The sequence below is a fragment of the Musca autumnalis genome, unplaced genomic scaffold, assembly GCF_047663935.1.
Source record: "Musca autumnalis isolate F117 unplaced genomic scaffold, ASM4766393v1 scaffold_3, whole genome shotgun sequence".
Lineage (NCBI taxonomy): Eukaryota > Metazoa > Arthropoda > Insecta > Diptera > Muscidae > Musca > Musca autumnalis.
Genome location: NW_027411866.1, coordinates 215,477,658 through 215,602,890, shown reverse-complemented (window position 1 = coordinate 215,602,890; position 125,233 = coordinate 215,477,658). Strand labels below are relative to the sequence as shown.

Genomic DNA, 125,233 nt, shown 5'->3' with positions numbered 1-125,233 from the left:
GTAGAACGTTTGGTGCTAATGACGTATCCAGGAGAAAACCATCCATTGTAGGACCGTATGAAAATCGAAACATTTGTGAATGGTATACGTGACGCCGAGATCAAACATGCAACGTATGCGTCACCAAAATCGTCATTTGCTGAAACCGTGTCGTACGCCCTTACACAAGAGACGGCAAGAATAATCACCAATCCCCAGACTCACAAGGTCCGCCAACTGGATACCGAGTTCGATGAACCCAAATATCGTGTTAACGAGATCGAGGCAGCAATGAAGCGGGTATTACAAGGAAGGTATACGGCAGCACCAACTAAGGCCAAGGGTAGGTGTCACAATTGCGGCAAAATGGGTCATTTTGCGCGTGAATGTAGAGCGAAGCGCAAGCGATCGAGGTCATCGTCACCATCCCCGTCAAAAGAAAGTAAAAGAGTGGCTCAACGTTCTGCAAATGAGTCACCGTTAAACTAAATCGAGCCAGTCCAGCGGGGCGTGAACTGGCTCCCATCGACGACGGCCCCACAATCTCCATAGCGATTGTACAGCAGAAAAACCACAACCTTACAACAACGGGTTACATCAATGGCGACAAGCGAATTCTGACCTTGGATACAGGCGCATCAAAGTCAATCATCAGATCAGATCTGGCAAAAGGAGAGATAACGCCACTAAATGGAGTCAGACTGCGCACAGCAACGGGGGAGCCTGCGGCAGTACATGGAAAGATAACCGTGAGACTTACTATTGCCAATAAATCGGTCGATTCCGAGTTTATAGTGGCTGATATCGTAGACGAAGTTATCATAGGCGCAGATTTTATGATTGCCTTTGGTCTTAATCTGGATATGAAAGAACGTGTGATGACATGGTCCAATGTGGAAATTCCATTAAATATGGGCTACGATGAAAACACACCTATTAGACGTCTGACTACGGAACATCCAGAGATTATACCGCCTTGTGCCGAAACATTGATATGGGTACCAATGGATGGATATTGTGGAGTCGGGAAATTGTGGGTGGTGGAACCAGCAGAGAACAAAAATAGTAACATCTTAATAGCGAATGCCCTGGTGAAAAGCAACGACGATGGATTGATTCCAGTTAGAGTTTTGAACCTGTCAGATAAGCAAGAACAAATTTGCCAATTTCCCGACGTTGGACAATGTACACCAGCCGAAGCTGTAATCAATTTGGAAAATAACACCGGAAAATCAGCAGCCACGGAAAAGAAGCACCTCGATGGTTACATCAAAGAGTGGACACAGAACTTATTACCTTCCGAGAAGAACAAGGCCAAGCAGTTATTATGGAAACATGCCTCTACCTTTGCGTCTACAAAAGGGCATCAAGGAAGAACATCGGTGGTGAAACATGAAATAAACACAGCAGACGCAAGACCAATAAAACAGGCCCCAAGAAGCGTTCCACTGGCAAAAAGGGACGAACTCCAGAAGTTGATAAGCGAAATGGAGGAGAGTGGTGTGATCGAACCGTCGTCGAGTCCCTGGTGTTCCCCAGTAGTTCTGGTCAAGAAGAAAGATGGAAGCACCAGATTTTGTGTGGATTACAGAAAACTAAATGATGTCACCAAGAAAGATAGCTACCCGCTCCCAAGAATCGATGACACACTAGACACCTTAGCCGGGACGTCATGGTTCTCTACCCTCGATCTGCAGAGTGGTTACTGGCAGGTAGAGATTGCCGAAAAAGATAAGGAAAAGACAGCGTTTAGCGTTAACGGCGGTCTCTGGCAATTTAATGTCATGCCATTCGGGCTCTGCAACGCCCCGGCCACCTTTGAAAGGCTGATGGAGCGGGTGCTGAAAGGATTGCAGTGGAAGTCGTGCCTTATATACTTGGATGACATCATAGTCATGGGACAGACCTTCGACGAACACCTCACGAATTTAAGGAATGTGCTCCAGCAGCTATCGTCTTCGGGTCTAAAACTTAACCCGAAGAAGTGTAACCTCTTCCAGCGAGAGGTGAAGTTCCTGGGGCACCATGTGACGACGGAGGGCGTATCGACGGATAGCGAGAAGATTAAAGCCGTCAGAGACTGGCCGCAGCCTCGAAACCTCCATGAGCTGCGAAGTTTTCTGGGTCTCTGCACCTATTACCGTCGGTTTGTCCCCAATTTTGCCAGCATTGCCGCAAGCTTACACCGATTGACTCAAAAAGGGCAGAAATTTCTGTGGAGCAACGATCAGGAAGAGGCATTCCAAAAACTCAAGGACATGCTCTGCACAGCCCCTCTTTTGGCGTACCCTGTACCCGGCGGTAAGTTTGTGTTGGACACTGACGCCAGTGCATACGGGATCGGTGGTGTCCTTTCCCAGGAAATAGACGGCCAAGAAAAAGTCATCGGGTACTACAGCCGAACATTGTCAAAGCCTGAGAGGAATTACTGTGTGACGAGGAGAGAGCTGCTGGCAGTTGTGGAGAGTATCAAACACTATCACAAATACCTGTATGGACAGCCCTTCCTGCTAAGAACCGATCATTCCGCCCTGCGATGGCTGCTCCAGTTTAAGAACCCGGAAGGTCAATTGGCCCGCTGGATCGAGAGGCTTCAGAGTTATGACCTAAGTATCGAGCACAGAAAAGGTGGAAAACACGGTAATGCTGATGCCCTGTCTCGTCGGCCATGCAAAATTGAATGTAGACATTGCTCGAAGGCTGAAGCCAAAGCAAGCATCGTCGATGTCCGGCTACTGCAGGTTGAGTCCGGCGAGGATTGGTCGGCGGAACAAAGAAAAGATCACACTCTAGGCAAAATAATTTCTGCTATGGAAACGGGCGAGCGCCCTAGTCGCAAAGAAATAGCGCCCGAAAGCCCACTTTTGAAATCTTATTGGGCCCAGTGGAACAGTCTACTTCTAATAGATGGGTGCCTACATCGTAAGTGGGAGAGCGACGATGGAAAAACTCACCGCAACTTGATTGTCGTACCAGACTCCAAAATAAAAGATGTCTTGTCAGAGTTTCACGATGGGCCAAGTGGAGGACACCTTGGTGTGACAAAGACTGCCGAAAAGGTAAAGCAGAGGTTCTACTGGGTCGGCTGTCAGAAATCCATCGCAGACTGGATTGCCAACTGTGAGAGGTGTATAAGAGCTAAAGGTCCAACCCGGAAGAGTCGAGGCCACATGCAACAGTATAATTCAGGAGCTCCATTTGAAAGAATCGCAATGGATGTGGCTGGACCGTTTCCAATAAGCGACTCTGAAAACAGGTATGTCTTAGTGGTCATGGATTACTTCAGCAAATGGCCAGAGGTTTATGCCATTCCCAACCAGGAAGCCAAGACAATAGTGGATGTGTTTAGCAAGAATTGGATTTGTCGCTATGGTGTCCCATCCGAGGTTCATTCCGATCAAGGAAGAAATTTTGAGTCAGCGATCTTCAAAGAAATGTGTGACACCTACGGAATCAAGAAAACGAGGACAACGCCCCTGCATCCACAATCAGATGGCATGGTGGAAAGATTTAATCGCACCCTGGAAGAGCATCTACGAAAGGTGGTAGATAGCGGCCAAAGAGACTGGGATGAGCATATTCCAAAATTCCTACTAGCCTATAGGTCGGCCATTCATGACTCCACATCTCGAACCCCAGCCAAAATTTTGTTCGGGAATGAATTGAAGCTGCCTGGTGACCTGATCTTCGGTGCCACACCAAACCCCGAAATTGATAATGATGAAAACAGTCAAAACTCTTTCAGTGAAGTCCACGATGCAGTACGCCATCGGATAAAAATGGTCAGCAATCGCATGAAGGCGAGGTACGATCGAGCGGCAAATACTGATGGGTTCCAAGAAGGGCAACTGGTACTATTGTTCAACCCACAACGAAAAAAAGGACTATGCCCCAAATTACAAACGCACTGGGAAGGCCCCTACAAGGTAGTCACAAAAATAAATGACGTCGTGTATCGCATACAGAAGAGCGACAGCCCTAGATCAAAGATGAAGGTGGTACATCTAGAACGGTTGGCCCGCTATGGAACGAGAACTGTGCCATGTCATGAGGAACAGGCTTAAGCGGGAGGCAGTGTGTTACCAATGCCCATACCACAGAGAGGGAACTGTGCCTATTCGGGACGAACAGGCTTAAGCGGGAGGCAATGTTACGAATGTAACTGATAGGTTTAAGTTAGTTTAGTTTAATTTCCGTTAATTTAAAAATTTGAACTGTAACGTAAAGTTTTATTACGCAGTTACTTTATTTAAGCAACAACAACTACCATGTAGAACTCTCTTCATTATTCTGGATGTTACCTTTTATTAATGTGCGTTTGTTTTGTTTTGCAACAATCATGTAATTATTGTTAGTTTGTTACTTCCTTATTTCTTAAATTTGTTGTTGTAATTACGTCACTCGTATTTCACCCATGTATGTATGTGAATGTGGTTGTTCGCTTATTGCGAATGTGCGTCTGTGTGTTCGTTGCACAGATTCGAGATGTTGCCAGATTTCTAGATAATTCTAGACCAAGGAGATTTTGGGTATAAATATGAGATTCCGGCCAAACAGTGAGCAGTTGTGAATTTTATACCGAAGTGTAAACATCGACTAGTAAAGAAGTAAAGTAAAGCTGTGTACTTAGCTATAACAGTCAGTTCCGAATAAGTGTAATAAAGTAAATAAAGCATTGTAGAAACGTAATCTAAAACGAACCCTGTTTTATTTGGTACAAATCGTATCGGGGAATAAAACAACGTCTACACGGAGATTAGTTAAATCTAATTCCGTAACAATATTGACACATGGTTTAATAAGAAAGGTTAGCCAAAGCTTTATGTCAATTTAAATTTTTTCATTCGAGTATGCCTAAAACTTGAATAATATGAATTTGAATTTGAATAATATGCCAAACAATTTTAAAAACAATCGAATTCAATGATTTTTAAAATTGTTTTTAGACCATTTGTATGGTGAGATTTGCATTGAAACAATCAGTTTATCATATTCACAACTCGATTATGTGGAGAAAACTTAACTCTTCATTCATTTTTCGCGTTTTTTATAAAATGCTCAAAAAATACATTGTAAACAAACCCACTTGTTGCCTTTATTTTGAAGTTTTAGGAATTCAAGAAAAACAAGGGTTATATAGATTTTTTTCATTTAAATCTACCTCTTTACTTATACCATGTACTGACATATTGAAGAATTTTCGGCCAAAATAGAGTTGTTGTGCTACTTACGTGACCTTATAAATAGATCTTGAGTAAAAAGACACATCTGCTTTTTACTTGGGAAGTTATCGAACAGGTCTATCTTTTGTTTGCTGGGAAAGGTTGGAAAATCGAAACTCCATCAGGAAAAGTCGACTCTTCAATTTTTTCTATAATCAACAGTCGACTAGGGTTTGAAAAAAAAATCGAATCGAAAGTCGACTTATCTATCCCTCGGTTCTCAGTAGTTTTGCAAAGCAAATAAGAATTTCAGGAGGAAGATTTACTTTACGGTTTTAAATAGTAAATTTTGTAAAATAAACTAAATGGCCAATGCAGCGTTGGCATAACAATACAAATCTATTAACAATAAACGAAAAGACTAAATAAAATTTGATAGAAGGCTTCATCTGCTAAATAGAGAACCCACACGATTTTCTTTTTTTATAACTTGTGAAACGAAGAAAAATATTAAAAGCAAGACGACGGGACAATTGCAGTTGGCGAGTGTGCGAGTGTCTCCAACAAAGTTGATAGTGGTGGTCATAATAAAACGAAATTACTGAATTTCCTTGGGAGTCCAAAAATGGTAAGAGTCAGAAACTTCAGAAAAAAATGGAAGAAACGATAAGAAAAGGAACAAAAATGGATAATTACAATTTTGACTTGTATTATTTTTATTTCTTTACAAACTGTTTTTTATTGTTATTACTTACAGTCCTCCCCCCTTGTTTTGGTGGATTCATTGTTAAATGAATTCTATGCACCGACCACACCTAATAACCGCAAAAGGGAAATAGAATCTGATTTAATAGCTTTTAAAAATCAATCAGACGCCTGGAAGACTTGCCTCAGTGTAATAAGTAATGCCGGCACTTTTGAACAAAATCAATTTCTATGGTTTTTCTGCACATCAACTTTGGAACATTCAATAACACGACGATGGATGCAATTGGGTAGCTCAGATCGTCTTATGATCAGAGAAACATTATGGCGTACATACATCAGCTTGTCCATGGGGACAACAATGAAAAGACAACGTGACACATATGCTCAGTTAATAGCCCAAATGGGAAAACGTGAATTTCCCGATGAAGATCCAAATTATGTTGCCCATTGTCTAACGTTGATAAAGTCGAATTTTGTTTTGGGCTTATGTCTGCTGCGTACCACATCGGAGGAGGTGGTTAGCAATCGTGAAGATGTTAGTACCGATAGAAAACAATATTTTCATTCCTGGTAAGTAAAAAAAGAAAGAAATGAAAAGGAGTAGGTAGTTACGTTTAGGATAAAATTGTTCGTGATAAATGTTTGTTTTTAATGATGTGGATAGGTGTTATATGTGAGTGCCATCGTGGCGTAATGGATAGTATGTTGGCTCTGATGTATGTGTCAACTCTGTTATATACCACTTATAAAGATGTCGTACTATGCGCGACAGTGCGTTTGGTAATAACATGAAGATGGAGCAGCCGCATTTTGTGATGAATACCTGTATGGAAATTCTTCCAAGATGATAGTGCAATATAGTTTTTGTATCGCTTTAATTATCACTACCTTATGTATAAGTGCTTTCGTGCAGGGTATCCGTGGTAGACAGGAGAATCCCGATATTTCGTAATGACAAGGAACATTATGAGTTGTCGAAATATTCCATTTATTAAGGTTAATATACTTTTCCCTTATAGAAGCCTCTGTTGTAATATGGGTTAATCAATGCGACAACTGTGTAAAACCATAGGTTTTTATTGCCAATGACTCACTTCCCTATAATAAAATAGCGACGTGTATTGCCTTACAAATATTCAAATACTTCAACTGAATATTGCATAAAATAGTGAAATAGATAAGAAGTACAATGCCAAGCCTAAGGCTGGTTGCATTTGTGATTAAAATGGTTTAGTATATTTATAAAAGGTTGGGTTGATGAAAGACTCTTCCGGGTAAAGTTTAGGTGCGCCTAAACGTAACAGAAGCCAGAAAGGCATTGGTATGATTGCATATCCACTGCAACAATGCAAACAACACTTCAATTGTTCCAAAATAGAGCAACTGGTAACGATAGTCCAACTTCCAAAACATGATAGCATAGTCAACATCTGGAATTCTCACAAAACAATATGATAAACCATTTTTCTCCTCCATTGCAATGGACTCCCGAGAAGAAGTATGGGAATTTAAATGTCGGAAGAACATCTTGGTTGCTCGCTTGTGCTCGACCTTTATATCCCGCAGAAACATCGTTGTACATCAGTTTATATATTAGATCTTTTCTAGTGGACTTTCAGTGCCCATCAAGTTTTGTAGCATTCTGTCCCAGCTAATGACCGGTTAGCATAGCGCTGACATAGCAGATTGATAGATCTACTTTTTGCATGACATAATCAGGTGTAACCACCCTTTATCTATTCTGACCCCCTTGGAACCCCAGCGTTTCTCTTGGGTCAGATCGTCGATCATTGTAGACAATAACCAGAGAGGTACAGCATTCGTCGAGCAAATTGAGAGCTCCACATTTTGTATGGCAAAAGAAAGCTCTCTTATGAGGATAATAGGAGATCGGCACAGCTCGAAAGACATCACCATTGTGGCCTGGTCTGATAAATTACGTGTCTCTGCAGCGAACAAGTCGGGCTTACCGGCAACCTGCCGTTTTTTGTACTTTCAAGGTCCATATCTCGGGAAGTATTCACTTCCCTCAGACAAATTTTCCACAAATAATTTTCCCAATAGCCGGCCTTTAGCCGGGGATTTAAAACGTTATCCTATGTACAGATGCGGGTGCCATCGTGGTGCAATGGTATGCACACCCGCCTTACACGCTGAAGATCGTGGGTTCGATTCCCCGGCCAGTCAACATCAAAATTGTCAACGGTGGCAAAATAGCCCTCAGTAATGTTGGCGGCATTTCCTAAGTATTTCAGCCATGTAAAACTTCTCTACAAAGTGGTGTCTTCGGACTCGGCGATAAACGGTAGGTCCCATAACACTGAGTTAATATAAATCGGGGTGCACTCATTGATATGAGAGAAGATTGTTATCGTCACCTGCATCTCTGTTACAGTCTTATAGACAGGGTTACCCCACCTAGGCACGTCAGAAGTTAACTTCATGATCTAGAGAGGAATTCAAGGGTTTAAACGGGAACATCTAGATCAACGAAACTATCAGGCAGGCTTTGATGACAGTCACAGTGATGCAGTTGCCAGTTGCCAAGTGTGAATGTCGTACTTGCAGATCATCACACATCCATCCAGTAGAAGAACGTCAGCGGCCAAGACAGACAGGTTAGGTAGGGGAATGTGTAGCCATATATGCGACTACGCCACTTGTAAACCTTTTGGTCTTAAATCCCAGCTGGCAGCCTTCGGAAACAAATAAAGAAATAGTACTGACATCTTAAAACGGCGTAGGTTGGAGGTATGTGGTAAGCTATGCGTCGACAGTTTGTTCGGCTAAGAAAAATGAAAAGCAAAGGATAGGAATTAGGAAATACCCGAAATCGCCCTGAGAACAGATAAAGGGAATCTTTTTTTGAATCTTGTGGAGCATTTACACGAAGCGACGAAGTTTTTTTCCTATGTCAGTGAGTAGCATTCACACAGTAGTCAAAGTACTGATACTTGCATTTGTTTTATAGAGGGTACAGTGGATGTCAACTCCACAATCTTAGAACTCATAAGTTCAAGTATACTTAAGAACAGCCAACCATATTAATTGCTGTAGCCAACCTCACTGACTGTACATCGGTCAACTCCTTTGGTTACCTCCCCCAGAAACATTTCAAAATGTTGCGCACGAAAACTCGGAGAGAATAATCGATTTGGACAAAGTCAGGTTTTTGGGCAGATCAGGTTCGAATATTGACTAAGTTGGTCCACTACTTGGGGTACCTCCCACACAAAATTTCAAACCCTATCAAGATCTTGTTTTGAATCGTTTTCAAACTTTTGCAGCGGGTTGTTCTCGAGGACCCTACTACGATAGTCCTATTTTGGGTACACGCCCCTGCCGTCATCAACCAAATTGGCTGTAAAATTGAATTATCCCAAACTTTGTACATCTTAAAATTTCTCCCAAACGTCTAAGAAGGTCTTATATATATAAATAAATAAATAAATAAATAAATAAATAAATAAATAAATAAATAAATAAATAAATAAATAAATAAATAAATAAATAAATAAATAAATAAATAAATAAATAAATAAATAAATAAATAAATAAATAAATAAATAAATAAATAAATAAATAAATAAATAAATAAATAAATAAATAAATAAATAAATAAATAAATAAATAAATAAATAAATAAATAAATAAATAAATAAATAAATAAATAAATAAATAAATAAATAAATAAATAAATAAATAAATAAATAAATAAATAAATAAATAAATAAATATATAAATAAATAAATAAATAAATAAATAAATAAATAAATAAATAAATAAATAAATAAATAAATAAATAAATAAATAAATAAATAAATAAATAAATAAATAAATAAATAAATAAATAAATAAATAAATAAATAAATAAATAAATAAATAAATAAATAAATAAATAAATAAATAAATAAATAAATAAATAAATAAATAAATAAATAAATAAATAAATAAATAAATAAATAAATAAATAAATAAATAAATAAATAAATAAATAAATAAATAAATAAATAAATAAATAAATAAATAAATAAATAAATAAATAAATAAATAAATAAATAAATAAATAAATAAATAAATAAATAAATAAATAAATAAATAAATAAATAATGAACTTGAGTCCTGTTGTAGTCTTTGTGGTCCTACATTTATACCCTCAGCATTTATGCTAACGAGGGTATATACACTTTCATACAGACAAAATGTGCCTCATCGAAATAATGGTTTTAGACCCCAAGTATGTTTGGACGAAATGTGTTTCAGACAATTTGGAGTCGATTGAGCAATGTCCGTCCGTCTTAGGGTGTCCAAAACCGAAACCGGTTAACCGGTTACCCGGTTTTGAGTTACAAAACCGAAACCGGTTTTTGCCAAAAACGTGATTTTCGGTTAACCGAAAAAACCGGTTATTTGTGTCGGTTAACCGGTTTTAAAAAAAATAGTAATATTTTTAATATTTAATATTTAGTAATATTTTAATATTACTAAATTACAAGATACGGCAAAGATTTATATGTCAGATACCTTCAAATTTGAAAAATATTTTGTATAAAATGTAGATTTGTGCCAGTTTAGTTCACTACGCAGTTCAAATGGTACACAACATTTGTATGAAAAATCTGCGTATACATTATATCACACGTTAGTTTTTATGAAGTTACTTATACATTTTGGAACTAATGCAGTGAACTAGGAACTAGAGCTATAGTAGCTACAATTTTAAACGAATGTTTTGTCCAACTTAGTCATTATTCAAATAGCCTCCGAATTTTCAATAATTTCACGATAATTTGAGATTGGCAAAGCAAGACGAAGAATCCGAACTTAATAAAATGTAAACTCAATTCTTTTGGTACACAATTTTTTATTTGTAAAGACTTATACTATCCTTAGGACAGAATTTCGGTCTTATTTTTGCTGTCCCCCTGTCCCTGTTCGAGGTTTATTGTCAAATAACAAGAATGTTATGAGATAATTAAATAATAACGAAGTCGTTATACTTAATTTACCCCTTGCCGCACATTTTTAATCAAATATATATCAATTATGAGCAAATTTGTACCTATTTAACAAAACCGGTTTAAACCGGTTAACCGGTTTTGAAAATGTTTGAAAACCGAAAACCGGTTTTTGAAAAAATTTAAAATTTCGGTTAACCGAAAACCGTTTTGTTTGGAAAAACCGGTTTTTTGGACACCCTAGTCCGTCTGTCTGTCTGGCTGGCTGGCTGGAGCGCACGATAACTCGCGAACGGATCAATCGATTCGATCCAAAATTTGCCTTTCGTAATATTTTGTCCAAACTTAGTTTGAGTTCGAAGATGGGTTATATCGGTTCACTCCTTCCGGTACCTCCCCCACAAAAGTTCGAAAATGTTCGGAAAATTTTTACGTACGATAACTCTTGAAGGGAGTAACCGATTTGGTCCATACTTTGCAGATCGTGAAATGTCTACCGGACTTAGATGAATTTCCAATATGGACTCAATCGGTCCACTCCTTCGGGTACCTCCCACACAATTTGGGATAAGTTCAGTTTAGGACCTGCTCTCGAATCGCTTTGATTTTTGTTTTAGAAACTTGTATTCACTCCCCTCTATACAACGGTACAAGTTTCATCAGGGGCAAGTCCACACTTCCTGAGAAAATATTCCCAAAGTTGCAAAAAAACCCTATGACACCGTGTGAGGTGGGTGGATCGCAAGATAGCTCTCGAACGGATATGCCGACTCGGTCCAAAATTTGGCCTTAGTAATATTTTGTCCAAACATACTATAAGTTCGAAGATAAGCCATATCGGTCCACTCCTTCAGGTACCTCCCCCACAAAAGTTCAAAAATGTTCGGAAAAATTGTTCGTATGGTAACTCTTGAAGGGAGTGGCCGAATTGGTCTATACTTTACACATCCTAATATATCTACCAGATATAGATCAGGTTCAAATATGGACTATCTCCCACACAAAATTTCGAATAAGTTCACTTTAAGACCAACAATCGAATCACTTTGATTTTTGTTGAAGCAACTTCCATTCGCTGCCTCAATTACGATGGTAAAATTTTTTTCAGGGGCAAGTCCATACTTATTGAGCAAAGAGTCCGAAGGGTGTAAAAACCCTCTATGGCACCATATGTAGTGGCTGGAGATCCACTTCCATAATGGTCAATGTCGATCCATTCCTTTAAGTATCTCTCCGCAAAACATTTGAATGTTCCAGAAATCCTGCCCGAACGGTATTCATGCAATATAACAAGGATTATGTTCTGTTTTGGTGCATACTGTGGAGTCTGTCAGTTCACTCCCTCTACTGTTTATGATACCTCCCCACAAACACTTAAAAATTTCGCTAAAACTTCATTTTTTTATATGTTGGCTTATAACAGCTAAACCATTGATATTGTATATCCAATACTAAGAACTCTCTAGTTCATCGCAAAAGCGTTGGAACGCTTCTTCAGGCAGATTTGGACTTGTAAACGTGCAAAGTTTTTGTGAAAATATTGATAAATTACCAAAATTTGCAGTTTCACAACGCTAAAACTGGCTGAAAAATTGTCCAATTGTTGTCTTAGTATTGGATCAATGGTTTGGCTGTCATAGACCAAATTTTACAAAAAAACTGAAAAAAGATTTATATCAGGTTTATGGCTAGGCTGAGGGTATAACAACGTTTATTTTAAATTTACACATTGTTATAGCCACATTATTTGTGTATGTTCTAATATACCCTTCTTTTTTTGTCTTGTTTTCTCCCCAAACTCTACCTCAATAACCAACCAAAACATTTATATAGCATTTCTATGTGTATGCCTGAAATTATGGATCTATTAACAAAATATTTACTAATAGCTGTGTGTCATGTTAATGGCAAAGACATTCATTCCATATCAAATACTCTCATGGATTATAGTTTAATAGCAACGCTGCCAAATGACAATCAATTAAGGTAAGGAAATCACATCAGCAGCCCCCCAACATTCTTTCTTATCATTTCGTTGTTCTTGTTGTCTTTGTTTTTTTTTAGTTCCTCTGTGTTAGAACTGCTAACATGTATCCAACATTTAGTATCATGGATACGTACTGATTTAATATCCGAATATTTTCTTATGTCCATATTGGATTTATCACAATGGCGTTCGGCACATCAAGACTTGTCATTGGCCGGTCTATCGGTACTCAATGAATTGTTGTATTTACAAAAGGCTTTGCCCTGCAGTCTGACACTGATGAATGGCGTTAATGTTCTGCTCGAGCAACATAATACCTCAAAACAACAAAGTGAAATGTATATTGATAAATTTCGTGAATTGTTGCGTCTCTATGCGGTTAAATATTGGCAAAAGATGCTGCAAGAGTCGTCGGTGTTGGAGGTGTTTTTAAAGGCCCTCTATACCTGTACCATATGTGGTAAGTGGGAGATGGAGAATTTATTATTTTTGGGTTTTGTTATAATGTGTTTTGTTTTTTTTTTGTATTTTTTGCTTCCAGAAAATGGGGCCTATGATTTCACAGAAAAGTTGGAAATATGGACACCCATCATTAAGGGCCTATCAATGAATTCTAAATTGAATCGTTACAATGACATCATACATCAATTGGTTGGTGAAATAATGCGTCGCACACAGTTTGAATATAATAAGACTGAATTGGAACTTCTTGACAATGAGCTAATGGAAGATAATGTAAGTATACATATCGGGGGTTATCATGAACGGCAATTCCCCGTGAATTTTTTCACTTTCTCCCTTAAGTTGCAACGGCGGAAAAACAAAACTCACGGGGAAATTTCATTCATGATAAGCCCCATCAAGTAAAAAATATCAGTCGGCTCTGCCACCAGAGATATACCCTTCAGCCTGTGACATAACCAAATCTTTAGGAAATAATAATTTGTATTTCTTATTTTCTCCTCTTTTTCTTCAGACTCAAACTGAATGGCAACAATATCTGACACAATGCATCGAATGCATTGCCTTGGTTGCTGAGTCCCGACCAAATGCTGTATTCGCACAAGTGTTTAGCCATTGGTCACGTCCCCACATACAACTGCAATCGATTGAACACGACATAGATTGTGGTAAAACCTATGAATTGATACGAAAGCTTCGATCACAAATATTTGCCGAACATTTAAGAGATTTTGCCACCGTGTGTCAGGCAGTGGTGCGAATAGCACCATTGTTGGATATAAATGCAACAGCTGATGCCGCCTCTGAAGTTAACTGCCATTTAAATATTTTAGCTGAAAATCTATTAACAACATTAAAATTTTTTACCAGCAACAAATTGAATGCCATCGATGTTGATCACTCAACATTTCAGACTGATTATGATTATTTGTAAGTTGGAACTGTCGGGAAACCTTTTTGTGATATTTTTTAATTATACTCTTTCTGTTCTTCTCTCACAGATATGCTCAAGTTCTTATGGCCATACGTAGCATTTTACCCCTGTGTCAATCGCTAAAATCTGATCACATGTTGTTACAACTTTTCGAATCGTTGGGCAATATCTTCCAACCCAATACAATAATGGGTTCATCACCATTAATTTATATGGCAGCAAGTCAATTGTTGCTCTGTATATCATCTGTGATACGTCCTAAATGCCTATTGGATATACCCACAATTGCAAATTTAATGCAATCGGGTCCACGATTATCGCATTTACCGAGACAAGTAATTGCAAATATTTATATAAGTCTTATTAGTTATCTAGTATTACCATGGAAGAATGTCGATGAACAGCAACAGGATTATACGCGACGTTGTCAAATTCTTCGGGAGTACATAAGCTGTATAGCTCAAAGTTTCCTGGAATTAGATTTGAATTCTGTATCACCGGCAACGGGCGAAGCTAAAGTCTCTTCCATATCGCTTAGTTTATTGGTAACATTTAGTTTAGTTATTGAATTCTTTAAAGACTCTCCAAATACCACAAAAGACATGTTGGCCCAAACGTTTAAGGTAAGCAAGAAATTGAAATTGAGGAATTGAAAGCTTAATTTTTAATGTTTTTCTCTTTTATTTACAGCCGATTATAACAAAAGCTTTAGTCATTTATAATACCTTTGGTCAAAGTAGTAATGCCCTTGCCATTACTATTGCCGAATTTAGTTTAAGTGTTTTGCGTACTCTACAAAGTCAATTGGGCTCACAATTCATAAAGGAAATGATTACACTTTTCATCAGTGTCAACAGTAGGTGAGTAGAGAGTATAGAGTTAACTAAAAAATCAGTAAAAAATGTTGCTAATTTTTCCATATTTTTATTTCGTCAGACAACAATTGACGGTAAGCCGTGTAGCAGTTATGGAAAAAATCCTGCAAATGTTCCAGTTGATTGTTCAACAACCAGGCAATGCCTCATTGACAATGTTACCATCAATTTTGGATTTCACATTTGAGCATATAATGCCAATGATACAAATGGATAATAATGTAGCCGATACATCCGATCTCACAAGTGTTGTCTATTCACTATTTGACAGGTATTTATAACTAAATTTATTTATAAAATTTTAAGTCTGAAGAGCTCATTTAAGAAATTGGCAAGACAAAGATGTTAAAGGCGCAAATCGTGGGTGCATAAGCCTCTTATGTGTGTGAAAATAAATTGGAATTTAAATTGGAAAATTTAATTTTAGCAAAGGCGCACACCAATAACAGGGTGATTATGAGATGACATTTTAAATTTAAATTGGACAAATTTAATCACAAATTCCAATATAAGGTGACATTTTAAATTGAAATTGGACAAATTTAATCACAAATTCCAATATAAGGTGAAATATTAAATTAAAATTGGACAAATTTAATTACAAATTTTAATGCGCAAATTTGCTGATGTGCATACTGCTGGAACCACTGTTCAAAAACGGTGATGGGTGCGCCGGCGGAATAATTTTTTTTGTAATCAACATCGAAAATGCCTACAGGCCATGAATGTCGGATTTTTCTATATCTGTTCAGAGGCTGGTAAACAATTATTTGATATATCCCCAAGAGAAAATTTGATGAAGTTTATATATTGTTTGGCCCACTATTCAAAAACGGTGCCTCGTGCGTCGATGAAATAATTTTTGTCGGAATCAGCATCGAAAATACCCCTAGGCCATGTATTTTGGGAAGATCAATGCTTATTAAAATCTTGGAAAAAATTTATTTGTATGTACACCCAATGAACCTCTCGAAGTGCATTTCCTGTTGGGCCCACTGTTCTGAAACGGTGGCTCGTGCGTCCGCGGGATAATTTTTATTGGAATCAGCATCGAAAATACCTCTAGGCCATGTATTTTGGGAAGATCAAAGCTTATTAAAATCTTGGAAAAAAAATTATTTGTATATACACCCAACTTGCAGAAATGCATATTTTGTTAGGCCCACTATTCCGAAACGGTGGCTCGTGCGTCCACGGGATAATTTTTATTGGAATCAGCATCGAAAATACCTCTAGGCCATATATTTTGGGAAGATCAAAGCTTATTAAAATCTTGGAAAAAATTTATTTGTATGTACACCCAATGAACCTCCCGAAGTGCATTTCCTGTTGGGCCCACTGTTCTGAAACGGTGACTCGTGCGTCCACGGGATAATTTTTTTTTGTAATCAACATCGAAAATGCCTACAGGCCATGAATGTCGGATTTTTCTATATCTGTTCAGAGGCTGGTAAACAATTATTTGATATATCCCCAAGAGAAAATTTGATGAAGTTTATATATTGTTTGGCCCACTATTCAAAAACGGTGCCTCGTGCGTCGATGAAATAATTTTTGTCGGAATCAGCATCGAAAATACCCCTAGGCCATGTATTTTGGGAAGATCAATGCTTATTAAAATCTTGGAAAAAATTTATTTGTATGTACACCCAAAGAACCTCTCGAAGTGCATTTCCTGTTGGGCCCACTGTTCTGAAACGGTGGCTCGTGCGTCCGCGGGATAATTTTTATTGGAATCAGCATCGAAAATACCTCTAGGCCATGTATTTTGGGAAGATCAAAGCTTATTAAAATCTTGGAAAAAAAATTATTTGTATATACACCCAACTTGCAGAAATGCATATTTTGTTAGGCCCACTATTCCGAAACGGTGGCTCGTGCGTCCACGGGATAATTTTTATTGGAATCAGCATCGAAAATACCTCTAGGCCATATATTTTGGGAAGATCAAAGCTTATTAAAATCTTGGAAAAAATTTATTTGTATGTACACCCAATGAACCTCTCGAAGTGCATTTCCTGTTGGGCCCACTGTTCTGAAACGGTGGCTCGTGCGTCCGCGGGATAATTTTTATTGGAATCAGCATCAAAAATACCTCTAGGCCATGTATTTTGGGAAGATCAAAGCTTATTAAAATCTTGGAAAAAAAATAATTTGTATATACACCCAACTTGCAGACATGCATATTTTGTTAGGCCTACTGTTCTGAAACGGTGGCTCGTGCGTCCACGGGATAATTTTTATTGGAATCAGCATCGAAAATACCTCTAGGCCATGTACTTTGGGAAGATCAAAGCTTATTAAAATCTTGGAAAAAAATTATTTGTATATACACCCAACTTGCAGACATGCATATTTTGTTAGGCCCACTATTCCGAAACGGTGGATCGTGCGTCCACGGGATAATTTTTATTGGAATCAGCATCGAAAATACCTCTAGGCCATGTATTTTGGGAAGATCAAAGCTTATTAAAATCTTGGAAAAAAAATAATTTGTATATACACCCAACTTGCAGACATGCATATTTTGTTAGGCCTACTGTTCTGGAACGGTGGCTCGTGCGTCCACGGGATAATTTTTATTGGAATCAGCATCGAAAATACCTCTAGGCCATGTACTTTGGGAAGATCAAAGCTTATTAAAATCTTGGAAAAAAAATTATTTGTATATACACCCAACTTGCAGACATGCATATTTTGTTAGGCACACTATTCCGAAACGGTGGATCGTGCGTCCACGGGATAATTTTTATTGGAATCAGCATCGAAAATACCTCTAGGCCATGTATTTTGGGAAGATCAAAGCTTATTAAAATCTTGGAAAAAAATTATTTGTTTATACACCCAACTTGCAGACATGCATATTTTGTTAGGCCCACTGTTCTGAAACGGTGGCTCTTGCGTCCACGGGATAATTTTTATTGGAATCAGCATCGAAAATACCTCTAGGCCATGTACTTTGGGAAGATCAAAGCTTATTAAAATCTTGGAAAAAAAATTATTTGTATATACACCCAACTTGCAGACATGCATATTTTGTTAGGCCCACTATTCCGAAACGGTGGATCGTGCGTCCACGGGATAATTTTTATTGGAATCAGCATCGAAAATACCTCTAGGCCATGTATTTTGGGAAGATCAAAGCTTATTAAAATCTTGGAAAAAAAATAATTTGTATATACACCCAACTTGCAGACATGCATATTTTGTTAGGCCTACTGTTCTGAAACGGTGGCTCGTGCGTCCACGGGATAATTTTTATTGGAATCAGCATCGAAAATACCTCTAGGCCATGTACTTTGGGAAGATCAAAGCTTATTAAAATCTTGGAAAAAAAAATTATTTGTATATACACCCAACTTGCAGACATGCATATTTTGTTAGGCCCACTATTCCGAAACGGTGGATCGTGCGTCCACGATAGAATGAAAATGTCAAATATTTTTTCATTCTATCGTTTCTATTGCTTGTCGTCTAGTAGTGTTGTTCTGAATTTCAATTTGTCAATTGTTTTTGTTCCTTAATAAATTTTGTATAAAATTGAATATCTTTGTGTTCCGCTTAATTGGCAAATATATAAGGGGAAAATCTTTCCGAAAAGAAGAAAGAAGACACATATTCCCAAGAGGTTATGGACCCAGAACGTTGTGGTCAATATTAAGCGGAATTGGATTGTGTGGTTAACGCAAGAACATAGAAAACAATTAAAATGGCGTCGTCTCCAATGTTCCAGATTGAGAAGCTAGATGAACACAATTATGAGACATGGTCAGTGCAGATGCGCAGTGTACTCATTCACTCGGGATGCTGGAAACATGTAAATGGTGATCTAAAGAAAGTTTCGAGTTGGACTGCCGAACAAAAGCAAGCATGGGACGATGTTGATGAAAAGGCTCTTGCTTCTTTGACTCTTTGTGTGAAGCCTTCCCAACTGAACTACATCAAAAATTGCAGTACGTCAAATGATGCCTGGGAAAAGCTTAAAGATGTGTATAAGCCTAGTGGACCTATGCAAAAAGTGTCCTTGTATAAGAAGCTGTTAAATGTCAACATGAAGGACAGCAAAAATATGTCTGAATATTTGAACAAATTCTCTAGCATTTCAGATCAACTGGCAGAAGCTGGGATTCAAATCCAGGAGGAACTTTTGGTAATAATCCTATTGTCAAGTTTGGAAAAGGATTATGAAAATTTTGTAATAGCCATGGAAACAAGGGACAATCTTCCTACCCTTATGGTGTTAAAACAGAAATTATTGGAAGAATGGGATCGGCGAGAACAAGGTACGAGTGGAAATATATCATCAAATCAGCAAGCATTTGGGGCTGTTGGTGTAAAAGGAAAAAGGAATGATGGTAAGAAAAGTGATCAAAAGAAAGAAAAAGGTGCATGTTTTATTTGTGGCAAAAAGGGTCACTACGCTAACAAGTGCAAGTTCAAAGATGGTGGACACAAATCGTTCACAGTGATCGCTGTTGCTGCCGGAGCGCAAACAGAAAATAATTCAACGCAATGGTGTGTTGACAGTGGGGCAACAAGCCATATGTGTTCCTTGAAGAATTATTTTACAAGTCTTGAAGATTCGGATGAAACCATAATGTTAGCCGACAAGAAAGTCATCAAAGCCAAAGGAAAAGGTTTCGTCGAATTGCGAGTAAAAGGATTAAATATTAAGCTGAAGAATGTCATTTACTGTCCAGAATTGAATGGAAACTTTATTTCCGTTAACAAGATGGTTGAAAATGGATGTTCCGTGAAATTTTTCAAAGATGGTGCTATGATTACGGATGAAGGCCGTATGTTATTGCGAGCTGCCAGGGAAAATGGTTTATTCGTTTTCGATGCTCAACCTGTAAGTAACCAAATTTGTTCGATTAACACTTCCGATAGTTTATGGCATAGAAGATTTGGACACCTAAATTACCAGAGTCTGAAAGAATTATGCTCAAAGAATTTGGTCAAAGGTATGACATTCAATTCCCACTGTAGCGACAAATGTGATGTGTGTATGACTGGAAAAATACACGTTGCATCGTTTCCCAAACAATCGGAGAGAAGATCAAAGGACTTGCTTGAAGTGATTCATTCGGACGTATGTGGTCCGGTGAGAGTTGATTCAGTTGGTGGATCAAAGTACTTCGTGACATTTATTGATGATAAATCCCGTAGGATATTCACATATTTCATGAAGAACAAGTCCGAAGTTTTCGAGAAGTTTAAAGCATTTAAGACCATGGTGGAGTTGCAAACGGGTTGCAAAATTAAAGCTTTGAGAAGCGATAATGGTGGAGAATACCTTAGCAACGAATTTAACAAGTATCTTGAAACCAATGGTATTAAAAGGCAATTAACTGTCCCCTACACCCCACAACAAAATGGTGTAGCGGAAAGAGCAAATCGCACATTAGTTGAAATGGGACGTTGCCTTCTTATTGAATCAGGACTCGATCAAAATTTGTGGGCTGAAGCGGTTGCTACTGCAACATATCTAAGAAATAGAAGTCCATCAAAAAGTTTGGAAAACACTACTCCAATGGAGGTATGGTCTGGTCGGAAACCAAATGTTAATCATTTGAGAGTTTTTGGTTCTAAAGCTGTTGCGCTGAACAAAAGGGCAACTTGGAAGTTTCAAGAAAAAGGCGAGAGAATGGTCATGGTTGGATATTCATTAGTATCTAAAGCTTATAGGCTCTACGATTACAAATCTAAGAGGGTTGTGGAAAGACGAGACGTTATCTTTGATGAAGATAAAACATTAGAAAAATCTCAAGAGCAAGTGCCAGAAATGTATTTTTATGTGCCATCGGAAAACTTAGAAACCCAGGAATCTGTCGAAGGAGAAATAGAGGAGACTAATGAAGAAATCGATGAGGAACAGTCAAGTTCGGATGACAGTTTTCAAGAAACAGAAGAATTTCTCGGATTTACTTCTTCAGATGATCAAGAAAATCCTGAACCTACAGATGCCCGAAGAGGACGAGGTAGACCTAAGATTATTCGAAATGGTAGACCTGGTCGTCCCCGAAAAGAATACAACTTACTGAATAATGTGGTGGAGGATAGTATTCCTAAAACATACAAAGAAGCAATATCCAGTAAATTATGTGCCAAGTGGAAGCAATCCATGGAGAATGAGATGCTATCGCATCATCAAAAGAATACGTGGACAATGCAGGATCTTCCGCCTGGATGTAAGCCAATCAATTGCAAATGGGTTTTCGCAGCAAAGAAAAATAAGAACGGTCAGGTGGAGCGATATAAAGCACGGCTAGTCGCTAAAGGTTGTAGTCAGAAATTTGGCATAGACTACAATGAAACTTTTTCGCCTGTGGTAAGATATTCAAGTATTCGAATGATACTTGCATTAGCAGTAGAACATAAAATGCACTTGCACCAACTAGATGTTGTCACCGCGTATTTACATGGAGATTTGCATGAAGAAATCTATATGCGTCAGCCAGAAGGATTTATCGATGAGAAGAACAAAAATAAAGTCCTACGCTTAAACAAATCCCTTTATGGCCTTAAACAAGCGGGTCGGGAGTGGAACTCAACGCTAAATGATTTTCTGTGCAAGATTGGATTTGAAAGATGTGACAACGAGCCTTGTTTATATAAATCAAATCGAAACGGTCATTTAATGCTAATAGCTGTCTATGTGGATGATTTAATAATTGGATGTGAAAATGAAAAGGAAATTTTGAAACTGAAGGAGGAAATTGCAACCAATTTTGAAGTGACCGATAAAGGATTGTTAGAGCACTTCCTGGGAATGGAAGTTCAACGAGATGGAAAAACTGGTGAGATTAAAATATGTCAAACTAACTTTATAAATGAAATTTTGAAAGAGTACGGTATGGAGAACTGTAAGCCAGTTTCAGTACCACTCACTCCTGGTTTTCAAAGTAAGTGTGAAGGTGAATGCAGAAAAACAGATCCCACCGAATATCAATCTCTGATCGGCTCCTTGCTGTACTTGGCTCTGACAACTCGCCCTGATATACTCCATTCGGTTACCAAGCTTTCGCAAAGAAATAAGGATCCACACGTGGAACATTTGACAGCAGCAAAACATATTTTACGATATTTGAAAGGAACTAAAGATATGAAACTGCACTTTAGTTGTGGAAATGGTAAACTCATTGGTTACGCAGATGCTGATTGGGGCGGATGCACTACAGATCGGAAGTCATATTCCGGATCAGTATTTTTTATTGGAAATTGTGTGATTTCCTGGGAGTCCAAGAAACAAGATATAGTCGCTTTGAGTAGTACGGAAGCAGAGTATGTGTCAACTTCAAACGCATCAAAGGAAGCTGTATATTTAAGCCGATTACTACGCGAACTTGGATTTCTGAACGAAGAAACTGTTACTATCAACGTTGACAATCAGGGAGCTTTGCAGTTGGCATCCAACCCGGTTCATCATAAAAGGACAAAGCATGTGGACATCAAGTATCATCATATCCGGGATCTAATAAAATCAAATACAATAAAATTGGTTTATTGTCCAACAGATGATATGGTTGCCGACATATTTACAAAGAACCTAGCGAAATCGAAACATCAGAAATTTGTCAATTTAATCAATTTGAAGTAACTCAAAATGTAAAGAATATGCATGTTGTGGTGGAGTGGTAGTAAAATCTTGGAAAAAAAATTATTTGTTTATACACCCAACTTGCAGACATGCATATTTTGTTAGGCCCACTGTTCTGAAACGGTGGCTCGTGCGTCCACGGGATAATTTTTATTGGAATCAGCATCGAAAATACCTCTAGGCCATGTATTTTGGGAAGATCAAAGCTTATTAAAATCTTGGAAAAAAAATTATTTGTTTATACACCCAACTTGCAGACATGCATATTTTGTTAGGCCCACTGTTCTGAAACGGTGGCTCGTGCGTCCACGGGATAATTTTTATTGGAATCAGCATCGAAAATACCTCTAGGCCATGTACTTTGGGAAGATCAAAGCTTATTAAAATCTTGGAAAAAAAATTATTTGTATATACACCCAACTTGCAGACATGCATATTTTGTTAGGCCCACTATTCCGAAACGGTGGATCGTGCGTCCACGGGATAATTTTTATTGGAATCAGCATCGAAAATACCTCTAGGCCATGTATTTTGGGAAGATCAAAGCTTATTAAAATCTTGGAAAAAAAATAATTTGTATATACACCCAACTTGCAGACATGCATATTTTGTTAGGCCTACTGTTCTGAAACGGTGGCTCGTGCGTCCACGGGATAATTTTTATTGGAATCAGCATCGAAAATACCTCTAGGCCATGTACTTTGGGAAGATCAAAGCTTATTAAAATCTTGGAAAAAAATTATTTGTATATACACCCAACTTGCAGACATGCATATTTTGTTAGGCCCACTATTCCGAAACGGTGGATCGTGCGTCCACGGGATAATTTTTATTGGAATCAGCATCGAAAATACCTCTAGGCCATGTATTTTGGGAAGATCAAAGCTTATTAAAATCTTGGAAGAAAAATTATTTGTTTATACACCCAACTTGCAGACATGCATATTTTGTTAGGCCCACTGTTCTGAAACGGTGGCTCGTGCGTCCACGGGATAATTTTTATTGGAATCAGCATCGAAAATACCTCTAGGCCATGTATTTTGGGAAGATCAAAGCTTATTAAAATCTTGGAAAAAAATTATTTGTATATACAGTATCGGCCAAAACTAAAGCACCCCCTCAGTAATTTTTTTTGAAATGATAATTTTTTTATGAAAACTAAATTATAAATTTATATTTTATTTTTCTTTTTATTTATTTATTTCTTTATAATTGGAAAATACAAAAATAAGGAATTCAGAATTTAATAAACAAAAGTTAAAATTCAAAAAATATTTTAAGTCGCAAACATAAGCGGACAAAACTAAAGCACCCCCCCATTTGAGGTACTGAAAATAATACTGAAAATCGGAAGGTACCGTTATATGGAGGCTATACCCAAACGTGGACCCAGGTCCACGATTTTTGGTTGATATGTTTTGTGACCACTAAAAACCCTAAGTACCAAATTACAGCTAATTTAGTAGGAAAATGTGGCTTAAATATCCGAAATACCGAAGATCGGAAGGTACTGCTATAAGGTGGCTATACCAAAACATTAGCCGATATTGTTCATATTCATCCAAAAATGATGCTACAGCTTTCTCTGGTCAAATACTAAATACCTTAGGTTTAAAAATTAGCAAAAGAACGAATTGCAAAAGAACGGTAGACGCCGGCTTATTCAGTCGACGACCAGCAAAAAACCTTCCGCCTCCATGTTTTACAGCGTCTTTGCAATATTTAGGATTTAACGGTTGTCCATTTGGTCCAAGCCTTTTACCATCTGAATACTTTAAATTAAACATAGATTCATCGGAAAACAGTTCAACTGGGTCTTGGCGAATGCCAGTCTGGCTCCTTCATTTTTAGTCGATATGAAAGGTTTTTTTTTCTGGTCGTCGACTGAATAAGCCGGCGTCTATCGTTCTTCTGCAATTCGTTCTTTTGCTAATTTTTAAACGTTAGCGTATTGTATTTGAATAGTGGATGCTGTAGCATCATTTTTGGATGAATATGCACAATATCGGCTAATGTTTTGGTATAGGCCCCTTATAGCGGTACCTTCCGATCTTCGGTATTTCGGATATTTAAGCCACATTTTCCTACTAAATTAGCTGTAATTTGGTACTTAGGGTTCTTAGTGGTCACAAAACATATCCACCGAAAATCGTGGACCTGGGTCCACGTTTGGGTATAGCCTCCATATAACGGTACCTTCCGATTTTCAGTATTTTGAGGATTTAAGCTAAATTTTCCGAAAATCAATTATTTCGCCTGCAATAATTAATAATTTAGTATCCTTTATGCCTAAAAGATGTGATTGTGTCATCCAGAATAGAGGATAAGCAACGAAATATTGATTTCAATAGTTTTTGCTGTACCTCAAATGGGGGGGTGCTTTAGTTTTGTCCGCTTATATTTGCGACTTAAAATATTTTTTGAATTTTAACTTTTGTTTATTAAATTCTGAATTCCTTATTTTTGTATTTTCCAATTATAAAGATATAAATAAATAAAAAGAAAAATAAAATATAAATTTATAATTTAGTTTTCATAAAAAAATTATCATTTCAAAAAAAATTACTGAGGGGGTGCTTTAGTTTTGGCCGATACTGTACACCCAACTTGCAGACATGCATATTTTGTTAGGCCCACTGTTCTGAAACGGTGGCTCGTGCGTCCACGGAATAATTTTTATTGGAATCAGCATCGAAAATACCTCTAGGCCATGTATTTTGGGAAGATCAAAGCTTATTAAAATCTTGGAAAAAAATTATTTGTATATACACCCAACTTGCAGACAGGCATATTTTGTTAGGCCCACTATTCCGAAACGGTGGCTCGTGCGTCCACGGGATAATTTTTATTGGAATCAGCATCGAAAATACCTCTAGGCCATATATTTTGGGAAGATCAAAGCTTATTAAAATCTTGGAAAAAATTTATTTGCATGTACACCCAATGAACCTCCCGAAGTGCATTTCCTGTTGGGCCCACTGTTCTGAAACGGTGGCTCGTGCGTCCACGGAATATTTTTTTCTGGATAGGGCATCGAACGTCCATCAAGCCCATGTCTTTCAATAGATTCTAAATATATTCAGATTTTGGGAAAAAATTATTTTTTATATTCCCACTACGAAAACTGCTAAAGGGAAATTATTGTGGGGCCCCCACTTAATAATGGGGAGGGGTTCGTCCACGGAATATTTTTTTCTGGATAGGGCATCGAATGTCTATTAAGTCCATGTCTTTCAATAGATTCTATATATATTCAGATTTTGGGAAAAAATTATTTTTTATATTCCCACTACGAAAACTGCTAAAGGGAAATTATTGTGGGGCCCCCACTTAATAATGGGGAGGGGTTCGTCCACGGAATATTTTTTTCTGGATAGGGCATCGAATGTCTATTAAGTCCATGTCTTTCAAGAAATTCTAAATATATTCAGATTTTGGAAAAAAAATTTTATATACCCACTACGAAAAGGATAATTAAGTTGTTACAGAAAGTTGTTTGTTAAGTCACTTTGTTCTCTGTTAACTCTCTCTTCATGAGAACTTGCTAGTAACCAACCACACCATATCGACGCCTCCAAACAATAGTATGCTAAGTCGAGTTAGCATGTTTTCAAGTTCTTTACATTTTTACATTTAACGTCCTTTAACTTAAATTCTGTCAAATTTTGGTAATGATCGGTCAATCCGAACAGAAGTTATAAACAAATGTTTACTCAGAATAGTAGTGAAGGTCAAAGAAAACTGTAAACTTTGAGAGCTTCTCCTGCAAAACTCACTTTTCAGACTTAGCATACTATTGTTTGGAGGTGTCGATATAATGGTTTGCGATCGAGTTATCGTGTCGGGTTTTGGCTCATTTGTCTAAGAGGTAGGTACAAACGCAGTTTTATAGCAGAGGATTGGGTTCAAATCCCCGAGGAGGTGAAAGTCTTTCTATTTATTTTTTGTTTTGTTTTATTAATTAACAAATTTTATTAAATATGCAGAAACCCTTTAAAAACCCCAAACATTTTTTTTCACAAAAAATAACAATTTGCGATTGCGTGGAGATACATAGGCCGAATGAAACTTTGTAAACATGGACTGACAAATTACAGACAATACTATGACGAAATGCAAAAATTTGCGAAAATATCCGAGTTTTACGTAAATATTTGCAACCATTTGGCATTATGTGGGTTAAAAACCGATTTTCGTAATTTTGGATGAAAAATTTAAACATGTGATACAAATTTAATCATTTATGTTATATCTACTTACATACATATGTATGTATATAAATTCAGGAATTTATTAGGAATGTACTAACAGTATTTTTTCAATCAAAAACCAGCACATTGAAAACATTTATACACATAGGTACATACATACATACATATAAAATCCTCCAAACTTTTCCCCATTTTAAAGAACGCCCGATTCCAAGAAAACTATGCGTTCTAGAGAAAAAGGGTATTTTATATAAAATGCTTAGAAAGTCACGAAATTATCATTTTCAAATAAAGTTTTAAGTTTTCTCGAAAAAAAATCTCGGCGCTAAGTGAGTTAACCCACTTTTTGCGAGAAACCTTAAAATTGTTTATGAAAATTATATTTTAAGACTTTTTTAAGTATTTTTTATGAAATAACTTTTTTCTCTAAAACGTATAGTTTTTCTGCAATCGGGCCTTCTTTTAAAAACGCCAAAAACTTTGAAGTGTAATATAGGTGTATCCTTATTAGAGTTGGGTAATCTAGTTCCTTGTACTAGTTCCAAAACGTATGAGTAACATCATGAAATATAACGTGTGATGTTAAGTATACGCAGTTTGTTCAAAGAAAAAATGTGGGCCATTGGAACTGCGAAGTGAACTATATAGTTCCATATAGTTCCTTTGGCACAACTCTAATCCTTATATGCCAATCCCTTGGTATTTGATTAAGAAAATACTCTTACTACCTATATTCCTAATAAATCCCTGGCTTTATACGATTCTAACATGTATGATTAAACTTTTATCGCATATTCAAATTTTTCATCAAATGTCGAAAATTACAAAAAAGTCGAGTTTTTTTAATAGCTTGGGTTTTATCCCAATTGTGGGCAAATGCTTTATAAGCATTAAATGATAGATAACGGACAATACTATAACAAAATGTAAAAACCCACAAAAATATTCGAATATACCAGCGTTTTACGTAAATTTTTGAAATCATTTGTTGTGGTGTTTAAACGACCAGAGGCTTTAAACATAGTACACGTTGACAAAAAACAATGATAGTCTTCGAGGTCTACATATTTCGTTAATATCAAAGTCTAGTTGAATATGTACATATGTAATTACTTTCCTAATTTGTAAATAATACTTTACATCTTGCATTTCAATTTTTTTAGCTAAACAATAGTTTTTATTTACTGATAAGGGTTGACTGTCATTCAAAACTGATATGTAGTGGTACCGCCCTTTAAAAGATATTTTGTGTTACGATCTGTGATGTCTGTTTGCTCCAGCATTCTCTTATTTGCCTTTTTCTATACTTAAAAGTTTCCATAGCTATTTTTAGCTTTTGTGTTTTTATTATCTTCTCTCCTTCTCTCCAACCAAAAATGATGCTTAAAAGCGCGGGAGAAAATTGGCTTTTAAAAAATAGTATTAGGCTTAGACTGCACATGTTTACTATGTGCATGTGTATACTACCTACCCCTAAACGTAATAAAAAGAAAGATGCAGTGCTAATAGTATACGTTTAACTCAGTGTCGATAAGGAGCTTGCGTAGCTGAAGTGGTTAAGAGTCTGTCGTTGCAGTCTGTTGGTCTTGGGTTCAAATCCCTGTGGAGTTTTGATTTTGATGACTTATTTTTTTTGCGTTTTTATTTATTTAACATTCCATTGAGATTTGAACCCAAGACCGATAAATCGCAACGTCAGACTCTCAACCAATTCGGCTATGCAACCTCAGTAGCGGTACTGAATAAAATGCATAAAATATATGTTTCGTAAAAAATAAATATAATACATTTTTTCCGAGAGTAAGTTATCAGGATTTTACTTTAATCAATATTCTTCTGTTGTGTATTTTTCCTGTCTGAATTTTATCAACCAGTTTAAAAATAGTTTATTATAAATTTTCTACAACCAAATATGTACATACTATGTACATGTAAATTGGTTTAAAAATCATATAGAGCTGAACAGAAAAAGGTACACAATGTCCATCTCTGCATTACATTTCAACTAACTGTAAATTTGTTGAAGTCACCGAGACATCAAACAAATTGACAATGAAAATGGACTCTTAGCAATCGCAAATTAATGAATTAATTAAAGAAACTGAACAGGATACTTTTGACTGTGACTCTATAAATTTGTACGTATTATGTCTGTTATCCAAATACATACAGTGTCGGCCAAAACTAAACCACCCCCTCAGTAAATTTTTTTAAAATGATATTTTTTTTAAGAAAACAAAGTTATAAAATTATTTTTTATTTATTTATATTTTTATTGTTGGAAAATACAAAAATAATGAATTCAGAATTCAATAAACAAAAGTTAAACTTCAAAAAACATTTTACGTCGCAAGTATAAGCGGACAAAACTAAAGCACCCCCCAATTTGAGGTACAACAAAAACCATTGAAATCAATATTTCGTTGCGTATCCTCTTTTCTGGATGGCACAAGCACATCTTTTAGGCATAGAGGATAGCAAATTATAGATTATTGCAGAAGAAATAATTGATTTTCGGAAAATTTAGCTTAAATCCTAAAAATACTGAAAATCAGGTCCACAATTTTTTGTGGAAATGTTTTGTGACCTCTAGGAACCCTAAGTACCAAATTACAGCTAATTTAGTAGGAAAATGTGGCTTACTCAAAATACCGATGACCGGAAGTTACCGCTATATGGGGGCTATACCAAAACATTAGCCGATATTGTTTATATTCATCCAAAAATTATGCTACAGCATCTTCTGGTAAAATACAATATCTCTTAGACTGAAAAATTAGCAAAAGAACGATTTACAGTAGAAAGGTAGACGACGGGTTAGTTTTTTTCCGCTTATATTTCCGACTAAACTTTTGTTTATTAAATTCTAAATTCCTTATGTTTGTATTTTCCAATAATGAAGCTATAAATAAATAAAAAAATATATAAAATAAATTTACAACATTTTTTTTTTAAAAAATTATCATTTTAAAAAAATGTACTGAGGGGGTGCTTTAGTTTTGTCCGACACTGTATGTGTACAAAAATAATAAGGATCTGAGAAGGCATCCGATATTTGTATTAAAAAATAAAAATATTTTTATCTTTGACTATGCCTATCTGTACTTTTTATACGTTAACCTGTAGGGACTATAATTAGTTTAAAATTATCATAATGCTGACTATTTTATAAACACAACTTAATATTTTCCCAATATTTCCCCTTAGGCCAACTGTCTAATTAGGGTTGAGAACCAAAGTATTCAATATTATCCAATGCTAGCTTGATTAATTTTGAACTAGTTATAAGCTAAACTACCTATTTTGGCTTATTTGCTGATTTACAGTTTAACAAACGCTGTGCAAAAAAAATGTGTTTTTTGTTCTGTTTTTTTTTTTTCCAATAGGGATGATTGAACATTTTCTCCTTTGCCTTTTTCGAGTGTCTACTGTTACCCACAAACACACCTTCATTTATATTACGTTGCCTGTTGCATTCCTTCTTCATACCACTACAACAAACTGTACCACATGTAGTACCTCGACCAACTTATAATGAATGTTGGTTTTATATGAAATTTATTTAGAAAATGCAAATGCGAATTATTTATACATTTTATTATTTTCTTCAAAAACAAAAAACACGTTGAAAAAGTCCATTTTCATTGTCAATTTGTTTGATGTCTCGGTGACTTCAACAAATTTACAGTTAGTTGAAATGTAATGCAGAGATGGACATTGTGTACCTTTTTCTGTTCAGCTCTATATGATTTTTAAACCAATTTACATGTACATAGTATGTACATATTTGGTTGTAGAAAATTTATAATAAACTATTTTTAAACTGGTTGATAAAATTCAGACAGGAAAAATACACAACAGAAGAATATTGATTAAAGTAAAATCCTGATAACTTACTCTCGGAAAAAATGTATTATATTTATTTTTTACGAAACATATATTTTATGCATTTTATTCAGTACCGCTACTGAGGTTGCATAGCCGAATTGGTTGAGAGTCTGACGTTGCGATTTATCGGTCTTGGGTTCAAATCTCAATGGAGTTTTGATTACATAAAGTTGTTTATTTATTGTGAATATTTATTCATAAATTAATAAGACAAAATCTTTCTTTTTTGTTAAATAAATAAAAACGCAAAAAAAATAAGTCATCAAAATCAAAACTCCACAGGGATTTGAACCCAAGACCAACAGACTGCAACGACAGACTCTTAACCACTTCAGCTACGCAAGCTCCTTATCGACACTGAGTTAAACGTATACTATTAGCACTGCATCTTTCTTTTTATTACGTTTAGGGGTAGGTAGTATACACATGCACATAGTAAACATGTGCAGTCTAAGCCTAATACTATTTTTTAAAAGCCAATTTTCTCCCGCGCTTTTAAGCATCATTTTTGGTTGGAGAGAAGGAGAGAAGATAATAAAAACACAAAAGCTAAAAATAGCTATGGAAACTTTTAAGTATAGAAAAAGGCAAATAAGAGAATGCTGGAGCAAACAGACATCACAGACCGTAACACAAAATATCTTTTAAAGGGCGGTACCACTACATATCAGTTTTGAATGACAGTCAACCCTTATCAGTAAATAAAAACTATTGTTTAGCTAAAAAAATTGAAATGCAAGATGTAAAGTATTATTTACAAATTAGGAAAGTAATTACATATGTACATATTCAACTAGACTTTGATATTAACGAAATATGTAGACCTCGAAGACTATCATTGTTTTTTGTCAACGTGTACTATGTTTAAAGCCTCTGGTCGTTTAAACACCACAACAAATGATTTCAAAAATTTACGTAAAACGCTGGTATATTCGAATATTTTTGTGGGTTTTTACATTTTGTTATAGTATTGTCCGTTATCTATCATTTAATGCTTATAAAGCATTTGCCCACAATTGGGATAAAACCCAAGCTATTAAAAAAACTCGACTTTTTTGTAATTTTCGACATTTGATGAAAAATTTGAATATGCGATAAAAGTTTAATCATACATGTTAGAATCGTATAAAGCCAGGGATTTATTAGGAATATAGGTAGTAAGAGTATTTTCTTAATCAAATACCAAGGGATTGGCATATAAGGATTAGAGTTGTGCCAAAGGAACTATATGGAACTATATAGTTCACTTCGCAGTTCCAATGGCCCACATTTTTTCTTTGAACAAACTGCGTATACTTAACATCACACGTTATATTTCATGATGTTACTCATACGTTTTGGAACTAGTACAAGGAACTAGATTACCCAACTCTAATAAGGATACACCTATATTACACTTCAAAGTTTTTGGCGTTTTTAAAAGAAGGCCCGATTGCAGAAAAACTATACGTTTTAGAGAAAAAAGTTATTTCATAAAAAATACTTAAAAAAGTCTTAAAATATAATTTTCATAAACAATTTTAAGGTTTCTCGCAAAAAGTGGGTTAACTCACTTAGCGCCGAGATTTTTTTTCGAGAAAACTTAAAACTTTATTTGAAAATGATAATTTCGTGACTTTCTAAGCATTTTATATAAAATACCCTTTTTCTCTAGAACGCATAGTTTTCTTGGAATCGGGCGTTCTTTAAAATGGGGAAAAGTTTGGAGGATTTTATATGTATGTATGTATGTACCTATGTGTATAAATGTTTTCAATGTGCTGGTTTTTGATTGAAAAAATACTGTTAGTACATTCCTAATAAATTCCTGAATTTATATACATACATATGTATGTAAGTAGATATAACATAAATGATTAAATTTGTATCACATGTTTAAATTTTTCATCCAAAATTACGAAAATCGGTTTTTAACCCACATAATGCCAAATGGTTGCAAATATTTACGTAAAACTCGGATATTTTCGCAAATTTTTGCATTTCGTCATAGTATTGTCTGTAATTTGTCAGTCCATGTTTACAAAGTTTCATTCGGCCTATGTATCTCCACGCAATCGCAAATTGTTATTTTTTGTGAAAAAAAATGTTTGGGGTTTTTAAAGGGTTTCTGCATATTTAATAAAATTTGTTAATTAATAAAACAAAACAAAAAATAAATAGAAAGACTTTCACCTCCTCGGGGATTTGAACCCAATCCTCTGCTATAAAACTGCGTTTGTACCTACCTCTTAGACAAATGAGCCAAAACCCGACACGATAACTCGATCGCAAACCATTATATCGACACCTCCAAACAATAGTATGCTAAGTCTGAAAAGTGAGTTTTGCAGGAGAAGCTCTCAAAGTTTACAGTTTTCTTTGACCTTCACTACTATTCTGAGTAAACATTTGTTTATAACTTCTGTTCGGATTGACCGATCATTACCAAAATTTGACAGAATTTAAGTTAAAGGACGTTAAATGTAAAAATGTAAAGAACTTGAAAACATGCTAACTCGACTTAGCATACTATTGTTTGGAGGCGTCGATATGGTGTGGTTGGTTACTAGCAAGTTCTCATGAAGAGAGAGTTAACAGAGAACAAAGTGACTTAACAAACAACTTTCTGTAACAACTTAATTATCCTTTTCGTAGTGGGTATATAAAATTTTTTTTCCAAAATCTGAATATATTTAGAATTTCTTGAAAGACATGGACTTAATAGACATTCGATGCCCTATCCAGAAAAAAATATTCCGTGGACGAACCCCTCCCCATTATTAAGTGGGGGCCCCACAATAATTTCCCTTTAGCAGTTTTCGTAGTGGGAATATAAAAAATAATTTTTTCCCAAAATCTGAATATATATAGAATCTATTGAAAGACATGGACTTAATAGACATTCGATGCCCTATCCAGAAAAAAATATTCCGTGGACGAACCCCTCCCCATTATTAAGTGGGGGCCCCACAATAATTTCCCTTTAGCAGTTTTCGTAGTGGGAATATAAAAAATAATTTTTTCCCAAAATCTGAATATATTTAGAATCTATTGAAAGACATGGGCTTGATGGACGTTCGATGCCCTATCCAGAAAAAAATATTCCGTGGACGCACGAGCCACCGTTTCAGAACAGTGGGCCCAACAGGAAATGCACTTCGGGAGGTTCATTGGGTGTACATGCAAATAAATTTTTTCCAAGATTTTAATAAGCTTTGATCTTCCCAAAATATATGGCCTAGAGGTATTTTCGATGCTGATTCCAATAAAAATTATCCCGTGGACGCACGAGCCACCGTTTCGGAATAGTGGGCCTAACAAAATATGCCTGTCTGCAAGTTGGGTGTATATACAAATAATTTTTTTCCAAGATTTTAATAAGCTTTGATCTTCCCAAAATACATGGCCTAGAGGTATTTTCGATGCTGATTCCAATAAAAATTATTCCGTGGACGCACGAGCCACCGTTTCAGAACAGTGGGCCTAACAAAATATGCATGTCTGCAAGTTGGGTGTATAAACAAATAATTTTTCTTCCAAGATTTTAATAAGCTTTGATCTTCCCAAAATACATGGCCTAGAGGTATTTTCGATGCTGATCCCAATAAAAATTATCCCGTGGACGCACGATCCACCGTTTCGGAATAGTGGGCCTAACAAAATATGCATGTCTGCAAGTTGGGTGTATATACAAATCATTTTTTTTTTCCAAGATTTTAATAAGCTTTGATCTTCCCAAAGTACATGGCCTAGAGGTATTTTCGATGCTGATTCCAATAAAAATTATCCCGTGGACGCACGAGCCACCGTTTCAGAACAGTGGGCCTAACAAAATATGCATGTCTGCAAGTTGGGTGTATAAACAAATAATTTTTCTTCCAAGATTTTAATAAGCTTTGATCTTCCCAAAATACATGGCCTAGAGGTATTTTCGATGCTGATTCCAATAAAAATTATCCCGTGGACGCACGATCCACCGTTTCGGAATAGTGGGCCTAACAAAATATGCATGTCTGCAAGTTGGGTGTATATACAAATAATTTTTTTTTCCAAGATTTTAATAAGCTTTGATCTTCCCAAAGTACATGGCCTAGAGGTATTTTCGATGCTGATTCCAATAAAAATTATCCCGTGGACGCACGAGCCACCGTTTCAGAACAGTAGGCCTAACAAAATATGCATGTCTGCAAGTTGGGTGTATATACAAATTATTTTTTTTCCAAGATTTTAATAAGCTTTGATCTTCCCAAAATACATGGCCTAGAGGTATTTTCGATGCTGATTCCAATAAAAATTATCCCGTGGACGCACGATCCACCGTTTCGGAATAGTGGGCCTAACAAAATATGCATGTCTGCAAGTTGGGTGTATATACAAATAATTTTTTTTTCCAAGATTTTAATAAGCTTTGATCTTCCCAAAGTACATGGCCTAGAGGTATTTTCGATGCTGATTCCAATAAAAATTATCCCGTGGACGCACGAGCCACCGTTTCAGAACAGTAGGCCTAACAAAATATGCATGTCTGCAAGTTGGGTGTATATACAAATTATTTTTTTTTCCAAGATTTTAATAAGCTTTGATCTTCCCAAAATACATGGCCTAGAGGTATTTTTGATGCTGATTCCAATAAAAATTATCCCGTGGACGCACGAGTCACCGTTTCAGAACAGTGGGCCTAACAAAATATGCATGTCTGCAAGTTGGGTGTATATACAAATTATTTTTTTTCCAAGATTTTAATAAGCTTTGATCTTCCCAAAATACATGGCCTAGAGGTATTTTTGATGCTGATTCCAATAAAAATTATCCCGTGGACGCACGAGCCACCGTTTCAGAACAGTGGGCCTAACAAAATATGCATGTCTGCAAGTTGGGTGTATAAACAAATAATTTTTTTTCCAAGATTTTAATAAGCTTTGATCTTCCCAAAATACATGGCCTAGAGGTATTTTTGATGCTGATTCCAATAAAAATTATCCCGTGGACGCACGATCCACCGTTTCGGAATAGTGGGCCTAACAAAATATGCATGTCTGCAAGTTGGGTGTATATACAAATAATTTTTTTTCCAAGATTTTAATAAGCTTTGATCTTCCCAAAGTACATGGCCTAGAGGTATTTTCGATGCTGATTCCAATAAAAATTATCCCGTGGACGCACGAGCCACCGTTTCAGAACAGTAGGCCTAACAAAATATGCATGTCTGCAAGTTGGGTGTATATACAAATTATTTTTTTCCAAGATTTTAATAAGCTTTGATCTTCCCAAAATACATGGCCTAGAGGTATTTTCGATGCTGATTCCAATAAAAATTATCCCGTGGACGCACGAGTCACCGTTTCAGAACAGTGGGCCTAACAAAATATGCATGTCTGCAAGTTGGGTGTATATACAAATCATTTTTTTTTCCAAGATTTTAATAAGCTTTGATCTTCCCAAAATACATGGCCTAGAGGTATTTTTGATGCTGATTCCAATAAAAATTATCCCGTGGACGCACGAGCCACCGTTTCAGAACAGTGGGCCTAACAAAATATGCATGTCTGCAAGTTGGGTGTATAAACAAATAATTTTTTTTCCAAGATTTTAATAAGCTTTGATCTTCCCAAAATACATGGCCTAGAGGTATTTTCGATGCTGATTCCAATAAAAATTATCCCGTGGACGCACGATCCACCGTTTCGGAATAGTGGGCCTAACAAAATATGCATGTCTGCAAGTTGGGTGTATATACAAATAATTTTTTTCCAAGATTTTAATAAGCTTTGATCTTCCCAGAGTACATGGCCTAGAGGTATTTTCGATGCTGATTCCAATAAAAATTATCCCGTGGACGCACGAGCCACCGTTTCAGAACAGTAGGCCTAACAAAATATGCATGTCTGCAAGTTGGGTGTATATACAAATTATTTTTTTTCCAAGATTTTAATAAGCTTTGATCTTCCCAAAATACATGGCCTAGAGGTATTTTTGATGCTGATTCCAATAAAAATTATCCCGTGGACGCACGAGTCACCGTTTCAGAACAGTGGGCCCAACAGGAAATGCACTTCGGGAGGTTCATTGGGTGTACATACAAATAAATTTTTTCCAAGATTTTAATAAGCTTTGATCTTCCCAAAATATATGGCCTAGAGGTATTTTCGATGCTGATTCCAATAAAAATTATCCCGTGGACGCACGAGCCACCGTTTCGGAATAGTGGGCCTAACAAAATATGCATTTCTGCAAGTTGGGTGTATATACAAATAATTTTTTTTCCAAGATTTTAATAAGCTTTGTGTTGGAAGTATTGATTCTCCCCTAACGCCTTTGCAACACACAACTCATTATGCTAAGCAACAGAGTATGATCGCACACACAAGATGTGCGCATGTGTAAATAGCCCTAGCATAAGTTTTCATACCTAGCAGTTAAGTTGTAAATATTCTCATACATGATCACTCTCAATAAAGCAACCACAGAGAACAGAAGTGTGTCTTCTTTTATTTATCCGTCGGCAGCAAACAACAATAAATAAAATATCTTCAACACTTTGATCTTCCCAAAATACATGGCCTAGAGGTATTTTCGATGCTGATTCCAATAAAAATTATCCCGCGGACGCACGAGCCACCGTTTCAGAACAGTGGGCCCAACAGGAAATGCACTTCGAGAGGTTCATTGGGTGTACATACAAATAAATTTTTTTCCAAGATTTTAATAAGCATTGATCTTCCCAAAATACATGGCCTAGGGGTATTTTCGATGCTGATTCCGACAAAAATTATTTCATCGACGCACGAGGCACCGTTTTTGAATAGTGGGCCAAACAATATATAAACTTCATCAAATTTTCTCTTGGGGATATATCAAATAATTGTTTACCAGCCTCTGAACAGATATAGAAAAATCCGACATTCATGGCCTGTAGGCATTTTCGATGTTGATTACAAAAAAAATTATTCCGCCGGCGCACCCATCACCGTTTTTGAACAGTGGTTCCAGCAGTATGCACATCAGCAAATTTGCGTATTAAAATTTGTAATTAAATTTGTCCAATTTTAATTTAATATTTCACCTTATATTGGAATTTGTGATTAAATTTGTCCAATTTCAATTTAAAATGTCACCTTATATTGGAATTTGTGATTAAATTTCTCCAATTTAAATTTAAAATGTCATCTCATAATCACCCTGTTATTGGTGTGCGCCTTTGCTAAAATTAAATTTTCCAATTTAAATTCCAATTTATTTTCACACACATAAGCCTCTTGCTTAATTCATTTCTGGTAAAAGACCAAAGACCAAGTTCGACCTAATTGAAATGTGGTTCATACATTTCTTTATTTCTTTACCAGAAATGAATTAAGCAAGAAAGCCGAGCGGCTTATGTACCCAGGCCTTATGAATTCAATTTTTATTCAATTTAAAATATTTATTTAAAAATTTATATAATTTCCAAATTATCCTTCTTCTTCTTCCAGTATCCTCACCTGTAAATGGCAGTATTTCTATAAATCCTATGTTCAACCGAATGGTGTGTTGCAACAGCAGAATGGTAACAATACACCGGCAACGACAAATAATCCCAGCGATAATTTACATCCGGAACATTTTATGGCCATAATGAATGCCTATGGTCAGATACTAGTCACTGGTAATGATCCGAATATTGTACGCACCGTACTCATGTCATTGCAAAGTGTCCACGAGAAATGGCGTCTCTATCAACGGCCACTGTTTAAAGAGAATCTGCTCGGCTCATTTCAAAGCGCTTTGATAAATGTTTTGCTATCCGGTGAGGGAGCATTACATTTTGATATCTTAGCTAGTGCACTTTTTGCCATGTCTCAGGTGGATGCGTTGAAAATGCGTGAAAGTTTTGCCAGTGCCGGTCTACCTATCAATATGAAGCTAATTGATGAAATATGTTTAACAACGGTGAGTACAAAGTTCTGTCCAGTTTTTGTGATATTCTAAAAGTAACAGAATATCCAAACATTTTGAAAATACATAAAGTAGTTGCTATTCCAAAAGAAAATCAAGCAAAAATACTTTGAGAAGTATTTGGAACATTTTCAATACTGTAAATAATTGATAAGATATTTTAACGTGTATAAATATGAATCTTGGATGGTTTTGAATGTCCCATCATTATATAAGGGACAGATAGTAGTGATCATAAATCAATGGTGAGCGAAACAGAATTTAAGAGAATATAAGAGAATTTAACATTTGGCGTTTTTCATGATTTTTCTAAATTGTTTTTAATGGTGAAATCACACACAATTTTAAGCTAAAATCGTGCTTAAAATGAATTATTACATAATAACTAGAAAAAATACTTAAACGTCCAATTGTTCTTGAATTAATTAAATTAAGAGTATCTTATAGCAGCCACTAAATCGAGAGTTTCTCTCTTTAGGTGTAAGGGAGCGTATTAGTAATTTTTATTACTAAGACTCAACGGCGTATGAAAAACGTTTTGTTATTTGTAATTAAATGTATTACTCATACGCCAACATGCTGTGGCTGTCTAGTGTAGGGGCTCCAACATTTTTCTCATAATTCAGCTCTGCAAACCTATGTATGTCCAGTCTGCTGCAAGCACGTCACCTGTTTTCATAATTCACAACATACAATACGGACCACTTCACAGGTGTGGAACTGTTGAGGTAGAGTTGCTGAACGTATACATCCTGCCGATAAATAGCTATACGCCAGGTTATAGGTCTAACATTAGAATACTTTTGAAGGGTCATAACTGTTTTGTCTTGAGAGACTTTGTTCTCATCATGAGGCATTCGGTCCTCGGAAACAACGATAGTGCTGGCTGAGCAGATTGATAGCTCTATGTTTTGCACGGTGAATGACCAAAATCAGCGGAGAGTGTCACAATTCGTCAGACATAACCATCGTGTCAACTGGTCTGACAAATGACGTCACCTGGTCGCAACCCGTCGTTTCTTTTGGATCAGACCATCTCCCCATAATTGTCTCAATCAGCAGACTGCACGATTTCATCACCTCTGAAAGAAGCACTTTCATCAATCATGTGCGTTTCAGAGAGTTCACTAATCACCGCTTCAGAGATCTGCTCAAACCTTCTGATGTTCGGTAGCAGAAAGGACGTTCCGAGACATCATCAGTGCTGGAACCGCTCGCCATATACCTGCTTCGTCGAACCAACCCCAGCTACCACAGAGTCACGGAGTTGACACTGGAAGTTAACAGGTTTGTCGGTGAGTATATGCGGAGCAAGTGGTTAAATAATCTAAAGAGTTGCAACATTGGAGCCGGAAAAAGTGAATTGTGGGCAACGAACCCTGGAAAGAAGGAAGATAGGACCTCAGTTATGTTTGGCTGCGTTAAGGTCTGGGTACATAAGCTGTCAGTCAGAATAAAGGCCTGGGTACATAAGTTGCCTCGCCTGCTTGCCTTGCTTTCCTGCTTCATTTCTGACATAATAAAAATAAAAGAACAAAGAATACCGATCCAATATCGAACTAGGTTGCCCTTTTCTTCTTTATTCTTTTATCAGAAGCAAGCAAGGTAAGCAGGCAAGGCAGCTTATGTACTCACCCCTTTACTCTGACTGATCCGAAGAGGTGCGCAAGTTATTTCAATCGATAATTTTACGAGCACCACGGGAGTGACAGGACGGAAAGAAGAGTACTACGTGTCATTAGATCTCTTCCTGATGAGGAGCGTTGGTTACTGATGGAATCTCCAAGATAATGTTAAAACAGTTAGATGCTCCGGGAGTCGAGTATCTCATCAAATATTTCAACCTCTCGCTAGCCACCCACACCGTCCCGAAGTCTGTAAAATGGGCAGGGTAGTCCCGCTACTGAAGCCATGCAAGAATTCCAACAACGGTGAATCGTACAGACCGATTTCGCTTTTGTCGCCCGTTGCAAAGACCCTTGAGGCTTTAGTCCTCCCCAGCGTCAGAAATAGCTATCCAGTTGCCAATCATCAGCATGGGTTAAGTAAGCAGAACAGCACGACAATAGCGCTGCACGCCATCTCCACACATATAAGTCGACGTCTAAACCAGAACAAGCCTTGTGATAGAACAGTGATGGCGGCGCTTGACTTATCAAAACCTTTTGATACTGTAAAGCACTCCACACTGTTTGAGGATATTGAGCAGACAACCCTCCTGCCAAGTTTAAAATCAATTATATGTATGGACGCCAGTCGTAAGTGGAATTCAGGAACAATAAGTCCAAGACCCGTATAGTGAAACAGGGAGTTCCCCAAGGTGGGGTTGTACCTCCTGTACTGTTTAACTTCTCCCTCTCCTGTATTCGCCCCCCCCCCCCCCCCCCTCCAGACAACATTAAGATCTTAACGTATGCGAATCTTGGGGTCAGGTACCTTTCCGGATGTCATAGTGGATAAAAGCCCGTCCGTGCTATGGTACGGAAATAAACCGAGAATCAAACAACTACGAATTATTAGTAACGTAATGAAGAAAAAAAACTTAAAATAAAGTACTATTAATTACTAAAAAATTAAAATTAAACGCGTATATCATAAATGAAAAACACAATGCATCACACAGTGAGGTACTACTTTAACAAAAGGACATATTCAACATGTCCGACCTAAGTAAGTAAATAAGGGAAATACTACAATCACTCTGAGATCAAAAAACTCGCTATAAAAAAGCATTCCTACGTTCACCAATAAATGCAAACTGAGGCATACTATAGAACACAAATACACAATATATGCATTCATGCAGGGCTTGTGCAATGGTAAATAAGTCGTTTATAGAATGTGCTAGGGGAAATGCTAAAAATCTTGAGTTCATTAGGCAGCATGTTGTACAACCGTGCCACACGAACCAGGAACGAAACATCCATCAGATGGTGCACAACTGGGATTTGAATTTGATTACGCCTAGATAACGAGCCAAACACAAATCCGTTTACTAAAAATAAGGGACATTGAAACTTCAGAACTTTAAAAAAAAAAAAACTCAGAAGCAAACGCGAATCAATGTAAGACTGTAAAGAACAGCCAAAAAATTAACCACATAAGGTTCCATATGAGCACGGGGATTCAGCCTGAATACAAACCGCAAAACTCTGTTCACTGCTATAAGAATCAGATCCAGGTTACCCGAAGAAGTACCAGTATACACCTCAATACAGTATAGGAACACTGGCAAAACCAAGGCATGAGCCAAACGCTTCCTAACAAAAAACGGCAGGGCCAAATCCGTGGCATAAAGGGAACGCAGAGAAATATTAACCCGGGATATAACCATATTAACATGACTGGAGAAGCAAAGTTTGTCATCAAGCAGTACACCCAGGCACAACAACTCGGAATCACCTTTAAAAAGCAATACTGGGAAAAGGTCATTCAAAAAAGGACGAAGAGAAGCGGCCCCAAAACCGAAACCTGCGGCACCCCACTTCTAACCGATAAGACCGAACTACATCTGTTGCCAGCACAGACCATTTGGCTCCTATCTAAAAGGTAGGATAGCATCAGGGCGCATGCACTACGCGAAAAGCCATACAAGGAATGTAATTTATTCACCACCTTAATATGGTCAACCCTATCGAACGCCTTCTCCAAATCAAGCGATAACAGTACACAGCATTTGGTACCACCGAAACTGGAACGAATTGAGTCGGTCAGCCCCAACAACAAAGACGCGGTGCTCCACAACAATCATTATCAGAACTCCGGCATAATTTCCTCCTTTTGACTGGGAACTCGGAAAGCAACAAGCTAAGACACTCGTTAAAACAATTCCATTGGAAGAAGCAACAGCAAACGTCCCTGCTGACCGCATTATAATCAACAAACTCGATAAACTGATCCATACCTGAAACAGAGATGTCAAGAGACAAAAAAAAAAAAAATGAAAGCATGGTCCGAAATTCCCGGACAGAAAAACTGACTAGAAAAAACAACAGACCCTGCATTACTAAGAGAAAAAAAGTCTAGAAGTGACGTAGAATTACGAGCCACACAAAAATGAGTAGAAAGCAAGTAATGCCTAATGGAAACGCCAAGCCTACTAAAATAATCCCTTACTCTACCTGATGAATCGAGGCAAAACAGGTCATTATTAAAGTCGCCCTTATTATAACCTCTGAATACCGCACAAGCAAGTCACCCACATCATCCTCAAAAACCCCGAAATCCCCATTCGGGAGATATACAACACCTACAAGAATCCTTCGCCTACCAAGCACCAACTCGACAAACAAGCTCTCAGCAATACCAAACTTACTGCTTTTAAAAACAAATTTAAATTTAATCGACTGGGAAATGTATAAGGCCACTCCACCACCCCTCTGCACAGGTCGATCATTACGGCAACATTTATAACCCTGGATCGTAATCCTATTAGAGGGAATTGACGCCTTTAGCCACGTTTCACTGACCCCAACCGCATGCAAAAACTACCCTCCACCACATTTCTTATTTCAGAAAGCTTAGGCAGTAAAAATGTCCAACATTCAAATTATCCTTCAGTGCACTTAAAGATGAACGCAAAAACACATTATCACTAGCAGTGACGCCTAAATCACTAGTAATCATTTAAATATATATATATATATATATATATATATAGACATCGGATTTTTGCATGTTTTTTATTTCTCATCCGATTGGACTCAAATTTTGGATCTAGGCGTTTTAAGGGTCAATTTTTCGATATTTGGGGTCATATCAAAAACATGCAAAAAATATGCAAAATATATGCAGAAAATATGCAAAAAATATGCCAAAAAATATGCAAAATATGCAAAAAATATGCAAAATATGCAAAAAATATGCAAAATATGCAAAAAATATGCAAAATATGCAAAAAATATGCAAAATATGCAAAAAATATGCAAAATATGCAAAAAATATGCAGAATATGCAAAAAATATGCAAACAGTTTTTGGCCGAAAATCGTCATAAAAGTCATAAAATTTTCAATTAATGTTAGAAAAATCGTCAAAAATCTTCAAAGTGTTCCAAATTAAGATAGTTGGCCGTTTAACGTCGATTTTTTAGCAGATTATTGTGTTATCGAGACCTCTTACTACAGTGTGGTGTAGGGTATAAGAGTATGGTATTGTAATACAATTGTTTTATTAATTAACTATGCAAAAATATAAAATTTGATAAAATACCAACGTTCTATGTAAAATTCAATATTTTCTTTGTTATAATTTGTAGCGTTGGGCTGGTTATTGTTCAAAGGGAACAAGTCGATATCGGATTTTTAAGGCGGCAAACGCATAAAGTTTTTAGTTTGGTCCGATTTTAAGACTGTCAAAGTTTGAGCACAATTGGAATATGTTAGCATGTGCCACTGGGGCCTCGACGTTATGAAAATCGAGATAATAAAGCTAATGTCCCGAAAAACGTGACTACGTAAGCCTTTGTGCGAAAAAGTGTTTTACATTTTGTTCTAAATTAAATTTATTCGAGAGTCAGACATCATGTGGTTTTGGAGCTTTCTGGGTACAGCTGACTACTTGAAGAACGCTCTGCTATGTAGTTTGCAACTTTCAAGTTGTTTACCATCCTTTGCGCCTCATGAAAATTCGGAGTTAATGTTTAATCTCTTGAACAACAAGAATTATGTCAAACCTTTTTCTAGGATTTTCGGCAGTTGCTCTTTTGGATGTTTGGATCGAATATTTCTGAAGAAATTTGAATCTTTGCGTTTTGCACCGTTGGATCAAACAATGCCAGGTCAGCAAGTTCAGGACTAAGATACCACAGATTATTAATTATGTTGTTATTTCCTTTTTCTGAAATTTATGTGTCAATGTTTTCATATTTCAATACATTTTCAATGAGGTCTAGGTCTTGTTTTGATGCTAAACGTATCGTAGAATCTGAAGAACCATTTGTCCCGAAAACAATCAAGCGTGGCTTCAAGTAAATCGTAACTATGCAATTGTCATTGGTGCTGGACCCCTGTAAGGTGTATAGGAACGTTACTAGTATCATTATGGCTACAGTAGAAGCTATCACAGAGGATCCCTACAAATATAAGATCTCTAGAAGCTTTATCCGTGAACAGCGGAGAATAAACCGTGAAAAATAAACTCAACGGCTTCAAGGAACGAGGCTATTTGTGTGCACTGGCATGGAAAACTATTACCAAATATTCTCAAAACAGAGAAGAAAAAATGGGTTGCTGTTCTGGTATCACATGGGGGTAAAAAACAGCTCCTAGGCGTTCCTGAAACTGACAGTAGCTCATGGGAGAAATAAGAACTAGCAGTGTACAAATGCCTAGAAAAATGGGGTCTCACCAGCTCGAGCAGATATTAGGTCGAGAGCTTCTGTACCACCGTACAAACTTGTTAGAAAATTGTTGAGAGGGATTTTTGACTGCAAGTTTGGAAGCACATCCGGACATCAAACAAACATATTCAAGCGATTTTTATAAGAATAGTCTGCGATTGACAAATCCAAATTCCAAGTAGGCGAGAGTGTTTTAAAACTACTGCCCAGCCCACTTCCCAAGAACAAGAGGCCGTAGAAGCACCTTGAGTTTAAATCGTTCGAGACTGGACGCCCCCAGAATGTTTTTTCTATTTTATTTATTTGGTATCACACACTACAACAACTGAGTGTTATAAGTGAGAGTTTGGGTTATTGATTTTACAAAACGTATAAAACGTATAATGAAAAGGTAATGTTTGTATAGATTTAATATAGGATATATTGGGTAAACATTATCAATAGGTTAAAGAGTAATAGTGACAATAGATTGAGTTTAATACAAAAAATAGTGAAAACGATATTCAGAAATATTTCTAGGCCCAAAACAAGACCTAAACCGCATTGAAGATTTACGTAATACGAAAGGCATTCACAAACAAATATCAGATAAAGGAAATAACAAAATGATAAATCATATGTGGTACCTTAGTCCTGAACTTATTGGTCTGGCATTGTTTGATCTGATAGTGCAAAACACCGTAAAGATCCAAACGGCGACAAAAATCTTAACAAAGCAAAGATAGAAATTTCTCCAGAAATAATCGATCCAAACTTACAAAAATCAACTGCCGAAATTCCTAGAAAAAGGTTTACCAGGCATAATTACAAGTGAGACTTAATTGTTGTTCAAGAGATTAAACTTTAACTCCGAATTTCTTGAAAAAGATCCTTCAACTTGACCACAGAACATCAATTACCAGGAGAGGTAAAGGATGGTAAACAACTTGAAAATTGTGAGCGACATAGCAAGGAGTCGAGTTCATCACAAAGTTGTCATCTGTACCCAGATGGCTCCAAAACCACATTATGTCAGTCCCTTAATGCCCGTAATTTCAACGCGTAGTTATCTATGAGTTCACAGATACATATCTCCCGTGTAAGCAACATTTTATAATTTCAACGCATAGGTAACGTTACCGAGTCAAAAACGGCCGTGTTACTTACACCAAGGATTTTACCTGGTTAAACGTTGCCAATGTGTTAAAAAATGTAAAACACTTCTAAGTGGCAATAATTTTGCGAAATCATGAATGAAAAATCACCAATATTACCACATGATTTCAAAATTTACACGCCTCGGTAAATGGCATGTAGAAATGACCAAACGCGACGTTGAAATTACGGGCATAAGTAAATTAAAATATGTATGAACAAAATGTAAGCGTTTGTCATTGAAGCCATACAATGAATGTACAAATGTCCATCTTTGTAAAAACAAAATTGAATTTGAAAAAGGAAATGCTTGATGGATAGCGATGCCATTCCACGGATGAGTCTCTACAAAAGGCGAAACATGTCACATAATGGTGGTTGGGTGGTTCGAATCTTCGGCTTTCCTTTTTCACTTGCAAACATCATCGATCATTAAGCTCGACTCCAACGAGAAATTAATTTAAATTAATATTAAAATAGATCTTCGCCCTAATAGGCAGCATTTTCAAATAAAGTAAAATATATTCGTTTTCATTCGCAAAAATTTGCCCTAAGGCCTTTTTCCGGACATTGGGCTTATTGTCTCGAATTCAGTAACACTTACGTTCTTTGTTGTTCAGCAAGAAATGTTAAGAACAGAATAGCTTTTAATTAAATGCGTAATACGGGCAAGTAGCTTTAACCGTTCCACATATATGGGCCGTCGAAGTCGCCAAATAGCAAACAAAATAGATTTTCATAACTTTGAGGTCCCAGTACCACGTGCTAACATATTTGAATTGTGCTCAAACTTTGGCAATCTTAAAATGTAACAATACTAAGAGGTTTAGGCGGCTCCCTGGCACATGAATTCTGCTTTTTGCTCTACTTTTATTTTTGCAGATGATATATTCCTGCTCTTTAATAACAGACGTGATACTATCAATATTCTTGAAAGTAATATAAACTCAAATCTAAATTATTTTGTTCGTTGGGCGACAAGGAATTCATTAAAAGTCAATCCTTCCAAGACCAAGGCGTTATTTTTTTGCAGCAATAACCATTTTTTGCCTAATATTGACATCTTCTTGGATCGCACTAAAATCGACTTTGTACAGCAACATAAGTGTCTGGGTGTAATTATTGATTGTGATCTTTCATTTGGAAGCCATATTGATGCTTTGTCTGGGAGAGTCTGGGGCATGTTGCGTAGAGTTTATGGATCAAATTTATATCTTCCTTACAGAATTAAGTTAATGCTGGCGAATTCTCTTTTGTTATCTCAAGTTTTGTATGGGTTAGAAGTATATTCTGGCACTATTGGCGAAAATATTGACAAAGTGAACCGTATTGTGAATACTATTACACGCTTTTTATTTAATCTTCGGCGAAGAAGTCATGTGTCTGGCCATGTCATTCGTTTTCTAGGGTGCTCATTCGATATGTTTGTCAAATATCGTTGTGTGTTGCTTTTTTACAATCTTATTAAAAGGAATATGCCGTTTGCCCTTAGAAGGATATTTACTTTTTTAAACTTCACCAGAAATCCTCAGATTTTTATTCCTAGGATTTGGAAAGATGTATATTCTAGGTCTTTCTTAGTCAGAGTCGCTCGGTTTTGGAATTATTTACCATTAGAACTACGTATTTTTTCTCACACCAATAACTCTTTTCGTTTGAAAATCCTTAGATACATGCAAAGGCTACGTGAACAACAATCCATATATATTTAAAGTCATGTATAATATGTTACTCTTTGAATAATCAGCACATGTTGAGTTACTACTCTTTGGACTTTTTTTGTTATTGTTATTCTTCTTTAACTGTTTTTATGGCTGGGGAGCCGAAGAAAGAAATATATATGCATTTAAATAATAATTTATTGTTATATATTAATGTATTTAAGTAAATTGAATTGAATTTATTATTTTATAACTCAGGTATTTTTTGTCTTGAGATACGTTTATTTGGCCATTGAGGCTTTGTATCATGTATGAAGTTTGAAATAAATAAATAAATAAATAAAACTCCGAGATCGATTTGGTCCTTTTAGTTAAAACCAGCCCAATAATACAAATTAAATTAAGATGCTACAAAAAAGAAAATATTGAATTTTACATAATACGTTTGATATTTTATAAATTTTTTTTTACATAGTTTAATAATATAAAAATGGTATTACGATACCATATTTTTATACCCTACACCACACTGTCGTAAATGGTCTCAATAACAAATTAATCTGCTGAAAAAAATCGACGTTATACGGTCAACAGTCTTAGTTTAGAACACTGTTATGTACTTTTTGATGGTTTTTCCAACTTTAAATGACAATTTTACGAATTTTATGACGATTTTCGGCCAAAATATGTTTGCATATTTTGCATATTCTGCATATTTTGCATATTTTTTGCATATTTTGCATATTTTTTGCATATTTTGCATATTTTGCATATTTTTTGCATATTTTGTGCATATGCAAAATATGCAAATATGCAAAATAAATACGAAATATGACCCTGCCATTGAATTTAGATTTCGTTGAAACGAATTTTGGTCCAATCAGAATCTTCGTATCTTCAATATTAAAAAATATGCAAATATGCAAAATCCGATGTCTATATATATATATATATATATATATATATATATATATATATATATATATGAGGAAAAGTCAAAATTTTTTAGTTTCCATGAAGCCAAGGTTTGCACTATTATAATACGCGAACTATTGTAGTTTACCAGTAACTATGACTATTGCTGGATGTTTTTGTACAAAGCTCAAAAATTTAGCAAAAAAAATTAATTTCGTGGTAGTTACGACCGCGTAACGGAAAAAACATAGGTAAAAACACGTTGACGCTAAACAGGTTTTTTACATTGCTATTCGATTTCTGATTAAACCATTCAAATGACGGACATCTGTCCAAAGTAAAAGTAGGAGAATACAAAATGAAGATTACACTTCTAATGTACCACTTTCCAAAATTTCCACTGCATCCACCTTTTATGGATGCTGACATTTTGAAGCCGGATTTCAGGTGTTTTTTGTATTTTTATGTAACTGGGACGCGCATTCGGATATTTTGAAAAACCAATTATAGGATTAAAGAAGTCGCGATTTCGCTTAATCTGATATGTATATTGAGTATGTAGCCCACACAGCAGCAGAGTAATCTACTGTCAAAGGACAAAATTAGGTGCGATATTTTTTTTTAAAAAACCTATTTTTTGGGTACAATATTTACAATATCGTTCTGAGTGTGCTGGTACCCCGCGATATTTTAGTTTTTCGACGATCCGGATCATATGAATCACAGATCGTAAAAATCCATCTACTAGAACGGCGGAAATGGCTACTGCAAAAATTGAAAAGCTTACGAAAAATGTTTTTGAAAATATCGCGTATTAAATCGCGTTATCTGTGGATCGTTTCCATTTCAATGAAAAAAGTGAATCATCACTCGCGTTTGTGCGAAAACAGCGGTTTGAAAAATTTAGTGGCATGGGAGCTGTATCCGATTTATCCAAAAAATGCTGCGTGATGCTACATCCACTGTTCTTGATGGATTTTATTGAAATATGTTTAGATCGATGTATTTTTTCACGGTTGATAGTGAAATCGGATGCGCATAAAAAGTGTATGCACTTTGTGCAAAATATAAGCGTAATACAGTTTGTTGCACACTAAACTGCAGACGATGCTACATCTAAGCGGCCAAAGTAAATCCTGGCAAATGTGTACAAATTAAAAGAGAAGAATTCGCTGTATTGGTAAACCGCATGCGCATCAAGTGATTTTGAGGATTTCGCGATTTACACGCATTTCAAAATGAACATTACCCGATACAATTTTATTTCAAGATTATACCCCATTTAAAGGAACCCAACATTTATTTGAAAGATATCCATATCTTCTGCTAGATGTTAGCGTGTTTTCGAGAAGTGATTAGAATAAAAAATGTGATTTATTGCGTGGAATTTAACTAAAATAGAAGAAAAACTCCGACCTATTTTTCTTACATTTTGTTCAACTAACTCACAAAATAAATTTTAATAAATATTTTCTCTTACAAAAATTTAATAAATTTTCTCAATATATTTTCTGTTTTTTGCTATAATATGCAAACCGCTAGACGGATTTGTATAGTTTTGGTTTCATTTGAATCTTCGCGATGTTTAGATTACGTACATATTTTTTATATATTTTTTCAGATGCATAAACAGCTTGAATTTTATTAGAACAACTTGTAAACTACCAATTATTTTGAATGCTTTCCTAATTTCCGCGAAAATTTACAACTTTTTCACTAAAGTTATGGGACCTCAGTAACCATATAGTATGTAGAGAGCCCCTAATTAAGAGAGTTTCTCAATATAATGATTAGAGTCTTTTAAAGATTTTTTTCTTTTTATCAGAATCGAAACCGCCATAACTTTTGCGCGCAACAACCAAAATTAGTATCTCGAACAGATTTAAGAATGGGATTTTTTTCCCAATCTATGTACCAAATTTCATTCATGTAGCTTAAACAAAATTTTTAATTTTTTTTTTTATGGAAAACTAAAAAATTTTCTCTTTTCTTCATATATATATATATATATATATATATATATATATGACATTAAAAACCGCAAAAAGGTAAAAAATAAAGAAACACAATATATACATATTCCATAAAGAATCTCACAATCCAAATGGCAACTACTCAAATGGAGACTAAGTAAAAACCAACAAGACCGCAATCATAAAATAGTATCCAGATGCACTGAAACACCACCAACAAAGTTTTCTCGCCTATCCTCCGCCACAGCACCACCGACTCTCCTCAGATCCAAAAAAACATTCGCATTGATTGGCATCAAAAGTTTTCACCACCCCACTTAACAAAGTCACCTTTACTCTTGGCTCATCGTTATTCACCAAAACATGCTTCAATATTTTGCTCATCTCTCGGAGCCTACGGCAACGGAAAACTAGCTTGGCAGCGGGAGGAGTAAGGTGGTCATTTAGATATACACGAGAGGTAACATGACTATCAATGACATTATTCAATGTAATACTTCCCCGACGATGATAATTAGCCATAACAGCATCTCTCATGTGGACCGAGGCAAACTTCACAAGCACTGTTTTTCCACCATAAATATAACAAGCGTGCTGAGTATCACTATTATTAAGAACTATATTACATAGACCAGCGATTTTTATAATTGGCTCTCGGAGATTGCGGATCGACCTCGGCAACCCGTTGATTAAAATATTAGCACGGTTAAGGGGCCGTTGACTAACAAGGTTATTACGCTCAATGTCCAAGCACTGCCTTTTCAACTCGTTTAGGTCATTCTGCATCTTTTTCACACTCGCCTGGCAAATAAGTAGGTCGTTACTTAGCCTTCGAGCAGATTCAGCGATCTCAGAACGAACCTCTGCAAACACTCTACTAACCAATGCGTCATGTTCAACCATAAATTGACTAAGCCTCTCATTAAGCTGCTGCCTCACCAACTCAGTCAGTTCATCTATACATTGCTTCATCTGAGTATCAATAACTTCCTTCATTGACACAGCAAGTCGGTCAAACAAATCTTGCACGCCAGAAACATCAGGAACACCAACGCCAACACCACTAGACTATTTGGTACCATGCTGCGGTGTAACCACATTCATACGGTTACTTGCAGCACCAACAGCTGACGTAGAAGCAGAACTAGAAGATAATCGCTTGCCCTGCATGCATGTAAATTTGAAGTTTTTATCCGCTTTTACCTTCTCGCCATCGACGTTAACGCATTTTGCATGAAAAAAATTGGGACAAACAATGCATCCCACACGATATACTCCCTTAGTAAGAGCCTTCATGCAAATAGGACATTGATAAACCTTAGCCGGTGCCATGACAAGACAGTAACAAGGATGGCGGCAAACAAAAACAATGCAGCACTACGCCAAGTTGAACAGCAACAGCAGCAAGACAGCAAAAAAAAAAATCACCAAAAATACCAGCCAAAAATACGACATCCAAGAATTGAAAACAGCAGCAACCAAAAAATATAAACTTATCCCATAAAATTATAATTTGAGATAAAAAACTACAACATTTCTTTAAATTAAAACTTTTTTTGGCGGAGCTAAACAAAATAATCAGCTGCTCATTGCAGTGTGCCCAACATTTTTTCCAACACATGATAAGCAATGAACAAGACATGGGTACTCTCAAAACTACCAAAAGGAGCAAAGGCACTCACTTCAAAATGGGTTTATCGAATAAAGACTAATGCTGATGGAAGTATTGATAAGTATAAAGCAAGACAATTATGATGAAACATCCAGTCCAGGGACAAGAATATCTACTATATGCTCTGCTTTAAGTATTGCTGCAACTGAAGGTTTGCATTTGTCACAATTCGATGTATCGGCAGCATTTTTATATGATGAACTGAATGAGACAGTGTACAGGGAACATCCGGAAGGTTTTAATGATGGTACAAATAGAGTTTGTCTTTTAAAACGAAGTGTTTATGGTTTGAAGCAAGCACCCAGATGTTGGAACAAAAGAATGCAAAATTTCCTGAAGAAACTTGGTTTTAAGTCAATCGCTGCATCTAACTGTTTGTTTATAAGAGAGAAATAGGGTAAAAAGTTAATCCTTGCTTTTTATGTTGATGATAGGTTAGTAGCTGCATCAGACAAAGAAGACTGTAGTATTTTCTAAGCTTTTTTAAAATCAGAGTTCAAAATTGTTTATAATGACGTTTCACACTTTCTCGGAATGGATATTGAAAACAGCGATGATGATATCAAAATTTCTCAGAAGGCATATTCCAGAAAAATATTGGAGAGATTTAATTTCTCAGAGTGTCGCCCAGTTTCAACACCAATGAAAAACACAGTCAAATGCATTGCAAAAACAGGGAAAGCACCAAGTGAATTTCCTTATAGACAGGCAGTAGGAACTCGGATGTATTTGATGCTGGGAACAAGGCCAGATTTGGCATACAGTGTTGGTTTTCTCTCAAGACACCTTGATAACTACACCGATGAAGATATTGAGAGACTAACAGGGTGTTTTTGTAAAAATGCTTGCCTGTCACACGAACCGTTCGTACTAAAACGTATACGTTCAAAATTTGGTTCTTGTAAAATTTTACGAACCATTCGTTTTTATCTGAAAGCTTTCGTCTATTTCATAAAAGCTTTTATATTTCAGGGTTCCATGATACTTATTTTGTGAATTTTGCATAGGCATCTGCACGTAAAATGTGTTACTTGATGGCAACCCCGATAAACAGATGACAAACAAAAAATAAGAAAAAAATGTAATCAAATTTGTCCAAAAATAATTGTGATAATATGAAGAAACGGATGTACATATACGCGTGTGCTTCTATGGAAATAAATAAAATTGCATTCCCTTTCAGTTTTCGTGTGTTTTGTGCCATTTATTACTCAAATTATTTAATTTTCATTGAAAACGATGGGTCTTTTCCATTCGTTTATTTTTGACGTATTCGTTCGTCTGATTTTGTTACGAGAACCAAAAAAATTACGAAAATAAAAAGCTTTCATTTGTTCGTCACACGAATACAAACGTCAACCGCTATGAAAACCAAATTGTGTCTTCGTTCATGAAATCGACGAACGAATGGGCAAAAACTTTTTACAAAAACACGCTGTAAATCGCAACCTATGCACGTGCAGCTATATCTTGGATGAGTCGAAGGCAAACAAATGTTTCAACATCAACAACTATAGCAGGAATTATAGCTGCAAGTGAAATCGCAAAAGAAGTTATATGACTTATACGGCTTTTCAAGGATATAATCAATTACAATTGCATTCCAGTTATAAAAATTTACAATACTGCTGCAATTCGCCTTTCAAAGAATTCTGAATTTCGTAAGCGAAGAAAGCACATTGATCTTAAACACTTCTTCATTCGAGAAAACGTCACTTAAGGTATAATGACAACGTGTCAAGTTTCATCTGAAAATCAACTAACAGATCTAATGACCAAACCCCCACCTTGATTGCAATAATTATGTAATTTTTTAAATATTAATTAATTAAACAAGGGAAAGTGTTGAAATATGTGTTTAACTAATTAATATGTACTGTATTCGATAATGTTGATTTATAGCATAGTAGTCACTTCAATAAAATATTTCAATTTAATATTTTCTCGTGAGGAATATGCAAATATCCGTCACTGAATCTGTAGACGACGCAGTTTGGAAGAGAGTTAAATGTCATGGTCGACTGTAGCAGAATTCCGACCACAAACTGTCCCAAAATTCTAAGGGCCACATTCGGCACTACGTTCAAGTCGTGCTCGCACGCCGGTCTGTGGTAAGCTATGCGGCTCCAGTTTGTACCGGGAATGCCGTCGTGAGAACAGGAACAGGGTGCTCCTCAAGTCTGCAGTGGACCATCTACATGAGGAGGCAGAGATTCTTCCAGTACAGCAACACAATGAGATGCTTTCGTTTCAGTACTTGCTCGGGTGTTACCGTGAGAAGCATCCCAATCACCATCTGGTGGGTAGGCTCGACACACCCAGGCACATCAAAGAGGAGGATATCCACGTTCTAGAGGAAAAGGTCGAACGATACAGGAAAGAACCCATATCAAGCAGGTGTAAATAGCTTTTACACGGACGTGGTTGCTAAGACCATAAGCAAATATAGTGTGAATAAAGTCCTCGGAGTCAGCTGCCATGACAAACCAGAGTGGTTTTGGCTCAATTACGGTCGGGATATTGCAGTCGCGTAAGTTATTCTAAGGCAAAGATCGATGGCACCACACGACACGTTGCACCTTTTCCACTGCCCTGCCAAACCAACTCATCTAACTCCAGTGGATCTGCGTGGTTACATCCCATCGAAGCAGCCATTTTCCTGGAACTGGAGATAGACCCAGAGCCAGATTGAGCAGAAGAACGAACCCACAAACATACAACAATAAACACTGTTACAACAACAACTCTCGAACCCAATACTGCGTTGGTCCACACTCGTAATATTTCTTCGAGTACTATATAACATTCGAAAGTGGTGCTTATGGTCCACTTCTTCCGGTACTTCCCCCACAAAGCTCCAAAATATTCGCTATTATGGTATGCGCGATATCTCATAAACGGAGCAACCAATTTGGTCCAAATGGATCTCGAAATATTGTGTCCAAACATAGTTCATGTTTAAAAATTGAGCCCTATCGGCCCACTGCTTGGGGTACCATCCACACAAACGATCAACATTTTTGTTTAGCTGTGGTAAGGGTCTGTTCGAGGATCTTTTGAACATTTTTACCGAAGGTATTCCTAGTGTCCCTGTTTACAGCGATAATATGTTTTTCGTGGGCAAGTCAATGTTTCCATATATAGTGGTCGAAAGGTCTAAATTATATGGTGACCTATTGAAATGACTGGTGGGCGCGATATCTATCGAGAGGAATGTCTCCCAAAATAAGACCCACTTCCAAAATAGACTATGTCGGTCCATTAGTTTGGTTACTACCCCCGCAAAACTTTTGAGCTTTAATCCAAATCCATATTTTTGTCGGAAAGTTCATACGCACAAAATTCTAAACTAAACGTAAATTCGGAATGCAAGTACAAAAGTGTTTGGCTAAAATAGTTTAAAAAAACGACATGGAATTCGCAGGCTGAAAGTAATAGGCGAAAGAGAATGTGCTGATTATGAATCAGCCACTCTGTTTGTAGAAGACTTACGCGAATATATTGAGTCTGAAAATCTGTCAGCGGAACAAATTTATAACGCCGATGAAACAAGCATATTTTGGAAGTGTTTGACACAGACTTCGCTAGTTACTGGTAAAGAATTATGCATCGAAAGGGTACAAGACATCCAAGGAGAGAATAACAGCCTTGCAAATGCAAATTGATGGTTATAGGAAAAAGCGCAAATCCAAGAGCATTAACAAACGTTTGCAACCTTCCAGTATTTTATAAATCTAATAAGAGAGCCTGGGTAACACAGAACTATTTCTCGAGTGGTTCAAAAATAATTAAGACAACATCTACAACACATTGGGTTTGGTAAGAAGTGCAAAGTGCTTTTGCTTAATAATTGTCCAGCACATCCTGATGAACATGTCCTGACATCTGAAAACGTAACAGTGAAATTTCTTCCACCAAATTGTTCATGTTTAATTCAGCCTATGGATCTAGGGGCAATCCAAAGCTTCAAGTGCAATTATCGTAAATTAATCGTCCAAAAACTTTTGGCTGCAGACATGATTTTAGTAAGTCATTGAATATAAAGCCAGCTCTGTGGACAGCTGCTATATCTTGGGACAATGTAACACCACAAGTTCTTCGTAATGTTTGGAACAACCTACTATCCCAAGATGACGAAAATAAAAATTGCAATGCTGTTATACATACAATCGAACGTTCAATCCCACGGCAGCGGGTTTTTTCGTTCCGGATTGACCCGGAACTACACAACATCATCGTTCCGGCCAGCGGCTGCCAACTCAGTGTACATATGTTTGTATTTGTTTCGTTTTTCTGTGTTGGGAGCAGCATATCCCGGAATTCATGCTCCGAATTCTTTTGGTCCGTGCCGGGACGGAGGAAAACCCATGACCAATATATTTTTGCTCGGTTTGTCACATCCGCATCTTCACCTACATCCAGCCTTCGGTGAGATGCAATAGATGTCAGGAGTGGGTGCATCTAAGGAGTTGCTCTGGACCAAGTGAGGGCCTACGACAGGGAATATTTTGCTGCATGCTGCGTGAATACAGTCCCCAGTGAGTCGTCATCGAATTACGAAACTCCCTCGTCGTCTGATTATGAGACTCCCCCGCAGTCTCCTTGACAACAACCGCACATGCAGCCTTTAACACCAGCCGTTGTTGTCCCAATCCTTTTTGCAATTTAATTGCAATGGACTCCGAGGTAAGATCGAGAAAATAGTACATTTCATGAGTCGGAGCAATATCAAGGTCGCTGCGGTGCAAGAAACCAAGCTCAACAACAACTGTAGCTTACAACGTTGTGATGGTTACAACGTGCTAAGGAAGGATCGCACCAGAAGTGGAGGTGGGGGATTAGCTTTCCTATTGCACCAGTCTGTCCAATACAGACCTATCTCGCTTGAGCCTGTCTCTAATGACCCGTACATGGAATGTATGGGGGTAGCAGTCAGATGTGGAACTGCCGAGATAGAGTTGCTGAACGTATACTGTATAGCTGTATCTCAGATTACGTGCCTAACATTAGCCCGCTTTTGGTCATAATCGTCTGGCCCTGGGGGACTTTAATGCGCATCATGAGATGTAGCATTCGGCCCTCGGAAACGACCAGAGAGGTACAGCGCTGGCTGAGCAGATTGACAGCTCTACGTTTTGCACGGTCAATGAGGACGCCCCTACCTGAATTAGAGGAGAGTGTCACAGCTCGTCAGACATAACCATCGTGTCACCTGGTCTGACAAATGACTTTACCTGGCAACCCGTCATTTCCCTTGGATCAGACCATCTCCCCATAATTAGCAGACCACCCGATTTAATTACCACTGAACGCCGCACATTCGTCAATCATAAAAAAGCTGATTGTCCGGTTTCAGAGAGTTCACCAATCACCGCTTCAGAGAACTGCCCAATCCTTCTGATGTTCGGGTGGCGGAAAGTTCGTTCCGAGACATCATCACTGCTGCAGTCGCTCGCCATATCCCTGCTGGTCGAATACCCGAAGTAAGACCAAACTTCCCAGCAGAGGCGGTGGGATTAGCAAATGAGCGTGATGAGCTTCGTCGAACCAACCCCAATGACCCCTGAGTCAGGGAGCTGACACTGGAAGTTAACAGGCTGGTCGGCGAGCATACGCGGAACAAGTGGTTAAATCATCTGAAGAATTGCAACATTGAAGCCGGTATATGTGAATTTTGGGCAACGGTTAAGTCACTCTCGAACCCTGGTAGAAGGGAGGATAGGACTTCATTCACTTTTGGCGACGTTACGTTGACTGACCCGAAGAGGTGCGCAAGTTATTTCAATCGACAGTTTGTCGAGCACCCCGAGAGTGACAGGGCGAAGAGAAGAATATTACGTCGCATCAGATCTATTCCTGCCGAGGAGGAATCACCACAGTTTACAATGGATGATGTTGCCAATGGCATCAGAAACGCTAATTAATCATCCAAAGCGTTGGGCCCTGGTGGAATCTCCATGGTAATGCTGAAGCAGCTGGATGAGCCGGGAGTGGAGTATCTCACTTAAGTTCTCAACGGGTCGCTATCCACCCTCACTGTTCCCGAAGTCTGGAAAATGGGCAGGGTGGTCCCGCTACGGAAGCCCGGCAAGGATGCCAGCAAAAGTGAATCGTACAGGCCGATTTCGCTTTTGTCGCCCATAGCAAAGACCCTTGAGGCCTTAGTCCTCCCCAGTATCAGAAATAGCTATCAAGTTGCCGATCATCAGCATGGATTCCGTAAGCAGCACAGCACGACAGCTGCGCTGCACGCCATTACCACAAATACCCAGCAAAATTTGACGGAAGGGGTTCTTTGCGATGACGTGATTTCATGTCATCTTTTGCATTGGTTTAAAGGAAGTCGTGAAAGATCCGATCTTTTCATTAGGATTTGAACCAATGCAAAGGAAGTCGTGAAAGATCCGATCTTTTCATCAGCATTTGTACCCATTCCATCGATCCAATAGAGATGATGTTTGTGTTTTTATTTACACACCTGTTTATTTTCATTTTGGTTTGTTCCAGTACTGCAAAAATCTACTAATTTTTACTATTTTTTCCGATAACATAAAGGAAAAATTGTTATCGTAGTAAAGATAAGTAGATTCTTGCAGTTTCTGGAACAGACCAAAGTTGTTAGAACTGTCGTCGTGATGTTGTCTTACATTTCCTGCATATCAACCAACTAAAACTTCTAAACAATTGGTATTATATGAAGTCCCAACCATCGAGCTAAAAATAGAATCGGACTGCACACATTGCTATTTTAAAAGTTCCCTTGTCTGTTCTAAATCTGACATAGAATGAAATCAATCAAATCTCGCTTCTTGGAATTTGAAAAAAGTCCGAAACGAAAAGGAACAAGAATCTGAAAATAAAGAAGAAACTACTTTTGGAAAGAAACAATTAAAAATAAATTAATTGAGCATAAATGGTATTTTCCATAAAAAAGTCTCTCCTCCCCGTTCGTTACATTTTGTTCTTAGAGATCCCTAAAGCAAGCCGGGTTGTCGATCCCTACATATTTTCGTCACTAAACAAAAGAGTATAAATTACCAAAATGTTGTTATAAAATAACAAAATTATAAAATAAAAGTAATTTACGAAATAAAAATACTTAAAGAAGTGCATTTGGAGCCCATGTCGAAATCTGAACTGGTGATGGGAAGATAATTGAAAAAACCTTTTGTAAGATGAAAGAAAATCAGTTGCCGAGAACGGAGGAAGTAATCTTTTGTGTTGCAGCGGTGGTGATTACATTGCAATTTTGGATGTAAACTTTTGAAAAACTAAACTGATAAATTAATTGTAGTTATTTCATGAATTCGTTTGAATTAATAAAGAGTTTTGTTTTTCATGAAAACCATATTTCAATACAGCATTTCCATTTTCCAAACAATATGAAAATTTCATGCCAAAGCATTGGTTAAAATGACATGCCAAAGCATTGGTTAAAATGACATGTCAAAGCATGGGTGAAAATGACGTGTCAAAGCATTGGTGAAAATGACATGTCAAATCATTGGTGGAAATGACATGACAAAGCATTGGTGGAAATGACATGTCAACGCATTGGTTAAAATGACATGCTTAGGATCCAGAAAAGAACGTCATCTTTTGGGGTCCACGCTCATATAAAATTCATCGATGAAGATGCTAAAAAGATGACATGCTAGATCACTTGCACCCATGATTGAATGTCATCTTTGGCATCGAACATTTTGCTGGGTATTTGTCAATGACTCAACCAGAGACGGCCGTGCGATAGAACAGTGATGGTGGCGCTTGACTTAAAAAAACCCGTTGATACAGTCAGGCACTCCACGCTGTTTGAGGACATCGAGCAGACAACCCTCCGGCCAGGCTTGAAACGTTGGATAGTCACCCAGCAAAATGTTCGATGCCAAAGATGACATTCAATCATTTGTTTAGTGACGAAAATATGTAGGGATCGACAACCCGGCTTGCTTTAGGGATCTCTAAGAACAAAATGTAACGAACGGGGAGGAGAGACTTTTTTATGGAAAATACCATTTATGCTCAATTAATTTATTTTTAATTGTTTCTTTCCAAAAGTAGTTTCTTCTTTATTTTCAGATTCTTGTTCCTTTTCGTTTCGGACTTTTTTCAAATTCCAAGAAGCGTTATTTGATTAATTTTATTCTATGTCAGACTTAGAACAGACAAGGGAACTTTTAAAATAGCAATGTGTGCAGTCCGATTCTATTTTTAGCTCGATGGTTGGGACTTCATATAACACCAATTGTTTAGAAGTTTTAGTTGTTTGATATGCAGGAAATGTAAGACAACATCACGACGACAGTTCTAACAACTTTGGTCTGTTCCAGAAACTGCAAGAATCTACTTATTTTTACTACGATAACAATTTTTCCTTTATGTTATCGGAAAAAATAGTAAAAATTAGTAGATTTTTGCAGTACTGGAACATACCAAAATGAAAATTAACAGGTGTGTAAATAAAAACACAAACATCATCTCTATTGGATCGATGAAAGGGGTACAAATGCCGATGAAAAGATCGGATCTTTCACGACTTCCTTTGCATTGGTTCAAATCCTAATGAAAAGATCGGATCTTCCACGACTTCCTTTGAACCAATGCAAAAGATGACATGAAATCACGTCATCGCAAAGAACCCCTTCCGTCAAATTTTGCTGGGCAATTATGTGTGTGGACGCCAGTCGTACGTCAGTCCGAGCGAGCCGGATAAAAGAGGTCAAACTGTATTTTGTATATCTAGACGAACTCCAAATAAAACATCCAAAATCGTTTGTTCACATCATTTTAAAAACATTTATTTTTATTCAAATTTGTTATTTAATTATTTTGTTTTTGTTTCTCTTTTTTTAGTTTTTATGTTTTTCTCAAAACTCTTGTACATTTTGTTTTTTTATATAAAGCATCTTAAACATTTTGTTAATAATATATAAATATATTTTTCTTATTTTATTTTTTGTGTGTTTCTTCTCTTCAACAGGACATTCCAACATTTTCACAAAAACTAACTCAACTAATACAGGATGCACACTGTGTACATTTATCGCAAACATAAAAAATGCATACAAAAATGGGTTTTGCTAAAAATTTATCTATAGATGATGTTAATAAATACACACTAAGGATAACAACTCGCATCATGTCCCATTGTCGTCTGTCGTCGCGCTCAGCGTCATCAACAAACATAAAAAGGATCATCATTAAAAAGTAAGCTTAAGTGAAACATAAAAAATAACGTACCCAACCAAGTTGGCGGAGTGTGAGTGCGACAAAAATTTTGGGTACGCGGTATGTATGTGTATGCGCAGATAAAGAAGTGTTTTTTATATAAATATATTATGTAGCATTTTTTATAAATATATTATTAATTAATATTATTATTAGTATATACTTAAATATATAAATTATTTTTTAAGAAATTCTAAACTTAGTTTTAAAAAAAACAACAAAACAATTATCATCCATAACGATGTGTAGTATCTTTTAGTTTTCATATTTCAATTTTTTTTTAAATAACAATTACCATGTAGAGTGTCATCTAAATATTCTCTTTTGTTTTTTTTTTATTCGTGTTTTTTTTCTTCATAAACATTTTTTTTGTTTCCATTACCCTAGAGTGTAGTGTACGTGTGTGTACGTTTCATATAAAAACGATAAAATATACAATATAAAAATGATTATTGATAAATTAAAAAAATATATATCTTCATATTTGCGCAGTTTCTCTTCAGCATTCACATATATAAAAGTACACAGATCAAATACATTTGCTATATATTATTATGTATTATTATTGATATACATATATCATCATCGTTATCATCTTAGCCATCAATTGGCATTTGCAAAATACTAACATTAAATTTAATAACAAGAAAATACTGTGTATTTTTTTGTTCTATATTCTTCTTCTTCTTCGCCATTTATTATTTAAAAATTTCTTCATTTTTTTATTACAGTGCTACAAATATAAAAATCGTATTAAATTTTTAACTAATTTTGAAAAGAAGTTCATTTGAAAAAGTGAGGTTAGTTTTACAAGGTTTATAGGGGTTATTCAGAACGAGTTGAGTTTTTTCACTTCCTCACTTAAGTTGAAACGGCGCAAAAACCAAAACTCACGGGGAATTTTCAGTTTAGCATAACCCCCTATATAATTCGGGCAAAGACATAAATACAACAAGATAAGAAATTTTTTGCTGTCATTCTTCAGTGAATGGCTTTTGAATTCAAAGACATAAATACAACAAGATAAGACATTTTTTTGCTATCATTCTTCAGGGAATGGCTTTTGAATTTAACATAATGTTATATCACGATATGGTGATATAACATTTTTTTCTTTTATACATTTTTATGTATTTAGCCGAATTTATCGATCCAATTGACATAGAATTATTCTTGAATAGATCCTTGAATTCATAAATTTCGTTTCTGAAACCATTACATGAAATGTTCCTCCTTGGTTGCGATTTTGAATTAACTGCAACCTGTTAAGGGTAATGTTTCTATACAAAGTTTCGTAAACATTTTTTTGTTGCATGCATTTTGTCTAGTCTTAGTTGTATTTATGTCTTTGTTGAATTTAACATAATGTAATTTTTCTTTTATACGTTTTGTACGTATTTAACCGAATTTAACGATCCAATTGACATGGACTTCTTCTGGAATAGATCCTTGAATTCATAAATTTCGTTTCTGATACCATTACATGCAATTTTCCTCCTTGGTTGCGATTTTGAATTACCTGCAACCTGCATTGTTTCTGTTAAGGGTAATGTTTCTATACATTGTTTCATAAACATTGTTTTGTTGCATGCATTTTGTCTAGTCTTATTTTTTCTATGTCTTTGATTCGGGTCTTGACATTTCACAAAAATTGAGGTTATGTTACAAAGTGAGGTTATGTTTAGTGTGATATATTACAAAAGTGAAATATTTGGCTATTAATAAAATAATTCAGGTCCGATGGTTCACACAAATTGAAATTGAGGACAGTTACTATTCATATTTACGAGGAGGGATACTAGAAAAGTTTCTGGCCTAATAATAAAAATGCTAAAATTTATCAGCAAAAATAGTTGTCTTATTTTCTAAAGTATTCTCTAGCATGACTTGACACTTTCGCAAGTGCTCAAACCTATTGTAGAAGCACTTCTTCTACTCCGAATGAGACACCTCCAAAACAGGGGTTTTGAACGTTTCAACCGCATCTTCTGGCTACGAGAATCGTTGACAACGCCTTTGGTCTTTATGTGCGGAAATAAAATGAAGTCATTGGGTGGCTAGTCAGGACTGTACGGCGGATGACCCATCAATTCCTCGATTTGTCGGTCAAAAAAGCCCTATTTTGAGCCGATGTGAAAGAGCTCGCATTGTCATGGTGCACAATGATTCATCACAATGCATCTCCGAGTTTGTCAGAAGACTTCCGGCAACCAAATTGTTGATTCTTTAACTTATAAACGTCGTTTGAAGCACCGCCATCATATTTATCAACATTTCTTTGCACCAATCGACACGAGTCTTTTTTGAGCGATTGTGAGAGAATCAAGGAGAACAACGTTTGGAACATGGTGGAAGAATACCTCTATCTCACGGTATATCGCATGATATTTTTATACCCTCAGCCTTTAGGCTAGAAGGGTATATCGCTACACTTTGATACGAAAAATGTCTGTCTGTCTGGCTTGTGCGCACGATAACTCTCGAACAGTTCAACCGATTCGAACCAAATTTTGGGTATCGTAATACAGTTGAACCTCGATTATCCGTGAATCGATTATCCGGGAAACTCCATTATCCGTGATACAAAAGAAATGTTGGACTTTGTTCCATTTCCTCTATTTTTCGTTATAAACTTTATTACCCGGCATTAAAAGAACACTTTCCAGTTAATTTGATTAAGCAAACAAAAGGTAAACAAAAAAACTGGAAATCCTTCCGTATTACACAATGTGTGTATTTATGGTATCACAAAAACCATGGGACAAAGTCAATTCAGATGAATCTGATGATGATGATATTAAGTATCTTATAAAATTTTGGGAGATTGACGTAACAAACTTAAAAAAATTGCAGATTTTCATAGTATTGTACGATACTATGCCATTTTTACTTCAAAATATGTTCAAAAACTGCATAAAAGCATTGCCTCCATTATCCGGGAAAATCGATTATCCGTAATGCCTCCGGTCCCGACCATCACGGATAATCGAGGTCCGACTGTATTTTGTCCAAACTTAGTTTAAGTTCGAAGATGGGCCATATCGGTCCACTCCTTCTGGTACATCCCCCACAAAAGTTCAAAATTTTTCGGTAAAATGGTCTGAACGATAACTCTCGAAGGGAGCAATCGATTTGGTCAAAACTTTGCACATCGTATTATTCCTTCCAGATATAGATCTGGTTCGAATATGAACTATATCTGTCCACTCCTTCGGCTGCCTCCCATGCAAAATTCGGATAAAGTGAAGTTTAAGGGCTCCTTTCGGATGGTTTTGCAATTTTTTCGTAAGTTTTCCTTGCGGCTCCCTTTATGGCGGTACAATTTTTTCTTGCGGAAATCCATACTTCCTGAAATATTGGCCTAAAAGCTCCAAGAAACCCTGACGGCGCCAACCAAAATGGCATATCCGCAAGATAATCCTCGCAGGGAGTTTCTGATTGATGCAGGCTTTGCACATCGTATTATTTCATCCAGTCATGTATCAGGTTGGAAGATAGATTGTATCGGTCCACTCTTTCGAGTACCTCCCACACAAAATTCGGATAAAGTGAAGTTTAAGGGCTCCTCTCGGATGGTTTTGCAATTTTTTTCAGTAAGTTTTCCTTGCCGCTCCCTTTATGACGGTACAATTTCTTTCTTGCGGAAGTCCATACTTCCTGAGATATTGGACTAAAAGCTCCAAGAAACCCTGACAGTTTTTGATTGATGCAGGTCCAGTCCAGTATTGGATTGAAATATAGACTATATTCGGATTCGGATAAAGTGAAGTTTAGGAGCTCCTCTCGCATCGTTTTGACTCTTTTTCAGTAGATTGTTGGAGCGACATCATTTACAGTGGTACATTTTGTTCCGGAGTAAGTCAATACTTCCTAAGATAATGGCCCAAAAGCTTCAAAACCCTGTCGGATATTGTGCAAGATAACTCTAAAACTTTTTCAAAAATTTCTTTCAAACTTATTTTAACATAATTTAATATTTTGAGTCCTTTATTAGGAAGTTTGGTTGCCAAAAATGTTTGGTATATATATCAATGGTATAAGCCCACGTTATAACACTAACTACCCGCTATTAAAATATCAAAACGGTCCGACAAGTGACTTAAATTTTTGAACATTTTTGGAAGAAATGTCTGAAGGAATGTGTTGATATAATCCATTTTAGATCTTGATCTGAGTTTGGGAGTCTGTCCACTCGACAGTTATTGTGTGCACTACCCATTTATGTTGATGACCGTAGAAATTTGTAGAGCTTTCAACACATTATGACAGGACTTTTGGACTTGCCGACGAAAACCCTTTAGTATTGTTATCAGGACCACAAAAACTACATTCGGTAAATATTTAAAAACAAAAAATTTTACTTAAGCTGTCCTTAAACTGAACTTAAGCGAAAATGTGACTGAGGTACCCAAAGGGGTTTCAGATATAGAGTCTCTTCGAACATGACTTAAGTTTGAGTGGAATATTAAGAATTGTTTGTCGGAATCTATTCCTGCATTCCTTCCTGTTGGACGTTCTTTATTTAAGCACCAATTTCGACCCTAACCTCACTTTTGACTGTTATTTATAACATCAATACCATATAAATATATTATAAAATTAACTAATAAAGAACTCAATTATGTTAGGTGTGCAAATCTTCTTTAAGTCGAAGAAATTAATGTGTATTCAATTATAACCTCACTTTTTGTTAAATGGAAAAATTGTTAGAAAATTATTAAAATTATTGTCGACATTAGTATATTATAGTATTATATCGACATATAGTGTATTATGGTGTTATTCATTGATGATTATTCTCACCCTATTGCACATGATTACCCCTCAACAGCTGAAAAACTTCGTCCACATCGGTGACTATTTCGTTATAAATGTTTGTTCAAAACAATTTTGCATCATTAAGCGGAATCCATTCCTAATAAAAGCTGCAAAAATACAGCTTTCATTAGAGATTAAAATGATAACTAAATTTTTGACACTAAGAAAAAAAATTCGGCCCTAACCTCACTTGCGATTTTGTTTAAAATGTTAAACTCAATATAAATATGCAAAAAAAAATTAAATTATCAGGCATGCCACAGAAATCAATTCCGATCGAATGTCGAATTGATTCCGTATTTAGCTTCTTCGGAAACCGAACAACGAAACATTTTTTTCGGAATGAACCACTTTTGCTTTCTCAAGTGGATTTGTTTTTTTGGAGACATATCAATTTAAAACAGTCCAAAAACTCTTAAATAAAAATATTGTTTTATTAACGAAATCACATTTAATTTCAAATTTCTTTTATAATTTTATTCTTATATAGCTTTGTTCCAGACCTAAAAAGTTTTTATAACTTTTACGACTTTTACCCGAAAAACCGTTTCCGTACACATAAAGTTGTAAAATGTTCACTTCTCTTTAAACAAAAATGGTGCTGAATGGCACTCTCTTTAAAAACTTTTTACTTGACAAATTTGAGCGTGTAAAAAATAGTAACATGGTTGTCGGCGTCTGATTGGCTGATACGCCGACTTTGACATTTGTTCCAGTTTTTTTTACGTATTTTCCATCTTTCCGTTCCCGAACTATTTCTAAAAACTTTTATGTGAGAATAATTTTTTACAGTTCTCTCTTTTACGAGTTTTACTATAAATTACGGGAACGAAGCTTATATCACAATCATCGAAAGCAATTTTTAAGTATTGCCACATAATGTTTTCTTTGTAAATTTTGTTAAAACTATACAATCTGACATTACGAATGATAAATTAAAGCAATGATAAAAGAAAACAAAAGAATAAAGTACTCAAATAAGGTATTTGTCAATGTTATGTTGATTTTTTTCGCCTCAATTACAGAAACAATAGAAAAATTCTAAATTCAATAAAAATTAACTTTCTTCTCGCACAAAAAAAAAAAAAACTTTCTTTAAACACAATAGCTTCGTTCCAGTACTTTTTTAATGGTAAAATGTTCAAAAGAGAAAACTGTCAGAAATGAGTTCAACGCACACATTTTTCCAAAATGTACGGGAACGGAAAAATGGCAGAAACGTCAAAAAATCTGGAACAAATGTCAAAGTCGGCGTGTCAGCGAATCGGAAGCCGGCAAACATGTTGCACATTTTTGCTCGCTCAAATTTGTCGTGTAAAAAGTTTCTAAAGAGAAAGCCATTCAGCGCCATTTTTGTTCAAAGAGAAGTGAACATTTTGCAACTTTTTTGGTGTACGGGAACGCATTTCGGGCAAAAATGTGCAAAATGTGTTAAATGTGTAAAAACTTTTTAGTTCTGGAACGAAGCTAATACTTCACAATTCCCACTTCTACAGTGTTTTCTAATCATATGTTTTTGTTTTGTTTCTTTTGATTCCTCTAATGTTGCCATATTTATGCAAAATAAGACTTTCGGAATTCACCAAATCGACGGAAATCTGAAGAAGCTAAAACAAAAACGTTCTAAATGAAATTTCGGAACTGAAACCATTCCTAATGGAATCTGTGACACGCCTGTATGTTATGTTTAGATTGAAGAAATTAATGTATTCGATTATAACCTCACTTTGTCACACGGAAAAAATGCTAGAAAATTATGGTTGGCATATGGTCAAAATTTGGTCTAATATTTTTCCATAAATTATCGAAATCTATTACTAGTAAACCCAAATAAAGGAATATTCAATTGTTGCAAAAATTATAAAGTCGTTCGTTAAAATAAAAATGATGCCTCTTAGAGTATCATTTCGACCTTAACCTCACTTTTGATTTTAATAAATTACCAAATACAACAAAAATATGTAATAACATTTAAATGAACATCATTCTTTTCTTTTTTAACGTGTTTGCGGACGTAAATCCTATAGTATTATTTTTCATGCTGATGCAAAATGACGTGAATGGTATTTTAATCAAATTTCAAAATCTACTAAATACAAAAATAATTGGGTCATATTAAGTTGAAAAATTAATGTGTATTCGATTATAAACTCAATTTTTGTCACAGGAATGAATTTGGAGAAAATTGTGGTCGGCATGTTATTGTTATTTAAAAACAAAATCTGATATCAACAACAAAAAAATGATTAAATTAAAAAGATCGCAAAATATTAGCGGAATTCACTCATGGTGGTAGATTTACAACTTTTTTTTACAACGAAGTGTGAATGTATTTTTTGTGTATATCGTAAACAAATCAAAACATCTTAACATCGTCGTCAGCCCATCTTTTAGTTTCAGTTTTATTACACTTTTTTAATATAAATTTGTTTTTTCGTGGCCTCCATTCTTTTATTTTTCCCATTTTTCTACGCCAAAACAAAACTCCGACAAAAAATAAAAATCACAACAAAGTGCCGGCAAAACAATCAGCTGTTCTACAAGGGTGTGTAATGTACAGTGCAATGATTACAACACTTTTAGGTTGAGTAAATTAACAACCCAGTGGTAAATTAAACTTGCATGTATTTTGTTGTTGTGATATTGTAGATCTACAATATTAACAAGATGTACAAGATATGCAATGCCACTTTACCACCATGAGTGGATACCGCTATTGAAAAATTTTTATTTAAAAACAAATTTCGACCCTAACCTCATTTTTTATTTTAATAAATAAATACACTTTAAATATGTAAAACATTGCTATACTGCTCAGCTGTTTGCGGTCATAAGAAATTATGTGTCAGAATATTCATGAATGTATTAATCTCCTTGTATTGTTTAATTTTGTATTCCCCTTTGTAGCACTGTTTACAAAATGTATCTAATGTTTTCTCTTTTTTTTCTTTAATTTTAAAATTATCAAAATTATGTGTTTGGGTTTTTTTCATTCATTTTTTCTTAAAACTTACATTGATTTAATTATTATCATTATCATCATCATCATGTTATTGGTTTCAAATAGTTTCTCCATATATATATTTATATATTTTATGTTAATACTAAAAAAGGTACTTTTGTTATTTGTTTTTACTATCTCCTTGTTTCTTTAAACTTATTTTTTAGTTACTTTTGTTTTAAACATTTTCTTTAAGGTATACATTTTCATTAATTTGTTTGTTAAAAAATGTTTCTCAAAACTTGGTTTCTTCCCATTTGTTTTTTATTATGCATTATCTTTTCGTTCTTCTTGTGTCATAATCTGTATGCTTTTTTAAAAAGACTTCCTATCCAAAAAACTTTTTGTGACTACATTAAAAAATGTTGATATTATAAAAAACACAATTTTTCTAAGTTATTCTCATTTCTTTTTTTTAAATATATATTTTTTAGAAAAATATATTAATATCTCATAGTTTTTGTTTTTTAATTTTTTATTATTATTATTATTAACATTTATTTGTATTATTATTATGAGAAAATATTTCTTGTTTTATTTTTAAGCCCAAATAATTATTTGTGCTTTTCCAAATTGGTTTTTATAACAGTGACAATTTGTTTTTAATAGCATCCTTACAAAAACTTTTACCAAAAAATATCTTTCGAGCTTATTACCGAAATAAAATTAAAATAAATAAGTAAAATTAAAAAAAATCAAATTTTTCATTTGTGTATCAAAGTATTTATAAATATCATATTATCCATCAATTAATGTAGTATTTTTCATAAGCTCTTTATATGACTTATATGTCTGTATTACTGCTGTATTTTCTTTGTAATGTGAAAACAAAGCACAGTGTTTTTATGAACAACATCAGATTATTATTATTTTTTTCAATAATTATAATAAAAATATATAAATATACATAAAAGTGTTTTCTTCTCATTTCAATTACTTTGTCTTATTCCTTAAATTGTGTTAATTTTTCTTCTATATTGTTGTGGAGTGACATTTTATTGACAGGTAATTTTATAGGTTATACTGTTGTACTTGTTTTTTATTTTCTTATGTCATTATTCTACCACAGAGGCTTAACATTCACTTTGAACTTGAATGGGTTTTCGATCAGGTTTGTTTATTTTATTTTAGATTTTAGAAGTTAAATGTATATTAAAAGTGGAAATATTGAAAATAAATATAAATGAGTTCACAAAATTATAAAATTCAAAATAAAACATAATTAATTAAGAACAGCGCAGTATGTGGCGATGCATCTATATTATGAAAAGTGGCGCAGCGCACATGACAATGTTTACGTTATAAACCCGGAAAAAGACAGAACATGTTCTATATACCAGGAGGAGGGTACACATTTTCCAATTTCACCCTGCCAGTATTGGATGGAGTGACGTAGGGGATGGAAGATACCAAGGAACGGTCCTGACCGGCTTTAACATGACAAAGCCCAGGGGAACTGCTTTTAACACCCGTTAAAGTTAGTGAGCTAACATGTGCCGCATAAGAACATTAAAAACTTGGTGTTGGGCGTCGGGTTAGTAACCCTCCCCTAGAAAAAACAGCCTACTATGAAAAAAAAAAAAACGAAAGAAAAGAAAAAAAATCCCTCTAAAGTTGACGAACCCCGCAAACGTTTTAAGGACCATGATCTGCGAATCTGCACCTGGAATGTTCGCACTCTTTATAGAGAAGGTGTAGTCTTCGCATTGACAGACGTACTAGAAAAGTACAAGGCCGATATTACTGCCATACAGGAAATACGATGGAACGGGAAAGGCGTCACAACAACACCTAAAGATAACGCACTGTATTATAGCTGCCATGACGTAAAGCATGAGTTTGGTTGCGGATTCGTAGTAAGTCGGAGATTAAAACATCTGATATCCAACTTCACCCCAGTGAATGAAAGACTTGCTGCACTTCGAATAAAAGCAAAATTCTTCAACATCAGCTTTATTTGCGCTCATGCTCCCACTGAAGAAAAAGACGAACAGACTAAAAATATATTTTACGAGCGCTTAGAAGAAACATATGACCGTTGCCCTGCCCATGACATTAAAATTATTCTAGGCGATTTTAATGCCAAAATTGGAAAGGAGAATATCTTTGGCCCAACAGTCGGGAAATTCAGTCTCCACAGTGAAACATCTGACAATGGTATGAGGCTGATAGACTTTGCAGCTGATAGCCACAGCATATTCCACTCAACTAGCCCAATTGCTTAACGCGAGCACTCCTTGTCCCGATAACATAACAACACAATGGCAAAATATTGCCCACTCCATGCAAACAGCCGCAAAATCCATACTTGGATTCCAGAGACCTCCACAAAGGAGTTCATGGTATGACCAGGAGTGTCGTGCTGCTACCGAAGAGAAAAATGCGGCATATAGGGCTACTTTACAATCAGTAGCAACGCGTAGCGCACGAGAGAGATATCGGGAAAAATGAGGGAAGGGAAACGTCTTTTCCGCAAGAAAAACAGAGAAATGGAAAAGCGGGAGTGTGAACAAATAGAGATGTACAGGAGACAGAGTGAAGACCGACAGAGTGAAGAGACCAGCAAGGTAATTTGGTAACTGATACAGATAGTGTGCTAAGGATATGGAAAGAGAATTTTTCCAAACTGTTGGTATCCAATAGTAGCGAAGTCGACGAGGATACCACAGATCCAATCCCAGAAGATGGTATTGAATGTATACCACCCGGCCAAGATGAGGTAAAGACAGCAATAAATCGGCTGAAGAATAATAAGGCAGCAGGAGCTGATGGCCTACCAGCCGAGCTGTTTAAAACCGGAGGCAACACGCTGGTAAGGTGTATGCATCAGCTAGTTAGCTCCATATGGCAGGAAGGAAGCGTACCCGACGATTGGAACCTGAGCATCCTGTGTCCCGTCCATAAGAAAGGAGATAAGACTTTATGCTCCAACTATAGAGGCATAAGTCTTTTCCCTTTCGCCTACAAGATAGTGTCCGGGATATTGTGGGAACGACTAAAGCCAATGGTCAACGAAATAATTGGACCATACCAATGCGGCTTTAGACCTGGCAAGTCCACCATTGACCAGATATTTACCCTGCGGCAAATCCTGGAGAAGACCCAAGAGATGCAGATCGACACATATCACTTTTTTGTCGATTATAAAGCAGCAGTCCCCTTCGATCAAAGGTATTCCAAGCAATATCTGAATTTGGTATCCCCGCATAGCTCATTCGGCTTTGTAAAATGACTATAACTGACACAAGATCTTCAGTTAAAATAGGAAATAAACTAAGAGTTTTGTACCAAAAGAGGTTTCAGACAAGGAAGGAGACAGCCTTTCATGTGACCTATTCAACATTTTGCTGGAAAAGGTAATACGAGATGCAAATGTCAAAAGAAATGGCACAATTTACACCAATAGCCACATGTTACTTGTTTATGCTGATGACATAGACATCATGGGACGATCAGTAAAGGAAGTAACTGGGGGGTTACTCTCTATTGCGATGCGTTAAAAAAATGCGATGCGTAAGGAAATTAAATGCGTCACTAATACGTTTTAGAATCTCTTTTCGCCATTATTTTGTTCCTTTTTTCCTTTCTGGCACCGCCGCCATCTGTAATACAAAATCATATGTCAAAATCGTGTGTTAATGCAAATATCTTGCGCTAACAAAATACCAAACGCAAACGCATCGCAATACAGAGTAACCCCCCTGATACCTTTAGGAAGGTCGAAGCAGAATCTGGCGAAAGTGGGTCTGGCGGTAAACGGCGAAAAAACCAAATTGATGGTGTCGACGCGCAATGCGTCCATTGAGATCGCATCAACTGTTGAAGTTGGTTCCTATAATTTTGAGGTAGTAAAATACTTCGTATACTTCGGCACCTCCGTAAACACAACAAACGACATCAGTTGTGAAATAAAAATAAGAATTGTATTGGCCAACAGATGCTACTATGGTTTAAGTAAGCAATTTAAAAACAAAGCCACGTCTCGTGAAACAAAAATAACGCTCTACAAAACGCTGATACTACCCGTGCTAATGTATGGCTCCGAAGCATGTGTACTTGCGCAAGCAGATAAGGCAGTGCTTGGTGTGTTTGAGAAGAAAATTATTCGAAAGACCCAGCAAACCAATCGTACCGACTTCGTAACGAAATCGGAACAAAATGTCGGACGTATCGTCCGAAATCGTAACGATATCTTAACGAAAGTTGTATGAAGTGGTTGACATAATTTCGGAACAAAATGTCGCAGCGACATCGGATCGATTTCGTAACGAAATCTGAAGAAAATCCTTAAGAAATTCGAAAAGGAAATTTCTATCCGACATTCGTTCCGAAATCTGAACGAAATCGGTACAAAATCTGGGGCCTAATTACGTGATTCGATTCGATCGAGTATTTGCTCGTGAAAAAGATTTCGACACGATAAAAAAGCGGCATGACGAGATTCGATCGAAATCGTTGATCGAATGTTTCGAGAGTAACCGGTAATCGAACTATGAAAACCTATGTGTACTATAGGGAATATTATGAAGGTGGATGTAAAAAATGGTGTTTGTTTGAAAGCAAGAACTATAAAAACAAAATTATGAATGAAAAATGTAAATGTTTGTTTAACAATACATTGAATAATAATTTCTGAATGAAGTTGTGCTAAGAAAAAATGAAAATGATAAATTCTTGCAAAATCTTTTTGGCATTGTAGTAACAGATTTCTAGTACATCTACCTTAATAATCCTCTCTCAAAATAAATGAGAGAGAGTTTGGTGGGTGTTTTGCATTAGCCTCTCTGAGAGAATATTTCCTTTGGTAAACAACGGGGGATGAAATGTTTATAATGTACTTCACTTATAAAATAAAGGCTATTAATATTAAATATTTTTTTTCTGTTTTGCAAAAATGCTTATTTTTCAACTTTTTTTTAATCACTGCAAAACTAATGGTTAATGATTGCTTGCATTTTGATTCTAAATTTATCACAATTTCTAAAAACGACAACAAAGGACTTTTCGCAATTTCTCTTTTTACATTGTCTAAAAAATGCTGCCAATTATTTCCTAACATCGTTTTTCTTCTATAAAACTACAACAAACAACAATTTTTACATTTTAAACAAAAAGACAATAAAAAATCTTTCATTTTATTTGTTTACGATAGGCAATTTGGCCTCGAGAAATTACTCGCAAATTTATGCTCAATTATTCGATAATTTTACTCGATAACGAGTGTTGTCATCCCAACTTTGAGTACTCAGGTCGAAACAACTCGATATCGAATCACGTAATTAGGCCCCTGAACTATTTCCTCTCCGAAAAATCGTTTAGAAATCGGAACGAAATCTGAACGACTTTGCTTCCGAAATTGTTCAGACTTGTCGGACATCAGACATTTGGTTTGCTGGGGATCTACGGACCGATTTGCGACGACGTCGTATGAACCACGAGCTATATCAGCTATACAAAAGACATGAATATAGTTAAACGTATCGAGATGCAACGATTGCGTGGGCTAGGCCATATCATGAGAATGAGCGATGATGAACCCGCTAAAAAGGCGTATGTATACATGCCACATGGCGGTGCACGCAGAATCGTTAGGCCTAAGCTTCGATGGAGCATACAAGTGGATGAAGAAATGAAAAGGCTCGGTATTCCAAAAAGTCAAGCGAAAAACAGAGAGGAATGGAGAGCTTTTTTTAGTTCGGTCTATGGAACTAATGTTCTGTAATGGGCCAACTATAGCTGTGTCTTTTTACGTGATAATTTGTGAAAATTATTACAAATGTTGCAGATTGTGACAGTTGTATAAAGGAAAAGTTGCTGAAAAATTGTTTCAGCAACATTTAGTAAAAATTATCAGGTACAAGGACAAACCTATTATAACAGCAACAATATATTTAATTCTAATATTATAATCTTCCCATGCATGAATTTTCAGTCAATGGACCGGATCATATTGACTTTCTTTCCTTTACCCAAGGCCCAGTTCTTTATAATAAACCACATGAAACGTTTTTTTTCCTTATCTCGAACTCGTAAACAACCCTTTGTTACAAGGTTTCGCAAAAACTCGCCATTTTGAGTAATTTCTATGGTTTTTAACTTAATTTAGGAAATACAAGTTTTGCATCGTTTCATTCTGCATAATGTCTTACCAATTCATACAATGAGAAACTACAACATTTCTCCTAACCAATGGTGAAATTTTAAAGAAAATTGGCCAATCCATTGCTGAGTTATAGCCATTTGAAGTTTATCATCTGTCAAAATATAGCTGCTACACGATGCTGTTCGCCTATTACATGAAAAAAAGCAAAATGAAGAATTGCAAAACTACAAAATCCACATAAGAAAGCAGCAGTGTTGTTGCCATATCGTTCAGACAATTTTATGGTATTTTAAAAATTCAATATTTAAAGCATACTTTTAGACATAAAAGTAATACTGTAATGCCATTTGAATGTAAGTGAGCAAATATTTTAACATAGAGCCTAAAAGTATACAATAAATTAGTAACATTTTTTATAAGTAAATGTGTGGTAACCTTGTTGCTGATACATTTACCTTTGAGACAACAAAAACATAATTGTAAACGCAACCGTAAAGGCCTCGGCACATACGCACAGTGGAAAAAAGTACTGATTTAGCGCGCCAAAAGTAAAAGTCTATGTTTTATTGTACGTTTGTCCATAAATTCGATATGAACAGCTATAAATTGACAATTTTACTTCATTTATTAATATATTTGGTAAACTTGTATTTTTACTGTAGAATTGTACCTATCGATTTTCGGTATTTTAAAGATTTCTACCACATTATCCAACCGAAACGGCTAGGATTTGGCATTTAGTCTCCGTGGGGGTTATGCATACACTCCTATAAACATTTTCGGTATAGGACCATGTTCTCATATAGCCCCCATAGACCGGTACCACCGATTTCGGTAATTTTGGAGGTTTTAGCCATATTATCCAACCGATATAGCTGAAAGTTGACATTTAGTCTTCGTTGGTGGTATAAAATATTCCGACGGAGAATTTTCGGCACAGGTACACGCATTGATATGGCCCCCATAGAAAGGTACCGCTCTAATTTCAGCATTTTTACATAAAAAAATATATTAATAAAAATAGTAATAAAATAAAATGTTGCAGTTTGTTGCAGCTAAAATTTTACAAATTAGTTAAGAACTATGTGTACTAAAAATAAAATAAAAAATCTACGCGCCATCCCGCGACACTCCCTAGTAATAGCTTTAACAAAGTGCTCAATTTGGAAAAAAATCGGATGTCACATGTTTTAACTGTAAAATCCGAGTTGCAATAAATAACATCTTATATTCAACATTTTTTAAATCAACTGCTTCACGAAATGTTAAATTCAATAAAGCTTTAAAATTACTCTGTAGGAAGAGTGCATGCGACGATCACAAATTTACTACTAAACTATATTATGAAAACTAGTTAAAAAAATGTCAACCAAAAACGGACCGTTATTCCGCTTAGACTGATGAAAAACAAATTATTTTAAATGCAGTTGCATTCTGTGGACACCTTAGATTAATACTGCAACAATCATTTTTAAATTGGCGTATGTGATTTTTTTGACTTTTGGCGCGCTAGATCGGTATTTTTTTCCACTGTGATACGGCGCGTTGAGCGTTGTGTTACAACAACCACATGAAAACTTCAAGAACAAACTTGGCATCACTTACACATTTTTCATATGGTTGTTGTTTTCAACGCTCAACGCGTCGCACAACGTACCGTATGTGCCGGGGGCTTAACGGAAATCTCAATAAACCGTATGCTAAAAGTACGGTTACCCACTTCGAGAGGATTTATTTGACGTTTGTGCTATGGAATTGACATTTGAAATCCAAACCCACTGGGTTAATCCGGTTAAGTGTAACCGGGGTATAAAAGGCCGTGAACATTACAAACTATTATGGCCCGGGCACATACGGTACGTTGTGCGTTGCGTCACGCGTTAAGAACAACAACCACATGAAAAATTGTAAGTGATGCCAAGTTTGTTCTTGAAGTTTTCATGTGGTTGTTGTAACGCGACGCACAACGTACCGTATGTGCCGGGGCCATTAAAGTTATCGAGACCATTAAATCTAATGGGTACTTTACACGATATGTTTTTTACATATTAGTTGTCACTTTGCATATACATTTTGTATGGGAGAAGTGACAACTCATATGTAAAAAAACATACCGTGTAAAGTACCCATAAAGCAAAAAAGAAAAGAAATATCGCTACACAGTTGGATGGTTCCAAGAAGACTGTGAACCCAACATATCAAAAAGCACAACACTGCCAAATTCTTGAAAAAGGAAAATAGATTATCTTTTCGAAATTGAGTAGTACGTTTACATATAAGTGGATTTAATAAAGCCACTGGGTTTCAAATGTCAACTCCATTGCGTATACGTCAAACAAATCCTCATAGGGAAGGTTCTCCCGACAAAAAGCTATTATATAAGCACGCTATATGACGAGTATGCAGAGCTTGGTTATTGGGAAAAGAAAAACTCAAATAACAAACCATCCGGCTTTGCCGACAGCTAAATACATTCAGCCTATGACTATAGAAAGCGAAAACAGAAGTGGTGGACCTAAAATGAACAATGAACAGTAAACGAAGTGTGAATTTTATAAGGCAAAGGAAACGATTTCGAGGGACCGCCAGTGCATTACGAATTATGAAGATCTTCGATTTATTGGGTTACTTATTACACTTAAAAATTTTGTTGTTCGCTGACTTTCATTTTCTAGATATATTTTATACATACAGGTTTCTTTTGTCCGAAACCTATGGTGAAATTTAACGTATAATCTTTTCTCCATTGACACCACCTAGCCAACATGAAGTATAGTAGGGGAAATTGCTATCATCTCTGAAATAACCTCGAAAACATTCTAACAACAAGTAAAAAAGTATCAGTCGACATTGCCGACAAAGATACACCCTCAGCCTGTGTGGATTGAAATACTTTTTTCCAAAAAAACTTACGTATTTAGGGGGGTTTTCAAAACAATATGGATAGGATTAAAGCGCAAAAATTTGCAGGGATATCGATAGATAGGGCTTTATTTAAACTGAGTTTCGACAATATTTAGAGTACAATCTTAGCGAATATTTTCGAACTTTTGTGGGGGAGGTATCGGAAGGTCCACTCCTTCCACCTTCGAATTTCATCTAATATTCGAAGAAATATTACGAGTGTGTGGACGAACGCAGTATTTAGTTCGAGCTCTCCAGTCACTACATATCGCTCATTTACTCAAAGAGAGACACATTTCAAAAAACCGAGTTTCGAGAAAAATGAGTGATTGAAATTTGACTTCCTAACCTAAAAAGATTATTAAACAGGTAAAACCAAACAAAAATTAACAATTGGGACATGGAATGTCCGAAGTCTTTATGAAACTGGAAAACTGAACAACACCATCAGTGAAATGAATCGTCTTAAAATAGACATATTAGGTGTTAGCGAAACATGGTGGAAGGACAGTTGTGATTTTAGATCAGAAAATGTCACTGTTTACCACTCAGGAAATCAGCGCGGCCTTCATAGAAATGGAGTATGTATCATTGTAATGTTCCACTATCAGATAGAGTCATCCTACTCAAAATAATGGCAAAACCAATAAACATCAACATAATCCAAATTTATGCTCCCACATGCGATGCAAATGCCAATGACATCGAGGAATTCTATAACAACATTTCGCAACTATTAAGAATGACAAAAAGTCATGAAATAAATATTATACTAGGTGATTTTAATGCGAAGGTTGGTAACGATGAAGTTAAAGACATCACTGGGAAATATGGTCTTGGAGACCGAAACGAAAGAGGTGACCGACTTATCCAATTCTGCCAAGAAAACAATATGAAGATCATGAACACATTTTATCGTCTACACCCCAGGAGATTATACACATGGAAATCACCGCAAGACAACCATGGACATATAGTAAGAAATCAAATAGACTATATATTGATAAACAAAAGGTATAACTCCTGTGTTTCCAAGTGTACAACATATCCAGGTGCAGATGTTCCAACAGACCACAATCTATTGGTCTCAAAACTGCGCCTCAAACTCGCGCTTATACGGAAAAAGAAAACCCAGCCAAAAATCGATATCGGAAAACTTAGCGATCCTACCATAAAAAACCAACTGCAACATCAAATCAATGGAGAATTAGAAAACATCAAGGAAGACAATCCGGATCTACTGTGGAACAACCTAAAAACTACTATAAACACAGTAACTAAAAGCATCCTGGGAAACCGATCAATGGCAAGAACTGAAGACTGGATAACAGAAGAAATTCGAGAACTTCGGGAAGAAAGAAGTAGACATAAAAATATAAATTATGAAAGGTACTGGGAAATAAACAAAGAAATAAGATCGGCAATCCGCGCAGCAAAAAATGACCAACTAAATAGAAAATGTCAAGAAATTGAATTTCTACAGTCCATACATGACGACTTTAACCTACATAAAAAGATAAAGGAATCTGCGGGGACGTATGGAAGAAAGACAAGTGCATTTATATTTTATGATAATAATGAAGCAGTGTTTGATATGGAGGGAAGAAAGACTATATGGAAAGATTATATAGAAAAACTTTTCACGGATGAGCAGCGAGCACCTCTTGAGAATAATTTAAGCAATTATCTAGTTGGATCATCAATAACAAGATTAGAAGTAGAACGCGCCGTACAAACTCTAAAAGATAAAAAAGCCACAGGACCTGATGAAATACCCTCTGAAGTCTTAAAGCTAATAGATTCCAGCAATAAAGAACTCCTCATCACCCTTTTCAACCATGTATACGACACTGGACAATATCCAGAAGATTGGCTCAAATCTACTTTCATAGCCATTCCCAAGAAAAACAATGCAAAACGATGTTGTGAATTCAGATTAATAAGTTTAATGAGTCACGTACTGAAAGTATTCCTAAAAATAATACATCAACGAATATATAGCAAGTGCGAACATGCTATGGGAAAAACCCAGTTTGGGTTTAAGGAAGGGATGGGTACCCGAGAAGCTCTATTCTGTTTACAAGTCTTAGTCCAGAAATGCAGAGAAGCCCAAAAAGATGTTTTCATCTGCTTCATCGATTATGAGAAAGCCTTCGATACGGTTAACCATGATAAATTAATGAACATTTTGACATCTATCGGAGTACAAGGAAAAGAATTACGATGTATTAAAAATTTGTATTGGAACCAAAAAGCACGAATCGACGTCAATGGTGAACAAAGTGATGAAATTATTATCTCAAAAGGAGTTAGACAGGGATGCATACTGTCCCCATTACTATTCAACGTGTACTCGGAAAAAATATTTCAAGAAACGCTAGATGGAGGAAATATTATGGACATATTGTGAATAATATAAGATATGCAGACGACATCACACTACTGGCTGAGAGCATATCAGGTCTACAGAAACTTAAATAAAAATTGGCACTCACAAGTGAAAAGTATGGGTTAAAAATTAATATGAAAAAAACTAAATACATGATAGTAAGCAGAAAAAACGACCATCGCAACGTGAAGCTTACTATAAAGGAAACGGAAATCGAGAGGGTACACACATTTAAATATCTGCGAGTACTAATAAATGACCGTTGGGACTACTCAAAAGAAATTAACAGCCGAATAGAAATAGCGAGAGATGCCTTTTTTAAACACAAAAAAGTATTAACAAGTCAAGACATAAATGTGACAACAAAAATAAGATTTATCAAGTGCTATGTTTGGTCAGTCCTCTTATTTGCTTCCGAAGTCTGGACACTTAAAATGTCCGATGAAAGAAAATTGGCAACTTTTGAAATGTGGACATTCCGACGAGTACTGAAAATACCCTGGACTTCAAAAATATCAAATGACGAAGTACTTAGAAGGATGAATGTGAACCGGCAGCTAATCTCAACAATAAAAAAGCGTAATGTCTCATACCTTGGACACATACTTAGAAATAATAAATACAAGATTCTACAAACAATCCTTAAGGCAAAAATCGACGGAAAGCGCGGAAGAGGTAGAAAAGAAACAACCTGGCTCAAAAATATCCAGATATGGACCGGCTATAATGATGAATACACACTTTTACAAGCCGCTAAGAACAGGGAGCTGAACATCATTGTGTAACAACAAATAATTATAAATATATACTTGGTATCATATATGTATCATTGAAATATTATTGTACGATCACCAATATCCGAATAACGGATGAGTAAATAAAGAAGAAGAAGAAACAAAAAATAAAATAACTACGTGGACCATATTTATGCCACTCTTTGAGTAAATGAGCGATAAGGGGTTTTTACAATTTTCGGGCTTTTTTCTCAAGAAGTATGTACTTGCCCTTGAAAAAACTTTTACTGTCGTAATTGAGGCAGCGAATGCAAGTTGCTTCAACAAAAATCAACGTGATCCGAGAGCAGGTCTTAAAGTGAATTTATCCAAAAATGTGTGTGGTAGGTACCCGACGGAGTGGACAAATATAGTCCATATTCGAACCTGACCTATTCCTGGTAGATATATTAGGATGTGTAAAGTATGGACCAAATCTGTCACTTCCATCAAGAGTTATCGTACGCACAATTTTTCCGAACATTTTTGAACTTTTGTGGGGGAGGTACCTGAAGTAGTGGACCGATATGGCTTATCTTCGAACTTAAACTAACTTTGCACAAAATATTACGAAGACCAAATTGTGAACGGAATTGGTAGATCTGTTCGAGAATTATATTGAGCTTCAACCACTACACACGGTGTCATAGGGGCTCTTTGCAACTTTTAGGCTATTTTCTCAGGAAATATGGGCTTGCCCCTGATGAAACTTGTACCATCGTATGGGGGGCGGTGAATACAAGATGTTACAACAAAGATCAAAGCGATTCGCAAGCAGGTCCTAAACTGAACTTTTCCGATATTTTGTGTGGGAGGTACTCGAAGGAGTATACCGATTGAGCCCATATTGGAACCTCATCTAAGTCTGGTAGAAATTTCATAATGTGCAAAGCATGGACCAAATCGGTTACTCCCTTCAAGAGTTGTCGTACGCGCAAATTTTCCGAACATTTTCGAACTTTTGTGGGGGAGGTACCGGAAGGAGTGGACGGATATAATCCATCTTTGAACTTGAACTAAGTTTGGACAAAATATTACGAAAGCCAAATTTTGGACCGAATCGGCAGATCCGTTCGAGAGTTATCGTACGCACCAGCCAGCCAGACAGACTGACAGACGGGCGGACATTGCTAAATCGACTCCAAATTGTCTGAACACATTTCGTCCAAAATATATTTGGGGTCTAAAACCATTATTTCGATGAGGCACATTTTGCCCGTATGAAAGTGTATATACATACCTTCGTTAGCATAAATGCTGAGGGTATCAAAATGAGTTAGAGGATCGCACTACTGAAGAAATAGAAATTAACATTAAAACAATCGAACAAAAATATTAGCTGTGTCTTTTTACGTGATAATTAGTAATAATTATTACTAATATTGCAGATTTTAACAGTTGTATAAGGGAAAAGTTGGTGAAAAAATGCTTCAGCAATATTTAGTAAGTAAAAAGACACTCCTATTATTAGGTTTGTCCTCGTACTTACTAAATGTAGCTGAAACATTTTTTCTACAAGTTTCTTTTGTTCGATGACTAATTAATTGAGGAATCGTTTCTCTATGCTTCAGTGTTGAGCAAATCGCTACCAACTCTAAAATAGCCTCTAAAACAATAGCTGTGTCTTTTTACGTGATAATTAGTAATACTTATTACTACAAATGTTGCAGATTTTGACATTTGTATAAAGGAAAAGTTGCTGACAAATGTTTCAGTAACATTTAGTAAGTAAAAAGACACACCTATTATAGCTATAGCTGGTTGTTGCTCGATGATTTATAGGAAATTTAATGAAGAATTTTTTCTCCATTGACACCAACCCTTCTAACTTGTAGTTTTATGGGACAAACTGATAAAATTTCAGAACACATAAAAATTAACCTCAAAAAAATCTAATAAAAATATACACGCCATGTGAAAAGAAATATGGAAAATTAGATCAACAAAAATATATATTTATTTTACTATACTTACAAATTTCTTTTATTCGGTTAAAATTTTTCAGATCGCCACTAGTTTCCAAATAATTTCCAAATTAACCCTATAAATTTAAAAGAAGTTACACAAACCAAAACACGATTAACAACTAAAAACAAAAAGAAATTAAACAAAAAAATAATTTCATTTTGATCGTTTGTAGAAATATTATTATTTTGTTTTGAAAATTTCTGGCACAGCAAGAAGTGAATGGATGGAGACAGGACAACCTGTCTCATCCCCAGACACACACATTGTCCATTGTCTGTGCTTCGGCATTTTCTTTTTTTTTGCAAAAACAGATACATTGAACTAAAATAAATGATACTTAAAAAGTACGAAAAAATAAAATAAAAATAATTAATTTATTAATAATTATGTTAATTTAGGTATTATATCAAAAATAGTTAAAAACTAAAGCATTCAAATTTAATTTAAATGCGTTTATAAAAAAATATGTTAATTAAACTAAAAACAAAAAAGATGGTGATAATAAATGGTAAATATGTAGATAATAATAGTTACATTTTTGTATATATATATATATATAGAATATATAGGTGTATGTAAGGGTGGCACAGCCACTTTCAATGTTTTTTCTTTTATACATTTTTTGTAGATATATAAATTATACGTTTTTTTTTATACATACAATTGTGTTTGTATGTATGCGTGTGGTTGGTTAAACATGAATTTAAAGAGTTTGGGTTGCTTCCTTTTAGTCTAAACTAATTTGGAACAGAAAATAAAAAGAAAATTAAATAAAAATTTTAAATAAGAATAATAATATTTTAATCATTTGTTAAGATTCAATCTCTCCTGTTCGGTTTTTATCATTTAACATAAACAATTTTCTTTTGTCGTTTCAAAACAATTACAAAAGGTGATGTGCAAAATTTTCTCTAGCACAATTATTTTTACAAGTTTTTTTGTTTAATAAAAAAATTGTATAATAATTACAACAAATACAAAGAAAATGAAAAAAAAACATAAATGCCGCATAATCATTTGTATGCAGTCCCAAAAAGACAACGAACGATTGGTAAACAAAAAATAATAAACAAAAAGAAACTAAAAACAATGAATGTGCCTTACTTTATATATGTAAATTAGCATTAAGCTTAATGGGGGAGAGTTTAGATGCTTCCAGGCTTAGTTTTCCCCCCGTTCCACACGAAACAAAACGACACCACATACATATGTCACTTCTTCTTCTTCTTCTCTCTTACTCCAACAAATTCAGCTAATTTTTCTATCCTGGGGAAAGTAGCGCGGGGGGAAATTCGAGTAGTAGGAAAAAATATTTGTGTGTGTGTGCATTATTTGTTTCCACAACAACAAAATACAAATACAAAACAATGCCATTAACGTTGCAGTTTTTTTTTGTTGCACAACACCGTTAATTTATGGCCTCCAAAAATGTTTTCGCGTTTTTCTTTTTTCGTTTCGATGATTGACAATTTTCGCCTCATCGAAATAATTTGGCAGTATTTACTCCAAAAAAAAATCATATAAGCAGAATTTCTAACTGCCAGCCAAATATAGTTTTCGTCATAACAACAAAATGTTAGTTTTGTTTCCAAATCGAATGTATACTAGTGACTCTATTTTGATTCGTCTTGATCCATTGGTTCTTCGGAATCATCACAAGAACGAGTTCTGAAAGTGAGGAAAAGAAAAGGGAGATTAACAACACTTTTGTAACCAAAGGAATGTGTGCGAAAAACTTACTTATTTAAGGTTTGCATAGATAACCCCGCCATAGCCGTAACCGTATCCGAGGCATCACGATCAATTTTTAAAGCTTCCAAGGCAGACATACCCACTGTGTTACCATAACGTCGAACACAAGGCCAATGTTGGGACTGAAAAAGAAAAAAAAAAAAACAAGCAAATTCAGAGATATTGAAACATTTTAACTAAAGAGGAGAAACTTGAAATCGGTATTTAGGTCATATTTATTATATTTAGAGATTTCTTTTGTTCAGTGATTTATAGTGAAATTAAACGTAGAATCTTTTCTCCATTGACGCCAACCTTCTAACCTGTAGTATTATATGGCGAATTGAGACCATCTCAAAACAAATAGAAATTACAACCGAAAAAATTTAACAAAAATATACACAATTTGGAAGCAATATTTTCTAAATATATATTATAGCTACAAGTTTCTTTTGTTCGATGACCTATAGTGAAATTAAACATAGAATCTTTTCTCCATTGACACCCTCCATTTAACACTAAGTATTGTAGAGCATATTGCTATCACCTTTGAAATAACCTCAAAACTATTCTCACAAAATATATAAAATTTGAAATTGATACTTTCTTTGTATATATTATAGCTATCGATTTTTGTTGTTCGTTGACCTATAGTGGAATCGAAGATAAAATCTTTTTCCCACTGATATCAACCTTCTAACTTGTGGTATTATAGGAAAAATTACTGCCATCTCTAAAATAACCCCAAAAATATAACCAATTTGGGACTAACATTTTCTAGGTATATAATACATTTACAGATTTCTTTTGTTCCGAGACTTATAGTGAAATTTAACGAGGAATCTTTCCTCCATTGACACTAACCATCTAACTTGCAGTAATTTAGGGCAAATTGATGAAATTTCTGAAATAACCTCAAAAACGTTTTAACAGAAATATGCTCGATTTGGAACTAACATTTTCTAGGTATATATAACATTTACAGATTTCTTCTATTCCGAGACCTATAGTGAAATAAAACGTAGAATCTTTTCTCCATTGACATCAGCCTTGTAACTCGTGGTATTAGAGGACAAATTGATGATGCCATCACTGAAATAACCCCAAAAACATTCTAACAAAAATATAACCAATTTGGAATTCATAATTTCAAGGTATATATTAAAGATACTGATTTCTTTTGTTCCGAGACCTATAGTGAAATTTAACGTAGAAACTTTTCTCCATTGACACCCTCCATCTAACATGAAGTATTGTAGAGCAAATGCTACCAACTTTGAAATAACCTCAAAAACATTCAACAAACATATAACCAATTTGGAACTAAAATTTTCTAGGTATATATTACATCTATAGATTTCTTGTATTCCGAGACCTATAGTGAAATTAAACGTAGAATCTTTCATCCATTAACACCCTCCATATAACATGAAGTATAGTAGAGCAAAAGCTACCAACTCTGAAATAACGCCAAAAACATTCTAACAAAAATATAACCAATTTGGAATTCATAATATCAAGGTATATATTAAAGCTATTGATTTCTTTTATTCCGAGACCTATAGTAAAATCAAACGTAGAAACTTTTCTCCATTGACACCCTCCATCTAACATGAAGTATTGTAGTGCAAATGCTACCAACTTTGAAATAACCTCAAAAACATTCAAACAAAAATATAACCAATTTGAAACTAACATTTACTAGGTATATATTACATCTACAGTTGTCTTCTATTCCGAGACCTATAGTGAAATTTAACGTAGAATCTTTTCTACATTGACACAAACCTTCTAACTTGTAGTATTATACGACAAATTGATACCATATCCGAAATAACCTCAAAAACATTCTAACAAAAATATAACTAATTTGGAACTAACATTTTCTAGGTATATATCTCATCTACAGATTTCTTCTATTCCGAGACTTATAGTGAAATTAAACGTAGAATATTTTCTCCATTAACACCCTCCATCTAACATGAAGCATTGTAGAGCAAATGCTAGCAACTCTGAAATAACTTCAAAAACATTCAACAAAAATATAACCAATTTGGAACTAAAATTTTCTAGGTATATATTACATCTACAGTTTTCTTCTATTCCGAGACCTATAGTGAAATGAAACGTAGAATCTATTTTCCATTGACACCCTCCATCTAACATGAAGTATTGTAGAGCAAATGCTACCAACTCTAAAATAACCTCAAAATATTCTAACAAAAATTTCACAATTTGGAACTAACATTTTCTAGGTATATATTACATCTACAGTTTTCTTCTATTCTATAGTGAAATTTAATAAAGAATCTTTTCTCCATTGACATTAACCTTCTAGCTTGTAGCATTATACGACAAATTCATACCATCTCCGAAATAACCTCAAAAACAATCTAACAAAAATATAACCAATTTGGAACTAAAATTTTCTAGGTATATGTCTCATCTAGAGATTTCTTCTATTCCGAGACATATGGTAAAATCAAACGTAGAAACTTTTCTCCATTGACACCCTCCATCTAACATGAACTATTGTAGTGCAAATGTTACCAACTTTGAAATAACCTCAAAAACATTCTAACAAAAAAATAACCAATTTGGAACTAAAATTTTGTAGGTATACATCTCATCTAGAGATTTCTTCTATTCCGAGACATATGGTAAAATCAAACGTAGAATCTTTTTTCCATTGACACCCTCCATCTAACATGAAGTATTGTAGAGCACAAGCTACCAACTCTAAAATAACCTCAAAACATTCTAACAAAAATATAATCAATTTGGAACTAATGGCATATATAATACCCATCTAAACTTCCTTTACACCACCCTTCATCTGATTTATTTCTTCGTTTTTAACTCACCTGTATAGCTATGGTTTTCTGCAGCGTATCGATGGCATTTTGACACGGTTGACGTTTCAATTCACTTTCGGCTATCGGTGAGAGGGGATCACCCAATAACGCTCGAACACATTCTTGCGCTGAATCACATATCGCTGGTAAATCGTAACCACCTTCCAAAGCTAAAACAACTTTACCCTTAGCCAATTGCATTAGTTCGCGTGTCATATAACCAAAACAGGCGGGTGATACTAAGTAGCCACCGAGTGGGGCAGGATGGCCGGCAGCAGCATCAAAGCCGGCAGAGACCAAAACAAGATCAGGATTAAAATATCGTGCTATAGGCATCACAATTGTACGGAATGCAGCAATATATTCAGCATCACCTAAGGGCGGATTTAAAGCACCAGACCAGGAAATGTTTACATTATAACCTAAACCGGGACCAGTACCGCACTGTAAAGAAGAACATGTGGGCATGTTATCATTTTAATTGAGGAAATATTTGGTGGTGTTGGATATTCGTTATCTTACCTCTGTGGGACCACCAGTACCGGGAAAAAAGTTACCATCATCATGACGATGTATTGATAAATATAAAATGTCGGGATTTGAATAGAGGGCTTGTTGTGTGCCATTACCGTGATGGACATCCTGGAAATTAATAAAAAAATCGAGAAATATTAGTTTATAAGAGAAATTTACAGAATATATAAGGATAATAATACGCCTAATATGGCCTTAAAGGGGGAATACATAGGCAGTACGTGGTTGCGACATTTCATTATAAGTCCATATTTATATTAGGCAATTTCCTTGCGGCAATTGTTAGTTTGATGGAGAGAGAGGTGAGACATATGGTAACCCTTTGCCTCTCAACACCCTCACTCACCGACAAACTGACAATTGCCGCAAGAAAAATTGCCTAATGTAAATATGGACTAAGCAAGAGTGCCATCCCTCTTATGTATCTTCATCTTTAGACCGAAACCGACAACATTTAGTGGAATTCTACTCCACGACCATGTTTCGAAACCTTAGGTCTCGCAAATTAATGTTAAATCCTCTCCCTCTAAAAAAACTTACCCAATCGACCACAAGTATCTTCTTAATCTCCGGTACACGTTGCCGTACAATTTTAGCTGCTATCGCTATTGAATTAAAGAAACAAAAACCCATTGCCAAATTCGCTTCGGCATGGTGACCCGGTGGCCGGACCACAGCAAAACCATTCTTCAAATCACCTTTGGCGGTTTTCATTGCCAAGTCTATGACACACCCGGCTGCCATGCGGGCAGCCACAGCTGTATGATGTTCATTCCAGGTCGTGTCCAAATCAACACCTACTCCACCACATGATAGTCGTACAAAACTAGCCGATGGTGCTGCCGCCTCAAGTTTCTGACGATTTGCTGCCAACTGACACTGATTCGAACCGAAGAGTAGCGAATGTGCCTCCGTGTGTACCGTTTGAATTTCCTCCAATGTGGCTTTGGGAGATCTTAAACGATGACATCGTTTAGCCAAATCGGTTTCATTCAAACGTGCCCAAACACTCTGCAGTCGGCCACTGTGTTCCGGATGTATGCTGTTGTTGCCACAAATGCAGGCATGTTTCAACATCAAGTTGTCATAGGCCAGACCTGTGGTTATTTTGTGTGGACCTTGTGGTAAGGGGGGGTTAACTTCGTGGGGCGTTGACGTGGGATGGGCTGCTGCGACGGTGGCACTTCCATATCTATGCGATAGATCAATTAAATTACGTCCATGCAAGGTATTGAGAGACAAATTTACGGGTGGTATGTGATCGGCAGAGGATGATGTGACTATGGGACCGGCATGGGGCACGTGTGTTGCCTGGCCGGTATCGGGTATTTGGGAAAGGCCGTGGGGGCCCAAGTGTACCAGAGGCGAGGATAATGTTCGTGATAGGGGTCGTATGAGACCGCGGGCAATGGCATCGTCCATTTGCAGATTTTGCATGTACAAACGTTGTCGCTGTTGTTCCAGGTACTCTTTGTCACGCATCAATTTGTTCGGTTTGTTGGGTACACAGGCAGGTGGTGGCCCGGCGTAGGCGGGGGCCACAGTTGCATTGGGGAGATTTTGTGAGGTACTTGTTACCACGGTGCTGGTTAGCACCGTTTTTGGAGGTTTCTTTTTGTCGGTGAGATCCATTACTTCGGCGGCGTCTTCTTCCTCTTTGAGTAGTTGTTGAGTATCACGTACGGCACCGCTGCGGGTTAGAACAGTCTGGCGGATTTTTTGGGTGAGTAGCAAGTGTTGTTCGTAGGCTTGTCGCTCAGCCTGGAAAGAGAAGGGAGAAATGAGAAGTGGGTTTAATGACAAGGTTGGGCCATACTTACATCACTGTTTTCATAGTGGGTCTGGGCAATGTTAATTTGACTGCTGCCCGTCAACATGGGATGGCCCAGCGGTAGCGGCGCTGACTGTGTGCGACCCAAAGGACGGTGACCCTGCTTATTGAGATGGGCCTGGGCAACTTGGGCATCGGTTATGGGCTGTCCATATACTGCACTGGAGGAGGAGGATGAGGATGGTGGCGAGTGATGGGCTGCCACAACAGCGTGAATGCCACCGGTGGAAGCCACATGCATTAGGGCAGTAGCACAGCCAGTTGATGCAGCATGGGCCAAGGGTGGTGCCACATCCCCAATTAGAGAGGCCTGCGATGATGAGGTGGAAGTCGCTGATGCTGAACGCACCACTGGCGATTGTGGTGGAGCTGCCGCCGGCGATCCCACAGAATTTGTGACGGCAGAGGATGGCGGTATCATGCCACTTGGTGGTTGCCTGGCAAAGGCTGCCACTCCCAATGGATTGTAGTATGTGGGTGTCTGTGAATGACCACCCGTTGTGCCGGTGGCAGTAGGAGGTGCTGCTGGTGGTATACCGGCAGCATGTTGTTGTCGCAAGGCTGCCAACATTGCATAATTAACAGCGGCGGCGGAATTATGAGCATTGGGTAAGTGAGGACGTCCCAATGAGATATTCGGCATGGATGGCGAACTGAAGAGGGACAAATCGTTGATGCTGCTTCGTTGGCCCGAATGATAGTGATGACTACCGTCTTCGTTCTCTTCCTGTATGGGAGCGCTGGTCGGTGAACCACGATTGTGGCCAACAATACTGCCGGTAGATGCTGATGACATACATGATGATGGTGGGGAATTGGGACCGGAATCGGGTGTACTGTTACAATCTGTGAAAGAGAAAAGAGAGAGAACATGAGAAAAAGTGAGATTAGTGAATAAAGCAGAAATTTGGGAAATGTGAGAATATTTTTCAAAGGGCTATCGGAAAATTTTAAAGACTGTCTGTTGGAAAGATGGGCTCAAAGGCCATCTATCGTTGGTTAGATGGGCTCAAAGGCCATCTATCGTTGGTTAGATGGGCTCAAAGGCCATCTATCGTTGGTTAGATGGGCTCAAAGGCCATCTATCGTTGGTTAGATGGGCTCAAAGGCCATCTATCGTTGGTTAGATGGGCTCAAAGGCCATCTATTGTTGGTTAGATGGGCTCAAAGGCCATCTATCGTTGGTTAGATGGGCTCAAAGACCATCTATCGTTGGTTAGATGGGCTCAAAGGCCATCTATCGTTGGATAGATGGACTCAAAGGCCATCTATCGTTGGATAGATGGGCTCAAAGGCCATCTATCGTTGGATGGATTGGATCAAAGGCCATCTATCTTTGGATAAATGGGCTCAAAGTTCATCTATCTTTGGATAGATGAACTCAAAGGCCATCTATCTTTGGATACATGGGCTCAAAGGCCATCTATCTTTGGATAGATTGGCTCAAAGGCCATCCATCTTTGGATAGATGAGCTCAAAGGCCATCTATCTTTGGATACATGGGCTCAAAGGCCATCTATCTTTGGATAGATGGGCTCAAAGGCCAGGCCATCTATCGTTGGATAGATGGGCTCAAAGGCCATGTCATCTATCGTTGGATAGATGGGCTCAAAGGCCAGACCATCTATCGTTGGATAGATGGGCTCAAAGGCCAGGCCATCTATCGTTGGATAGATGGGCTCAAAGGCCAGACCATCTATCGTTGGATAGATGGGCTCAAAGGCCAGGCCATCTATCGTTGGATAGATGGGCTCAAAGGCCAGACCATCTGTCGTTGGATAGGTGGGCTCAAAGGCCATCTATCGTTGGATAGATGGGCTCAAAGGCCAGGCCATCTATCGTTGGATAGATGGGCTCAAAGGCCAGGCCATCTATCGTTGGATAGATGGGCTCAAAGGCCAGACCATCTATAGTTGGATAGATGGGCTCAAAGGCCAGGCCATCTATCGTTGGATAGATGGGCTCAAAGGCCAGGCCATCTATCGTTGGATAGATGGGCTCAAAGGCCAGGCCATCTATCGTTGGACAGATGGACTCAATGGCCATCTATCGTTGGATAGATGGGCTCAAAGGCCATCTATCGTTGGATAGATGGGCTCACAGGCCATCTATCGTTGGATAGATGGGCTCAAAGGCCATCTATCGTTGGATAGATGGGCTCAAAGGCCATCTATCGTTGGATAGATGGACTCAAAGGCCATCTATCGTTGGATAGATGGGCTCCAAGGCCATCTAACGTTGGGTAGATGGGCTCAAAGGCCATCTATCGTTGGATAGATGGGCTCAAAGGCCATCTATCGTTGGATATATGGGCTCCGAGGCCATCTATCGTTGGATAGATGGGCTCCAAGTCCATCTATCGTTGGATAGATGGGTTCCAAGGCCATCTATCGTTGGATAGATGGGTTCCAAGGCCATCTATAGTTGGATAGATGGGTTCCAAGGCCATCTATCGTTGGATAGATGGGCTCCAAGGCCATCTAACGTTGGGTAGATGGGCTCAAAGGCTATCTATCGTTGGATAGATGGTCTTAAAGGTCCTCTATCGCTGGATAGATGGTCTTAAAGGCCCTCTATCGCTGGAGAGATGGACTCAAAGGCCATCTATCGTTGGATAGATGGTATCAAAGACCATATATCGTTGGATAGATAGTCTCAAAGGCCATATATCGTTGGATAGATGGTCTCAAAGGCCATCTATCCTCTATCGCTGGATAGATGGTTTCAAAGGCCATCTATCCATCAAAGGCCATCTATCCTTGGATAGATGGACTCAAATGCCATCTATCGTTGGATAGATGGACTCAAATGCCATCTATCGTTGGATAGATGGACTCAAAGGCCATCTATCCTTGGATAGATGGACTCAAATGCCATCTATCGTTGGATAGATGGACTCAAAGGCCATCTATCGTTGGATAGATGGGCTCCAAGGCCATCTAACGTTGGGTAGATGGGCTCAAAGGCCATCTATCGTTGGATAGATGGGCTCCAAGGCCATCTATCGTTGGATAGATGGGTTCCAAGGCCATCTATCTTTGGATAGATGGGTTCCCAGGCCATCTATCGTTGGATAGATGGGTTCCAAGGCCATCTATAGTTGGATAGATGGGTTCCAAGGCCATCTATCGTTGGATAGATGGACTCAAATGCCATCTATCGTTGGATAGATGGACTCAAAGGCCATCTATCGTTGGATAGATGGGCTCCAAGGCCATCTAACGTTGGGTAGATGGGCTCAAAGGCCATCTATCGTTGGATAGATGGGCTCCAAGGCCATCTATCGTTGGATAGATGGGTTCCAAGGCCATCTATCTTTGGATAGATGGGTTCCCAGGCCATCTATCGTTGGATAGATGGGTTCCAAGGCCATCTATAGTTGGATAGATGGGTTCCAAGGCCATCTATCGTTGGATAGATGGGCTCCAAGGCCATCTAACGTTGGGTAGATGGGCTCAAAGGCTATCTATCGTTGGATAGATGGTCTTAAAGGTCCTCTGTCGCTGGATAGATGGTCTTAAAGGCCCTCTATCGCTGGAGAGATGGACTCAAAGGCCATCTATCGTTGGATAGATGGTCTCAAAGACCATCTATCGTTGGATATATGGGCTCCAAGGCCATCTATCGTTGGATAGATGGGTTCAAAGGCCATCTATCGTTAGATAGATGGGCTCAAAGGCCATCTATCGTTGGATATATGGGCTCCAAGGCCATCTATCGTTGGATAGATGGGTTCCATGGCCATCTATAGTTGGATAGATGGGTTCCAAGGCCATCTATCGTTGGATAGATGGGCTCCAAGGCCATCTAACGTTGGGTAGATGGGCTCAAAGGCTATCTATCGTTGGATAGATGGTCTTAAAGGTCCTCTATCGCTGGATAGATGGTCTTAAAGGCCCTCTATCGCTGGAGAGATGGATAGATGGACTCAAAGGCCATCTATCGTTGGATAGATGGTCTCAAAGACCATATATCGTTGGATAGATGGTCTCATAGGCCATATATCGTTGGATAGATGGTCTCAAAGGCCATCTATCGTTGGATAGATGGTCTCAAAGGCCATCTATGATCTCCCTAGAAAAATTGGTTTCTGTTTTGTTCTATAAATGTGAAAACGCGTAACACTGTCCTATCTAAAAACAGACCAACTTATAAAATAAATAAAATATATTCGTTATAAATTTTCAAAAGATTTATAGCTAACGATTAGTATTGTCAGAGTTAATACAAAAAACAATAATGTTTAAATAAAAAAAATTAAACAAAAAAATGTTTATATACAACAATATTCAAATATTAAAAATAGCAAAGCCAGAGCACATTAAAATACAAATAACAACAACAATATATAAATTTTTTCAAAACAAAAATTTTTGAAAAAATAAAAATTCTGAAAAATAGAATAAATTTGCAAAATAAAAATATGATATCAAACCTTTGAAGAATTTTGAAAATATAATATTTGTATTAACTCTTTGACTCGCTCTCTCTGTCTGTGTCCAAAAATATTGTCTTTGGACCCAAACCATTTGATAGCTGGTACTTACTTGTTATGGTTGAATTCTGTTTCTGTTGCCGTCGTTGGGCAGCCTGCAATAGACGTTCATGTCGTCGCTGTCCAGCTGGTCCACTTACGCGGGCTTTACGTTCAATGACACTTTGTTTTAGACGCATTTTCAGTAAATTTGGTTCCGATGCTGCATGTTGGGAGGAAGGGGGTAGTTGTTAGGTGGTGTGATGTTAACATTTAAAATTTACATACATATAAATACATATATTTTTTTGAAATAAAAATATTTTTAAAATAAATATTACTGAAAATATAAATACTACGTGTACTGTACAAACAAATTATTCCAAGAATTGAAATTGGTTTTTGATTTCTATAAAATCCGATTCTGAAACATATACAGTAGAGTTGGGATAATTCAACCCCATATATCGAAAATCCCAATAATTCAAGGACATGTATGAGCTCGTTTAGAAATGTTGTGCAACAGGTTGTCCTTGCGGCCCAAATTATGACGGTAAAATTGTGTTCAGGGGGAAGTCCAAAAATAATGTATATGCCAGAACAAAACTTTTGTAGTACAATATAATTAGTGGATCCATACAACTTCTCTATAACGTAGCTGATGGGGACGAATCAGAAAAGGTCCGGTTTTAACCCTAAAATGTGTTTTTAATTTTTATACCCTCCACCCTAGTATTGAGGGTATATGAAGCTTGTTTTTCCGTTTGTAACGCATTGAAATAATCATTTGTGACCCATAAAGTATATATATTCTTGATCAGGGTAAAATTCTGAGTCTGCATGAGTATGCATGTCCGTCCGTCCGTCTGTGGTAATCACTCTAGCATCCACAAAAATGGAGATAGGACGCTCAAATTTTGGGAAGATGTGTATTTTGTTTGCAGGCAGGTCAAGTTCGATGATGGGCCATATCGGTCCACGTTTTGCTATAGCCCCCATATAACGGAACCGCCCGATTTTCGGTATTTTGACGTTTTTGGTCAGATTTTTAAACCGAATTAGCTATAATTTGACATTTTTATATTCCAAAAATAATGGGCATAGGTCCATGTTTTAGTGCAGCCCCCATATAACAATACCTCCCGATTTTTGGTGGTTTGATTAATTTAGCTACAATTTTTAACCGAACTAGCTGTAATTTGACATTTGAGGTTCTCTGTGGTCACGAAACTTCTTCACTAAAAATCGTCAACATAGGTCCATGTTTTGGTATAGCTCCGATATAACGGTACCTCCCGATTTTTGGTGGTTTGAGGATTTTAGCTACAATTTTTAAGCGAACTAGCTGTAATTTGTCATTTGAGGTTATCAGTGGCCACGAAACTTCTTCACTAAAAATCGTCAACCTAGGTCCATGTTTTGGTATAGCTCCCATATAACAGAACCGCCCGATTTTCGGTATTTTGAGGGCTTTAGCTACAATTTTTATCCAAACTAGCTGTAATTTGATATTTGAGGTTCTATATGGTCACGAAACTTCTTCACTAAAAATCGTCAACACAGGTCCATGTTTTGGTATAGCCCTCATATAACGGAACCGCCCGATTTCAGGTACTTTGACGTTTTTAGTCACATTTTCAAACCGAATTAGCTATAATTTGACATTTAGGGTTCCTAGTGATCAACAATCTTATATTCCAAAAATTATGGGCATAGGTCCATGTTTTAGTACAGCCCCCATATAACAATACCTCCCGATTTTTGGTGTTTTGAGGATTTTAGCTACCATTGTAAACCGAACTAGCTGAAATTTGACATTGGAGGATATCTGTGGTCACGAAACTTCTTCACTAAAAATCGTCAACATAGGTCCATGTTTTGGTATAGCTCACATATAACAGTACCGCCCGATTTTCGGTATTTTAAGGGTTTAGCTACAATTTTTAACCGAATTAGCTGTAATTTGACATTTGAGGTTCTATATGGTCACGAAACTTCTTCACTAAAAATCGTCAACATATGTAGGTCCATGTTTTGGTATAGCTCGCATATAAAGTTACCACCGGATTTTCGGCATTTAAGGGTCATATCTACATTAGTTGACGGAAGTACCCGTAATTTGACTTTTGAGATTCCCTGCAGTTATAAAACTTTTCCACCACCAGGTCGACAGTTTGATATAGTTGTTGTTGTTGTAACAGGTTTGGCTGGGCAGTTGAAAAGGTGTTTTGTGTCGTGCGGGCCCATGCCGCATGCTGGCCAGATGTTTTGCAAGGCACGATCGATTTTCGCCCAATAAGAATTTAGGCGACTGCAATATCCCGAGCGTAGTTGAGCCAAAACTACTCTGGTTTGTCGTGGCAGCTGACGCTCCTCAGCTGCGATAGATGGGGGATGTACTCCGAGTACTTTATTCACACAATAATTGCTTAAGGCCTTGGCAACTGCGTCCGTGTGAATGCTATTCAAACCTGCTTGATATGCTTGTTGATCTAGGGGTTCTCTCCTGTATCGTTGGACCTCTCCCTCTAGAGCATGGATATCCTTCCTGATCTGCCTGAATGTGTCGGGCCTACCTACAAGATGGTCATTGGGATGACTCACACGGTAACATCCAAGCAGGTACTGCAACGAAAGCATCTCATTGTGTTGCTTTACTGGAAGAATCTTTGCCTCCTCATGTAGATGGTCCACTGAAGACTTGAGGAGGCACCCTGTTGCTGTTCTCAGGGCGGCATTCTGGCAAGCTTGAATCTTTTTCCAATTCGTATCACATAATCTCGGGGACCAGACTGGCACCGCATAGCTTACCACAGACCGACCTATTGCGTTATATGTGGTCAACAAGGTTTCTTTATCTGCAACCCAAGTGCTGCCGGCTAGGGATTTGAAGACCTTGTTCCTACTTCTTAGTTTGTCGCAGATAGCTGTGGCGTGCGCGACTTGAAAGTAGTGTCGAATGTGACCCCTAAGATTTTGGGGCAGTTTGTGGTCGGAATTCTGCTACTGTCGACCACGACATTCAATTCTCTTCCAAACTGCGCTGTCCATGTGGTGAACAGAGTGGCTGTTGATTTTGTGGCGGAAATCTGCATATTCCTCGAATGGAAAAAGGTGGTAAGATCGGTTAAATAGTTGTTCAGTCTCACACAGATGTCATCAGGATAGGCACCTGACGCCAGGATCGTGCAATCATCCGCATACGTTACGATCTCGATGCCGTCTGGAGGGGGCGGAATACAGGAGAGGTAGAGGTTAAAAATTTCCGGAGATATCACCCCACCTTGGGGAGATATCACCACACCTGTTTCACTCTACGGGGTTTGGATTTCTTGTTCCTGAATTCCACGCACGACTGGCGTCCACACATATAATTGACTATCCAACGTTTCAAGCTTGGCCGGAGGGTTGTCTGCTCAATGTCCTCAAACAGCGTGGATCAAAGGCTTTTGATAAGTCAAGCGCCACCATCACTGTTCTAACGCACGGCCGTCTCTGGTTGAGTCCTTGACAAATATGTGTGGTAATGGCGTACAGCGCAGTTGTCGTGCATGCTGCTTACGGAATCCATGCTGATGATCGGCAACTTGATAGCTATTTCTGATACTGGGGAGGACTAAGACCTCAAGGGCCTTTGCTACGGGCGACAAAAGCGAAATCGGTCTGTACGATTCACTTTTGCTGGCATACTTGCCGGGCTTCCGTAGTGGGAGCACCCTGCCCATTTTCCAGACTTCGGGAACAATGAGGTTGGATAGCGACAAGTTGAGAACTTTAGTGAGATACTCCTCTCCCGGCTCATCCAGCTGCTTCAGCATTACCATGGAGATTCCATCAGGTATGGATGATTTAGCGTTCCTGATGGCATTGGCAACGTCATCCATTGTAAACTGTGGTGGTTCCTCCTCGGCAGGAAGAGATCTGATGCGACGTAATACTCTTCTCTTCGCCCTGTCACTGTCGGAGTGCTCGACAAACTGTCGATTGAAATAGCTTGCGCACCTCCTCGGGTCAGTCAACGTAACGTCGCCAAACGTGACTGTGGTCCTATCTTCCCTTCTTCGAGGGTTCGATAGTGGCTTAACCGTTGCCCACAATTCACCTATACCGGCTCCAATGTTGCAACTCTTCAGATGATTTAACCATTTGTTCTGCTTATGCTCGCCGACCAGCCTGTTAACTTCCAGTTTCTGCTCCCTGACTTTGGGGTCATTGGGGTTGATACGACGAAGCTCATCACGCTCATTTGCTAATCCCGTCGCCTCTGCTGGGAAATTTGGTCTTACTTCGGGTATTGGACCAGCAGGGATATGGCGAGCGGCTGCAGCAGTGATGATGTCCCGGAACGTCCATTCCGCTACACGAACATCAGAAGGATTGGGCAATTCTCTGAAGCGGTGATTGGTGAACTCTTTGAAACTCGGCCAATAAGCTTTTTTATGATTAACAAACGTGCGGCGTTCAGAGGTGATGAAGTCGGGTGGTCTGCTAATGGAGACAATTATGGGGAGATGGTCTGATCCAAGAGAAATGACGGGTTGCCAGGTAACGTCATTTGTCAGACCAGGTGACACGATGGTTATGTCAGGCGAACTGTGACACTCTCCTCTAATTCTGGTAGGGGCGTCCTCATTGACCGTGCAAAACGTAGAGCTATCAATCTGCTCAGCCAGCGCTGTACCTCTCTGGTCGTTTCCGAGGGCCGAATGCCACATCTCATGATGCGCATTTAAGTCCCCCAGGACCAGACGAATATGGCCTTCCAAAAGCGGGCTAATGTTAGGCACGTAATCTGAGATAAAGCTAGTTCTCGGCGGGATGTATACGTTCAGCAACTCTATCTCGGCAGTTCCACACCTGACTGCTACCCCCATACATTCCATGTACGGGTCGTTAGAGACAGGCTCAAGCGAGATAGGTCTGTATTGAACAGACTGATGCAATAGGAAAGCTAATCCCCCACGTCCACTTCTGGTGCGATCCTTCCTTAGCACGTTGTAACCATCGTATCGTTGTAAGCTACAGTTGTTGTTGAGCTTGGTTTCTTGCACCGCAGCGACCTTGATATTCCTCCGACTCATGAAATCTAATATTTCCTCGATCTTAGCTCGGAGTCCATTGCAATTAAATTGCAAAAAGGATGGATTTTCCGGGATTGGGACAACATCGGCTGGTGTTAAAGGCTTCATGTGCGGTTGTTGTCGAGGGGACTGCGGGGGAGTCTCATAATCAGATGACGAGGGAGTTTCGAAATCCGGTGACAACTCACTGGGGACTGTATTCACACAGCATGCAGCAACATAGTCCCTGTCGTAGTCCCTCACGTGGACAAGTCCAGAGCAACCCCTTAGATGCATCCACTCCTGACATCTATTGCATCTCACCGAAGGCTGGATGTGGGTGAAGATGCGGATGTGACAAACCGACCACAAATATATTGGTCCTGGGTTTTCCTCCGTCCCGGCACGGACCAAAAAGATTCGGAGCAGGCATTCTGGGATATGCTGCTCCCAACACAGAAAAACGAAACAAACACAAACATATGTACACTGAGGTGGCAGCCGCTGGCCGGAACAATGATGTTGTGTAGTTCCGGGTCAATCCGGTACAAAGAACCCGCTGCCGTGGGATTGCTTTGATATAGTGGTACCTTTCACCTGGGTGAACAGATTTTTTTGGCTTAGATTAGAAAATTTAGGCATTTGAGGAATTTATGGTCGTTTTAATTAAGACTATGCTTTGGTGGAGGGTATAAAAAGTTCGGCTCGGCTGGAACTTAACGACTTTTTTTAACCCATTTTTGGTGTATAGGTTTGTGTGTTTCTGAAAGAAATCTCCATAATATTAGAGTAAGGAGGTTAGTGGGCACTCTTTAATTGAAGCAACTAACAGCAGCAAAAATTATGGCATTCAGCTTGCAAGAACATGCAAGATTAGAAGCCAAAAATTAACAAAAAAAAAAAAACGAAACTCAAAATGGATTTGGGGGGCAATTTGATTAAATTTCCATTAGAAATAATCACAAATATAACAACAACAAACAAATTAATACAAAACAAAATTAAAAATAAAAAAAAAAAAAACAAAAGTACGAAAATCAAAATATTTTCTTACCAGTTTTCCTCAGAGGAAAATCTGTTTCATATTTGAGTAATGATGATGGTGGCGGTTGAGGAATTTTATATGGATGTGAACTGGTAACGGCGCCGGCTGGCAGCGATTCGCCAGATGAACTTTTAACAACACTTCTGCGTGAGGAAAATTGAAAAAAATTAAAAAAAATATTAAATTCAAAGAAAAAAACATCAAGTATTTTTATTGTTTATCGAACCTGTTGCGATAGGGTGAGGTTGTTTGCATGCCATTTGGTGAGGATGCTGCCTGTTTGCGATTCAATATGAAACACTGAAGGGGGGGGTGAAAAAAGTTCAAATTTTTAATTAATAAATTACAAATTGTTGAATTTTTGTCAAGTTTTCTCAAACTTACATTTAAAATTTGCTTAACCTCGGGACTAGCATTTGCACTGTTCTCTTTGCGTTTAACCATTGCCGCCGCCTCACGTTCACGCTGCTCCCTTTCTCTTCGCTCCCGTTGCTGTTGTTCCTCTACGGCGGCTGTAACAATTCTCTGCTCTTGTAATTCCTGAAAAGCGCCATGTGAATGCACCGCAAACTAAAAATAAGAAAAAATACATTTTATTGGATTTAATATTGTTGAGGTTAGGTTAAGAACGTAAACACTGGAAAGAAGTAAAAACGGGCGTTAAGTTCGTTTGGTTGGAATCTTTTTCTCTACACAAATTCCAGTCGTTTCAATTGGTCAATGTGGTCAAGAACATTCAGCATATCAAAAATCGAGCGGTACCGAAAACGAAAAATCATGTTGATAATTCCCTATAAGAAGGTTTTTATCCCTAGGCGAGAACAAATTTCAAATTTCACCCACTTCGATTGCATAATCTGGCTTGAACCTTCGGGAGATACCGTTCCATGGAGGCTATATGAAATCATATACGGATATAGGCCATTTTCAGTATGAAAAGGCCTTCATTTCGACCGGGCCAACATTTTTAAACCCTCCATCATGAAATATTCTAAACTAAAATAGAATCTCTAAATACCTATTAAAAATATGAAAATACCTTAAACCGCCGATATCGTTATATGGGGTCCTATCAAAACGTCCTATCCATCATATGGTGATTAGGATTGCTCTAACGGTAACTCCCGGACAAGTACCGCAACGAAAGCATGTCATTGTGTTGTTGTACCGGAAAAATCGTTGTCTGCTCATGCAGATAATCTCCTGAAGACATCAGCATGCAACCTGTTGCAGTTCTCAGGGCCGCATTCTGACAGGTTTGAATATTTACCACAGACTAACCTATCGCGTTATATGTGGCCAACAAGGTTCCTTTATCTGCACCCCAATTACTGCCGTGTAGGACTTGAAGACCTTGTTCCTAAATCTAAGCTTGTCGCAGGTAGCTGTGGCATGCGCAGATGAATTGGACATATTGTCGAATGTGACCCCAAGAACTTTGAGGTAGTTTGTGGTTGGAATTCTGCTACCATCGACCATGACATTCAACTCAGCACAGTAGATTTAGTGGCTGATATTTGCATATTCCTCGCATGGAAAAAGCTGGTAAGATCGGTCAAATAGAAGTTCAGCCTTTCACAAATGACAATCGGGAAGGTACCTGACACTAAGATCGTACAATCAATCGCATACGTTACGATCTCAATGCCGTATGGAGGGGATAGAATGCAGGAGAGGTGGAGGTTAAACAGTTCAGGAGATATCGCTCCACCTTGGGGAACTCCCTGTTTCACTCTACGGGGCTTGGACTTCTTATTTTTCAATTCCACGTACGACTGGCGTATACACATCCAATTATTATACCCTCAGCCTTTAGGCTAGATACATATATACCCTACACTTTGATACGATCAAAAATGTGCCTCATGGAAATAACGGGATTAGACCCCAAGTATTTTTGGACGAAATTCGTTTCAGACAATTTGGAGTCGATTTAGCCATGTCCGTCCGTCTGTCTGGCTGGTGCGTACGATAACTCTCGAACGGATCAACTAATTCGAACCAAATTTTGGATATCGGAATATTTTGTCCAAACTTAGTTTAAGTTCAAAGATGGGCCATATCGGTCCACTCTTTCGCGTACTTTCCCCACAAAAGTTCAAAATTTTGCCTGTAAAATGTTGTGAACGATAACTCTCGAAGGAAGCAATCGATTTGGTCCAAACTTTGCACATCGTATTATTCCTTCAAGATATAGATCGGGTTCGAATATGGAGTATATTGGTCCACTTCTTTGTATATTGGTCCACTTCTTCGTACCTCCCACACAAAATTCGGATAAAGTGAAGTTTAAGAGCTCCTCTCGGATCGTCTTGATTTTTTTTCAGCACGTTGTCCTTGCGACTCCCTTTATGACGGTATAATTTTTTTCTTGCGCAAGACCATACTTCCTGAGATATTGGCTTAAAACTTCCATTAAACCCAGACTGACGGATAAAGTGAAGTTTAAGAGCTCCTCTCGGATCGTCTTGAATTTTTTTCAGCAGGTTGTCCTTGCGACTACATTTATGACGGTACATTTTTTTTCTTGCGCAAGTCCATACTTCCTAAGATATTGGCTTAAAAGTTCCAAGAAACCCTGACAGCACCAACCAAAATGCCAACTTCCCAAGATAATTCTCGCAGGAGTTTCTGATTAGTGCAGACTTTGCACATCATATTATTTTATCCAGTCATGTATCAGGTTGAAATATGGGCTCTTTCGGGCACCTCCCACACAAAATTCGAAAGAAAGTGAAGTTAAAGAGCCCCTCTCCCATCGTTTTGATTCTTTTTTCAGTAAGTTGTTCTAGCGGCCAAGCACCAAAACCCTCCTGACACATACTAAAATGGCTATTGTGCAACTCTAAAACTAAAGGTCGTGGGTTCGATTCCCCGGCCAGGCAACATCAAAAATGTCAACGGTGGCATAATACCCCTCAGTAAGGTTGGCGGTGCCACCGTGGTGCAATGGTATGCACACCCGCCTTGCACGCTGAAGGTCGTGGGTTCGATTCCCATACCAGTCAACATCAAAATTTTCAACGGTGGCAAAATACCCCTCAGTAATGTTGGTGACATTTCCTGAGTCTTTCAGCCATGTAAAACTTCTCTACAAGTGGTGTCTTAGGACACGCCGTTATGCAGCTAAAGCCTCAAGGGTCTTTGCGAAATCGGGTTAGGGTTGCTTAACGTTCTTGCCTGCCTTCAGTAGCGGGATCACCCTATCCATTTTCCAGATTTTGAGAACGATGTAGGTGTCTTGCAACAGTTTGAGAACTTTAGTGAAATATTCGATTTTCAGCATGGTACTATGAAGATTCCGTCAGGAGCCAACGTTTTGGATGATTTAGCATTTCTGATGACATTCGCAACATCATCCATTGTAACTTGTGGTGATTCATCCTCTGCACAAAGAAATTTGATGTGACGTAGTACTCTTCTCTTCGCCCTGTCACTCCCGGGTGCTCGACAAACTGTTGATTGAAATAACTTGCGCACCTCTTCGGATCATTCGGCGTAATGTGGCCAAACGTGACTGAAGTCCAATCTTCCTTCTTTCCAGGGTTCAAGAGTGTCTTAACCGTTGCCATCAATTCGCTTATTCCCTCTCCAATGTTGCAACTCTTTAGATGATCTAGCCATTTGTTCCGCTTGTGCTGGTATATATAGCGAGTGGCTGCATCAGTGATAATGTCTCGGAACGCCCTTTCTGCTACCCGAACATGAGAATGGTTCGGTAGATCTCTCAAGCAGTGACTAGTGAACACTCTAAAACTCGGCCAATGAGTGTTTGGGTTCCACTAGAACAAATATGACTTTATGGAAGCAAAATGTTTAAAAATTTTATGAAAAATTTACACTTCAGAGAGGGCCTGGACCCCCTGTGCCACCCCTGCCGGGGACGGAGTACCACAACTCACGATGGTCATTAAAGTCCCCCAAGACAACACGTTTGTAACCTTCCAAAAGCGGACTAATGTTGGGCCTATAGGCTGGAGTACAGCTATTTATCGGTGGGATGTATACGTTAAGCTACTTTACCTCGGTAGTTCCACACCTGATTGCTATCTCCATACATTCCATGTAAGGGTCATTAGAGCCAGATTGAAGGGAGATAGGTCTGTGTTGAATAGGCTGGTGCAATAGGAAAGTAATTCGGCCACCTCCATTTCTGGTGCGATCCTTCTTCTGTACAATGTAACCATCACAATGCTGTAAGCTGCAGTTGCTGTTGATTTTGGTTACCTGCACCGCCGCGACCATGATATTCTTTCGACTCATAAAGTCCACTATTTCCTCGAATCCATTGCAATTAATTTGCAAAAAGGATGTATTTTCAGAGATTGTGAAACGCAAAGGCTGGTGTAAAGCACTGTGTGTGCGGCTGCTGTTGGAGGACTGCGGGGTAGTAGCGTATTTTGATAACGACGGCTGTCCCGAGTGATACATGTTGCTACTGTTTGCAGAGTAGTACTTGTTGGGGACCTCTGTGGATTCTGTGGCTGTTTGTGGACAATAATTTCACATTTGGCTGATATATTATCGGAAGCGGAGTAGGCAGTATCTGTGGTGATATCAGCTTTCTGATGTCTGACTTTTGGAAAGATTAATAATATACATATATATTTTATAAACCCCTGGATATATCCCGATAAACATAAGGCCTTGACCTGAAACATCTTTGATGATATATGTAGAAGTGTCAAAGGCAGCCTAATAGTCGATCTGTTTATTTTTAGTCTTCTCCTGAATTTGAAGTAAGGGGAAGCTCAGTGTTCAGTAGGGGGTCCCAAAGAAACAAATATTTATACCCTGACTTTTGCTCATCCCTTTGAAGTCAAATTTCCAAGCAGGAAAGAATGGAATAATGGATCACCAATGATAGGTCATGACATCAATGTATACACAGATGGGTCCAAGATGAAATGTGAAGTCGGTTCTGGTGTCTTCTCATATGATGCAAATACATATATCTACATCCATAAAGCTACCTGACGACTGCAATGTTTTTCAGGCGGAGATACTGGTCATAAAGGAAGCTTGTTTTATTCTCTTACAACTCCACACACCAAACTCTATAGGAATTTTTGTCGACAGTCAAGCGGCACTCCTTGCACTAAAATCAAACTCTGCCACATCCAAGCTAGTGAAAGATTGTAAAGAAGAACTTGCTAAACTAGGGCGTCTGTCAAGAGTAACTCTTACCTGGATCCCAGGCCATAAGGGACTGGATGGGAACGAAAACGGACGAACTAGCCAGAGCAGGATCCGCCTCTAACGAACACCCAAAGGCGTCAGTCGCAACACCAATAGGAGTAGTTAAAGGGGATATCTTCAAATACTATCTATCATTGGCCGAGATTAGATGGGACAAAACGGAAACATGCCGAATATCAAAATCTACATGGTCTCAATACAACGCCAAACGCACAAAGTTCCTAATCAGCCAAAATCGACGGAACCTGGCAAGACTTATTGCAGTATTAACCGGTCACTGGGCTATCGGTAACCACGCAAAACGCTTAAATATACCACACAACGACCACTGTCGCAGCTGCGGAGATGAAGAAGAGGAGGAAACTGTTGACCACCTCCTCTGTTCCTGCCCTGCACTAATGCAACGACGACTTAAAGCTATAGGACAGCCGTTCCTTCATAATATAGCCGAGATAGCCGAAGTAGGCCCGGGAGACCTTCTACGATTTCTCAACTCATCAGGCTGGATTTAACTGCCAATTTAATACTACGAAATAACAATCCTTGAACGAGTGGTGTGGTTTTCAAAACCGTATTCCTTACATACTAATTGAGGCTATAAAGTGTAGCCACCACGTAAACCAACCAACCAACCATACCCTCAGCATTTATGCTAACGGGGGTATATACACTTTCATACGGGCAAAATGTGTCTTATCGAAATAATGGTTTTAGACCCCAAGTATGTTTGGACGAAATGTGTTTCAGACAATTTGGAGTCGAATGAGCAATGTCCGTCCGTCTGTCTGTCTGGCTGGAGCGCACGATAACTCTCGAACGGATCAACCGATTCGATCCAAAATTTGGCTTTCGTAATATTTTGTTCAAACTTAGTTTAAGTTCGAAGATGGGTTATATCGGTCCACTCCTTCCGGTACCTCCCCCACAAAAGTTAGAAAATGTTCGGAAAATTTGTACGAACGATAACTCTTGAAGGGAGTAACAGATTTCATCCATACTTTGCACAACGTCATATTTCTACCAGACTTAGATGAGGTTTCAATATGGTCTCAATCGGTCCACTCCTTCGGGTACCTCCCACACAAAATTTCGGAAAAGTTCAGTTTAGGGCCATCTCTCGAATCACTTTGATTTGTGTTTTAGCGACTTGTATTCACTGCCCACCATACGATGGTACAAGTTTAATTAGGGGCAAGTCCATACTTCCTTAGAAAATTGCATAAAAGTTGCAAAAAACCCCTATGACGCCATGTGAGATGGTTGGAGCGCAAGATAACTCCAGAACGGATCGGCCGATTAGGTCCAACATTTGGCCTTAGTAATATTTTGTCCAAACATAGTTTAAGTTCGAAGATAAGCCATATCGGTCCACTCCCTCAGTTACCTCCCCCACAAAAGTTCAAAAATTTTCGGAAAAATTTTTCGTACGGTAATTCTTGAAGGAAGTGGCCGAATTGGTCCATACTTTACACATCCTTATATATCTACCTGACATAGGTTAGGTTCAAATATGGACTATATTTGTCTACTCCATCCGGTACCTCCCACATAAAATTTCGGATAAGTTCACTATAAAACCTGATATCGAATCACTTTGATTTTTGTTGAAGCAACTTGCTTTCGCTGCCTCAATTACGATAGTAAAAGTTTTTTTCAGGGGCAAGTCCACACATCTTGAGAAAACAGGCCGAAAGTTTTTAAACCCCTTAGGCACAATATGTAGTGGCTGGAGAGCACGATAACTCTCGAACTGATCAACCGATTTGTTCCAAAATTTGGCCTACGTCATATTTTGTCCACACTTCGGCTTCAGTTCAGCTTCTGGTCCACATCTTCCTGTACTTCCTCAATATTTAAAAAATGTCGAAAAGTTATACGATGGCCCACTGAAATGACTAGTGGGCGCGATATGTATAGAAAAGATATGACTCCCAAAATAAGATCCACTTCGATAATGGACTATGTCGGTCCATTCCTTTAAGTACCTCCTCCACAACACCTTTGAACTTTAATCCTAGTCAACATTTCTTTTTCGGCAAGTTCAAATGTCTAAAAAGTGTCTAAATTCACATGGGCTGAGGGTATATCTCTGTCGGCAAAGCCGACTGATACTTTTTTACTTGTTTTTTTTTTTTTTAATTTAAAATTCTTTTATGATGACATGTTCGGACAAATCCCGCAGTCCCGAAATTGCCCCGAAAAAAATTCCGAAAACCAGGATTTAGGAATTTGGAAATATCGAAACCTGTCCCGTTCGACATCCCTACTCCAGATAAAAAATATAAAAATAATCCCTAACTGTGTTAAAACAGTACTTTTCTTATAAATTTTACTATTGGCCGGAAATTTAAGACTTCCACATATGGACTGGTGTTCGGCTATGCGAACTACATTTTCTTATAAATTATAGTTTATCCCAATATAACGGGGATTTAAGACTTGCACGGCTACGAGATTTTTTAGAACTTTGAATGTCTCGTAGATAAAATGTATATTGCTGTATTCAGGACAATGAGGTCTATCGGTGTTTTAATTTCAATATAGAGACCGTTTCAATACTTACATGAAATTTATGTTCCAATTGTAGTTTGTGCTGGAGTTCCAATTGCTTGGATTTTTCTTGAAATGTATGGAGTAACATTTGTTTTTGTAATTCTTGTTTCTGTTTCAACTGCAAAGAAAAAAGAGAATGCAGAAGGAAATGAAATTTCGATAAAACAATGAAGATTATTAAAATGTTAACAAAATAGTAGTTAAAATTAAATTAATTACTAAATATAAAAAAATCTTTTACGATTTGTAAAATTTCGATCAGTAGTGCGATTCTCTAACACATTTTTTGAGTTACCGACAAAAATCAGTAAAATTAAAACTCAAAATTATGAATGAATAGATCAAATAAAAGTTGACAACACTCTGGCTATCGGTAGAACTTTGCGACTTCTTTTTATTTGTAGCTAATTTATTGAAAAACATCGCTAATTAACGAAATTATAAGCATTATAATTTTACCGACAATTGTCGGTAACTCAAAAAATGGGTTAGAGAATCATACTACAGATCGTATACTCAATCCGCAAATTATCATGCTCATCAGCCATTTTAGTTGTCAGTGTCAGGATTTGGTTCATTATCTTTTTGTGGAGCAGGTACACAAATGTGTGGATCTATAGGCTCCATCTCTGAACTTGCTCTTAGTTTGGAAGAAAAATATCACGACGCATAAAGTTTGGACCAAATCGGTTTGAGATTTACAGTTAGTACTATAGCCAGCCATATAGACAGGTAGACGTACGGATATGGTTAAATCGATTCCAAATTATCTGACACTAATTTGATATTAACCTAACAAAGTGTAGGTACCCCTTATGTAGCCATAAAGCTGAGGATATACAAATGTGATGTCAAGGTATACACCATGGTACACAGTTGTTTCATTTTCTTAACAAAACCCATTTGCTGAATCATGGGATCATCTTTTGATTTGCCTATAAAAATAATGTTTCCAAATTGTCTCATAAAATATTTTTCTTAATTATGGGATTATAAAATATATGTATGTGTATATACATATATATTTTTTTTTAATTTGAGGTATATATATATTTATCTATCGCCCGTGTTCAACAAAAGGGTAGTAACTCAAAATTTTTAAATGTTCACTTTTTGTTAAAAAAATAATAAATAATGATTAACTCCACTAACTGTACAAATTTTACATTATTTTGTCTACTCTTTTGTCTAGAACTAGCATTATGTCACTATTTATGTCTTCAGATTCACTACTTGTATATCAACTGGGTTTTGTTTAGATACACAATTTTGAGTTATTACCTTTTTGTTGAACATGTGCGATATACATATATTTATCACATAATTTTGATATATGACTCATTTCCGAAAAATAGAATTTATTCGTGAGACATAAAAAATTCCCAGAACTAAGTAACATAACTAACAAATATTTATTTTGTAAATTATCACAAAACTTCTTAATCCCCATTTGTTTTTCTTGCAGTGTATCTGCTGCCTGTCAGCTGCACCGACCAAACATTTCAACTTAAACAGCCGAGGAGGTGGAGGAGGAGGAGCACGTCAAAATGTTTGCTTTTGTATTTTCTAATGTATATTTATTATTTTTTTTTTATATTTTTTGCTATTTATATATTGCCCTGACCTTAAGCAAAATTTCTTCGTCGTGTTTTGTGAGTTTCCCCTTCGGTCTACCAACCGCGCACTCCTCTCACTCACTTTGACTGCCGTTCTTTTAGAATTCATTAAAAACCCAGGCAAACATTTTTTTTGTTGCTACCAAAGCAGCAGAATATCGTTTTTGTCCAAATACACGTTTCATAGAAATGAAATAATATTTTATGCCAAACAAAATATGGGAATAAATACAACAACACAAACAAACAAAAATTAATGTTTGATTGTTTTGCCAATTTAAATATTTTTTGCTGAATGGAAATTAAAAAAAAAACAAGAATTTCACACAATTAAATAATATAAAAAATTAAATACAATAACAATAAATTTTGTATTATATAAATATGGGAATTTTTCACATATGTTTATTAGGGTGTCCCAGCAAAAAAAAAAAAAAAAAAAAAAAACAAATGTTTAAAATTTATCCGAAAACCCACAAAAATTAATGTTGTGTTTAAGGTGGGTCAAATAAATATGTATGTGATTTTTTCATAAATGTATGTAGTTGTATTAGGGTGTCCCAACATTTTGGGTACAAAAATGCAAAACCCAAAAAAAAAAAATAATTAGAATAACAAATAAATTTGGTATTATGGTGGGCCATATAAATATGTGAATTTTTCACATACATAATGTTTATTAGGGTGTCCCAGCAAAAAAACAAAGTTTTTAATTTTACCCGAAAAACCAATAAAAATTAATGTTGTGTTATGGTCGGTCATATGAAAATGTATATAATTTTTTCTTAAATGCATGTAGTTGCATTAGGGTGTCCTAACATTTTATGTTTAAAAATGCATAACCCAAAAAAAACATAATTAGAATAACAATAAATTATGCTATGGTGGGCCTTTTATATGAGGGCATTTTCCAAATATGTATGTATACACATTAGAGTGTCCCAAAATATGTTTTGTTTTCTGAAATGCATAATGCATACCTTAAAAAACTGGTATGCCACAATAAATTGTGTTTAAAGAACATTCACATAGAGTGTCACAAAAATGCAAATACCCATTATTTTTTTTTGTTTTGCAAAAAACACAAATCGCTTTTAAAATAAGTCTATATTTATATTAGGCAATTTTCCTTGCTGACGTAGGGGATGGAAGATACCAAGGAACAGTCCTGACCGGTTTTAAATCCATGGCAAAGCCCAGGATTTATCTTGGTCCCTCTTTCATCCCATGTCGACACTGACCTCCCCGTGGTGTCACCTAGGGAACTGCCTTTAACACCCGTTAAAGGTAGTGAGCTAACATGTGCCGCGCGTTCACCCATAAGAACGTTAAAAACTTGGGTTTGGACGTCGGGTTAGTAACCCTCCCCTAGAAAAAACAGCCTACTATGAAAAAACGAAAGAAAAGAAAAACAAACCCTCTAAAGTTGACGAACCCCGCAAACGTTTTATGGACCATGATCTGCGAATCTGCACCTGGAATGTTCGCACTCTTTATAGAGATGGTGCAGTCTTCGCATTGGCAGACGTACTTGAAAAGTACAAGACCGATATTACTGCCATACAGGAAATACGATGGATTGGGAAAGGCGTCACAACAACACCTAAAGGTGACGCACTATATTATAGCTGCCATGACATAAAGCATGAGTTTGGTTGTGGATTTGTAGTTAGTCGGAGACTAAAACATCTGGTATCCAGCTTCACCCCAGTCAATGAAAGACTTGTTGCAATTCGAATAAAAGCTAAATTCTTCAACATCAGCTTTATTTGCGCTCATGCTCCCACTGAAGAAAAAGACGAACAGACTAAAGATATATTTTACGAGCGCTTAGAAGAAACTCATGAGTCATGACCGTTGCCCTGCCCATGACATTAAAATTATTCTAGGCGATTTTAATGCCAAAAATGGAAAGGAGAATATCTTTGGCCCAACAGTCGGGAAATTCAGTCTCCACAGTGAAACATCTGACAATGGTATGAGGCTGATAGACTTTGCAGCTGCAAAAAAGATGGTAGTTAGCAGTACCAGATTTAATCATCTCGATATTCATAAGGGCACCTGGCTGTCTCCAGATCAGAAAACAAGAAACCAAATTGATCATGTTGTGATAGATGGAAGACATTCATCGAGCGTGTTGGATGTACGATCGTTCCGAGGCGCAAACATTGATTCGGACCACTACCTTGTTGCAGCAAAGGTACGCACCCGCTTAAACGTAGCAAACAAAGTACGAAAAGACACAACACGAAAGTTAAACATTGGTAATCTGCAATCACAACAGATAGCCACAGCATATTCCACTCAACTAGCCCAATTGCTAAATCAAAGCACTCCTCATCCCGATAACATTTCAGCGCAATGGCAAAGCATTGCCCACTCCATGCAAACAGCCGCAAAATCCATACTTGGATACCAGAGACCTCCACCAAGGAAACCATGGTATGATGAGGAGTGCCGAAGAGAAAAATGCGGCATATAGGGCTACTTTACAATCCGTAGCAACGCGTAGCGCACGAGAGAGATACAGGGAGAAAAGGAGAGAGGAGAAACGTCTTTTCCGCAGGAAAAAGAGAGAGATGGAAAAGCGAGAGTGTGAAAAAATCGAGATGCCAGAATGAAGTCCGAAAATTCTTCCAAAGAGTCAAGCATCAAACTGATGGCTTTGGTACAGGCACATCCTCCTGTAGAGACCAGCAAGGTAATTTGGTAACTGATACAGATAGTGTACTCAGGATATGGAAAGAACATTTTTCAAATCTGTTGGTATCCAATAGCAGCGAAGACGACGAATATACCACAGTCCCAATCCCAGAAGATGGTATTGAATGTATACCGCCCAGCCAAGATGAGGCAAAGACAGCAATAAATCGGCTGAAGAATAATAAGGCAGCAGGTGCCGATGGCTTACCAGCCGAGCTGTTCAAAACCGGAGGCGACACGCTGATAAGGTGTATTCATCAGCTAGTTAGCACCATCTGGCAGGAAGAACGAGTACCCGACGATTGGAACCTGAGTATCCTGTGCCCCGTCCACAAGAAGGGAGATAAGACTGTATGCTCTAAGTCTACTCCCTATTACCTACAAGATCGTGTCAGGGATATTGTGCGAACGACTAAAGCCCATGGTCAACGAAATAATTGGACCAAACCAATGCGGCTTTAGACCTGGCAAGTCCACCACTGACCAGATATTTACCCTGCGGCAAATCCTGGAGAAGACCCAAGAGATGCAGATCGACACCTACCACCTTTTTGTCGATTATAAAGCAGCCTTCGACAGCCCGCTGCGTTCAAAGGTATTCCAAGCCATGTCTGAATTTGGTATCTCCGCAAAGCTCATCCGGCTTTGTAAAATGACTTTAACTGACACGAGGTCCTCAGTTAAAATAGGAAAGAACCTCTCCGAAGAGTTTGGTACCAAAAGAGGTTTCAGACAAGGGGACAGCCTTTCGTGTGATCTCTTCAACATCCTGCTGGAAAAGGTTATACGAGAGGCAAACGTCAAAAGAAGTGGCACAATCTACACCAATAGCCACATGTTACTTGCTTATGCTGATGATATAGACATCATGAGCCGATCAGTAAAAGAAGTAACTGATACCTTTATGAAGGTCGAAGGAGAATCTGCTAAAGTGGGTCTGGCGGTAAACGGTGAGAAGACCAAGTTGATGGTGTCGACGCGCAATGCGTCCATTGAGCTCGGACCGACTGTGGAAGTTGGTTCCTATAATATTGAGGTAGTAAAAGACTTCGTCTACCTCGGCACCTCCGTAAACACAACAAACGACATCAGTTGTGAAATAAAAAGAAGAATTATATTGGCCAACAGATGCTACTTTGGTTTAAGTAAGCAGTTTAAAAACAAAGCCACATGTCGTCAAACAAAAATAACGCTCTACAAAACACTGATACTACCCGTGTTGATGTATGGCTCCGAAACCTGGGTACTTGCGCAAGCAGACATGGCAGAGCTTGGTGTGTTTGAGAGAAAAATTCTTCGAAAGATCTACGGACCAATCTGCGTTGACGGTGAATATCGACGTCGCATGAACCACGAGCTGTATCTGCTATACAACGACATCAATATTGTTAAACGTATCGAGAAGCAGCGATTGCGTTGGCTAGGCCATCAGAGATCATCAATGAGTTACTTGCCCCCGTAAGCCAATTGAGCACGCACAAGTTTGTTGGGCCTTTTGCTTTTTTAACGCATGTGTTTTCTTGCACTCGGTATTTTTTCCACCACCACAAAAAATACTTACGACGCATCAAGACCGTTGCTTGTGCGTAATAAGTAAAACAAGTGTCGATCATATTTTGCACTGTATACAAAACTCGCAATCGTAGATAGTTTGCTAATTGGCTTATCAAGTAGAAGCACACACACAACACAAAAAAAAATTGTAATTTTATTTGTTGTTGTTTCGTTTATGCTTTTCTTTATTTGCTTGGAATGTTATGTGTGCTTTTGCATGTTCTTTTAACGTTTGAAAATCAGTGTTAGAAAATTATCTTAGCTCTCACTCTCTCGGTGAGCACGAGACAATCGGTTGAATTACAAGGGTTGAAAACAATACTTGATGTGCAATGAGCAAAAAAGTAAGACAGAAAATGTTATTGCGTATTTAAAACTACTTGGCAAAGCATACGCAAGTGTTAAAAAATATCCATTTTTAAATAACTTATTTTTGAGTGGCTAGACACACTCGTACATATTTTGAGAATGGCAATCAACACTTGCATTTATTTTTTAGAGTAGCAAGCCGCACATGCGCTTGTTTTTTAGCATGTGGCTTATGAGTGTCAAAATCAGCTACTTGCGCACTTCTCTGTAGGCCATATCAAAAGAATGAGCGATGATGAACCCGCTAAAAAGGCGTATGAATACATGCCACATGGCGGTGCACGCAGAATTGGCAGGCCAAGGAATAGATGGCGCAAACAAGTGGATGATGAGATGAAAAGGCGCGGTATTCCAGAGTGCAAAGCAACAAATAGAGAGGAATGGAGATCTCTTCTTAGTTCGGCCTATAGACCAAATGTTCTGTAATGGGCCAGCTAAGTAAGTAAGTAAGGGCTTTTTATCACACTAGCCTACGAAAACCATAATATTGGTGTAAACAGGGCCACTAGGAAAACCTTCGGTAAAAATGTCCAAAGGATCCTCGAACAGAAACTTAACCACACAAAAATATTGAACATTTGTGTGGGTGATACCACAAGGATTGGACAGATATGGTCTAAATTTGAACATAAACTAAGTTTTGACAATATTTAGAGATCCAAAGTTTGGACCATATCGGTTGCTATGTCTATGAGAAATCGCGTGTACCATTTCAGCGAATATTTTCGAACTTTTGTGGGGGAGGTACCGGACGGAGTGGACCTATAAGCACCACCTTCAAATTTCATCTAATATTCGAACAAACATTACAATATCCAAAGTGTGGACGAACGCAGTATTCGGTTCGAGACCTCCAGCCACTACATATGGTGCCATAGGGGTTTTTTACAACGTTCGGGCTGTTTTCTCAAAAAGTATGGACTTGTCCCTGAAAAAATGTTTACTGTCGTAATTGAGGCAGCGAATGCAAGTTGCTTAAACAAAAATCAAAGTGATTCGAAAGCAGGTCTTAAAGTGAATTTATCCAAAACTTTGTGTGGGCGGTACCGGAAGGAATGGACAAATATAGTCCATATTCGAACCTGATCTATATCTGGTAGATATTTTAGGATGCGTAAAGTATGGACCAAGTCGGTCACTTCCATCAAAAGTTATCGTGCGCACAATTTTTCCGAACTTTTTTGGACTTTTGTGGCGGGAGTTACCTGAAGGAGTGGACCGATATGGCTTATCTTCGAACTTAAACTATGTTTGGACAAAATATTACTAAGGCCAAATTTTGGACCTATTCGGCAGATCCGTTATAGAGTTATCTTGCGCTCCAACCACCTCACACGGTGTCATAGGAGTTCTTTTTGCACCTTTCGGGCTATTTTCTCAGGAAGAATGGACGTGCCCCTGATGAAACTTTTTCCTGTATGGCCGACATTACTGCCATACAGGAAATACGATGGACAGGGAAAGATGTCACAACAACACCTAAAGGTGACGCGCTGTATTATAGCTGCCATGACACAGAGCATGAGTTTGGTTGCGGTTTTGTAGTTGGTCAGAGGTTTAAACATCTGGTCTCCAGCTTCACCCCAGTGAATGAAAGACTCGCTGCAATTGGATTAAAAGCAAAATTCTTCAACAGCTTTATTTGCGCTCATGCTCCCACTGAAGACAAGGACGAACAGACCAAAGATATATTTTACGATCGCTTAGAAGAAACATATGACCCTGCCCATGACATTAAAATCATTCTAGGCGATTTTAATGCAAAAATTGAAAGGAAAATATCTTTGGCCCAACAGTCGGCAAATTCAGTCTCCACAGTGAAACATCTGACAATGGTATGAGGCTGATAGACTTTGTAGCAGCAAGAAACATGGTAGTTAGCACTACCAGATTTAAACATCTCGATATTCATAAGGGCACCTGGCTGTCTCCAGACCAAAGAACAATAAATCAAATTGATCACGTTGTGATAGATGGAAGACATTCATCGAGCGTGTTGGATGTACGATCGTTCCGAAGAGCAAACATAGATTCGGACCATTACCTCGTCGCAGCAAATGTACGTACCCGTCTAAAAGTTGCAAATAAAGCAGGGACAGACACAACACGAAAGTTGGACATCGCTAAGCTGCAAACACAACAGTTAGCCACAGCATATTCCACTCAACTGACCCAATTGCTTAATGAAAGCGCTTCTCGTCCCGATAACATATCAGCGCAATGGCAAAGCATTGCCCACTCCATGCAAACAGCCGCAAAATCAGTACTTGGATACCAGAGACCTCCACCAAAGAATCCATGGTATGACCAGGAGTGTCGTGCTGCCACCGAAGAGAAAAATGCGGCATATAGGGCTACTTTACAATCCGTACCAACGCGTAGCGCACGAGAGAGATACAAGGAGAAAAGGAGAGAGGAGAAATGTCTTTTCCGCAGGAAAAAGAGAGAGATCGAAAAGCGGGAGTGTGAAAAAATCGAGATGTACAGGTCTGAAATTTCTATATACAGTCCGAAAATTCTACCAAAGCATCAAACTGATGGCTTTGGTACAGACACATCCTCCTGTAGAGACCAGCAAGGTAATTTGGTAACTGATACAGATAGTGTACTCAGGATATGGAAAGAACATTTTTCAAAACTGTTGGTATCCAATAGCAGCGAAGACGACGAAGATACACAGTCCCAATCCCAGAAGATAGTATTGAATGTATACCGCCCAGCCAAGATGAGGTAAGGACAGCAATAAATCGGCTGAAGAATAATAAGGCAGCAGGAGCCGATGGCTTACCAGCCGAGCTGTTCAAAACCGGAGGCGACACGCTGATAAGGTGTATTCATCAGCTAGTTAGCACCATCTGGCAGGAAGAACGAGTACCCGACGATTGGAACCTGAGTATCCTGTGCCCCGTCCACAAGAAGGGAGATAAGACTGTATGCTCTAAGTCTACTCTCTATTGCCTACAAGATCGTGTCAGGGATATTGTGTGAACGACTAAAGCCCATGGTCAACAAAATAATTGCACCAAACCAATGCGGCTTTAGACCTGGCAAGTCCACCATTGACCAGATATTTACCCTGCGGCAAATCCTGGAGAAGACCCAAGAGATGCAGATCGACACCTACGACCTTTTTGTCGATTATAAAGCAGCCTTCGACAGCCCGCTGCGTTCAAAGGTATTCCAAGCCATGTCTGAATTGGGTATCCCCGTAAAGCTCTGCGGCTTTGTAAAATGACTTTAATTGACACGATGTCCTCAGTTAAAATAGGAAAGAATCTCTCCGAAGAGTTTGGTACCAAAAGAGGTTTCAGACAAGGAGACAGCCTTTCGTGTGATCTCTTCAACATCCTGCTGGAAAAGGTTATACGAGAGGCAAACGTCAAAAGAAGTGGCAGAATCTACACCAATAGCCACATGTTACTTGCTTATGCTGATGATATAGACATCATGGGCCGATCAGTAAAAGAAGTAACTGATACCTTTATGAAGGTCGAAGGAGAATCTGCTAAAGTGGGTCTGGCGGTAAACGGTGAGAAGACCAAGTTGATGGTGTCGACGCGCAATGCGTCCATTGAGCTCGGACCGACTGTGGAAGTTGGTTCCTATAATATTGAGGTAGTAAAAGACTTCGTCTACCTCGGCACCTCCGTCAACACAACAAACGACATCAGTTGTGAAATAAAAAGAAGAATTGTATTGGCCAACAGATGCTACTTTGGATTAAGTAAGCAGTTTAAAAACAAAGCCACATCTCGTCAAACAAAAATAACGCTCTACAAAACACTGATACTACCCGTGCTGATGTATGGCTCCGAAGCCTGGGTACTTGCGCAAGCAGACATGGCGATTGCGTTGGCTAGGCCATATCATAAGAATGAGCGATGATGAACCCGCTAAAAAGACGTATGAATACATGCCACATGGCGGTGCACGCAGAATTGGCAGGCCAAGGAATAGATGGCGCAAACAAGTGGATGATGAGATGAAAAGGCGCGGTATTCCAGAGTGCAAAGCAACAAATAGAGAGGAATGGAGATCTCTTCTTAGTTCGGCCTATAGAACAAATGTTCTGTAATGGGCCAGCTAAGTAAGTAAGTAAGGGCTTTTTATCACACTAGCCTACGAAAACCATAATATTGGTGTAAACAGGGCCACGAGGAAAACCTTCGGTAAAAATGTCCAAAGGATCCTCGAACAGACCCTTAACCACACAAAAATATTGAACATTTGTGTGGGTGATACCACAAGGATTGGACAGATATGGTCCAAATTTGAACATAAACTAAGTTTTGACAATATTTAGAGATCCAAAGTTTGGACCATATCGGTTGCTACGTCTATGAGAAATTGTGTGTGCCATTTAACGAATATTTTCGAACTTTTGTGGGGGAGGTACCGAAAGGAGTGGTGCATACCACCTTCAAATTTAATCTAATATTCGAAGAAATATTACAATATGCAAAGTGTGGACGAACGCAGTATTCAGTTCGAGACCTCCAGCCACTACATATGGTTCCATAAGGTTTTTTTACATCTTTCGGGCTGTTTTCTCAAGTATAGACTTGCCCCTGAAAAAACTTTTACTGCCGTAACTGAGGCAGCGAATGCAAGTTGCTTCAACAAAAATCAAAGTGATTCGAAAGCAGGTCTTAAAGTGAATTTATCCAAAATTTTGTGTGGGAGGTACCCGAAGGAGTGGACAAATATAGTCAATATTCGAACCTGATCTATATCTGGTAGATATGTTAGGACGTGTAAAGTATGGACCAAAGTGGTCACTCCCATCAAGAGTTATCGTGCGCACAATTTTTCCGAACATTTTTGGACTTTTGTGGGGGAGGTACCTGAAGGAGTGGACCGATATGGCTTATCTTGGAACTTAAACTATGTTTGGACAAAATATTACTAAGGCCAAATTTTGGACCTAATCGGAAGATCCGTTCGAGGGTTATCTTGCACTACAACCACCTTACGCGGTGTCATTGGGAGTTTTTGCAACTTTCAGGCTATTTTCTCAGGAAGTATGGACTTGCCCCTGATGAAACTTATACCGTCGTATGGGGGGCAGTGAATAAAAGTTGCTAAAACAAAAATCAAAGGGATTCGAGTGCAGGTCCTAAAATGAACTTTTCCGAAGTTTTGTGTGGGAGGTACCCGAAGGAGTGGGCCGATTGAGACCATATTGAAACCTTATTTAAGTCGGGTACACTGTTCACGATGTGCAAAGTGTGGACCAAATCGGTTACTTCCTTCAAGAATTACAGTGCGCACAAATTTTCCGAACATTTTCGAACTTTTGTAGGGGAGGTACCAGAAGGAGTGGACCGATATAGCCCATCTTCAAACTTAAACTAAGTTTGGGCAAAATATTACGAAAGCAAAAAATTTGAACCGAATCGGTTCATCCGTTCGAGAGTTATCGGAGCGCACGAGTCAGACAGACGCACCAGCCAGACAGACGGACGGACATGGCTAAATCAACTCCAAATTGTCTGAAACGGATTTAGTCCAAACATACTTGGGGTCTAAAACAGACGTGACCAAAAAGAGAACAGCCCAAAATGTGAATGTATTCAAACTATGGACAACTTATGACTGTGTGTTAGTGTGTTTTTATGCACGCACGCTACAAAACAAAAACAAATCAAAACATTATCTCTTTTGTGTGCGCTCTTTCTATGCATTCGGGTCGTATGTGTGTAAATTGCCGAAAAACTTCGACACCGCTGTGTCAAAGAAGAACACATTTGGTCTAAAACCAGTATTTCCATGAGGCACATTTTGCCCGTATGAAAGTGTTATCATAAATTCTGAGGGTATAAAGAAAAATTTGAAGTGTATGTGTTTTTTGGTTTTTGTGGAGCACCCTAATATACGTACATATTAAAACAAAATCGCAATTTTATATGGCCTCACCATAATAAAAATCATATTATTTGTAGTTTTGTATAACATGGAAAAATTTGGAGTCTAAATTTTGTTTCGCTTTATTGAGACACCCTAATACACATACTACAACATGTAAGATATGTTGTCCGATCACCATAACATTTCGTTTTTGGGGGGTTTTGGATCAAATGGACAAATTTGGAGTGCATGCATTTCAATAAGATTTGTTTTTGGGACACCCTAATGTCCACACATAAATGAAAAACTCACATATTTATGTTTTAGTTTTCTATAATTTTATTATTTAGGATTTTTTTTGTTTTTTGGGACACCCTAATGTACATATATACATATGTATGTTTTTTTCGGAGGCTAACTTTTGTTTCGCTTTATTGAGACACCCTAATACACATACCACGACATGTAGATATGTTGTCCTATCACCATAATATTTCCTTTTTGGAGGTTTTGGATCAAATAGATAAATTTGGAGTGCATGCATTTCAATAAGATTTATTTTTGGGACACCCTAATATCCACACATAAATGAAAAACTCACATATTTATATTTTATTTTTCTAAAATTTTATTATATAGTCCGGTCAAAATAGACATGCGTATAAGGGGGAAATAGCAAAAATTCCCACAAAGCTGAATTTTGGTGGAGAGCTAGGGTTGGCCATTAGAAGCAACGCCCTAAAAGTCCCCATCGATCCCATGTGTGCAAAACAAGTTATTCGGGGTCAAAGGTCATTTTTGGAGGCATTATTCAGTTTTTTTAAATTTTTTCAAAAACGGTAATACTTAGCAAAAGCCCGCTAAAGTAAAAGTTGTAGATTCAATAATTGTCTACAAGATTGGTCCTTATGATTCTTAAAAAGACTTACCATTTTCGAGATATCTCGATCTAAAGGTCAAATGAAAAATTAGCCGCGTAAGTACAGTATGAGGCGAACCGGTTAAAGTAACGACACTATGTGTTAGATACTTCCGTAAGCTTTCAAACGATATCCACTTTGCAGTAATCGGTTCAGTAGAACCGGGTCTAGCCCGGTTTTAAAATTTGGCCTTTCGGGTCTAATAACCGGCGAACCGGATCCGCAACCGTTGAAAATTATACATTTCCGTAATCAGCGCAACAAACCCTACCTTCGGACAAAACTTGAAAAAAATCGGAGAGTTTTCATTGGGGTCGTTCCCGTTGGGCTTTCGATTATACATGTGGGTTAAATGGGCTATTTTTGCATAAAATGACTCTAACATTGAATAACTCTACTAAACAGACTCCGATTTTGTTGGAATTTTTTTTAAAAGATAGCTATAATTTCGCTCTTCAAGAAAATATCTATATTTTTGGGGGACAGACCCGATTACTTCGCTTATTTTAGCCGGTTCGTCTGAATATGTGCACATTTCCCCTATAAGTGCATAAAAGTCATGTGTTTATTAGAACAGCTATATCTCAAGAATGGTTCCTTCTAAGAAAAAAATTGTAAGGGTCAAACTTGTAGATAATTTTTCTGTCTACAATATTTACTTTAGTCACTTTTTGATAAGATCAACCGTTTTCAAAAAATAAATCCGAAAATCTAAAAACCCTTAAATTTTGACCTTTGACCCCGAATAATTTTTTATGCACACATGGGATCGATGGGGACTTTTAGGACGTTGCTTCTAATGGCAAACCCTAGCTCTCCACCAAAATTCAGCTTTGTGGGAATTTTTGCTATTTCAATGTCTATTTTGACCGGACTATATATGGGATTTTTTTTGTATAAAAAAGAAAAATTGAAGTATATGCAGTTTTTTGGGACAACCTAATGTACATATGTATATATGTACATAGATATCTATGTTTCATCAAATAAATTTAATGTCTATTTAGAACAAAGTAAAACGCCAAAATGAATAAAAAATAAAAATAAATATTCGCTTAGCGGTGGCCATTTAGTTAGTGGCTAAAAACGCTCTAGGAGGTAGTAGTCAGTCTATAGGCTAATGTAGTGATTTTTTTATTTTATGCATACATACATACTGATATACAAATGTATGTATAAAATATGCAGATGTGTTATAGTTAGTTTTCATTGATTTAATTTTATAAATATTTATTTTATTTTTTAGGGTATTCTACAGATAGTTGTTCTGACTAACCACGGTGCTCTTGAACCAAATTTAAATGGAAGCTGCTTACATCTGGGAATTTTTTGCGAATTCTGAAACTACAATGTTCATAGATGAAAAAAATCAAAAAAAAACAAAAAAATCGCCGGAGCGCTTTTTAAATAAATCGCGATTCACGTTGACATTTTTAAGGAGTTTTTAGGTTTTCACGATTTTGCTTGGAGACAGCAAGTCCCATCGAAATGGGACTAAAGAAAATGTTATAGCTTTGAAAATTCTCTACAAGATTGACTTTTATGATATCTTCGTAGTTTTTACCGTTATGGAGATATAGAAACTTAAATTAGGACAATGGATTGACTGCATCGAATTGCGAATATTGTAGTTAGAATCCGCAAAAACTTCCCAGCTGTAAGCACTTTCCATGTAAATTTGGTTCAAGAGCACCGTGTAACCGATTTGTTGATGTCAAAATTGTCGAATTTTGTACTTTACATCAGAGTGATCGATCGGCTTTGCGCACTCAAACTAAGTGGTATGTGAGCTTTGCTCATGTCCCGCAACATGCGTTAGGTGATAGGGTAAGGAGTACAAGACACCATACAACGGCACTCCTTGTCCTGATAATGTGGAAGAACAATGGCAAAGAATAGCCCAATACCTCTGAACAATTGCCAAATCCATACTTGAGTATAAAAACCACACCCTAAACATCCATGGTACGATGTGGAGGAGTGTCGTAAGACAATCTTTTAATAGAAAAGAATGTGGTGTACAGGGCAGCTCTGCAGTCTGCAGCAACACGAAGCGCCAGGGAAAAATATCGGGTGAAGGGAAGAGAGGAGAATTGTATTTTCAAATAAACAATTAAAAAATGTATCGGCTGTCGGCTTAGCCGACAGAGACATACATTCAGTCAATGTGAATTGAAACTTTCATCTACGGACAGATCGAATGTATTTAAGGTATTTTCAGAATTTTTGGCACTTTTTGGACATTTGAACGAACTTGCCGACAAAAATGTGAATTAGGATTAAAGTTCAAAACTGTTGCGGAGGAGGTGCTTAAAGGAATGGATCGACATAGTCCATTATGGAAGTGGATCTTATTTTGGGAGTCATATCTTTTTGATAGATATTGCGCCAATTAGTCATTTCAGTGGATCATCGTATAACTTTTGGACCCGTATGCTAGGAAGCATGGACTTGTCCACGGATAACATAATATCACAAAAACAAAAAACAGCATAGGTTTACACATTTCCAAAGAATCTTCGAACAGACCCTAAACAGCACTTAGACCAAATTGGTTGCCCCGTTAAAGATCTTCGAACAGACCCTTAACTGCATTTAGAAAAAAACGTTTTACTTTTGTGGGGGAGGTATCATAAGGAAAGGGCCAATATGGGCCATTTTAGAAGTTAAACTAAATTTTGACAAAATTTAGGAGATCCAAAGTTTGGACCAAATTGGTTGACCCGTTAAAAAGATATCGTGCATACCATTTTAGTGGCATTTTTTAAATAATGGGGGGAATTACCGGAAGTTGTGGACCGGTATTGCCCATCTTCGAACTGAAGCTAAGTTTGGACAAAATATGACGACGGCCAAATGTTGAACCAAATCGGTTGATCAGTTCTAGAGTTATCGTGCTCTCCAACCACAACATATGGTGCCATAGGGGTTTTTACACCTTTCGGGCTATTTTCTCAAGAAGTATGCCCCTGAAAACACTTTTACCGTTGTAATTGAGGCAGCGAATGCAAGTTGCTTCAACAAAAAACAAAGTGATTTGAGAGCAGTTCTTAAAGTGAACTTATCCGAAACTTCGTGTGGGGGGTACCGAAAGGCTTCGACAAATATAGTCCACATTCGAACCTGATATATAACTGGTAGATATATTAGTGTAAATTGTGGACCAAGTCGGTCACTCCCTTCAAGAGTTATCGTGTGCACAATTTTTCCGAACATTTTTGAACCTTTATGGGGGAGGTACCTGAAGGAGTGGATTGATATGGCTTATCTTATGTTTGGACAAAATATTAAGATGGTCAAATTTTACACCGAATTGGCAGATCCGTTCGAGAGTTATCTTCCGCTCCAACCACTACACGCTGTGTCAGATGGGTTTTTTTGCAACTTTC

At 37.4% G+C, this 125,233-nt stretch overlaps 2 protein-coding genes across 13 annotated transcripts in view; one reads left to right on the top strand and one right to left on the bottom strand.

Annotated features, from left to right (window-relative positions):
* The first annotated feature begins 5,390 nt into the window (after positions 1-5,390).
* ebo (exportin ellipsoid body open) lies at positions 5,391-61,601 on the top strand. The gene is made up of 11 exons (XM_073976682.1): positions 5,391-5,769; positions 5,899-6,419; positions 12,641-12,793; positions 12,872-13,254; positions 13,336-13,529; positions 13,771-14,186; positions 14,258-14,813; positions 14,881-15,050; positions 15,127-15,336; positions 38,213-38,669; positions 61,350-61,601. Exons 1-11 carry the CDS (start codon positions 5,767-5,769, stop codon positions 61,422-61,424), a joined length of 3,138 nt encoding a protein of 1,045 aa, XP_073832783.1. The 5' UTR covers positions 5,391-5,766; the 3' UTR covers positions 61,425-61,601.
* A 22,103-nt stretch (positions 61,602-83,704) lies between these two features.
* HDAC4 (histone deacetylase 4) overlaps positions 83,705-125,233 on the bottom strand; it is a 176,818-nt gene continuing 135,289 nt past the window's right edge. For 8 of the 12 annotated variants that reach the window (XM_073976676.1, XM_073976672.1, XM_073976673.1 and 5 more), the window contains 10 exons: positions 108,846-108,953; positions 101,468-101,653; positions 101,310-101,383; positions 101,093-101,226; positions 90,494-91,350; positions 89,214-90,434; positions 88,662-88,781; positions 88,149-88,583; positions 85,294-85,427; positions 83,705-85,221 (listed from right to left, as the gene is read on the bottom strand). In XM_073976676.1, coding sequence (XP_073832777.1) covers positions 85,167-85,221; positions 85,294-85,427; positions 88,149-88,583; positions 88,662-88,781; positions 89,214-90,434; positions 90,494-91,350; positions 101,093-101,226; positions 101,310-101,383; positions 101,468-101,653; positions 108,846-108,953 — 3,324 coding nt within the window. In that variant the 3' untranslated portion in view covers positions 83,705-85,166. Of the gene's footprint in view, positions 85,222-85,293; positions 85,428-88,148; positions 88,584-88,661; positions 88,782-89,213; positions 90,435-90,493; positions 91,351-95,051; positions 95,202-101,092; positions 101,227-101,309; positions 101,384-101,467; positions 101,654-108,845; positions 108,954-125,233 lie in introns of all 12 variants that reach the window. The other 4 variants (XM_073976670.1, XM_073976679.1, XM_073976671.1 and 1 more) reach the window with 3 other exon arrangements.

Coding starts and splice junctions, on each gene's coding strand:
- ebo (XM_073976682.1), top strand. Junction 12,794..12,871: donor CCAAATGACAATCAATTAAG/GTAAGGAAATCA, acceptor GTTTTTTTTTAG/TTCCTCTGTGTTAGAACTGC. Junction 15,051..15,126: donor TTCATCAGTGTCAACAGTAG/GTGAGTAGAGAG, acceptor TTATTTCGTCAG/ACAACAATTGACGGTAAGCC.